We start from the raw sequence: 144,179 nt of genomic DNA on the forward strand, positions 1-144,179 counted from the left end.
TCATTTGGGGGGGGGGGGTTTGGTGCTATGCTGGCATTTCAGAGCCTCCGAAACTGTGATAGGTAGTCAGGAAGTGTAATGAGGAAATAAAGCTCTTTAAAAGGTTGAAGGAGCTTATTGGATTTTGGGGTCCTGTACTTGGCTAGACTGCCAAAAAGTCTCTCACATGTGGTACCTCCATACTCAGGAGAAGCAGCAGAATGTATTTTGGGGAGTAATTCCACATATACCCATGGCCTGTATGAGCAATAAATCATTTAAGCGACAATTTTTTGTAAAAAAAAATTTTTTTTTCTTTTGTCATTTTCCAAAAACTTGTGGTAAAAAAATAAAGTCTTCTATTGACTAAACATTCCACTTAGCAAATAGTTTGTGGCGTCTACTTTCCAAAAAAAGGGTGGTTTTGGGGGGTGGGGGCATTTTATGCCCAGCATTAGGAGTTTATGCCATATCATTCACTCTTCTAACCACCTGAAGGCCAAGCCTTTTCTGACACTTTTTGTTCACATGAAAAAAATCTGTATTTCTTGATAGGAAATTACTTTGAACCCCCAAACATTATATATATTTTCAAAGCAGACACACTAGTTAATACAAAGGTGAGTACTGCAATTTTCTATGTCACATAGTACTCACGCAGCGATTTTTCAAACGCAAATGTTTTGAAAAAAATACACTTTTTTTTACTTTTAATGCACAAAAACACAATATATTGGCCAATTATTTGGTGAAGTATAAAAGATGATGAATGCCGAGTAAATAGATACCAAACATGACATGCTTTAAAATTGTGCATGCCCCATGCAATGGCGACAAACTGCATACATTTTAATATCCATAGGCAACGCTTTAAAAACCTTAAAAAAACTTATAAGCTATCATTTTAGATTTACAGAGGAGTTCTATTGCTAGAATAACTGCCCTTGATCTGACGTTCACGGCGATACCTCACATGCATGGTTGCAACCGCTGTTTACAAATTGTCACAGGCTCAACTCTCGCACACGCAGGTGCGTGCGCAGGGAGGCAAGGGTTATTTTTTTTAAGTTATTTTGATTTGTTTTATTATTTTTACACTGTCCCTTTCATTATTTTATCACTTTTAATGCTATCACAGAGAATTCAAATATCCCCTATAACTTCAATGGGCATTGTCATATATTCTTTTTTGAGAAATCTGGGGTCTATCAGACTCTAGATATCTCCTCTGCCCTTACATTATCTAATCTAACTAAGATCGATGTGATCAGATGCTTTCCCATTTTACAAATGGCGCTGTTTATATCCTGCGAAACTGAAGTGATTAAATGCTCGTAGCTTCTGATTTCTTAGACTATAGAAATGATTGGCACCATTCCAGTCTCCAATCAGCTCTATGGTCAGCTGGCAGAAACACTGGCTGCATTCTCAGGTTCCCCCTGATGGCACGGGACTGCCCGAGAAGGCCATGGAAGGCAGTGGGGGAGGGTATATATGCTATGTTCATTTTTTATTTTTAATGAGGCCTGAAGGCTGAATGAAAATAAGAGAAGAAATCTCTGCCAGAAAAAAGTGTGTGGTATGCCCACCATTAGAATATACCACCCTACATTCACCCACTTCTAATGGTGGGCACACATTAAGTCGCACAGTGCCACATGCGCCAATTTCAAGATTGTACAAATGTTTAAATAGTGACGCGCTTGAATAAAAATTGTCCATGTATAAGTGGTACCCCATGTGGCAAAAGGATGACACCAAGTTCCAAACTATCTTGCCACTGCTCCCCGTGTAGTATGGGCATCCAGGGGGCTCCAGGTGACTATATTTTCCCTCATAAATCCAAAACGTATATGTATAGCCTGTTGCCCTCTCACAGGTCTTATACAGTACATCTCAACCCCATATCTGGCAAGCTTGCTGGGGAGAAATTGTTTGAATGCAAGGCAGCCAGAAAAATTAATGAGGGACTCATCAACGCAGATGTTTTGCTGGGGAGTATAGACATCTGCAAATTTTTTGGTTAAGGTGATTTAAGAGGGGCAGAATTTTGTGGAGCCAGTCAAATTCAGGGTCACCCCGAGGATGACAGAGTGTGTTGCCGTTGAAATGCATAAAACACATTATACTCTCATATCTATGCCTGGCCATGGAAGCAGAGTACACGGGCATATGATGAATCGGGTCTGTTGACCAATACAACCGCAATTAATTTTTTTTAATAATGCCCATGTTGAGGGTTAGGACCCCAAAAAAAAAATTTAAATTTGGAAATCGTAATGGGTTTCCATGCGAATGGTCTTGCCAGACCATTCAGGTTTGAATTTGGGTTGGCAGCGATAAATTGTTGTGCATATAAATTGCTTTGATCCACAATTGATACATACAGATCTTCCGTGAAAAAAAGCTACAAACAATTAAGGGGAGTAGTTAAATTAGCTATTTCCACCTGAATTCCGGGTTGGGCAGTGAATGGGGGAAGTACGGGTGCTGCAGAATTTGTGGGCTGCCAATTGGGATTTGCAAGCACATCCAGAAGGATACTAGGGGCTCTACGGGCCTGTGTGTGATTTCTTGGAGGTTGCAAGACAATACTTGTGCTAGCCACCGCACCAGCTTGTACTGCACTTATGGGACTCGCCACATCACCAAGTGATACTGCAGTGCTGGTATGTGAAAGACCAGGATGTACTAGGCCGCTGGTGCTCGCCAGTTCATCAAAAGGTAGAGCAGCACTAGTACTGGCACTCTGCTGCATATGAGAGTCATCAACATTTACCGGCAAGTTCAAACAGAGATCCTGTGAACACTGCACTTTTGTGTGCAATGTATCAAGTGAGAGTGATCAACTGACACTGCACTTGCTGCGGGAGAAGGGGAGGGGTAAGCGTAGCGGCTAAATGCAGGTGCTAGGCTGATCCCGCTAACGCTGTGTTTTTGGGGACACTATACTAATGTGAACGCTGGTATAGTGCTGATCTGATCATAGATATTGCTCCATTCAGTCATTACACTAGCAATGGAGGTGTATTGTGTATGGGTGTGTTCCTGGCAATCAAGGGGTTAAATTTGATTACTGGTGTACTGGCGGGCAATCTGACGCTATCTGGGAGGGCTGTGAAAACCACGGGAGTGCGAATCTCGTATATATATGTGATTTTGCACCTGTGCTGCCCTGTAAGGAGACTGCTCTGGATGGCTGTGCTCAGCTATCCAGAACAGTGTGCCCAAAGTGACAGGGAGGAGGACTGTTGGTAAACAAAGCAGCCCTCCTCCCTGTCGGTGATCGCCGTAGTTGTAAGCCGTGTACCGGGGTGGGCTCCCCAGGATACAGTGAAGTCACGAACGAGGAAAGCAACCCTGACACCAGCTTTTGCAACAACAGAATTTTACTTAGATGTGGCAAATAAACACAACCACAAATGCTGGAAACATACAATAAATTTACATACACCCAGCCCAAAGGCTGAGACCCTTGTGCTGCACAGCACGGCGCCTTCTGATGGATGAAGGTAGAAAGTGTAGTAATTTACCTACTGGCGGGCACAACTAAGCTGCCACACCTTACCTGTTATTACTCTAAAATAGCAGGAATTGGTGTATGGTATGGGCTAGCCTGCGGTGCAGGACAACAGCTTACAATCTTACACAAATCTACAGTATTACCCCTCCCATAACTGGTCCTGTAGCACGTGCCTGAGTATTCCTTCTGAGCAAAACGCCAGTCTGGCTTGAGTTTGTAGGATTTTATCAGCTCTCCAATGTGAAATGTCACTTTAAGTTGTGTAGTCCTTCTAATGATCAGTAACAACACTTGTGGCCTGACACAAACAGAGACCCTAACTAACTAACTATAGGCCTGTCTAAGTCTCAGGGCGCCAACACTGAAATGAGGTGCGTGCATGATCTTACCGACCCGGGTCTGCTTTTCATCCGCTGGTGACTCTAAACAGAACAAATGTCTCTCCAACAAGCAGCAATCTCATCAGCATTCCTGGCAGCAATCTTCCTTTCTCTGAACAGGATCAGCGTCTTGAACACCATCAGCTTCACTTAGCTGCATTTCTGATTACGGAGGGATGTTCTCACACCTGGATGGCATCGGATTCTCAGCTCACACACAGCCCCATTCTCCAAAGCATGGCTGCTGTCTCCTCTTCCTGTTCACTCCACTCCTGTGTGAAAACCCCACCTCTTCATGAATATAGAAGTATATATGCAGTCTGAGGCTGTGTTAGGAAAACAGTGACATCTTGTGGCTAAACCGCAGAATGTCAGTCAAAACATTTGATTTACTCCAAACAGTGTTCAAACAATGAGAGCTGTTTCCCCATCTTACATGCCACCCCACTAGAGGTTGTCGTCCTCGGCAACCCTCCCCATACAAACTCATTCTTGGCATAACGCTGTGGGGGCACACCAGCATTGGGCCTTGTTGACCTTTGTAGAGTGACAGGCTCAGAAGCACTGGGGATGTCAGGCACATTTAATGGGAGAGGAGCTGCTGACCACTCAACACTTTCCCTTGGTGGCAAGCTTGCTATGGTTGGAGCCTCTGTGGTACCGGGGCAGGGACAACCCACCATTCCTCCCCCTCCTCTAAGGGGATTTCCTCAGTACTCTGAGCAGGAGGAGTCATCCCCTCCACGCACACTGGTTCATCAAAATTACAACGCCTCAACATGTTACGGTGCAAGTTTCGTCAGGGCCCCCCAGTCCCTATTGGCTCTACCTCATAGACCGGGATGCCAGGGTCTACCCTCCTCTTCACCGTGTATGGGACTGCCTCCCACCGCCCATCCAACTTTCCAGACAGCCGCTTGGCTTTGACTATCACTCGATCACCCGGGGCATACCCTCCTTCTGCACTGGTCTTGGATTGGGGTATACCACTTGTCTAAGGCGCTCCCCACAACCTTATGGATCGCTCTCAGCCGGCGGCGGTGCTCTTGCACCCATGCGGTAGTATTTCTTGGTGGTGACTCCATCGGATCGGGCATGTGGAGATCTTCAATCTCCCGTCCAGCTTTCCCAAACATGAGCATATGTGGGGAGTATCCGGTGGTACTGTGTACCCTGTTATTATAGGCCCACATCAGTTCAGGTAGCTATTCGGGCCACGGAGCCTTTTGGCAGTCCTCCAGAGTCTGCAGCATCTGGAGCAAAGTGCGGTTGAACCGCTCGCACGCCTCGTTTCCCTGGGGGTGATACGGGGTGGTGCGGGAACATTCGATCCCATAAAGTTGGTACAACTCATTCATTAGAGTACCCTGAAAACATGCCCCCTGGTCCGAATGTATTCTCTGTGGATACCTGAACACCTGTGTAAAGTGTTTGCAGACCGCTTCAGCGGCCAACTCTGCCATCTGGTCTCTGGTGGGTACAGCCACAGCATACTTTGTGAAATGACCTGTCATGACTAGACAGTACGAGTATCCCGAGGTAGTGTACCCAATCTGTACATAATCGATCATACGGAGCTCTATTGGTGCTGATGTCCGGATGGCCTGGACAGGAGCCCACTGTTCAGAACTCTTACTCAGCCCGCAGGGCCGACAGTTAAGACATGCCTCGGTCACCATGTCTGCCAAATCTGGACAGTACACAAGCCATTGGAGCCACTTGAATGTTTTATCGCTCCCAAAATGGGCACCCCTCTCATGGGCTTCCCAGGCAGCCTCCGGTCCCAATGATATGGGGATGACAATCTGTCGCCGGTACTGCAACTCTGACTGCAAGTATATGGTCCGACACAGGAGGCCCTGGGTAACAGTTAGCTTATCCCACTGCCTCAACAACGTTTGGCCCTCGGGAGTCAGATGAGCCCGCTCTTCTGACCAAAGCCAGATCTTGATCCGGACCCATTCTTTCACTTTCCACAGGTCCGGGCAGCTATCCTGGACCCTCTCCCAATCAGCCAACGTCTTTCCCAGCACCATTGGCATCCCGGACGCCACCCCACTTAGTCGACCAAGGTCAGGAATTTCAGTGTCCTCTAGCTCCTCATCGGCACTCTGATCCGACAACCCTACAGGGACTCGGGAGAGTGCGTCGGCGTTGCCGTTCTCCCTACCTGACCGGAACGTGATGCGGTATTGTTACTTAGAAAGGCGAGCCAACCACCTCTGCTCAAGCGCACTGAGTTTGGCATTTTCCAGATGTGCTAATGGGTTGTTGTCCATCATCACAGTCACCTCTGCACCAGTCAGGTACTCCACAAAGTTTTCGGTCATGGCCCACACCAGGGCCAGTAGCTCCAATTTAAAGGAGCTATAGTTGTCAGGATTGCGCTCTGACTCCCTCAGAGCCGGGTGCCATAGGCAATGACTCTCTCACGCCCATCCTGGACTTGGGATAGCTTGGGACTTGGGATAGCACAGCCCCCAGACCATGAAGACTTCCGTAAGTGTACAGCAAGAATGGTGTCGAACTGCGCATAAGCCAGAATCGGGGCACTGATCAGCGCCCCCTTCACTGCTTCAAAGGCCCCTTGTTGCCGGGGTCCCCACTCGATGGGACGATTCTTCGGGCCCCCCAGCAGTGCCCCTTAATAACTCGTTTAACGGGCCCACCAAATGAGCAAACTTGGGTATAAACTTCCTGTAGTAGCCAGCCAGTCCCATGAACTCCCGCCCCTCTCGTAGTATACTCGGCTGGGGCCACTTCTGGATGGCCTCCACCTTGTCGGGGGTTGGCTTTACCCCCTCCTGGGTGACCAAATGTCCCAAATACTCTATCTGCTGTTGGCACTTATTGGGCTAAATTTTAAGCCCATGGTCTCGCAGCCGCCCTAAGACCTGTCGCAGTTTCTGGAGGTGATCCTCAAAAGAGGCCCCAAACACTAGTACATCGTCCAGGTATATCAATACCGACTCGAAGTTGAGATCTCCCAGACAGTGCTCCATCAACCGCTGGAATTTTCCCGGGGCATTGGACAGGCCGAATGGCATCCGGTTGAACTCATAGAGACCCATAGGTAGGATGAAGGCCGTCTTCGCTTTGTCCTTCTTGGCCATTGGTACCTGCCAATACCCACTGGCCAGGTCAAGAGTCGAGAAGAACTTCGCATGACCCAGGGCAGACAACGACTCCTCAAGCCACGGAAGGGGGTAGGCATCTCGGATAGTCTGGGCATTCAGCTTCCGATAATCCACGCAAAAACGGAGACTCCCATCTTTCTTCCGCACCAAGACTACTGGAGCAGCCCAAGGACTTTGACTCTCCTGGATCACCTGGTTTTCCAACATGCTGGCCACCATATCCTTCACCTCCTGGTACATTTTAGGTGGGATTTGCCAGTAATGTTCCCTGATCGGTGCAGCATTGCCGGTGGGGATTTCGTGTTTGATGGTGGAGGCAAACCCAAAGTCCTCATAATGTCTCGAGAAGGCCTCCTGAAATTCCCAAAGGGTGTCTTCCAGCAACTTCTGTTGTCCTGGAGTCAGGATCTTGCAGTTCACCCCCATCCGGCCATGATCACTCGACAGTTCCACTCCGCTGTCGGGGTCTCCCTTTGATGGACCTCTACAGCATAGGTCCAGGCTGATCTATCATCCTCCCGTAGCGTGAAGCTCCTCCGTCGAGGAATATCCCCTTCGGACACATAAACTTCGGCCAGCAAGGTATTCCCAGGGATGGTTAAATCATAGTCCTCAACATTGAGGCAACATACAGGCACACATCCATACTTCACAATAGCGAGGGCCCGGGCTACCAGTGGATGAGTCTGCGTTTCTTCTTGGTAAGCGGACTCGATCAGGACCTCCAGTCCATTCAGTTGTTGTCCAGCCCCAACCGGCAGCATCAATATTCGCTCTTGTCAAGGCGGGATCTTCACCGGGGTCCTCCGTGGCACCCTCATGTGTCCAATGGGTCGACCGGACATGTCGCCCTTTCGCAGACTACGGCTCCTCACCATCTGCTGTAGAACCTTCTGAGTTGGCCGATGTGTGGTGGCCCGTTGCCAATACCTCGGCCCTTCTTTGGCATAACGTTGGTGGTCTCTCAGCACGTTCATACCTAGTGTCACGTCCATCCTTCTCCGGGACAAATGATCCACCAGCATTACCCCCTTCTTGCCGACGTCTTGCCCACACAGCCGGCCCCGCATCCAGACTATTCCTCGGACGTCCATCTCTCTGTTATTGGCAACCGTCAGCTTGATGACGCTCCCGTCTTCCGGCTCCATCATATGTCCAAAGTGTCTTTCGAAGAACTCCAGAGGCATAAGGGTGCACTCTGACCCTGTATCAACTAGGCAGCGTACCTTCTGGCCTTCCAACTCGGCTTCCATAATGGGGCTGCTGGCATACAGGTTGTGTTCCTCATGATTAGGGCTTAGCTTCTGGTGTACCGCCGCAGGACGCCCAGCTACTGCGGCGGTCGGAAGTTTAACGTCGGCTCGGACTTCATCTGTTCTGGGCACTCTCTGGCCATATGGCCGTACTGTTGACAAGCCCAACAGAGGGATCCCCTTTTGATGTGCCCCGCAGCTGAGTTATCTGGGGTGGAGTGGAGTGGCGTGGGGTGCTGGGGTCATTTCCGGAGACCGGGGAGATTCTGCCTTCATCTGGGACACTTCCAGCCGCAGTTCTCTTCATTCTGTCCACAGGGCCTGGACCACATCCTTTAAGGATTCTGAGTCTTCAGATGCAGACTGACCTCTTGTAGCATGGGTACTACTCACTATTCTTGCTGCCACAGGTATGCACTCTTCCTCTCTCTCCACGGCGGCTAAGTAGATGCTGTAGAATGTCATGTTGGGCGCCATCCGGGTCATCTCTTGCAATTTGTCCTGTAAGAACATGTTGGAGAGCCCCACTATGAACTGGTCTCGTAGTAGCCGGTCCACCTCCCAGAAAGCTCCCATGGCCTCTGGATCTCGCAGCTATATTTAATTTAACGTCTCCTGTAGGGCATTGGAGTACTGCATCAGGGTCTCGCCCTCTTTCTGTGGTCGGTTGAAGAAGTGGCTCTGCAGCTGCACTACTTTAGCACGCCCCCCTTGGGCTCTCTCCAGCAGGGAGAATATTTTCTCTAGGGTGTCCCTCTCAGATTCGGGCCTTACCATCACTGTCCGTCTGATGTCACCCTCTAGAGCCCCCAATGCAACCTCTGCCCGCAGCTCGGACGTCAGGTTACACATTCTAACCGCACTTCGTATTCTTTCAGTCCAGTCCTGCAACGTCATATTTTTACTGTCATATTCTGGCAGGTGACTCAACAGCGCCCCCACGGGAATGTACCCTACTGGTATGGGCAGGGCGGGGGCAAGCTTTATCAGCGGTGTTGGGGCAACTTGGTCTTGCACCGGCGCACCCTGAGCTGGGTCCTGGACCGGTGCCATTGGCGCCGAGGGAAGATCTCCCGCCGCATTCTCGTCCATAACGGTCGCTGTATCCTGCTGACTACGCCAAGTTGTAAGCCGTGTACCGGGGTGGGCTCCCCAGGATACAGTGAAGTCACGAACGAGGAAAGCAACCCTGACACCAGCTTTTGCAACAACAGAATTTTACTTAGATGTGGCAAATAAACACAACCACAAATGCTGGAAACATACAATATATTTACATACACCCAGCCCAAAGGCTGAGACCCTTGTGCTGCACAGCACGGCGCCTTCTGATGGATGAAGATAGAAAGTGTAGTAATTTACCTACTGGCGGGCACAACTAAGCTGCCACACCTTACCTGTTATTACTCTAAAATAGCAGGAATCGGTGTATGGTATGGGCTAGCCTGAGGTGCAGCACAACAGCTTACAATCTTACACAAATCTACAGTATTACCCCTCCCATAACCTGTAGCACATGCCTGAGTATTCCTTCTGAGCAAAACGCCAGTCTGGCTTGAGTTTGTGGGATTTTATCAGCTCTCCAATGTGAAATGTCACTTTAAGTTGTGGAGTCTTTCCAATGATCAGTAACAACACTTGTGGCCTGACACAAACAGAGACCCTAACTAACTATAGGCCTGTCTCAGTCTCAAGGCGCCAACACTGAAATGAGATGCGTGCACGATCTTACCGACCCGGGTCTGCTTTTCATCTGCTGGTGACTCTGAACAGAACAAATGTCTCTCCAACAAGCAGCAATCTCATCAGCATTCCTGGCAGCAATCTTCCTTTCTCTGAACAGGATCAGCGTCTTGAACACCATCAGCTTCACTTAGCTGCATTTCTGATTACGGAGGGATGTTCTCACACCTGGATGGCATCGGATTCTCAGCTCACACACAGCCCCATTCTCCAAAGCATGGCTGCTGTCTCCTCTTCCTGTTCACTCCACTCCTGTGTGAAAACCCCACCTCTTCATGAATATAGAAGTATCTATGCAGTCTGAGGCTGTGTTAGGAAAACAGTGACATCTTGTGGCTAAACCGCAGAATGTCAGTCAAAACATTTGATTTACTCCAAACAGTGTTCAAACAATGAGAGCTGTTTCCCCATCTTACATAATCACCGGGCGCTGGCAGGTAATTACCGGCCGGGACACGGTGATTGACACCTGTAGCCGTGAATGACGGCATGGGTAGGGTGCGCGCACGACCCATACGTGCCCCCTACCCGTAAATGCAAAATTATATATATATATGTGATTTTGCGTACAAGGGCCGCCCTGTAGCAGTATATCTACTTTATGGTGGTCCTTAAGCACTGCTGCTATGTGTCCTGAAAGGTTCTTTACAGCTTTTCCAGTTGAACTACAGCAATTATATACTGCATGTGCAAATTTTTTGCTGGTTGAAATAATTTTTATAGCCTGTCCAACCCCACATGCACTACAGTCATAGTAGCCTGCATTAATTTTTTCACAGGTCAAATTTCTACAATTTTGATGGATTTATTTTTTTCACAGCCTATCCACATGCTCTTCACTGATAATCAGCTGCATGTGTTTGTTTACAGCGCATATCTTCTAATTGTAGCTGACTGCAATTTTCAATTTTGTAGTGCCATGTTTATAAAAAAGTGTAATATGCATGGGCAATGTGCATCACCAAGGAAGAATTTATTTTTCTTTGGGAAAGCATGTGACAGGGTGAGTCAAAGGCAGGAGATTATGGGAAATGGGGAAAGTATTACTAGCTGTTAAAGACTATATGAGATTTTGGTGGTTGGGTTTACCTCTATTTGTGCAGGGGTACGTTTTTATTAGACCTAAAATTGCTACTTAAAGTGATTGTAAAGCTTAATATTTTTATTAAAATAATAAACATGTTAAACTCCTCTGCTCTGTGCAATGGTGCTGTATAGAGTGACCCCGAACCTCCTCTTCTCTTATCCCCTCCAGGTGCTCTGGGCTTCTCTTCTTCTCAGTACACCACCATAGGAAGCCGCTTGCTATGGGGGCACAGCTGAGAGCTTGCTCCTCGCTCATTTTTTACCTCAATTCAGGGAATGTATTAAGGTAAAAAATGTCCAGCCTTTAGAACCACTTTAAATTTTTCTGCTGCTGGTTAATTTTACACAGCTGCGTCCTCTGTGGTCTCTTAATTTATATTCAAACTGATAAGAGGCATGGAGGAGCTCAGCTATGAGGACAGATTAGAGGAACTGAATTTATTCTCTCTTGAGAAGAAGAGATTAAGGGGACAAGATGATCAACATGTATAAATACATCAGTGGTTCATATTGTGAACTCAGGGTAGAGTTATTCTCCCTGAGGTCATCACAGAGGACAAGGGGGCACTCTTTATGTCTGGAGGAAAAGAAATTTAATTGCCACAGAAAGGTTTCTTCACAGTGAGAGCTGTGAAAATGTGGAGTAGACTCCCTGAAGAGTTGGTTCTGGCCAGCTCAGTGGATTGCTTTAAAAAAGGCCTGGATTCTTTCTTAGATACACAGAATATAACTGGACACTAACATTTATAGGTAAAGTTGGGTTTTTTTTGCCTTCCTCTGGATCAACTGTGGGTATAGGATTATTATAACTTTTTTTTTTAAATGGTTGGACTGGATGGACTTTTGTCTTTTTTCAGCCAGACTAACTATGTAACTATATATATATATATATATATATATATATATATATATATATAAATAAAATAAACTTCTACTTGTTTTGACTAGTAAATATGAGCCTGAATTTGCTACTTAAGATTGTACTGCTGTTTTCTGTGTCTCTGAAAGTGGCAGTAAAGTTAATGAGAGAAAAAAAAGGGTCCCCCTGCAGGTTTAGGCCAAAATGTGCTAGTATGCAGTGCATACTAGCACATTATGTCAGATTTACCTTTAGAACAGATCCCTCCAGCGGCACCCTGTCACTGCTGACAGGGACTCCATCTTCATCTGGCATGGCATTCTGAAGGAATGGCACGGGTATGCCATTCCTTCTGAGTGCATGCGCTGGTGACATCACCGCCAGCTGCTAGCTGGAATACCTCCTAAACAGTGCATGTTTAGGAGATATTCATTTTACTTCCAGGTAAGCCTACCTGTAGGTAAAAGTTGTAAAGAGGACTTTACTACCACTTTAACACTTGTAGTAAAAACCCCTACCTATACTCTTTGTATGGGCCTATAATACACCAAGGGTAAATAAGCAGTTAGGGGTGGAGTGACTGGGCTTTTTGGTGGACAACGGGACAGCAGAGGGACCCTGCTTGTCTAGAACCCTCACAGAAAACTCGTTGATCAGTGCTGTACACCTCACTTCAGGGGGCAGTGCTTGGACCTCTTCGTTTTGAGAGGGAAGGGAATCCATTGCACTCCTTAGTTGCTAAGACTATGTATATGACTGCTCCAAGTGTAGCACTACCCCCGTAGAAGTTGCTAAAGTTTTGGGTCCGCCTATAGTCCTGCACAGCCAGGCAACACACATTTTTCACAGACTCACATTCTGGAGACAGTAAACAGTCCTTGAGATTGTTTGTTTTTCTTTTAATTTTATTAGGGAGTACTGAACTTGAATGGGGTAAGGCGTGTATGGGATGCCCAAGAAACAGTGAACTGTTCCTTGGGCAAACTCCTTAGCAACAATGTACAAGTCTTTACAGCAGAAACTCTTTTTGGAGAGCTCTCCAGCCTCTCAGGGTGTACCATCCCAGACCCCAGCTAATCCTCTTCTTATCCAGCTGCCTGAGGGAATCCCTGGGTAAGGGGATCCAGTGCCTGCCACTTTAAATAAAACAGTCCTGGGTAAGGAGCTAATCAGGTATCCCACCAGAGTGCTTTTTTCCCCTTAACTGACCCAGGGAGTTTAGGACTACTCGCTCAGTCTGCGAGCTGATTTAGGTAGGTGGCTGCCTTCAGGCCTTCCTCTGGGCTGGCTCCATTCCTGGCTCTACAGGTGGTCCTCGCTCTGGGGGTAAGTGAGGCTCAGTGATCCTCCTTTCCAGCTTCCTGCCTGCAGGTAGTTCCCTTCCCACTGGACCCCCTCCCAGGCTACTGCTAGTCAGCCTTCCTCACAATTTCTATCTGAACTATCCTGCTGCTGAGCAGACTCAGTCATACTTAAGGGCTGCTCTGGTCCCATATCAAGCCTCCTGCTTGGGGATTGTCCAGAGGCCCCTGAGTATGCAGATTAGCCCCTCCTCATCCCCGCCCACTGCTTCTAGAATCTTTTCCAAGATTCTAGAGCAGGAGGAGGTATCAAGGAACTGATCTGCAGAGCAGTTAGCCTTCCTGTAGATGGCTTCATGTCATTATTACATTGGAGGGGAAGTTTAGTAAGAGAATTGATCACTTAGTGATCACCTATAGTGCCTTGAGAGAAGAAAGTAGACTTGAGGGCAAGGAGGGGGCTATTGGGTTCTTCTGGCCTAGGCTAGGCACTGTGGGTGGGGTCACTTGCCCTGCACATGGGGTACCTGTGTTGTTTAGCAATGCCCCGGACGAGGCAGGGACGGCTGTCAGGGGGATTCAACCTTACGGCGGTCCTCCAACTTAGAGATGGTCATATACTGTGTACATTGAATTAATAAACTGGACTCCAGTTAACTCTCTGTTCCCATGTCAATGCACACCTTGACTGTAACTGTTTGCATTTAGGAGGAACACACTGAGCCTATGACCACTCCATCCACCCAGCGTAACTCTACCACCTCACTCCCAGTAACAGAATGGGGTCTTGCCGTGAATCTAGTGAGGAATTCATAGGTGCACTTTGTCATTTTACTCTCCCGTATCTGTCAGCAAGGCCAAGGTCCTCTGTGACACTGATCTGCTCCCATTGCTATGGGAGTCAGATCACCAAAAGAAGGAGTCCCAAAGGCAACCCCTTCACTACCAAACAATATCTTGCCTTGCACATGTACCACTCTTCATGGCAGGCTGCTTGTACTAGTTACTAGACTTCTGTTACCCTTGCAACTACTCGCTTTAACTCTGTACCATATTAACTCTCGCAAATCTGTCTTCATATCCCAATGTGCTTTACTGACCCAAGCTGCAGATGTCTATGTTTAATGTGCCAGTTGCTTTCATACACCCATTTTAGTAACTTCAAACCAGGCGGGAAGAATGTTTCAAAGACTTTACTATAAGAGCTGTGGCTGCCCCAGCATGCCTGCACAGGTTGAGAGTCCATTACTGGTAGAGTCCATGATAGCAGTATCTATGACAATGGTGTCCTGATCAATTGGCGCCTTCTTCCAAGACTTGGCAAAGGTTCTCGACTCTCTCAGATTAAGTGAGGCTAGCCTCCAGGATCCAGACCCCTGTCCTTTTTATAAGAGCACAGGACCAGTGGGACGGACCCAATAAGCCAGCAAATTCAGATCGGGAACGGCGGCAAAAAGCATTATTTGCACCCGATTAGGGCAGCCATGCCAACTGGCTCACAGTAGGCAACCTGCCTACAGACTGATATGCTTGAGTGATTTCTGCAGCCATCTTGGGTGAGGGCACCTTTTAAATAATGGACCATGTCATTTTGGCACACTTCTGGTGAGTGTGTGGTAGGCAGAGGAACCTGCTCGTGAGGGACAGTGATTAGTTCAGGGTCAGGTTCCAGGTGAGGAAGAATAGCTCAGGGAAGGCTCCCTCTTCACTTTATATACTCTAGAAAGTGGAGCGGAGATGTGGAGTCAATGCAGACTGCAGAAGCCCATTCTGCCTTTGCTAAAGAGGGACACTACCCCTGGTAATGGAAGTAGGGTTGCCACCTCATCCCTTTAAAACCAAACACATATTATTTACACAGGTTTTGTGGCTGATTATGTTGGTAATTAAACTCACTTGGTCCCTTATCTGTATTAAATTAGCCTCAGAACCTGTATAATTAATATGTGTTTGGTTTTAAAGAGATGAGGTGGCAACCCTAAATGGAAGACTAGTAACATGACCTGTAAATACTGAGACTGTATACTGTATTCTCTGGATTGTTGGTTTCAGTGCTGAAGATCAGTTTATCTTTTGCTGCAAACAAACTGTGCAAGAGTTATATACTGAGTGCATATATTTTCTCCCAATACAAGGTACCTAACTCAGGCCTACAAGTATAAAACATTTTGTAAATACGTAAATAATACAGTGTGTACAATAATTGTATATACCAGCCACAACACAACCTCAAGTCTAAGACAGCTGATGTCACAACCCTGACTGTCTCTCTTATTTATTTCACCCCAGAAGGAAGATTTGAGGAAGGGCAGGGCACTGTAAATTAGTAGTCCAAAGGAAAAAAAATGGCTGTTATGCGTCCTTGAGGAGGAGGAAGAAAAAGGCAGACTGGCAGCCCTCACAATAAAATTGCTGCTATGCATTCTTAACCACTTGCCTACTGGGCACTTATAACCCCTTCCTGCCCAGGCCAATTTTCAGCTTTCAGTGCTCTCTCTTAGAATGACAATTACTCAGTCATGCCACACTGTACCCATATGAAATTATTTTCTTTTTTCACACAAATAGAGCTTTCTTTTGGTGGTATTTAATCAGCTCTGGTTTTTTTTTTATTGCGCTATAAACAGTGCTGTATTTAGGTTTTGTGCTGCCTTAGGCAACACAAAGATCGTCTGCCCCCATGGACACAAACCAACACCCCCTCTTCCCCCTCCCGTGGAGAGAGCCTGACATTGACCAACAACACCCCTGCCCCCCATCTGGGAGAGCCCTCCACAAACCCCCCCGGCAATAGAAAGACACTCATCTTCACATCCCCAGGAACGAGAGTCAGGCTCTACATACACCATCAAGAAGCCCGCAGCCTCTCTCGGATCCCACCTGGTTCCCATGGCACGCGTGTCCCTTCTTCTGGGGGGAGGTGCTGCCCCCCTGAAAAATGCCACTCTAGACAAGTGCCTTGTTTGCCTTGTGGTAAATACGCCCCTGGCTAAACATGAAAAAAAACCTGAAAATTAAAAAAAAGAAAAACGTTTATTTTTTAAAATTTTGCAAATAAGTCATTTTTCTTCATAAATTTTCACCAAAATGTATACTGCTACATTGCTTATGATAAAAATAACCTAAATCAATGTATATTATTTGGTCTGTGTCTAAGTTATAGAGTATACAAGCTATGGTACCAATCATTGAAAATTGATCAATCCTGATCACACTTGATGTACTGATGGTCTATCTCATTTTTTTCAGACACTAACAAGCCAGGACCGTACAAATGCCCCCCAAATGACCCCTTTTGGAAAGCAGACCTTCCAAGGTATTTAGTAAGAGGCATGGTAAGTTTTTTGACGTTGTAATTTTCCCCACAATTCTCTGTAAAATGAAGAATTTTGTTTTCACAAAATTGTCATATTAACAGGCTATTTCTCTCACATAGCATATACATCATAGAGGGGGCCAACATGCAAGGAGCACCATCACGTGTTCTAGAGCCATAAATTACACATTTAATCTCCTGACTACCTATTTTGACTTCACTTGACTTGCAGATTGAGGCTGTGTCTGTAAGGTAATCTGATCTCAGATATGTGTTATGTGGGGAGGAAGAGATCTGTTGAGTGCCTTGTGTGTAGTGCTTGCAGTGCCAAAACAAGGTCATCTAGCGCCCAAGGCAAAGATGACAAAGTGCGCCCCCCCTCCCAATGTGTAAGCATCATGTCTCAGCAGAAATTCCCCCCCAACAGCACTAAATTCTCCCCAAACAAAAGCACAAAAATTCCCCATCCTCACAGTCCAACTTCCCCTCCCAGCACATACCTTGCCTCCCACTCCCACCTTTACCCCCCCCCCCCCCCACCTCAATTCACCACAAATCTCCCTCGCCCAAAAAAATTTCCCTGTCCTAGCACACATCCTTTTCCTGTCCAAATCCCCCCTCCTAGCTTAAATTCTACCTCCAAATCCCCCCTCCCAGTACAAATCCCCCTCCTAGCTTAAATTCTACCTCCAAATCCCCCCTCCTTGTACAAATCCCCCCTCCTAGCTTGAATTCTACCTCCAAATCCCCCCTCCTAGTACAAACCCCCCTCCAAATCCCCCCTCCCAGCATACATCCTTTCCCCCCAACCCCCGCCCCTAGCGTAAATACTCCTTTCAAATCTCCCATCCTAGCACAAATCTTCTCCCACAAATCCCCATGCCTAGCGTAAATTCTGCCTCCAAATCCAGCCTCCTAGCACAAATGCTCATCCAAAATCCCCCCCTCCTAGTACAAATTTCCCCCCCTAAACTCCCCCTCTTAGCACAAATCCCCTATCTTAGTACAACCCCCTCCAAATCCCCCCTTCCAGCACACATCCTTTCCCCCCAACCCCCGCTCCTAGCGTAAATACTCCTTTCAAATATCCCATCCTAGCACAAATCTTCTCCCACAAATCCCCACGCCTAGCTTAAATTCTGCCTCCAAATCCAGCCTCCTAGCACAAATGCTCATCCAAAATCCCCCCCTCCTAGTACAAATTTCCCCCCTAAACTCCCCCTCTTAGCACAAATCCCCTATCTTAGTACAACCCCCTCCGAATTACCCTTCCGAGCAAAAACCACCCGCCCCATTAACCCCTCCTTGCACAAATCTTCCACAATCCTGCCTCCTAACACATAAACCCCCCCCCCATTCCTCCTTCTACCACAAATCCCCCCTCCATTTACCTTTCCCGAAATGGTAGGCTGTTAGAAATGTGGGATAATATTTTAGTAACGTGTAAAAATGTCAGGAGCATTCTATTATGCATAGACTTGGTTCAGGGGGACATTTGGGATAATGAAAACTGGTGTCTTTTCTAACTCCCCCTCTGCTGCATACCCGACATCTTTTTTGATGTCTTCAGCCTGCTTCTGTTGGTGGAATACTCTCAGGGAAATTGCGCTCATAAAATCTGCTCACAGAATTGGAGCGAATGTATTCTGGGGTGGATCCTTGCTGGTAGACAAGGGACGTGACGACTTCTATAAATCCGAGGAAGTCGGTGGGTCTTTCTGTGGATTTGGTGTAGGTGACATATGCTCCATGCACACTGGGCATTTTTATAACGCTGGTAACGTTAGTTGTGTAAATTCACGTTAAAGACGTGAGTTTCTCAGTGTTTTTACATTAGTGTTTAGCAGCGCTTTGTCGCATTTTTTCACGTTTGCATTTTTTAGGGCTTTTTAGCATTATGTTTTTTGTGCAAAAAAAGTCCAAAAATGCCGGTTTGCCGCATTTTTACAGTAAGAGCATTTTTACAGCTAAATAACTCCTCTAGAAACCCACTAATTCTGTTTTTTTTCCAGCCAAAAAACGCTGATTCCAGTCTATGAGTGCATGGACACATAGGATAACATGCTGGGGAGTTTACTGGCTGTCAGGAAAAAAACGTCAACAACAGCAGCTGTAAAAACGTCCAGTGTGCATGAGGACTCAAGAGGAGTTCTTCAGCTGTAAAAATGCTCTAACGCTGATAAAAGGGAGTAGAAGGCCTCATGCACACTGGATGTTATAAAAATGCCTGTAGCGTCAGCTGTAGAATGCTGCAATAAAAACGTGAGTTTTCTTGCATTTTTTAGCGTTTTTTTAAGTGTTTTTCAGCACAGTTATACTCTCACAAAATCTTCAGGCTCAAAAACACTCAGAAGTCCTCATGCACACTGGGCATTTTGTTAACGCTGGTAACGTTAGCTGTGTAAAGTTAGCTGTGTAAAGTTACGTTAAAAACTGGATTTTTTCAACTTTTTGCATGTGTTTAGTGGCGTTTTGCTGCGATTAGCGGATTTTCCCACGTTTTTTAGTATTTTTTTTGCTCAAAGAAAAGTCCAAAAACGCCGGTTTGTGGCATTTTATCGCCTTTTACCACATTTTGCAGCTTTAGAGTATTTTTACAGCTAAAAAACTCCTGTAGAAACCCACTAGTCCTGGGTTTTGTTTTCCAGCCAAAAAACATTGATTACAGTCTATGTGTGCATGGACACATAGGATAACATGGGGGGTTTACTGGCTGTCAGGAAAAAAATGTCAACAACAGCAGCTGTAAAAACGTCCAGTGTGCATGAGGACTCAAGAGGAGTTCTTCAGCTGTAAAAATGCTCTAACGCTGATAAAAGCGAGTAGAAGGCCTCATGCACACTGGACGTTATAAAAATGCCTGTAGCGTCAGCTGTAGATTGCTGCAATAAAAATGTGAGTTTTCTTGCATTTTTTAGCGTTTTTGTAAGTGTTTTTCAGCGTTTGCTCAAAGAAAAGTCCAGAAACCCACTAGTCCTTGTTTTTTTTTCCAGCCAAAAAACATTGATTACAGTCTTTGTGTGCATGGACACATAGGTTAACATGCTGGGGGGTTTGCTGGCTGTAGAAAAAAACGTCAACAGCCAAAAACAGCAGCTGTAAAAATGTCCAGTGTGCATGAGGACTAAAAGTGGCTGCAAAAACGCCCTGTGTGCATGAGACCAAAGGGTTAATTTGCAGGGGTTTCCTCTCACTTCCTGTTTAGATATGGGTCAGGAAGTGAAGTGAAATTTCCTCTATAGGACACAGATGGTGAGAAAAAAGAAATCTGACAGGTGCTGTAACCCGCCCTTGCTTTATCCAAATTTTTTTAAAAAAAGACCTGTTCTACTGTGAGCCCGGGTTCACACTTGTGTGGTGCGGCGTATCGCATGTGATTCAGGAACCACATGCAAATTCTGTGCGGTGTGATTTGAGCCATACATTTTGTGCAGGACCCTTTTTTTGGTCTGCACTGAATCAGATCGCATGGGTATTCACACCAATGCAATCCGATTCAGCACATCGCACTTTGTTTTGCGAACCGATTTCAGCGTGTTACCTTAATATACACACCCGCAGCGGTTCGCATAAATGGGGTGCAATTGTGACGCGGTGCGGAATTTGCATAGAAACCGCATCAGTGTGAACCAGGGGCGGACTGATAACTCATGGGGCCCCCGGGCAATAGGGGATCATGGGGCCCGTGTCATTGCCCAAACTCAAAAAAGCCTATGAAAAAGGTACCAGGGGCATCTCATGGGGCCCCCTACTGACCCCGGGCCCTCGGGCAGTGCCCATATTTCCAAATGGTCAGTCTGCCCCTGGAGTGAACCCAGGCTGTTTCTCATACAGAGTGCTTCAACAAATTAAACTTTATTCAGTCAAGGTTTACATGTAGTTTAACAGGTGCTGACACCACTTCTAGAATGTGTAAAAGTTCTTCTGCTGGATAATAAAAAAGAAGTCCTTATTTAGTCATGTGAGCGACCTATTATAAAGGAAGTCATCTATTTCCTCATAAAGCTGGCTTTGGCACTCCTGTCCCAGCGAGCCTCCCCTATACCTGCCTGGCACGAACAATACACTATGCACCTAGTGAAATATCTGTCTATAATGCTCCTAAACCCTGCCTGCTTTCCCGGCAGGCCGCAGGGTTACCAAGGTAACAAGGCTCCCAGTCGTTCCTCCTCCACTTCCCATCATGCACCGAGGCGACTCCGAGTCCCCCCAGTGCGCCGCCATGTTGTCGGAGTGATAGGCAGCGGCAGGGAGACGGCTCCGGGGGCTGAGAGAGACACTGACCCAATCCGACTCCATCCTCCCGCTCCGCCCGTGAGTATAGCCTCCATTTTGTCACCGGTCGCTGCCGGGCACCGTGTGCGTCCGGCGCCCGCCGCTTTTTGGTGCGTTTGCAGCTCCGGAAGGGGGGAGACGGGTGTTAGAAAAGGGGCCGGTCTCCGAGGCTGGGTCCTCCCCCTGCCCATGTTTTGAGGCCTCTATTGTTACGGGAGCTTGAAGGAAGGGAGGGGGGCCAGCGAATGAAGGCGACTACGTGAAGTGAAACTTGTCCGGGTGGCCCCCAATGGTGCCAGTGATCGATCGCTGTGGTACGGGCTGACTCTTTTCCCGCTTAGCTGGAGGCTGGCCGTGACATATCGGGGGCTTTGTGGGGTGGCAGGCTTGTGCTGTGGGATCAGCTCCTCTGGTGGGCCTACGACTGGCCCTGGGCAGGGATCAGATTGCTGAGGGGGAAGGGGGGCCCCGGCTCGGTGTGTGAGGGGGGGGGCGCCCCGGCTCTCTACTTGTGTTTCCTGCCCATCCAAACTAGTTATCTGTGGGCTGGGAATGTGGCCAGTGCCTGGGAGGATGTGGTCATTCTTTGTGAATGGTGTGCCTGCACGGAGACTGGGGGAGCAGTGATCTATATGTCACAGGGGGAGGGGCCACAGCTGCTCACACTGGAGGGGATGTTGTCACTTGTTTGTGACTTGAAGGAGCATGTTTAGGAAAATGGCTAGCTTGTTATTAAATAGGAGGCTCCATTCGCCACCATCCTTAAAGTGACACCTTTACTAAAATCGACAGCTTTTCGTAGATGACCATTTAGAAGTCTCCTCTGCCAGAAAACTCTTACTAAAGCTGGCTATATACGTATAGATTTCTTTAGGAATGAAACAAATCTTAGTGTTTTTTAAAATTTTTGTTTACTAAAATAACAAACGTGTTATACTTGCCTGACATTTGCAGTGGTAATCCTCTTCTGGGGTCCCCCTCCGGTGCTGTCTGCTTCGCTGTTTCTCCATCTGCCCCCATAGCAAGCAGCTTGCTATATGGGCAGATGTGCGGGCTGGATCCCACACCGAGCTGTGTGTGTCCATTGACACACATCGTGGCTCAGCTCCGCTCTCTCCTTACTGAATTTGACTGACAGCAGTGGGTGAAGAGGGAGAGCAGACTGCAGCTGGGCACAGCATGGGATCGACCCAGAAGTCAGGTAAGTGATTGGAGGGGGGCACAGCAAGTCCTAAATAGTTTTTTTTTTTTTTTTTTTTTTTTCCTTAACTCCCTGGCCCAGAGAGCACACAAATATTCAGCCTCTTGGCAGCTAGGCCACATATTTGCAAACCCAATGTAAACAAAAGATGTGCTTGGAGCATGTGACCTGCTTGCTTCCAGGACATTCACCGGCACCTCACAGACAGGTCCTGATGACTACTTGCAGGAGGGACCTTTCCGATCATGTGACCACCACTGACAGCATCATATGACCCTAAACCCCACCTGCTGATGTCACAAACCCCTTAATAAAGGGTCGGGAGGCGCTAGCGTCAAAGGGGTTAAAGAGGAGCTCCTGTGTCCCCCTTACCAAAAAAATAAAATCCGCAGCTACAAATACTGTAGCTTCTGACTTTTACTATAAGGACTGAATCCAAGGAACAAAGGTATACCGATCAGGGAAACAATCCAGATCAATCCACAACAGGTGCAGGCTCTGGCTCGCCACCGCAGACGATGCAATAGGAAGAAGGGTCAGCCGCACTCCGGAGGATAGAAGAATATAGTGTGTATTTATTGATCCATAGGACACACAAAACACCAGGACATGAATACAGGACCTGTATTCATGTCCTGGTGTTGTGTGTCCTCTGGATCAATAAATATACACTATATTCATCTATCCTCCGGTGTGCGGCTGATCCTTCTTCCTTTTACTATAAGGATACTTACTTATCCAGCGATGTCTTCAGCTGAGCTGATTTTTTTTTGTTGGTTTTGGGTGCATGCACTGGCATCTTGGATAAGGGAAACCGGGAGTGAAGCCTCCAGCCTCACAGCCAGTTTCCTGCTGCACTTTTTGAATGGTCTCTTCAGTCTTCTGGGGCCTATGATTTGTCCCAGAAGGAGGAGGGGCTTAATGTCGCCAAGGTGATCTGAGCAGAAGTGATAATGGATACCTGTCAAAACTAGGTACCTCCCCCCCCTCAAAAGGGGGAGGGATGCAAACTAGCAGAACTTTCCCTTTTGGTGAAATTCCACTTTAATGCAGGGTAAAAAAAAACCAAACAATTCGCTTTAGAACCATTTTAACAGGTTCCTCTCTAAGTGGATGAATCCCCCCTGAAATATACTCAAACAGTGCCTTCATCTTAAGGGACACAGGCGTTATCGCAATTATTTGACAGCCTCTTCAACAAAAGTCTGTTGAACAATCAACAAAAAGTTGAAGGAAGCAGGGCCCTACATGGCCTGAATACTGACCAATCCAGAAGGAATTGGGTAAATTCAAGCAGTGTATGCCCAGCTTTACTCACTAGCAACTTTTTAAAATCTCTTAAGTTGATTGCAGTGCATGCGTAGTACAGCATACAGTCCCCATATCTGTAATGGAGCCAGGTGCTGAGTTGCATCATCAGTGGCTGCCCAATGCATAAATTGAGAAGGCGGCAGACCCAGAGGAAGAGAGACATAGCACCAGTGGGGATAAAGTGGTTACAAGGAGCTAAGACCTCAAATTACTAGAGGAGAGCGCACTCAAAAGGTAAGTGTGAACATTAAGGCAAAGTCTGGCCGCCCACACTGGTCTGATTCCGCTTTAAAGTGACTCCGAAAAGAAACAAAGTACCTGTAAAAGAATACTTCTACTTGGACTAGGCCACCATTTCTAGAGGAGGTACCACAACCTGAAAATTCTTCTGAATCTGACGCTTCCAGTAGTGTAACATTTCTGAGTCCCCCACTGCATGTTGTGGTCCCTTCTGCCAGAGCCCTTTGTCACTATGCTCAGTGGGGGGGGGGGGCATGGACATTTGACACTCCTGGAAATGTGTTGAATGCAGAGATTTTTTTTTTGTCAGCAGTGAGGAGTGGAGATCTGTGGTTTGAGCCTTAAGACAGGCATGTGTTCCCTTTCATTGAAGGCACTTCTTTTTCAAATTTTCTTTGGTAGCACTTCGGAATCACTTTAATTGAAAATAAGTGGCAGTTACTTTCATTGGGGAGCCTGCAAGATTTGAAAATTACAGTTGAATAGCTGAAAAATGTAGATTCTTATCCTTTAATAGATGTGTGAATTGAGTCTATGGACAGGTGCAAGTGTTTTCTATAATGTAGTTTTTATTTAGCTCCTTACGGAATGTTTTGATGTCAGTCTTCTTTTTCTTAATAGCTGTCACTTATTTACTGGCTTATTTGATCATCCAGCCAGTTCATTTCTACCTACACGAACTAGATATTTCCTTCTCATATTGTATCTGTGTTCCTTTGTTATAGGGGGCAAGTGCTTTGTGTGATGCTTTTGTCACAGTGTGACAGTATTTGTCTGAATGACATCGCAAGTGTTCTTTTCTGTACCCAATTTATATCTGCCATTGTCTTTGCCTGTTAAGGATCTTCATGTTTCCTTTATCTTCCCTTTTGGATCCATGTCTGTTGACTCAGTTTTGCCCATCTTTATTCTGGCTCAGTGCTGTCCCCTCACATTCATTGTTTGATATATTACCTTACTTGTAGAGCTGTATGAATAGAAACATGTAGAATGCTCATAAAGACATTTACCATAAGCACTAAAATCAAAGTACCACACCCATCAACACAATATAGTTCTGTAATTTGCTCACAAAGGTTAGTTGCCAACTTTAACTTTTAGGTACGGGAGCTACCTCGAAGTTCTAATAAAAAGTCCAGCTGTGATAGAAGTGGAAGCCTTACCTGTACTGGAAACGTATTCATTGTTATTCATCATTGCAGAATGTCATATAGACAAGGCAGTCTTTTTCACCACATCTTCAGTCCAAGCCCATTCCTGCAGTTTAGGTATATGTAAACCCTATCGATAAAATCTTATAACCTTAAACTTATAATTTCAAAATAATTTTTAATTTCACTAAAATACCTGGTGGTCCTGCCATGGATGCCCTTGTTTAGGCAACTTCCTGTTATAGGTTGACAGTGTGCTTCCTGTCTATGCAATTCCTTGCTTCTAGTGGCTGTTTCAAAGTATATCATACAGGCATTGTCCATTGTTGTCACCGTAAGTAAACAGGCCCCAAGAAATGCAATACAGCCATCATTGGGGTACATGTATGCAGACAGAAAGTGGGCTGCAAAGAGTATGCTGGAGATCAACACAACAAAGATACAACAATGAATTGAAAGAAATTTAGTTAAAGTCAACCTTTGTTTGACAAAAATGTCCAGCGTGCTGGTAAACTTTCAACTGAGAGCTTTGAGTGGTGAGCTCTGGGACCTGCTCTAATGTACTTTGTAACTTGGCTGACAGACTGGTGCGGCATGTGTGGTTGAAGCCTTCCTTCCCTTTTCTGCTTAGAACAGGAACGATTTTGGGCCTTCTCAGTGAATGTCTTGCACATTATATTATTTGCATGGGATTAGTTTTTAAAGCCGAACCCTAGGATTGAAAGGAAAAATCCCCCCACACTGCAAGGGTTAAATGCTAGGGCAATGGTTGTCAACTGTCTTGTTATGGGGGGGGCTGAGGTGTGGCCCCTGACATAGCCTAAAGACTACAGTGTCAAAGACAGCATACACACTACAGGATATGGCCAAAAACTATGGGCATGATACAGCAGATGGTCAGAGACTAAGGGCATGATGTAGGTGGTGGAGACTGAGGACACATTACATGAGACTGCTATAGGTCGCTGCTATAAAAGGGCAACAGGGAAGCACAGATTAGTGTCTGCAGGGAAAGGGCCGCATATTGGACACCAAGGGGTTTATTTACTAAAGCTGGAGAGTCCAAAATCAGACTCCCTTCTGCATAGAAACCAATCGGCTTCCAGGTTTCATTGCCAAAGCTTCATTGAACAAGCTGAGGTTAGAAGCTGATTGGTTTCTATGCAGAAGGGAGTCTGATTTTGGACTCTCCAGCTTTAGTAAATAAACCCCCAAGGGTCTAGGGGTAGAGGAGCAGACAGTATTACTTGCCCTGATTCCCCACTCTTGTATTACTCCTGTACCCCCTACACGTAATGAATACCTTGCAGTGTGGACCCCACTACAAGGATATGCTTCTCCCAGCCCAGTGTTCTGCTTTACCACAGCTGATATTGTAAGGCAGGGTAGTAAGATTTGTGAACAGTATTTTATTAGAGCTGCTATACTGGTAAGCTTCTACAGTTAACCATGAAGTGTCATTGTACTCAACAGGAAATGTGCAAATTATTTCCTAGTAGCCATGTTGTCTGTCTGTAGTAGTCTACATTTGACAATGGAACGTTCACATGGCCACATTGCAAGTTATGCAAACATTCCATTGTCAACGCTAGTGGATCTCCCTGCCGTTATTTGTGAAATGTGTCAAGGATGATGGAATTAGGCCTCATTCATGCTGGCATATTTAGCTTTTCTAAACGCAGGAGAAGTCATCTGGGAAGTGTAAACTACTTTTATGCCTGTGAGATCCCTTGTTTCTGCACTTGGATGTTCTTTATTTAACCCCTTCACACCGATCTCACATGAATATGTGGCCTCGCTGCACCGGGTTTTATGCCGTTTGGCCGCATATTTGTGTATCCCTTTGTGCTGGTAGCGCGCCTAATGGCGCACTCCCAGCATAGAGGCTGGGGTCTCACCATGAACCCCAAGTTCCGTACTAAAGATCAGGACACCGAACTCCTGATTCCAGGTCACCTGATTGCTGTGATAGCCTCTGATTGGCGATCACAGTGATCAGTCACTGTTAAGCCCACCCCTGTGCTTTCACTCTCTAAATGGAGAGATACAATGTATATCTCTGTCCTTTCAGAGAGAGAAAAAAACCATTGTGTAAAATAAATAATTCTTTATTTTTCTTTTATTCTTTAATATTATTTGAAGAAAATATGCCTAGATCAAGGTTTGATCTAGGTCAGTGCCAGGGTTAGTGTTTGGGTCAAGCAAGGGTCAAAGGTCAGAGTCAGTATATTTTGGGCATTTTTTTTTTTTGTTTTTTTTTAGTGTCAGTGTGTTTTATGTAGGACAAAAAAACAAAACAAAATGCGCTCTATTGTTTCTGGGTTGTACTACAGGTACAAACCATAAATAACACACATGTGGCATTGCTGTGATCGTCAGGAGCAGGAGAATTTATTTTGGGTTGTTCTTTGGTAGGTTAAGGTAGTTACAAGAAATGTACAGCTAGATTTATATATATATATATATATATATTTTTTTTTTTTTTTACTATTTTTGGCCAGTTATCCTTTGATAATAAAAAAAACACAAGATATTCATTACCATTCACCTCCAAATGAAAGCACAATTTGTCCTGAAAAAAAAAAGTTATAATTTACCTGGATGTACAAAGTAGCTGTGATGATGTGTATGAATTTTCTAACACATGTCAAAGTTGGAAAAGAGTGCTTAGGCATTAGGATTTGTTTTATCCTTACATGTGAAGAGGTTAAAGAAGGTTTAGGTGCATTTTGCCATGTTTACATGCGTTTAGCCACGATTAGAGTGTCTGAATCTGGGAACACATTTTTTTTTTCTCTGAACTGACTGCACTTAAACACAGGTAAGAAAAAATCATCACATGCTTTTATATGCCTTTTAGAAATGTCCTCTGAATGCAGGTTTGACAGTGCCAGTGTGAATGAGGACTAAAACTTCTTATTGTATCACTAGTTTTATAAATATAATACATAATATATTTCCCTCTGTTCTATCTGTACTCAGGATGTAAATGTTGCTTGTGGTTTCCAGATGATGGTGGTGGGGTGTGAATTTCTCCATAAGAGTAGCACATATTACACAAAATGGTGGTGTGGTCTGGAAAGAAATAGAACTGTACTATTTACGTAGTTTCATACATGTGTCTGCTACACTGCTGTTGCTTATGTAGAAACAGGAAATATAGGCACCTGACCATAAAGCTTTTCTAAAAATCTAGAAATTTTCTTGTTAGTGATTTATAATTTTTTCAGGTTATGGCAATGTAAACATTCGATTGGCCTTTTGTTTTTCTGGGGGTTTTTTTGCAGTGTTTTCATGATTTACATGATTAATTTTTCATGCACAGAGCAGGATTCTAATGTGCAAATAGGTTAAAAGTCACATCCACCCCAATCTGATAAGTCAGGGTTCTGTGATTGCTGTCATGTTGAATCATTTGCTGGCTTCTTGTATCTCTTGGACTTTGGTTGAGAGAAGGTTCCAAACTGCTTTCCATTATGTTCAATTACTGAGGTCTTTTAGAAGGCAGATAATGATGTCACGTTCCCCTGATATTTGCCATAATTAAAATTAACAAGTGGGTTCCACTTTTTTGTTATGTTTTGTTTTATGACCTTCCAGAGGTTCCCTTTTATTAACATAAATGAATTTGGAGAAATGTGTTCAGTGATGTATTAACCCCTTTCTGCCCCTGCATCTCTGACCATGTGATCAGGAGTTAGTCCCGGCGGCTACCGATCATTGCTCTGAACTGAGAGCTGTCTTTGTCAGCTCGGTCCTTGTGCTGAGAGAGCACAGCATATAATAATTGACCATCCAGTGATACATTTATGCAGCGTGTGGGCGTTTATGTCCGCCCTTTTGCCAACGCACATGTTTTGGGCAGTCGTAAAGGGGTTAAGGAAGTGCTCATCAAGAACTGAAATGTTTTTCCAGAGCTGGTTTTTTAAAAGGTCAGCATAGTTGCAAGTTGTGAATAGTTGTGGGTGGAGTTTGAATCCTGAGTAACCCATTGGCTTTTTATATCCTTTGGCAACTTAATAGAATAATCCTTTGTGCTTTAAAAGTATAAGGGCCTCATGCACACTGAATGCTTGTCCATCTCTTCTAGACACCTTTCCTCCTGGCAGCAGTGTTTTGGCAGAAAAAAATGTCTGTCCCCCCCCCCCCCCCCCCCCAGTGTCAGAATGCCCGCCACAGACCCACCATAAGTCGCTGATCGCCGCCATTATTCGTATAAAAATAATAAAAAAATTCCAGTATCTATACCGCCATTTGTAAACGCTATAACTTTCACGTAAACCAATTAATTTACACGTATTGGGATTTTTTTTTTTTTTTTAGCAAAAAAATGCTGCAGATTACATTTTGGCCTAAATTTATGACAAAATTTGATTTTTTTAAAAAAAATTTAATGGACAAGTTTTATAGCAAAAAGTCCAAAATACTGTTTTTTTTTTTACAGTGCAAAAAATAAAAACCGCACAGGTGATCAAATACCACCAAAAGAAAACCCAATTCGTAGAGGAAAAAAAAGGACGTAAATTGCATGACCAAGCAATTGTCCATTAAAGTAACACAGCGCCGATATTGCAGACCACTTTAACTGCTACAGGGAGGCACAGTTGCGTAAAATCACGTGTGTATATATACGTGATTCACACTCCTGTGGATTCAACGCACCTCCCAGATAGCGTCAGTTTGGCCGTCAGTGCACCAGTAATCGCATGTAACCCCTTCATTGCCAGGAACTTGCTCATACACAATAAACCTCCATTGCTATTATAATGTCTGAACGGATCAATATCTTTGATCAGATCAGCACTATACCAGCGTTCATATTAGTATAGTGTCCTCAAAAACACTATAGCACCTGCGTTTAGCCCCTACGCTTATCCCCCCCTTCTCCCCCTGCAAGTGCAGTGTCAGTAGGTCACTGTCACTTGATACATTGCACACAAAACCGCAGTGTTCGCAGAATCTGGCTTGATCTCTGCTAGCACTTGCCAGTAAATTTTGATGACTCTCATATGCAGCAAAGTGCCAGTACTAGTGCTGCTCTACCTTTTGGTGAACTGGCGAGCACCAGCGGCTTAGTACATCCTGGTCTTTCACATACCAGCATTGCAGTATCACTTGGTGACGTGGCGAGTCCCATAAGTGCAGTACAAGCTGGTGCGGTGGCTAGCACAAGTATTGTCTTGCAACCCCATTCACTGCCCAACCCGGAATTCAGGTGGAAATAGCAAATTTAACTACTCCCCTTAATTGTTTGGAGCTGTTTTTCACGGAAGATCTGTATGTATCAATTGTGGATCAAAGCAATTTATATGCACAACAATTTATCGCTGCCAACCCAAATTCAAACATTAATGGTCTGGCAAGACCATTCGCATGGAAACCCTTTACGATTTCCAAATTTAAATTTTTTTGGAGGCCTAACCCTCAACATGGGCATTACTAAAAAAAATGAATTGCGGTTGTATTGGTCAACAGACCCGATTCATCATATGCCCGTGTCCTCTGCTGTCATGGCCAGGCATAGATATGAGAGTATAATGTGTTTTATGTATTTCAACAACAACACACTGTCATGCTTGGGGTGACCCTGAATTTGACCAGCTCCACAAAATTCGGCCCCTCTTAAATCACCTTAACCAAAAATTTGCAGATGCCTATACTCCCCAGCAAAACATCTGCGTTGTTGAGTCCCTCGTTAATTTTTCTGGCCACCTTGCATTCAAACAATTTCTCCCCAGCAAGCGTGCCAGATATGGGGTCAAGATGTAGAAGACCTGTGAGAGGGTAACAGGCTGTACATAGAAGTTTCGGATTTACGCGGAATGGGATGCCCAGACTACACGGGGGCAGTGGCAAGATAGTTTGGGACATGGTGTCATCCTTTTTCCATATGGGGTACCACTTATACGTGGACAATATTTATTCAAGTGTGCCACTATTTAGACATTTGTACAATCTTGGAATTGGCGCATGTGGCACCGTGCGACCTAATGTGTGCCCACCATTAGAAGTGGGTGGATGAAGGCCGGTATATTCTAATGGTGGCCATACCACACACTTTTTCTGGCAGATATTTCTTCTCTTTTTTTTTTTTTCATTCAGCTCTCAAGCTGCATACAAAAAAAAAAGAACATAGCATATATACCCAACAAGGACTAGCGACTGGTATGTCATTGGACTTTGGTTATACCAGGATGATGTTTACAGCTGCAGGCATCATCCTGGTATCGTTTTTTTCTGCCTACAATCGGCTTTCATGTTAAAGCAATCATAGTGGCTAATTAGCTTTTACAAGCAGCGGGAAATGATGCCCCTCTCCCCTGCTGCCTTCCACGGCCTTCTCGGGCAGTACCGTGCCATCGTGGAAACCTGAGCACGCAGCCGGTGTTTCTGCCAGCTTACCATAGAGCTGATTGGAGACTGGAAAGGTGCCAATCATCTCTGTAGTCTAAGAAATCAGAAGCTACGAGCATTTCATCGCTTCAGTTTCGCAGGATATAATCAACGCCATTTGTAAATTGGGAAAGCATCTGATCACACCAGTCTTGGTGAGATTAGATAATGTAAGGGCAGAGGAGCTATCTAGAGTCTGATCGACCTCAGATTTCTCAAAAAAGAATATATGACAATGCCCATTGAGTTTATAGGGGATATTTGCATTCCTTGTGATAGCACTAAAAGTGATAAAAAAAAAAAATCGAAATAACTTAAAAAAAAAAAAAAAAAGCACCGTTGCCTGTGCACACACGCACCTGCATGCGTGAGTGTTGACCCTTTGCTGGTATGTAAACAGCGGTTGCACCATGCATGTGAGCAAACGTCGGATCAAAGACAATAATTGTAGCACTAGACCTTCTCTGTAAATCTAAAATGGTAGCTTGTAAAGGCTTTTAAAGCGTTGCCTATGGATATTAAAAATGTATGTAGTTTGTTGCCATTGCACAGGGTATGCGCAGTTTTAAAGCATGTCCTATTTGGTATCTATTTACTCGGCATACCATCATCTTTTATATTGTACCAAATAATTGGCCAATATATTGTGTTTTTGTGCATTAAAAGTAAAGAAGTGTATTTTTAAAAACAAAATTTGTGTTTTAAAAAATCGCTGCATGAGTACTATGTGGCATAAAAAAATTGCAGCACCCACCATTTTATTTACTAGGGTGTCTGCTTTAAAAAAATATATAATGTTTGGGGATTTAAAGTAATTTCTTAGCAAAAAGGCTTGGTCTTCATCTGGTTAGAAGAGTGAATGATTTGTGGCATAAACTTCTAATGCTGGGCATAAAATGCCCCCAACCCCCCAAAACGACCCATTTTTGGAAAGTAAACACAAGTTTTTGGAAAATGAAGAAAGAAAACAAAAATTTTTTTCTTTTTTTATATTTCAAAACCTTGTGAGAAAAAAATATGATCTGCAAAATATGCACCGTGCCTCTTTTTAAATTCCATGGGGTGTCTACTTTCCAAAAAGGGGTCATTTGGTGGGGTTTGGTGTTATCCTGGCATTTCAGGGCCTCCGAAACTGTGATAGGTAGTGAGGAAGTGAAATGAGGAAGTTACGCACCTTCAGGCTTTCAAAGTGGTCATTGGATTTCAGGCTCCTGTATGTGGCTAAAAAAAGTCTCACATGTGCTATCCCTATACTCGGTAGAAGTAGCAGAATGTATTTTGGGGTGTTATTCCACATATACACATGGCTTGTGTGAGAAATATATAATTTAAATGACAACTTTGTGTAAAAAAAAAAAAAAGTGTCATTTTCCAAAAACTTGTGGAAAAAAAAATAAATCTTCCATGGACTCAATATGCCTCTCAGCAGATTGCTTAGGGTGTCTACTGTATGAAAAGGGGTCATTTGGGGATGTTTGTACTCAAGAAATATGATGGGCAGTCAGAAAGTAAAAGCTGTGTAAACTCCATTATCTATACCATAGATTGTAGAGGCTATAACTTTCACACAAAGCAATCAATATATACTTATTGGGATTTTTTTTAACCAAAAACATGTAGCAGAATACATTTTGGCCTAAATTTATGATGAAATTTGAGTTTTTTTTGGATATTTTTTGACAGAAATGAGAAAATATAGTTTTGTTTTGTGTTTTTTTTTTTTAATAATTTTTTTTCAAATTTTTTTTTTTGTTTATAGCGCCAAAAATAAAAAGCACGCAGATGATCAAATACCACCAAAAGAAATCTCTATTTGTGGGAAAAAAGGACATTAGTTTTGTTTGGGTACAGCATTGCATGACCGTGCAATTCTCAGTTGAAATAGTGCAGCGCTATTAAGGGGGGTAAACCCTCATGATGGCATGTGGTTAAACTCCTATATATGCATGGACACACAAGCTAACATGCAGGTGCGTTTAGAAAAAAGAAAAAAACCAGCAGCATTAAAAACATCCAGTGTATGAAGCCTAACTTCATCTTTGGTCAAAATCCTGGTGGCAGCACCCATGCATGTGCTTTGCACTTCTAATGATAGGTCATACTCTGTGCTTTGGAGGACTCTGAACTCCCCTTAGGATTCATAGAAAGTATACGGGGCATGCACAGATGTTGGTGGCATTTTGACATGTGTGGATAAGCTATACAGCCAACACTGTATGTCACACAGCGTACAAATTCACATAACACACGTTAGAACACATCAGTGTTTCCCTTTTTTTTTTTTTTTTCACTTTATTTAAATTTAAAGCGGAGTTCCACCCAAAAGGGAAAATTCTGCTTTAAGGATTGGCACCTTTGGGGGGGAGGGGGGGGGGAGCAGGTACCGGAATTTGACAGGTAGATATGTCAAATGTCAGAAATGCAGTGTAAACAGAGAACATAGAAAACAGCTGATTTCTCAGTTTTCTGGTGTTAAACCTGCATTGATCAAAGCAGAGCAATACACCTGGTGTGAACAAATCCTAAGGTGACCCAGAATATGTGCAGCTGCACCAACAGTTCCAGGCTCCTGGGATGGAGTTCAGGAACATGACTTTAACCGGACGTTCAGTCAGATCCTAACTATACTTAAACCTGCTCCCACCTCCATTCTAAGCCTATTCTAACTGCCCTTTAAAGGAAATATGTCTATACTTACCTATACTGAGGGCTCTACGGTCTGGTCACATGATCAACTCCCAGTTCGGGCCTTTGTGTAGAGGAGGGACAGCTGACAACGGATGCCTCATAGTAAAGCCAGCGATCTTTTCTCTACATTGAAGCCAGCTGCTCGAGAGACCATTTGGCTGGACTGAAAACGGCTCTACACCCAAAAGTTCAGTTTGTTTACATCCTCTAACCCCCCCCCCCCCCACTCCTCCACAGCCACACTTTTGGGGGAGCGCAGCAAGACAGGAGGGGGAAGTGTCACGGGAGGGGGGGGCAGTGGGACAGGAGGGGGGGGCAGAGAGGTCACACTCCTTGGGAAGCATCTGTCCTCCCGGCTCTCACCTGTCCAGCAGCGGCCCCTCCAGGCGCTGTCAGTGGAGAGGATCTGGTGCCAGGAGGGTAGCTCAGTCTGTGTCCCATTTCCACCAAGGTCTGTGGTGGCGGGGGGGGGGGGGGGGCTCCTCCTCAATGGAGCTTTTTATTTTGTGACCAGCTATCCAGCCAAAATTAAAATGTATTTGCCCCATGCACACATTTGAGTGAATGAAGGAATCCTCCTTGCTGCACTATTTAATTCTGACAGCAGGACTCTGCCACTGGAAGAATATACTAATCAGTGTTACAACCAATTGGCTGCATGCAGTGTTCAAAAAAAAATATGCCAACAGACCCGTTCGAGAGGAGTTGGATCATTAGATTGACTCTGGTCAAATTTGAATGGCTGTAGATGGATTGAAATTTGGCGGTTGTCCCTGCTGAAACGATCAAATTTCAATCCATCTATGACCAACTTTAGTAGGCAGTAAATCTTGGTTTTGAAGACGACCCCCCCCAAAAAAACAAAGTTAGCAATGACTGAGTCAATGTTTCTCTTCTGTTCTGCATAGCATATTTTATTCAAAAGGTGAACTTGGCATTGAGGCTGTACATTAACAATATACTGTAACAAATATATTCAGTCGAATGGCATAATTTTCTGAATGCTTGGCTGGAATGTCATTGACCTGATATCCAGCCTAGCCTTGGGGAAAATGAAAGCTTCCATTGAATACATCTCACATAGGTATTTTGCTTTGTGAAAAATGATATTAAAAGCCTACATCCAGAGTATAAACGTAAATATTTCCAGTAGCTATACTCATCCAAACTTTGACACTGGCTTAGCCCCATTCTACCCCCTACTTCTGAGCCCAGAGTATCTTGTCAGCATTGAGAACACCGCTCACCCACCCCCAAAAAGGTGAAAAGGAAAAAGGACGTGATATATATCTACTGTGTGTGTGTGTGTATAATATATATACATACACACACGCACAAATTAAAGGAACACTTTTTAATCCGCGTATAGCATCAAGTCAATTAATCTCCTGCGATATTGATCTGGTCAGTTAAGTAGCAGAGGGAGATTGTTAATCTGTTTCAGCTGCTTTGGTGTTAATGAAATTAACAGGTGCACTAGATGGGCAACAATGAGACGACCCTCAAAACAGGAATGGTTTTACAGGTGGAGGCCACTGACATTTATTTCCCTACTTATCTTTTCTGCCTGTTTTTCACTAAGACCCCACATCTCTCTTCTACAATGTAAAGCATTAGATCTAAAAAAGCATTGATCTAGTACTTTGAAGAAAAAAAATGGCCTTGTTTGCAAGAACTGGAAGTGACATCACTCCAGTCCTCCAAGGGAATAGATATGAGTAGAGGCCATCTTTCCTTTACTTATCTCTATGCCCAGCGATAGGATCGTTTGGTGGTTTCTCAGGTAAGGCTAAGAACTACCGTGCAGGGGCAGATGGTGGCAGCCGCTAGGGGACGGGGTTATTTCTGGAACCTGTATTGGTGCTTATTTTCATATTGGCAAACAGGCCCTAATAAATAATAATAAAATATTTTACACTCTCACAAACGCATAGAGAAATAGTTTTGTATAAAGAGATTGTATTTAATTTGTGTGCTGCAGTGGGTGATGGTGGTTTTATGAGGAATCTGGAGTTGGACCAGCATTTCCGACAAAGCAGTGCCTCCTACATTTCTTATTACTATTGTGCCACATATACACAGTCACTTTAAAAAGATCTTCAAATATAACCTTGGTTTCAATAGACAAGTGATGCATTGACAAATAATAAATTAACTGTATTTGTGGTGAGAAATATTTTTAGGGCCGCTCTTGTGTTATCTCTGGAGTTTTGTAATATGTCACTAGAGGTGGGTATGTACTACATGAGGTTGGGACTGTTTCTGTCAGGCTGGTCTTTATTCATTATAAACCAGCCTGATGCAGACCCTCCCCATTTTGCTCTGTACTGACGATGTTTACGCTAGGTATGCAGATATCACATTTTTATCTTTGCATACCCCCTCTTTGTTCAACAGAGGCTGATTGTTAGGCTTCTGTTAAATGGTCATGGTGGAAAACCACCATTCGATCAGCTGCTGCAGGCAATGGCTGCAATTCTGATCAATATATTCTGACAGGAAGGGGAGTCCCTGCTGTAAGAATACAGTATAACAGCAGGGGAGATCCCAGCATCCACATTGTTTGGATGCTGTGATCTGCTATTTTTTTTTTTTTTCTTTTCTCTTTGAGCATGCTAATTGAAAAAAAATAAAACTCCAAGTGTATGCCCAGATTTACACCTATACAAGGAGTCAGCAGAATTTTGTTTTTAGAAGCCTCCTCCGGTGACCCCAACTATAGAAAACCTCAAAAGTTAGGTGCCAGCTGTCATATGTATGTAGCACTGGTTATCTGGCAGCTCTGCTTTAGTCTCCATTCACACCAAGTAAAAAGAGACTGGTTCACTGCAAAAAAAAAAAGAAAAGTTAATTATATGTCAATTTATTCATTTTTAAAGTGCGTAACATAGGACTGTGTGTTTTAGAGAATAGAATTTTGGCAGCCTGACAGCCTTCTAATGTAAACAACCAGCAGGTTTTTTTAAGGTGTTCGAAATGGACCCTAGAGCCTTTGTTGTGATCCCTGAGAAGAAATAACTTCTGATTAAGAGCCCATTTACATCAGCAGGCATTCGTTATGTTGCATGTAATGTGTGCATGCTAGTGCTTGTTGTGCACTTGTGATTACCTGTTTTAAAACAAAGCATCACAATACCATGTTTTCTGAAGTGTATTAAGCAGTCAACTTCTGCCAAGCAAGACAGTGCACACACTAATCGAAAATCAGTTTCAATCCGTGTATGACCAACTTTAAACTTCTATGGGACGCTGCTCTTTTCATATCCAGCCTTGGGAACCCCCCCCCCTTGGAAGTGTGTGGGCTATAATGTGCAGGCATAGCCAGGATGTAAACAATTACTGGAGACCGACGCCATCGATTAAGCTGGGTACACGTGGTCCGAGTATCATCTGCTTCAGGAGGAACCAGCCAACATTTGGACTGTGTACAGCTGTCCTTCTGACAGACACCAGTCCAAGAACTGGATTTTGTCGAAGGGACATGCTGGAAATCCAGAATCCGGGGGTCCACTGTCAGGGTTGTTTTCCGTTGTGTGTAGCAGGCATAAGAGCTAAGCATGTATATGTGTAGGGAGAGGATGGTTTAGACTGGATCTGGGTAAAGGGGTGAAAATAAATACACTTTGTTTAAATGTGCACTTTTCATTTAAAAATAACCAGAGGAGTCGGGTGGTTTTATAGCTTTTACTGCTGGTAAAATATTTCCAAGTCCATAGGCAGCACACAGGTATACTTTAAGTGGGATAATACTAGAACCTATGTCAACTTTTTATTGTCTGTTTGCCTGTTCCAGATTTTCCCTCCTTTCCTGTCTGGTAATAGGTTGCACCCAGAATGGAGTTGGGGGAATTTTTCGAATGAAGCAAGTAAAACTTGACAGCAGTTCTAGCATTTCGCCAATCTATTCAAACTTATGAAAAGTTTTGGGTATTTATTACACTTTAATTCGATAGCAAACTCAAATATATTTGTTTTTCTCATTTGGGAAGGAATGCTCATTTCTTTGCTTTTTTCCCCCATATTGACTGTTGTTAGCAGACCTGGGTTTGCCAAGGATGTTGGTGTTATCCCACCAATTTGTTGTCACACCTGTCTTTAGCTGCAGGACATGCTGTAAGCTGTTGTGTCACCATAGTAGCTAAACATGAAAAAGCTTTGCCATAGACATCATACCGGTAAAGGTAGGGTGTTAGAGTTAAAAATCACTGTGTCTCACGGCCATTTCCTAATGTCTCAGCGAGACCCTGCCTGTAATAGTGAGGGGGTGATGGGATATCCCTACGGGGAGAAACTGAGAAAAAATCTTCACAGTGTGGAAAAGGCAATAAAAAGCTGCAAGATGTTGTAACCTTTCTCCGCTGTATCCAAAACTAGGGGAGGAAAAAAGCTTTAAGGCTTGCTCACACCATAATACATGTGGTAACACACTGTAGATTTGTTTCCATTCAAGTTAATTGCATCCCAACACATCTAGATTGCGCTACAACATGCCACAGTAAAGGAATGCATATGCTCTGCGTGTTGCCCTTTTCTGGGAAACAAGAAGTTGTGGCAGACTTTTTTTACTTGGTAGGCCAAAACGGGGAAAAAAAAGGCTGCCTAACATAACGCTTCTCAATGCATTTTGCTATGTGTGAATGGGCTCTTTAAGTGTAAAGTAAAAAAAACCCAAACATGTCTACCTGCAAAAGAAGAGAGAACGCTCATTGCAAGAATGGCTGGAACTGTTGCCACTACGTTAATGAAAAGATGTTGGAAATTCTACTTTGACCACTCCATAGTTGTCAAAACTGTTTTGATTGGCATCTCCCAAGCTTTTTTTTTTTTTGTCTTCATTCTACATATCCCATATCACCCTATATATCTAGCGCAGACTTCCCCTTGATGTCGGAAACATAAGAGTCTCTTGGACAGCACTGCAGACTATTCAGGAAGTGCCTTGTATGTTTATCAGTGAATACTCTACATTTGGTCAAAGTACAGATCGTGATGTCGCCTGCCCTAACTTTCAGTGCCAAAACTACCAAAGGGTTCAGGGGGTAATGTTTACTCCCATGATGACCAATGTAGAGTGAGGTGGGGGGCTAATTTTTACTGCCATTACCCCCGCAATGTTTGGTGGAGTTAACATTCATTGCCAGTACCATCAATGGCGGGGACAGGTGAAATTTCATTGCCATGCCTACCAATGCATGATACCACTGACCAACAAAGTATGTTTGGGGGAATGGGTTAATAGTACTGACACTAATACTGAGGAATAATGTCTGCATCCACTGACACCAGTGTTGTAGGATAATATTGCACTCAATGACACCAATGCTTGTGGATTATTACTGTGTCCATTGACAACAATGTTGAGGGTTATTATTGATGTTGAGGGTGACACCACAAATGGGAGGTATTATTGCCTGATACCAGTGCTGGGGGCTATGTTTGCATTGATTGACACTTGCAGGGGTTATTAATACTGCCACAGACACCAGTGCTGGGGATTATCGTACTTCCAACTTCAGTGTCTGCTGCAGTATGCTGCAAAAAGTGCAGCAAGACTGAAATCGTTGGGCACAGGCATGTTATAGCCATTCATTTTGAATAGGCTGCCTAACCTGATGCAGTGCATGAAACCATGCTGCTATTGTGTGCCCCACTGGTAGCGTTGGGGGCTGCACTTGAGGGCCTCTATAATTTTTAAATTGACTACCACTTGATTATAGCTTATGTTTTGAAGCACTTATAATTTGTGCCCCACAATAGTTTCTGTTTCAGATTGCAGAATGCTTCTCCCCTGCATCAGGATTATATATTTTATGATTACATGGTCCAGCAGGACTGGTTGTGCATCAGCAGAGCAGCTGATCTCAACAGAATCACCCTTTATTGGGTATGTTAATATGTTTGAGGCTAACACAGCAAAAAAGGTAAGGAGGGTTTGAATACAAATTAATAAACATGGGGCTGGGGGGGGTTTGGGGGGCGAGGTTCCTTTTTAAGCGGTTGGCGACCACCTACTGGAGATATACTGAGGCAAAGCACCTCACTGCGCCAAATTACATACATGTACATAATCTAGCTCTTCCATGTAGGTGATGCGCCCCTGCTGCCCTGGCTGTGCTGCCATTCGCTCCAGCACATGCCGTTTAGCAGGTCATGGCCAATGATTTATGACTGGGATACACTGATCGGCTGAGCGAATGACAGAATAGAGCCCTGTGTTGGTAAACAATACAGGGCTCTTTACAGACAGTGTTGATGTGCCACTTTTTCTCCTTGCAAAGCAGGTAGTAAAAAGCAGCACATTGAAAACCACACACAGCAAACTTGGCTAGGCACACAGTTAACCCTTTTGATTGCCCCTAAATGTAAACCCTTTTCCAGCCAGTGTCATAAGTACAGTGACAGTGTATATTATTAGTTGTGATCACTGTATTAGTGTCACTGGTGATGTCCATGTCAGTCAGCTCCCACCCAACATCAGTTAGTGTTAGATTGTCTGCCGCATTTTTATTTTCAAACTTTTCGGTATTTTTTTCATTTATATAATAAATTTAAAAAAATACCACCAAAAGAAGGCTCTATTTGTGTGAAAAAAGATATAAATTTATTTTGGGTATAACGTTGCATGACCGCGTAATTGCCAGCAGTGCTGAATAGAAGAAAATGGCCTGGTCATGAAAGGGATAAAGTCATCTGGAGCTTAAGTGGTTAAAAAATGATGAAAGAACTCCCTTATCATAGTCAATATTTAATGTAGAGTCCTTATTTGTTTGGCTTTTAAATTGCTTTGTTTTTACCTCCTTTTAAATATGAACGTTAAAAAAAGCTCCTACTGTTTAAGTTTGAGCTTTTGTGTGAATATGTTCCTGATTGGGAGTGGTGTTATAGCTTGGTTATATTTCCTGTATATTTGTGTGCAATCTCTAGCCTCAGGTTTACGCTCTTCCTGCTTCTTTTCTAGCTTGGCTAGATGATATTGTCACTTGAACTTACATTAATCCTAAAAACCAGGACAAAGCCCCCTTGTTGGCATCAGATTTTTTTTAATAATTGCATGTTTTGCATTTAAAGTAGAGCTGCACAGAGGGGTTAGAAACTGTTTGGTCTTTATTGCTGCCATGAAACCAAAAACAAGAGTGCAGCTACCTTTGACAAACTTTCCCACCTTGATATGTTACCAGAGCAGGTTGCGTCCTGTTTGGTGACAACATTTTCACTACCCCTACGCCAGACATTTAATCTTCTTATTAGGACACAGGCAGCAATAACTTGTGTTTTAGGAGTTCATTGTGACTAAATCTTTTTTTTTTTTTTTTTTTTTAAATAAAAAAGTTATACTAACCTGCTCTGTGTGACCATATTGCACAGAAAACATCCTCTTGTGCACTTGTGGCAGTTTCTTTTTGGTGCTGTCAGCTTTTCCCTCCTCTGGGTGCCTCTTTAGCAAGCCAGGTATTAAGGAAGCATCTGTGCGTGCATGGTGCTGAGCTGGGCTGTGTGTGTCCATAGATGCACACAGTGATGGTAAGCCATACTTTTGCTCCCTCCGCAGAAGAGTGACTGACCGCAGCAGGAACCTATGGCTCTGCTGCTCTCTTTTTCCTGTGAAGGGTGCAGTGCTGAAGCTGGTGACAGGACCTAGGTTTGGGGTTGAGTGAGGGCTAGGACAGATAGTGGGGATGTGGTGTTTTTTTTTTTTTTTTTTTTTTTAACCTTAAAGTGTTACTAAGCCCATAACAGTAAAATCTGACTGTATATGCAGTAAAGCATGTTTGTTATACTCACTGTGGAATCTAAGAGGTTACTCATCCACATTGGGTAAAAAGGATGTTTGATCCTCTCTTCTCTGATCCTCACCTTCTTCCAGTGTCTCCTAATAGAACATAGGTCAGGGGCAAGCTGCATATGCTCATTTTGCTAGCGAGTTTGTTTTTTTTTTGTTGGGAGAGTGCACGTGTTCGGCACTGTCCAGACAGAGGTCAGGGTTCCTGCATCCTCCTACAGGAGAATGAAAACTCCTCCTACAAGCTTTAACTAATGCTTTGCTGGACACTGATAGAAGTCACAAGACTGCTGTAACTGCTGATGAAGAAAGGTATTTAGCAGTTTATAGTTACTAAAATAATTGCACTTCCATGTTGTGTGTTCTGTGGGAGACCAGATCTAGTGAATGCAGGGTCCTGGGTTTAGTAACACTTTAATGCAGAGAATGTATTAAGGTAAAAAAACATTTAGACTTTTCACCTTCACTACTTTAACCGCCTCCCACCCGCCATATAAGGAAATGACGGACGGAGCGGCGGTTCTCTTGTTCTGGGAGGACGTCATATGACGTCCTCACACTCTAATCGGGCGTGCGGTGATCGGTGGTGCTCTGTGTCCCTGGGACACAGTGGATCACCGATCAGCTGAAGAGCGGATGACGTCGGCTCTGTTATGTGATCAGCTGTGTCCAATCACAGCTGATCGCATATAAATAAGGAAATGCCAGTTATCGCCATTCCTCTCCTCATGAACTGTCACGCTGATAGCTTTGAGGAGAGGAGAGCTGGTAATTGGCATTCCTCAGAGGGGACATGTACACTGATCATCAGGGCACTGATGATCGGTGTAGCCCCATCAATGCCAGATATCAGTGCCTACCAGTGCACATCAATGCCTCATATTGGGGCCCATCTGAGTGCCATATGAGTGATGCCTTTCAGTGCCCATCAGTGATGCCTGTCAGTGCCCTTCAGTGCCACCTGTCTATGCCCATCAGTGCCTCTTCATCCATGCCCATCAGTGCAGCCTCATTAGCACATCAGTGAAGGAGAAAAATCACTTATTTACAAAATTTTAGAAAAGAAACTAACAAAACTTTTTTTTTCAAAATTTTCAGTTTTTGGTTTGTTTATCAAAAAATAAAAAACCCAGAGGTGATTAAATACCACCAAAAGAAAGCTCGATCTGTATCAAATTATAAAAATGTCATATAAGTACAATGTTGCATGACCGCGCAATTGTCATTCAAGGTGCGACAGTGCTGAAAGCTGAAAATTGTTTGTAGCTAATGCTGCCTACATTCATCTATTTATATATTTTTCCCACTTTTTGCACTCCTTTCCCTTACAGTTCAATATGAGAGCATATTTTGATCTGAGTATGTACATTTGTTAGGCCATGTGTGTTGTTTAAGCTGAACTCCAGGCAAGCTGCTAAAACACATTTGTAATAGATATGTGGGAGATGATTCACCTGCCAAAATATATGTAAGTCTGTCCATCCGTTCTTGAGTTTTACACAGCCTTACCAGACAGCACAGGCAGGTTGGTGACTTGACTTTTCTGTACTGTAGTTAAACAAAACAGGTCACCACCCTGTCTGTAATTGGACAGTGAAGGAGCAGTAGTAAACTGATAACTTATGCCTTTGCTCGCACCTTCTGTTGGTATTCTCTTGTTGGCAAATGTGCGTGCAGCACAGTACTGACCCTCCCAAGCTCTGTCAATGCCGCTGCTCAATAGGACCAATACAAGTTTAACAGAGAAGTGCGGGAAACTGAAATAATAAACATACATACTCACCTAGATCAGATCAGTACTGCAGCTGTACCCTGCTGGCTCTACACTGAAAACTGAGCAAGCGAAAACTGCTGATTGCGTAGTTCTCGGATCCACTCTGAGCACAAAGCAGTGACTGTTAGTCATCTTCTCTCTGCATTGCGCCTCCAGCTCTTAATGGAGCGCTGGACTGTGGAGGGGGCAGGAGCTGCTGGCTCAGGCTGTCAGCCATGTGCCGAGAGGCTGATTAAGCTGCCAGTCAGGCATCAGGGCGGATCCCTGTATTATTGTCGGGATCCCTGCACAGCCTGGATTGGCTCTGTGACATCAGCTGACATCCAACTGCTGTCGGCTAAGTCTGGGTCACAGGTGTGCAGAGCTAAGTGCACTCACGTGACCCACAGTAGAAGTATGGCCAAAAGAGCTTTGGCCATACTACTTTCAATTTATAGTCCTTCTACTAGTAGCCTTGAAGGAGGTTTATTTTTATTAAATGTAGACCTACATTATTTTCCATTTGGGGCTTACACGTGGTTTGTTCTTTGGTGGAGGGAGCAGTGAATTTTAGCAGCTGGAGTGTCCAGTTCAATGTCTTTCACAAAATGGAGTGCTCGGCACAGTCCTTGAGGCAGTGTCTGGGTTTGTGAGTATGGGACTTTTATTTTAACAATTTTTAGTGACTTTGAGGAAATATGCAAACATTTTGCTATAAATAAATATTGGTGATTCTTACCCAGTGACCAAATGAGTGGATTTGAATTGCGTAATGCATCATAGACTGATAAAAAGATGTCACTGTAAGTGTATGCTTGCACAGTTCTCCATCTTTTAGTCTTGTTTTGAGAAGTTGTATATGGGCGTCCAGAAAACGTTGCTGATTTAATGGCCTTGTTGCACTGAGTGTGACCTGCAAGGGTGATGTTAGATTTCTAGAGTGGCAAAGTTTAAATTCATGTGAGGTTTTATCTTCACGTTAACAGACGTCTCATAGACTGGCCCCCTCCCTCCAAACCAAAGCCACATTAGCCCATGTGCGTCAGCTAGAGATTTATTGCAGCTTTGGATTACTGAAAACAGACGTACGTGCAGTGGGCTCCTGTGTTAACTCTACTTTTAAGTTAATTGTTTGAGTCTTGGCCAGGCAGGGGTTAAGATAAGTACAGAGGAAATGTTAATAGATTGAGCTTTTCCGAATGGTACATCCAATGGAAGACTGGTCTAACTTATAAAAAGGCAGACATGTTGGAATCAACTGAAACAGTGGCCCAAATAGTGCAAGTAATAATAAAGGGGCCACGTTATGTCTGCTAAGAGCCACACCTATGGAAAATGGAAAAGTAGGTATTTAAAATTATAATAATTGTTGCAAACAATATTTCTTTCAAAAGGAAGGGGCAATAAAATATTTCCTGAAGTATTTACCTACAAAACTATGCAAGGAATCTGGAGAAAAGCTTGGACCTCATTCACTTAAAACCATTAAATTGCATATCTAGGCAAAATAAAAAAAACAAACCACACATTTAGTACATTTCTCCAATGCATGCATTTCGCTGTGTAAAAATGTTGCAAATGGGGAAAAATACCTGCCATTTCTTACCGAAATCAAGTGAATCCCCTAAATCCCATTTTTGCTACTGCTACACTAAAATCCAAGCAGTCTTATCAGACAGTTCTCCAATTGGAATACAGAGCGCCCTCCTCCTTATTATAGAGATGAAAGGGAAGGTTTTCTGTTGTCCGTAAAAGTAGAACTCTGCAGGGCTTATGGCTGTGTGTGGGGTTTTGGTGCTGCAGATTAGCTGAAATGTTTGTGACAGAATAAAAAGGTATTTTTAATGTACTTGCAGCATTTTGCAAGAACTTAGAAAAATGCACATTTAATGGTTTTAGGCCCCTTTCACATGGATGCTTTTATCAGGTCTACATGTCCGTTTATCAGGTGGACCTAATCAGAAGCTCCATTTTAATGTATGGGCAGCGTCATGCATCGGTGTACATTCAACTACCCCATAGTCAGGCCAGATCTGAAAAAGGTTTGCATCCTTTATCAGTCTTTTTTTTTTCTTTGTATCAAAATGGAATGGAGGTAACTGTTTAGATTCTGCCATCTATAGATCCAACTTGAGTCTCAAAAGCTTCAGTTTGTAAATGGTGTCATAAAAAAAGTGTCACAAAAGAACTTCCATCCTGTTCTGCTCCAGTTCAGCAGGTGATTTGTCCAAGGATCTCTTGCTGATCCAACCAGATGCTACCCCTGTGATTGGAGCTTTACTGAATGTCTCCATCCACACCCCAAACATACTTTTAAACAAACTAAAAATCAAAATACTACATAATTACAAAAATCAGTGTAATGTTTGCCTTGTATCTTGTCAGGCAAAATGGTAATGAACGGACTTGATACCCAGAATTGACCTTAACCTTGAGAGCAGGGATGGACATTAATGCATGCACAGTTCTTCTACACTGAGGGCAAATTGTCCACAAAGCGAATAAAATATGTACGAGACATCATGCACATGGACGGTTTGAGGCTGAAAAAAGATGCAGTCCTGTAAAATCCCAGCATTTTCTGTGCCCAGGAAGCAGCAGGTCATGTGTACAGCTGGTCCTAGAAGCAAAAAGCTGTATGTGCTTGTACTCCTGATATCTGCTGATGCTTTTGTGCATTGGCGCAAATACATGAGTGTATGATGTATTTCACAAATGCAGAATTTATGCATATGAGAAATACATCACACTCATATTTTTTTGCTAATGCATGGAAAAAAAATATATATATTTTTTGTGCATATAATGGTTTGGTTTGTATGAAACAAACAAGTTAATATTACTCTTTAACGAGCCTTTGTGTTCTAGGTTAGGTGGTTTTTATAGCAAACCAGTTGTATTCTGTTTTGGTGCTGCAATTACCCTGTCAGTTGAATGCCGTTTTTTATTTATTTTTTTTCTTATTCCCCCCCCCCCCCCCCATCTTTTTATAGGCGTTGGTGGAATGAGCGTTGCATGTGTCTTGAAGAGGAAAACAGTTCTCTGGCAGGACTCCTTCAGCCCCCACCTGAAACAGTACACAGAAGGTACCCTTAACCACAACATGCCCGTGGTCCTGACATCTGGACCTGTGGGCCAGCAGCAGCCGCAACAGCTTCCGACTCATTCTGCACTGGCTACAGGACCCCACGCAAGCCCTGTGGGCAGCTCAATGGGAGTGGCTGGGCGCTCACAAGATGACGCAATGGTGGATTACTTCTTTCAAAGGCAGCATGGAGAACAGTTAGGGGGAGGCGGAAGTGGTGGTGGAGGTTACAATAACAGCAAGCATCGTTGGCCTACTGGAGATAATATACATGCGGAACATCAGGTAAGCAAACACATTTGGTAAAAGATTTAATAAAAAGTTTATGCTTTTCCGGGGCTTCACAATTCCTGTGAACTAGGGTGTCAATGTGCATTAAAATTCAGGGCAAAATGACAGGTTCTGCTTAAAGCCTTCACCCCAGGTATAACCATGTTCACAACACTCTCCTACCGCTACTGCCATTACAGTTGCCACAAAAAAAAAAACCTGGAACCTGCATGTCTGTATCTCCTAATACTGTGCTAGTGACCAGTTGCTAGGCCCGAATGCTGTATCATGACAAATGAAGTGATGTAATTACTCTCTGTAAAATCTAACACCTTTTGGAAGCACTGTGGAGGTGAGTATAAGTATGAGTCACCATGGTGACAGGGTCTCTTGAAAACAGACATCTAGTAGTTTTGTTTTTTTTGTTTTTCTGCTGGCCCCTAAATGAGCAAAAACTCTTGTTTCTGCATTTTGGTAAGCTTGCCAAATTTACAATGGTACCCAATGGGGTGGATTACTAAAACAACATACCTTTTTAAATGTCTTCTGAAGTGGTCTGTGTGCTCCTCATCTTAGAAAGATCTTACATGTAAAGTAGCATTACCCAGTAGCTTTTGTGGCACATTATCCCCATGCTTTCCTGTTGGCCATTAAAGGTGTTTACCATAGTAATGGGCCACTAGAAAGATGCTGGAGCAGATAGGCCAGCTCTTGAGATTACCAACAGATGTCAATGTTTAGACCCTGCTGAAATGTGAGATACCTGGAGCTTTCCAGAATACAGCTAATATGTGCCTGTAAAAAGTGAGTCTTGTTACCTGTTTAGTACCATTAAGGTTCTGTTCTTAAAAATAAATATATACACAGAACTGCATGTGTGAATGGAATAGATGTGAATAGAGAAGTCCTGTATTTCATATTTTATTCATACAGTACAGGATAGAAGTATGATATTCCTATACCCTGGCTATAGGCTGGTAGCTTCAGTTGATTAGAAACTGGCGAAGCTTTTGAGAAAACCCCCACCGGGCATCTCCCTATAGCCCTAGGTGAGGGACCACTTCTTTAACCTGGCCTTAGATAGAGCGACAGGTTGCAAGAAAGAAAATCACATGGTTCCCCCATCAGTAGCCAGGGATGGGGGAATCCCTCCCATGGGGCCAATGTGTCTCCCACTGGGAAAACACAGTGATTACTACTAGCGTCTGTAATAGCCGCTAGCAATAATTATATGTAAAATCCGACAGGCTGGATGTGCCCAAATTGATCGATTTAACTTTAGTACATTCAGCCTGCCTATACATGGTTCGAATCTTGGCCAATCCCTGCTGAACTGGCTGAGATTCAAGTCACCTATGGCTGGCTTTACAGAGAATTTGCTTTTATTGTAATTAGTTTATTATTTGACTTTGGGTTCTTCAATCAGCTCAATATCTTCTAATACAACAATAGAATCCGTGCAAGTTTATGTTATTTCCGTAAAGCCTTGGACCCAGACCCCACAGCCTGTAATGTTGCGAGCACTGGATCCTGCTTGGACACTCATGTTGCAACATGTGTGATTAGCCTTAGGGCGCTATGCAGATTCCAGAGCTGTGATCTACCCCCATGGGACCCAGACTCTGAAGACCCCTGTATGCCCATTGTGTTGGGTGAAGCCTAGACCTTTTACAGTGGGGAAAATACTTATTTGATCCCCTGCAGATTTTGTAAGTTTGCCCACTTACAAAGAAATGAGTTGCAGTTCAGTAAAATAAGTATTTAATCCCCAAGCAAAACATGACTTAGTACTTGGTGGAGAAACCATTGTTGGTAAGCACAGAGGTAAGATGTTTCTTGTAGTTGGTTAGCAGGTTTACACACATCTCAGGAGGGATTTTTGTCCACTCTTCTTTACAGATCATCTCTAAATTCTTATGGTTTCTTGGCTGTATGGCAACTTGAAGTTCCAGCTCCCTTCATGAATTTTCTATAGGATTAAGGTCTGGAGACTGACTAAGCCACTCCATGACCGTGTTCTGGTTGAGGGAAGAAGATTCTCATCCAAGATCTTATGGCCCGTCCATTGGCCCCTCAATGTGGCAAAGTCGGCCTGTACCTTTTGGCAGAGAAAACGCCCAAAGCATGATATTTCCACCTCCGTGCTTGACTGTAGGGATGGTGTTCTTAGGGTCATAGTCAGCATTTTTCTTCCTCCAAACACCTAGAGTCGAGTTAATGCCAAAGAGCTAAATTTTGGTCTCGTCTTACCACAGCACTTTCTCCCAAATCCTTCTCTGAATCATTTAGATGTTCATTGGCAAACTTCAGACGGGTTTGTACATGTGCCTTCTTGAGTAGGGGGACCTTGCAGGTGGTGCAGGATTTCAATCCATGGCGGCGTATTGTGTCACCAATGGTTTATTTGGAGACTGTTGTCCCAACTGCCTTGAGATAATTCACAAGCTCCTCCCATGTAGTTCTGGGCTGATTCCTCACTTTTCTCATGATCATCCTTACCCCATGAGGCGAAATCTTGCATGGAGCTCCAGACTGAAGGGCGATTTATGGTTTTGTATTTCTTCCATTTGCGGATAATCGCTCCAGCAGTTGTCGCCTCACAAAGCTTCTTGCTGATGGTCTTGTAGCTCATTCCAGCCTTGTGCAGGTCTACAATCTTGTCCCTTTGACAGCTCTTTGGTTTTGCCCATAATGATGGTGAGCTTTGAATGGAAGAAAGAGATTCTGTGGACAGGTGTCTTTTATACACATGAGTTGTTGTTGTTAGAAGCACCTTATTAAAGCGGAGCTCCTCCCAAAAGGGAAAGTTCTGCTTTAAGGAAAGATAGCTGCAAGCTGTCACATCCGGATGCCCACACTAAAGATGCTGGCACGGGAAACACAGGACGGCCAGTGAAATGGGCTGCGGGGAAGACACTGCAGGATCGAGGGACAGGTGACTGGCTGTTTATAGTCTCACTGGAACTAAGCTTTAAATTGACAGGACTAATTTTGTAGCACATGAGCACATAGCCAGTTTGTGGGAACCAGAATTATTGTTGGTTAGTAGGGGATCAAATACTTGTTTTACTCACTAAACTACAACTCAATTTGTATCATGTGTATTTCTGTATTTTTGGTTTTGGTTGATATTCTGTCTCTATCATTTAAAATACACCTATGATAAAAAATATAGACCCTTCATTTCTTTGTAAGTGAGCAAACTTACAAAATCTGCTGGGGATCAAACAATTATTTTCCACCACTGTATATAGGGACCAGCAACATGGACAGTTAGGACAAGGTCACCCAGTTTCTTTGGCTGTTACTGTAGTCCCACAGCAATTATGAAACATCGAAGTCCCCCTTCACAGCCCCCCTTACTTGCATCTCTGTCCCCCCTTGCACCCCCAGTCCCCTTTTAAACCCTCCTTTTTTGTATACTGTTCCCCCTTCACACCCCTCACCTTCCTTCCTTGCAGCCAAGTCCCCTTTATACAGTTAGGTCTATATATATTTGGACAGCGGCACAATTTTCATACTTTTGGCTCTGTGTGCCACCAGAATAAATTAAAATGAAACAATCCAAATGAATTTGAAGTGCAGACTTTCAGCTTTAATTCAAGGGGTTAAACATACATAAAGTACAAATTTTAGGAACTGCAACCATTTTTATACACAGTCCCTCCTGTAGCAATTGTGCGCACAGATAAGGACGCGGACAACCATTTTGCTAAGATCCACCATCTTGTGTCATTCTCACTCCAAATCAATCCCCCCTCCCTTTTTTTTTTTTGAATGGCATGTGGTCTGTGTGTGCTGAGATCAGGAGTGCACAGGGCACAGCTGGATACACTTCATGGTTGTAAAGCCAATTGGCTGATTCCATGGTGTCTGTCAGACTCCAGCTCTGGCCTGATCGTAAAGCTATAAATCCGTCAGTCACTGGACATGAAAAGCACTCCGGAAGTAGCAGTAAAACATACATTCCACTGAAATCTCTTTTTCATACAAATCCATAACTCCCGACAGAACAAAGTACAATAAAACAAAGCATATATTCAGGTAGGACATTTTAATTCAAGTCACCTGATAGCTTACACCCCTAGATAACGTCTACCCGAGAGCAGAAAACAATCTCTTTAACCGTCACAGGCAGATATGTCATATCTGGTGTCTGGACGTTCAGCAGATGATTCTGCATATTATCCTACCAATGAATAGGATGCTACATGTACCTATGGAAGGTTATTAACATGGTATAAACTTGGGAGGGATCTGGGTCTCCGCCTAAACCCCCTCCCCAAATAAGGCGATTGGCCCTTGGCTTCAGTAGACACCCCCTGCTGGGTCACTAGAAAACAGGCTGTCAGGCCTGGAGATGAAGAAATTCTCCCTTAACATCAGGAACCAACTTTGGGAGAAAAGGCACCCTTTTGTTCGGACACTTGAACGCTGCTTAAACCAGGACCTCTGCAAGTATTCTACCTGCTTAAACTTCTTTCTTTTATCTCTCTGTTGTGTTATTGCTTTCTCTATTTATTTATATATTGTGGGGTTAGCTCAGGTGGGGGGGATCACCTTCCCTGGGAAAAAGGGTAGACCGCACAGCAGGCTTCCTTAAAATCTGACTGGTTGTCAGCTTTATTTACAGGTTTGCAAAACCTCAAAATAAACAAAATATCAAAAAAAAACCTTGCCATCCAGGCACTAACTAAACATGAGACATTTCCTCTGAGGTGAAGGGCTTCTCCCTGTCACCCAAAACAAAAGCAAACCTTTTCTTGTGGGTATAGTGCACACACACAGCTCTCTCAGAATACCTCTCTGAGTCCCAGGCCACGAGCGACTCTTTGCGCCAGCCCTTCCTTTTTTATACCACCTGTTGGTGGTCATCAGTGGAGCACAAAATCCGGTCCGGAACCACCTCTGCCATTGTGGCCCCGAAAACCCGGAATGGACTCCACCTTACACTTCACAGTATGACCTCATGCAAGGTGATACATATCATCCATCCAACACCTTGCCGTTCATACTGTCACTATATATATATATATATATATATATATATATATATATATATATGTATGTGTATATATATATATATATATATATATATATATATATATATGTGTGTGTGTGTGTGTGTGTGTTACATCTTTTCTGTAAATATTTTTATTGCACCATTGCATATGTGTTTTAAAACCTCTGGATACATCTGTCTGCGGTGGCAGTGTGTATACAGACGCTTATTCAAACATCATAGTGTTACTGCTGAGATTTGTGAGTTTCCTCCTGTAAAAAGGTGGTGGTGGCAGTGTGAAGGGTTAATTGCATAATTAACCTGACCCAGTAACAATTGCTCTCAGGCTGTTGGCACCTAGATTGGGGTCCAGTGAGCTGGAAAATCTTTGTGCAGGGTGTAGCTGAGAGTGGCATTGTTATGCAAGTGGCAGCGTGGTTTTAGATTTGCTAGTCCTTTGGTCACAACTTGGTGAAAAGGACTGGGGTCTGACGCCGCGCCCGTCACACCTCCATTTTCAGGGGCTCAAATGTAATTGGACAGATGAATATAATCATAAATAAAATGTTCATTTTTAATATTTTGTTGAGAATCCTTTACTGGCAGTGACTGCCTGAAGTCCGGAACCCATTGACATTACCAAAGACTGGGTTTCCTCCTTTCTGATGCTTTGCCAGGGTCTAACTGCAGCTGTCTTCAGTTGTTCTTTGTGGGTCTTTCTGCCTTTTAGTTTTCCCATTAGCAAGTGAAATGCATGCTCAATTGGGTTGAGATCAGGTGATTGACTCGGCCATTGCAGAATATTTTATTTATTTTTCTTCAAAAGCTCCTGGGTTGCTTTTGCAGTTTTGTTTTAGCTCATTGTCCATCTGTACTGTGAAGTGCTGTCCAATCAACTTTGCTGCATTTGGCTGAATCTGGGCTGACAGTATATCTCTAAACACTGTAGAATTCATCTGACTGCTTCTGTCACATCATCAATAAACACCAATGACCCAGTGCCACTGGAAGCCATGTGTGCCTTTGCCATCACACTGCCTCCACCATGTTTTACAGATGATGATGTTTGCTTTGGATCATGGGCTGTTCCAAGCCTTCTACACACTTTTTTCTTCCCATTATTCTGTAACAGATTAATCTTTCATCCGTCCAACGAATGCTTTTCCAGAACTGGTCTGGCTTTTTTAGACTTTTCTTTTCTTCAGGCTTATGAATGGTTTTGCACCTTGTGGTGAACCCTCTGTATTTGCTCTCATGAAGTCTTCTTTTGATTGTAGAGTTTGACAATGATCTTCCCACCTCCAGGAGAGTTTCCTTCACTTGTCTGGATTTTGTGAATGGGTTTTTCTTTACAATAGAGAGGATCCTGTGATCATCCACCACTGTTGTCTTCGTGGATGTCCATGCCTTTTTATGTTGCTGAGCTCACCAGTGCGTTCTTCTTTCCTCAATGTACCAAACTGTTGATTTGGTAACTCCTAATGTTGCTGTTCTCTCTCTGATGGATTTGTTTAGTTTTTGAATCCTTACAATGGCCTGTTTCACTTGCATGGACAACTCCTTCGAACACATGATGTATGTTCACAGCAATAGATTCCAAATGCAAATACCACACTTAGAACCAACTCCAGAAGATAAAGAAATAGTGAAGAATTAGTTCACACCTGGCCGTGAAAAAGCTTTTGATTCAATTGTCCAATTACTTTTGGTCCCTTGCAAAGGGAGGATGGCTTTGCCTCCAAGAACTTCCTGCAATCGTACTCTGCTTTTGATCCCTCTGGGAAAGCCGGAGTAACTATTTTGATTCAGAAAAACTGCTCCCTGAGGGTCTCCTCCTCCTCGGGTTGACCCACTTGGTCGTTATGTCTTGTTGGAATGTATGCACAAGGGCTCTCCATTTGTGCTTTTAAATTTGTGTGCACCCAACTCTGGTCAGCTGTTATTTCATTCTCAAACGCTAGATAAATTATGTTTCCTATCTACGCCATGCATGATTGGGAGGGGGGGATTTTAACCTGGTTATGTCCCCTCACGAAGATAGGAAGGTTTTTTTTGCACCCACTCCGTCAAAGAAAGTATGCTCCTCCTCGACAGCTTTCTGTAAGCTGATCAGGGAGCATAGCCTCTTTGACGCCTGGCGAGTCAAACATCCTCTCCATAGACAATTCACATTTTATTCTACTCCACATTGCATGTTCTCTCGCTTTGCTAATTTTTTTTTTTGTCACCGCCCCCCCCCATCCCCATTTGGTTTCCTTGGAGATCAGCCCGATGACTTGGTCAGATCATGCCTCATTGTCACTTTATCTCCTTCCTACCTCCTCCCCTAAGGTCTGCCACTGGCGCCTCAACGAGCGTTTTCCGCACTCGGAACAACTTCGAGAGGAGCTCTCTTGGGACCTGGATGCTTATTTTCAACTTACCGTTGGCTCGGTATCTTCATCCTCAACACTCTGGGCGGGCCCAAAAGGCCGTTTTCAGATACCTCTGTAACTCCATGGGCTCCCGTTTAAAGAAGGCCTCTGTTTGCGCCAGACAAGCCTTCTTACGCCAGTTATCCTTAGCCGAACGTCGATTGCTAGATAACCTGTCTATACCTCGGCTCCAGAAAGTTTCCCATATATACGGGATCAAATTGGGGCTCTTTACCTGCATAAAACTGCTCAGTCTCTCACCTGAGCTAGGCAAAAATGTTTGAGTTTTCTAATAAACCGCATTGCATGGTCGTAAATAGACTTAGATCGCAAACGTCCCCCTCACTACCAGGCCACCTCCTCCTGTCTGATGGCAATCCACATATGACCCACATGTTATGGCTACAATATTTAGGGAATACTATGAGAAGCTTTATAACTGCCTAGCCCCTGATACTTACCCTCTCCTTACAGTTGGCTGCTTTTGACTCATTACAATTGCCTTGTTTGTCACCTTCCGATGTCGCAGCTCTGAACGTGGACATGTCCATTGAAGAATTATTGTATGTTGTCAAACATCTTCCTACCCACAAGTCCCCAGGGCCAGACGCTCTTCCTTCGTATTACAAGTCCTTTATCGGCATTTTAGCCCCCCCCATCTTCTGGCTTTGTTTTGGGATCTCCTGAAGGGGTCGCACCCACGCAATGATTTTGCTCGCGCATACATTTCTGTGATCCCCAAGCCGGATAAGAACCATTCCCTTCCAGATAGTTCTCGTCCTATAGCTTTATTAAATTCTGACTACAAGACTTTTACGAAAGTTCTAGCTAATAGACTGGCCAAATGTATCTCCAAGCTTATTCAGAGACCAGGTGTGCTTTGTTATGGCTAGACACGCAGCAGATAACACCAGGAGGGGACCATTGACCTGATTGATCTTGTCAAGTCCCTGACCCCTACTCTCTTGTTAAGCTTGGACACTCAAAAAGTTTTTAATCAATTAAGTTGGCCATACATGTTTCTAGTCCTGGAGAGATTTGGGTTTAGTGGTCTGTTTGTAGCGGCTTTAAAAGCCCTTTACTCCACTCCCTCTTCCCAGGTCAAATTAGTGTCGTTCCTATCCCCTTCTTTTCAGATGTCCAATGATACACACCAGGGATGCCCACTTTCCCCTTTGTTGTTTTTCCTCTATTTAGAACCCCTGGCTATAGCTATCAGATCCAATCCAGATATCCATGGGATACACACCCACAATAGTGACTTGAAACTGTCTTTGCTGATGATATCTTGCTGACAAAGACTGAGCCCCACATTATTCTGCCTGTTTTACATTGTACTCTACAGCTTTTCGGTGCCCTGTCGGGTTATAAGGTTAACACTTCTAAAACCGAAGCATTACTAAAAATTACCATACTACCCAAACTTCTGTATCTGTTTGAGATGCTTCCTGTTCCTATTCCCATGTCCAAGTTGCATTCCCTTCAGAAATCTTTCCTTCACTTCATCTGGCATAATAAATCTCACCGAATTGCCCGTACTGTCCTCTCTCTTTGATCTAGGGGAGGTCTGGGGGCCCGAGATATTGTCATATTATTTGGCTACTCGCCTTCCTACTCTTGTCTCATGGTCCTCTCAGCGCCCCCCTAATAAATTGTCCGAGATTGAATGGCTACAATTGTGTCCAACGCACCCTTGTTCTTTACTCTGGTCTATGCCAAAATTGAAACCTAGGTGGAGGTGGGGTAGGCTTCCCTGCATGATTTTTCAAAGATCACCTAAAGGCAGACAGGGTGTGGGCTGTGACCGGACATGCTGTGGTAGGGAGTTCCAGAGGATGGGAGAGGCTCCTGAGAAGTCCTGGAGGCGAGTGTAGGAGGAGGGGGCTAGAGAGGAAGATATCTTGGGAGGAGCGGAGTGGGCTGTATCTGCGGATGAGGTTGATGATGTAGCTAGGGGCATTGTTGTGGATGGCTTTGTAAGCTGTGGTTAGTATTTAGAATTTTATACGTTGGGTTAGTGGAAGCCAGTGAAGGGATTGGCAGAGAGGGGCAGAAGTCGCTGATCGGTTGGTAAGGTGTATGAGTCTAGCAGCAGCATTCATAATAGACTGGAGTGGGGATAGCCTGTGTAACAGTAGACCAGTGAGGAGGGAGTTGCAGTAATCAAGGCGGGATAGACGTTCTCTATATGGAGGTGGTGAAGGGTTAGATTCACCCTGTCTTTATGTTCCCTCCTGACCAATGTCATATTTAATCCCAGTCTCCCTGATAGTTTGGCTCACGTGAGTCCCTGTGCCAAGGCCAATCTATTTCAATTGCGACACTTGGTCCACCCAGTGACCCATAAGCTAAAATCCTTTTCTGAGATTCAAAAAGCTGTTCATATGTCATCTCACCAGTATTATGTTTATCTACAGATATGTCACTTTTTCTCCTCAGCACCATCTCTAACCCTTGAGAGGCCTACTCCCTTTGAATACATCTGCATTCAGCGTCCCTACCAATGGGGCATAATTTCCTCTACTTATAAGCTGCTTAAAGACACCTGTCCTCTTTCCATTGATGCCCACCTTTTATATGCGCAAATGGCCCCGAACCCTCCAACGTGATATTGCCTTGGATCAGTGGAGTAGGATTTGGGAGGCTGCCTCCAGATCTTTTATTTGTGTAGTATATAAAGAAAACGCTTATAAAATACTGATGTTTTGGTATAAGACCAAAGGTTCTCCATGCTCGCAATCCGAGTGTTTCTCCTGTCTGCTGGCGATGTGGCAAGGAAACTGGCACTCTTCCATATTTTCTGGACTTGCCAACACATTGTACTCTTCTGGAGAGGTCCTCAATCTTTTGCAGCTACTTTTACAGGCTTCATTTCATTTGAGCCTATCCACTTTTTGCTGGGCCTGCCTTTTGCAGGCCTCCAAGTTTGCCAGGAAACTATCCTCCCATGTTTTAACAGTGGCCAGGAGAACCATTCCCATGCATTGGCTTTCTACTACGCCTCCTTCACGGTTGGAATTTGTGAAGGTTATAGCAGAAATTAGAAGAGTGGAGTACCTCACTGCCTTGCATGCTAACTCTGTCACCGTCTTTGAAGCAGTTTGGGAACCGTGGGATCTTTCCGTTTCCGATTTGCCTACTCAATTGTCTGAAAATGATGGCTAATTCAGGTTATGCACTGACATTGTAGGTACCTATATACCTCTCATCAATGAGCCTGTTTCTTTGTTCTTTCACTGCCTTGTGATTGTTATTTCACAATTCTATGCGACTCTTTTTGTTGTAAGCTCTTTAAAAGTTAATAAAAAGCAAATTTTAATGAAAAAGGGTGGATGGCTACTCTTAAGAGCTATATATTTCTCAAAGACAAAGCACACAAAAAAAACCCCAGAAAAGTAATCTACCTCCACCCTTGAAGGTTAAAGATAATATCAAAAAAAAAACCTTTTCTTAAAATAAAAGTCCAAAATCTCAAAACACACCCCACTTTTATAAACAAATATTCAATAAACCAATGTTCAATAAAGTCTCTTTTTTTTTCTTCTTTTCCACGAAAAAATCCTTTTTCTCAACACTCGTACATTCTGATGCCCATATACCTCAAAAAGAAAAAACTTTACATAGTGTCATACCTTTTTAGAAATCAACACACGTGCTCTTAACAGTGCACCATGCACTACTTGTGAAAACACTCAAGCAGAAAAAAAAAAAATAATAATATATATATATATTAACTCTCTATGTGAATATCAGCATATATTATTAATATAGGTATCCGTGTCACCACATCTATGACCAGTGAGACAAATACAAATCACATCCACTATGTGAATCTGTGACACTTATGACACTACAACTTAGTGACACCGCACTTGCAATAAGTGATCAAACACACATCCCCAACCAAAACCGTGATCTCCAACTCCTTGTGTAAGATGGATCCATCTTACACAAGGAGTTGGAGATCACGGTTTTGGTTGGGGATGTGTGTTTGATCACTTATTGCAAGTGCGGTGTCACTAAGTTGTAGTGTCATAAGTGTCACAGATTCACATAGTGGATGTGATTTGTATTTGTCTCACTGGTCATAGATGTGGTGACACGGATACCTATATTAATAATATATGCTGATATTCACATAGAGAGTTAATATATATATATATTATTTTTTTTTTTTTTTCTGCTTGAGTGTTTTCACAAGTAGTGCATGGTGCACTGTTAAGAGCACGTGTGTTGATTTCTAAAAAGGTATGACACTATGTAAAGTTTTTTCTTTTTGAGGTATATGGGCATCAGAATGTACGAGTGTTGAGAAAAAGGATTTTTTTGTGGAAAAGAAGAAAAAAAGAGACTTTATTGAACATTGGTTTATTGAATATTTGTTTATAAAAGTGGGGTGTGTTTTGAGATTTTGGACTTTTATTTTAAGAAAAGTTTTTTTTTTTTTTTTTTTTTTTTTTTTTTATATACTCTTAAGAGCTGTGATTTGTAAACCCTTCCTCCAATTTGGATGTACATACCCTCAAATTAAACCTAAGAGTGTGCACTTTCAGCCCATATCCATTATATAACTATAGCTTGAATATATTTTGGTAAATACTCTAAAATTGTGCCTGTGTCCAAATATATATGGACTTAACTGTATGAATGCCCCCTCCCTTATATTCCACCCCTGCCAGTCACAACCCTCCTTTTCGATCCTACCTTTCACAGCAGGTAGAAGGCACGGCATGCCTGGACAGAGAGTGGGACATGCTTTTCGTGTTAACAGGCAGGTGATGGCTTGCTATATAACATGTGGGTATGTGAAACCTCATCAAAGATGTGGCTAGCAGGCCCCCCCCCCTTTCACTGCACCTGAAATACAGTACATTAAATGCACAGGTGTGCACAGAGCCAGTATGTGGACACAAAGTACTTTATCTCTTAATGTGGTTGTAAATGATTACATATACCCAGTGAAGTGACTTGCCTCAGGTGATACAGAGATGAAACAAATCCTTCTACATAAGTTGTTCCTGTTTATTTGCAGCCTTCTTTTCTCTACATGTGTTCACAGTGCTTCCAGAAAGCAAGGGGTGGGGAGCTGAAGTTACTCCGCAGATCTCAGTGATGGCTGATTGGAGGAAGGGCACACACCACCTTTGCAAAAGAACAGAGCTGTGGCTGTCAGTCACAGGGTGTGTACTGGAGCTCCCTCCCCATCACCTTTTTACCTCTTTACTGTCAGGAAAACATGTCAGAAGTGACTCATGCAGATGGCAGAGGAACAAGGCAGTAGACAGAAATGGCACTTGGTGCTCTGGATTAGGACAAGTACACACTATAGAGGTATATGCTTTGTTCTTATTTCATGTCTGAGGTTTACAACCACTTTAATACTGAAATAGGTGACCTTTCAAATGGCTAGGCTTTGGGAAAAACATGCAGACAAATAATATGAAATTCAGGAGTCTCAGTCCAATCCAGGAACCAGCAGGAATTTTTTGTTAGGTGCCACCTCCATTGATGATGACAACCAGAGAAAACCTTTTTGTTTTTTTTTGTTTTATTTTGCCATCTGTGCCCCATTGTGGAGATTTCACTTTCTGTCCCATAGCCAGATTAGGAGTGAGAGGAAATCCCTGTAAATTAATTTAATTACTTGGGACCCCCCAGGATACCAGAACTAGAGTGCTCATCTGAAGATTTCCCCTCTGACTTTTCTGGAGAAAACCCAAAATTTGGGCTTTTCTTTTAGGCTCCATTCACATGACGCTGAGTGTTTTTCAGGTGTTTTTTCAAGCTGTTTTGCAAGTATTATAGGCATTTTTTTCAGCAACAAGTGTTATGCTACAGTCAACAGAACGCTCAAGTGTGAACAGAGGCCATTGGAAATAATAGGATTTTACTTGTTGAGCTTCGAGCTGAAAAATGTTCAAGTATGAACGGGGTCTTACTTTCAATGATAATGGTAAACAGGACAAATAGGGTGAATTTGCTTAACAGGGGCACAGACAGCGATGAAAACTTACAGGATGTCTAATCCATCTCCACTCTATCCAAAACCAAAAAAAAAAATAGCCTTTAGTTACAATTTAAGCTAGGTGTACAGGTATCGAAATTTGGCCATTTCATCAGGAAGTGGCCGAATTTCGATCTGTGTGTACTACTAGCCCTGTTTCTTCAACAGAAGACCGGCTTATGTTAAATGATACTGCTCGAAAACCAGTGGGTGATCCGTGTATACTGACGGGTTGGGGGAGAGGGGGGGTCCAACTGTCAGAATGCAGTATTGCAGCAAGGGGAGATCCCTTTGTGTGGATGAAGGAATCTGAGGTTTTTTCATTCAACCAGCTGGCTGAAAAACCCTATTTTCCTTCCGTTAAACAAAAGAAAGCAGAACGGATGTAAACGGATGGAAAACATGACTTGAATTGATGAAAAACTGATGTGAACTGATTCGTTTTTTCTTGGGGAGGGTAACATGACTGAACTGATGACAAAATGGAACACCCCTGTAAAAGGGGCCTAAGTCGCTTTTTAGTATTTTATATTTATAGGTATCAGAAGCAAGAATTTCCCACCGTAGTTCTTGGCACCACCTGCCAGGATCTTGAAAATGTCTAAGGTTCCATGCACACTGGTTTAAAAATGCTGCTTCTGCAGGAGTTGTTTTACCTGTAGAAACAGTTATCCTATGTATCCATGCACATTAGGCCGACTCGAGGCATATTTTAAGCTCAACGTTTAGAGGCAAGAAAAAAAAACCCTTCTGGTTTGCGTTCTTGATTGGAGCTTTCTGGCAGAAAACATACTAAACTCTCCTAAATTAAAAGCATTCTATACCAGCATTTGGTTATTATGCACACTGGGCTTAAAAAACAAAAAAAAACAAAAAAAACTATGCAGTTATATACAGTATATGTAAATCATCCTCTGAGAACACATTGCCATCATTTTAACTTTTATGGAAACCTAGAGAGAAATATTGGGGACAATGTTTTCTCTGTCTTTTCTGACCACCTAGTGAAAATGCTAGTCTCCTGGCTGTCATGCTGATCTAGCTAGCTCAGGCTTGTGGTCCTCTCACTGTTTCTTTGCTAATTTCTGCTGGTTTAAGGATTGCATGAATGAGAAGTCCTGTGCATAATTTTTGCTTATATGATTTTGAAGCTGAAAACTTCAGACCCCTTCCTCTGAGATAAAATATAAGCTGCAATTATTGGTATAAAATCACCTAAGTTCTCTACTTTTTCTGAAACATTGTGGCCTTCTGTATACATAGTACAGCCCCTTGAAGATAAATTTAACTTGGCCCACTGTATAATTTTTAAGTTTCATTATGCCTGCTCTAGCATCAGTACTCTGAAGTGAAGTAAGGTTAGAACTCCTAATCCAAGTACTTGTTTAGAGACCCATAGTAGTGATGCCAAATGATCAACATTGTCAACCGAAAACTAGAATTTTCAGCAGCCAGACTACTACATTTTCCACAGCCTCCACCTCCATTTTTCTGTCACCACAGATTTCCTTTAACCCTTTTTGCTGCCAGAGGCATTTGTGGGGTTTTTTGCACACATTTAAAAAAAATAATTTAGCCCTGAAGATTAGTTAAAACCACCAAATCTATATTTTTTTTGAAAGCTGAGATCCTGGAGAATAAAATGTTCTAAATCTTTTTCGGGCAACAGGTCAACCGTAAATGCAAAAGGTAATTTTATAGCACAAAATATATTACCAAGTTGTTTAAATAAAATATAAAAGATGACGATGCCAAACATATCAAACCCTAAATTTGCACATGCCAGTGAAACGACAACAAACTTCCGTACCCAAAATTTTCTTTAAAAACCCCTACAGGTCACCAATTTAGAGCTAACCGTGGATAGTGGTCCTATCATTAATATTGCTCTCACTCCAGAGTACACGGTGATATGCAACATGCAGGACAATCAGTTCCCCCCAGTTTTTTGGTGGGGGGGGGAGAGAATTTTAAGTGCTATGGTGCACTTTTAAATTTTTTTTTTTTTTTCCTCCAGTTAGCTTTATTTTTTCACTTAGGGGGGCAAAAGTCCCCTATGTGACAGCATTTTGCTATGCCAGGTTCTGTTTAATGACATATTTGGGGTCTAATTGACCCCTGATGTTTCACCTACCTCTGACTGAAGTGAATGGAGCGCAGACTGCACTCTATTTGCTCCTTTACTGGCAACAGCGGACACATTTCTGGGAGTTCATGAAACTGATCAGGCGGCTGTGCAGCCACTGGATCTCTTCCATGTGACAGCCAACTGTCTGCATGTTCGCTCTACATTGTGGCAGGAAAAGGATCAGATGGCTTCATTACTTGACAGAAGAACACAAGTGATTCAGCTTGCCTGTGCGTGATCCTAACTGAAATAACATTTTAAAAGCTGTATTAAACCCTTCAAGTATAAAAGAAAATGCACCAGACATCCACATTTACGATGTTTGCAGTTCTTTTAAAGCTTTTCGCTCATTTGCATTCTGCCTTACCTCTAAAAATGGCCTTTCCTGTGTTTATATCTTTTGGGTGGCTACTCTGCCTTGCATGGTTCTGTGGAACCCTGACGTGGCCACCCTTACTGGCATGCTTAAGATTCCTGGGGTGAGGTGCTGCATAGTAACGTGGTCTACCCTAAATATGGGTGTAACATGTTACTAAGGGATCTTATTTACTGTCACTTTAAGTATTCTGTTTTCCTACACTTAACAGGTTCATCCGCTGAGTACGCTGTATAAACTATGCGTCCTCAGCTACAGACAGTGTACAACCTTGTGTTCCGGTTGTGGGACAAGAACATCTTGTTCTGTACCTGGAAAAAAATTGGGTCGTGTTGAGCAGCCGTCAACCATTCATAGGTAACTTTGCATTCTCTGAATACAAAGCTTTTTTTGGCTGAGGTGGAGATTGTGATATCCTATTCTGCTTCTCATCCAATCAGAGGAAGCACCTGTTAATGTAGAAAATAGTTTGTTTGGGCCAGCTTGGCCCAAATGAACTATTTTAAAATGTTAGTAAAGCTGGAAATCGGCTTTAAAGTACCCCTGTAATATCCATTCCTTTTAGGAGTAGCGCTTGGGAGCTTGATCATGTTCAAAGACCCCAAGACTGTAGCTGCCTCCTCCAGGCTTTGGGTCTGCTCTTTGCCTATAGCAGTAGTGACTGCACCGGTGGAACCAATAAACCCCGGACTGTCCATTTAAAGTTTATAGCAGATACTTACAAATGTTAAACCAGGTTCAACAAAAGTGGATTTCTATGTCTTTTATAGGTGCGTTCGATGGATGAATTAAATCATGACTTTCAGGCTCTTGCACTTGAAGGAAGAGCAATGGGAGAAGTAAGTATGCATACACTTAAACTGTCAATGAGCAACTCCAAATATCCAGTTCAATCAATTGACCATCTGGAAATGACAGTACATTCATAAGGTATTTAGACCCTCTTCACTTTTTTCAATTTTGTTATGTTGCAGCCTGATTTTACAGTTATTTACATTTATTATTTTTTTTCTCAATCTACACTTGGTACTCCATAATAAAAACAGTATTTTAGAATTGTTTGCAAATATATGAAAAACGAACAACTGAAATATTACATTGGCATAATTATTCAGACCCTTTTCAACAGCACTTAAAATTTAGCTCAGGTGCCTCACGTTTCTCTTGATTGTTTCTACACCTTGATTGGAGTCTACCTATGGTAAATTAAATTGATTGGGCTTGATTTGGAAAGGCACACGCCGCACAGCTGACAATTCATACTGTATCGTACTGTAAGCCATGAGCTCATAGACAGGATTATTGCAACGCACAGATCTGGGGAAGGATGCAAAATACTTGCACTGAAGGTTCCCAAGAGCATAGTGGTCTCCATAATTCTCAAATGGATGACGTTTGGCACAACTAGGACACTTCTAAGAGCTGGTCCCTGGCCAAACTGAGCAGTAGGGGGAGAGGGGCCTTAGTAAGAGAGGGGACACTGACCGAGGTCCAGAGATCTTATGAAAAGATGGGACAAAGTTCGAAAAGGACAACATTACTGCAGTCGTCCATTGATCTGGGCTTTATGGCAGAGTGGCTAGATGGAAGCCTCTCCTTAGTGCAAAACACATTAAAGTTTGCGAAAAAGCATCTGAAGGACTCTAAGGAACAAGATTTTCCAGTTTAATGAAACCTAGACATTGAACTGTTTGGCCTCAATTCTAAAAGCTAAGTTTGTTGGAATCCAGGCACCGCTTAACACCTGCCCAGTACCATACCAACAGTGAAGCATGTTGGTGGCAGCATCATGCTGTGGGGGTGTTTTCAGTAGCAGGGACTGGGAGCCTGGTCAGGTTGAGGGAAAGCTGAATTGAGCAAAGTACAAAGATATCTTCAATGAAAACTAGAGATGAGCGAATTATTCAAAAATTCGATTCGGCTGATTCGCCGAATTTGAGGAAGAAATTCGATTCGATGCGAATTAATTCTCTACGAATTTAACTTATTAAAAGGGTTTCTAGGCTTCAGAGAGCCTTTAAATTAGTGCAGAACACTGTACCTTTAATTTAAATGCCCTTGGAGATGAGGAAGGACAAGGAGAAGGAGAAGGACGAGAAGAAGGAGAAGGATGAGAAGGAGAAGGAGAAGGATGAGAAGATGGAGAAGGAGAAGGATGAGAAGATGGAGAAGGAGAAGGATGAGAAGATGGAGAAGGAGAAGGATGAGAAGATGGAGAAGGAGAAGGATGAGAAGGAGAAGGATGAGAAGATGGAGAAGGATGAGAAGATGGAGAAGGATGAGAAGATGGAGAAGGATGAGAAGATGGAGAAGGATGAGAAGATGGAGAAGGATGAGAAGATGGAGAAGGATGAGAAGATGGAGAAGGATGAGAAGATGGAGAAGGATGAGAAGATGGAGAAGGATGAGAAGATGGAGAAGGATGAGAAGATGGAGAAGGATGAGAAGAAGGAGAAGGATGAGAAGAAGGAGAAGGATGAGAAGAAGGAGAAGGATGAGAAGAAGGAGAAGGATGAGAAGAAGGAGAAGGATGAGAAGAAGGAGAAGGATGAGAAGAAGGAGAAGGATGAGAAGAAGGAGAAGGATGAGAAGAAGGAGAAGGATGAGAAGAAGGAGAAGGATGAGAAGAAGGAGAAGGATGAGAAGAAGGAGAAGGATGAGAAGAAGGAGAAGGATGAGAAGAAGGAGAAGGATGAGAAGAAGGAGAAGGATGAGAAGGATGAGAAGATGGAGAAGGATGAGAAGAAGGAGAAGGATGAGAAGAAGGAGAAGGATGAGAAGAAGGAGAAGGATGAGAAGAAGGAGAAGGATGAGAAGAAGGAGAAGGATGAGAAGAAGGAGAAGGATGAGAAGAAGGAGAAGGATGAGAAGAAGGAGAAGGATGAGAAGAAGGAGAAGGATGAGAAGAAGGAGAAGGATGAGAAGAAGGAGAAGGATGAGGAGAAGGAGAAGGATGAGGAGAAGGAGAAGGATGAGGAGAAGGAGAAGGATGAGGAGAAGGAGAAGGATGAGGAGAAGGAGAAGGATGAGGAGAAGGAGAAGGATGAGGAGAAGGAGAAGGATGAGGAGAAGGATGAGGAGAAGGATGAGGAGAAGGATGAGGAGAAGGAGAAGGATGAGGAGAAGGAGAAGGATGAGGAGAAGGATGAGGAGAAGGATGAGGAGAAGGATGAGGAGAAGGATGAGGAGAAGGATGAGGAGAAGGATGAGGAGAAGGATGAGGAGAAGGATGAGGAGAAGAAGGATGAGGAGAAGGATGAGGAGAAGAAGGATGAGGAGAAGGATGAGGAGAAGAAGGATGAGGAGAAGAAGGATGAGAAGAAGAAGGATGAGAAGAAGAAGGATGAGGAGAAGAAGGAGAAGAAGGATGAGAAGAAGGAGAAGGATGAGGAGAAGAAGGAGAAGGATGAGGAGGAGAAGGATAAGAAGGAGAAGGAGAAGGATGAGGAGGAGAAGGATGAGGAGGAGAAGGATAAGAAGAAGGAGAAGGAGAAGGATGAGAAGGAGAAGGGTGAGAAGGAGTTTCAACCGCTGTATGGAGGGAATGTCACAGAACTGTCAGAAATAGCCTATTTCTGACAGTTCTGTGACATTCCCTCCATACAGCGGTTGAAACATTGTATCTATTTGTTTCCATAAATGGATCCATTTATGGAAACAAATAGATACAATGTTTCAACCGCTGTATGGAGGGAATGTCACAGAACTGTCAGAAATAGCGGAGCTCTGCAGATACACTTTTTGCCGGCTTGGAATTCTTCTTATTTTCATCCTACTTCTTCTTCTTCTTCTTCATCCTCATCCTCATCCTCTTCTTCTTCTTCTGAGGATGAAGAAGAAGAAGAAGAAGTAGGATGAAAATAAGAAGAATTCCAAGCCGGCAAAAAGTGTATCTGCAGAGCTCCTCTAAGTGTATCTGCAGAATAGAGGAGCTCTGCAGATACACTTTTTGCCGGCTTGGAATTCTTCTTATTTTCATCCTACTTCTTCTTCTTCTTCTTCCTCTTCATCCTCTTCTTCTTCTGAGGATGAGGATGAAGAAGAAGAAGTAGGATGAAAATAAGAAGAATTCCAAGCCGGCAAAAAGTGTATCTGCAGAGCTCCTCTATTCTGCAGATACACTTAGAGGAGCTCTGCAGATACACTTTTTGCCGGCTTGGAATTCTTCTTCTTTTCATCCTACTTCTTCTTCTTCTTCATCCTCATCCTCTTCTTCTTCTTCTGAGGATGAAGAAGAAGAAGAAGTAGGATGAAAATAAGAATAATTCCAAACCGGCAAAAAGTGTATCTGCAGAGTTCCTCTATTTCTGACAGTTCTCTGACTTTCACATTTACAGCGGTTGAAACATTGTATCTGTTTCCGAATAAAAACATCTGTATCCTAAATGGAAACAAATAGATACAATGTTTCAACCGCTGTACATGTGAAGGAACTGTCAGAGAACTGTCAGAAATAGCGGAGCTCTCTGCAGAGACACTTTTGCCGGCTGATCGGGAAAAATCCGATTCGCGCACCCGAAGTAGGCTAATATTCGGATTCGACGCAAATCGAATTTTTCCTGAAATTCGAATCGAATTCCACTTCGCCTGGTTCGATTCGCTCATCTCTAATGAAAACCTGTTCTACAGCACACAGAACCTTCAACTGAGCCAAAGGTTCACCTTACAACATGACAACAATCCTAAGCACACAGGCAAGACAACACAGGGGTAGCTTAGGGGACAGCTCTGTGAATGTCCTAGTGACCGAGCCAGAGCCCTGACTGGGCTGCACCCTATTGAACATCTGGAGAGACCTGAAAATGGCTGTCCACCAACAGTTTCCATCCAGCCTGACTGAGCTTGAGAGAATTTGCAGAAAATACCCCAATCCAGGTGCGCAAAGCTTCATACCCAAAAAGACGCAAGGCTGTAATTACTGCCAAAGGTGCTTCAACAAAGTACTGAGTAAAGGGTCTAAATACTTAATTACAGGTGATTTCAGTTTTTGCTTTTTAATAAATTCAGACATTTCTAAAATTCTGTTTTCACTTTTTCATTATGGGGTTCGAAGTATAGATTAATAAGAAAAAACATGAATTTAACCACTTCACCGCTCACACCTGTTCACCCCTTATAGACCAGAACATTTTTTACATTTCTGCTAAGGGCCTGTTTATTCGGCGATTAACTTTGTCATTAAGTTAAAAACATAATAGTCCTTCTTTTTTTTTTTTTTTTTTTTTTTCTTTTCTTTTTTTGAGAAGTGTTAGTTCTGCACTGTTAGTGCGCACAAATAGTGCACATTTTATTCTGTAATTTGTCTTGTTTAAAAATGACATTAAAAGTATGGGGGGGTGTTTCATTTTTTTTTCTCCTTTTTTTTAAATGTAAAATTTGTAAATATATGTAGAGGGTGTAAGAAATATTAATAAAAACAAAAAGTTTAAGTATTAATAAAATAAACAGAAAATCCACAGGAAAATAATAATTGAATGGAGGAAAATAAGGGTTCTTCCAATGGGTGTTCCGTTTGTCTGTTTGTTTCATCTGTCTGTTTATGGATGAAAAACGGACACCCATGTATTTCTATGGACTTGCGGATGAAAACGGGTGAACATCTTTTAATGTCCACATCCATTAACATCCATTTTTTTTGACCGGAAGAAATCCCTATTTTTCTTCCGTAAAAAAACAAAAACAAAACAGATGCTAGCAGACGATATCCACTTGCATCCAATCCGCTAACATCCATTTTTCTGCAAATTTGCATATTTGTTTTTAATGCATGCTGGGTTTGAGCAAAATGTCTTTGGAAATTTCCATGACTCCTGAAAAAATGGATGCAAACAGACCGCAAACTGCTCAAAAACAGATGTGAAAACTGAGGTAAAAAGTGCAGTCTTTTTCAGCTCTAATTTTTGAAAAAAAAAAAAAAAAAAACCACAACTGAACTGTTGAAAAAAACTGAAACCGCCTGTGTAAAAGAGCCCTAAGCCGTTAATTAGGGCTGATTAAAGTAAACTAAGGGTTAATTAGGTGTTAAACAGGAACATTTTTTTTTTGTTTTTACTTTCAGTTTGCTTTAACTGACTTCCTCTTTAGATGGAATTTTATCCCTTTGATCTGCAGATGAATAAACAGATACAAAATGAAACATTGTTTCTTTTGTATGTTTCTGTATTCAGTTGAGCAATGTTGTTGATGAACATTGCCAGACTACTTTTTTTTTTTTTCCTTTACAGCTCCAACTGTCAGAACTTTCTCTGTACTCCACATTGCCTATGATGAATCTGAACTGAATTGCTGAGTACTGGGACAGAGGAGGTCCTGGCAGCAGGGCAGAAGGCCTGGATGTGTTGCACACGCCCTGTGTACAATGATAAAATTTTTTGGGCATTTCTAACACGCCCAGAGTCTGCAACTGGTGAAACAACTGTAGTATCAGGCTGCAAAATAACAACTTTGAAAAAGTGAAGGGGGTCTGAATATCCAGGAGAGTCAACTCCATTTACCTTTTTTAATCTGAGATTGACTAGATTTCTGTAAATTCTGTTATGCTTTTAAGCATGTGTGCTTCCTTTTGGAGTCTTCATTGAGCAGGGTTAGCAACCTCTGGTGTGTAGTTTTTACCTTTTGAACAGCGGGTGTTCTCAAAACATAAGGGTGGCCTGATACACATCTGGGCTTACATAGAGCATAGCTTTGCCAGAATTAAATCTTGAATGATTCTATGTCTATGAAAAGTGTGTTTAGTCTATTGATGAAAGACTACAATTTTTGTTAAGGGGCATCTGTATTTGTAGTTTAGGGTACATTTAATCTGCTCAAACTTCTTAGGGCCTCCTGCCGTTCCCTGATTTTTTTTTTTTTTGTTGTTATTTATAATTTTGAACTAAAATACAGTTGCTTGATGTCCAGCACTGCACAGTAACTAGTGATTGCTCGTCTCCACTCCACTTCAGTTCAAAGCACATATGTGCCAAGTTTGACTACCTTTCCTTCTGAAATGAATGATTTATGTTAGGCAAGCCACAAAGCAAAGCATTTGGACAGCCTTCATTTTAGTTAGATGACAACTAGTTTTCAAATCTTTTTCTGAAAAATGATAAGTTGTTTATGGGTGGACTGACACTTTTGAAAAAAATGGCCTATAACCTTGCTTATCTAAGAACAAAGTTAATTTTAGATTAAAATTTATAAGGTTGTGCTACTAACACCCTGATGCACCCTTGCATAGACGGTAAACAAACCCAAGTAAGGGATGTCTATGATCCAGGCAGCTGATTAGCCATGTGACATAGACCTGAGGTCCTTGGTATCCTCCATGTGAGTAGGTGGAGTGGGCCTCTGGGTTCCTTCGCTTTCTGTTTGTGGAGACTTGAAGAGGCAGCAGTTTTCTACGTTTTGACACCACCCTTAAAGGATGCCAATCATTAGAGTGGTTTTTTCTATTGGTGATGTATTTTAGTCCATTCTAAGAAATTGGAAAAAGTGTGCAGAATAGGAAACTGTTAAATATTGGAAGTCTTATCTGCATAATTGTTATAGGTCAGTCATTCAGAATATTGTTGTAAGGTATTCTGCTAGACAGGCTCAGTGCCCAATAACGATCAATTAGAATCAACCAAGTAAGTGTACAGGAATATCACCTCATCTTTGCAACAAAAAAACAGAATTTCAAAATAAGATGTTAACTTGTTATGAAGACATTGTGTTTGTTAAAAGGGGGTGGAAGATATTTTAATATGTGTAATAGTAGCGATTCTTGCATTTTCGTGCTAGTAAATAAAAACTTTGTCCCCCAAGCAACTGTTGCCCGGCAAAAAATTCTGGGAGAGCGATGACTCCAACAAGGATGGACCAAAAGGCATTTTTCTGGGGGATCAATGGAGAGAAAGTGCATGGGGGGCATCTGGTAAGTTGATTATAATTCTGTTGCTGTATTATTGTCTTGCTGCTTAGTGCATGAAGTGTGCTGACACCAGTATTTTAAAAATTGTTGGCTGCTATTGTGTTCAGAGTTGTAGTAACTTGGTAGTTTTAAAAAACAACCTGTTGCATTTTCAGTGTTAGTGAAGAGCCCAATATCTGGGTTCAATTCAAGCAGGGTTCAGCAAACATTTATTACAGTTTGGGTGCCAAATCTGAATTCTGGGAGTTGAATGTTAAAACAAAAATAGGTTTAGTATGCTTTTTAAAGGTAGCCCCATGAAATTTTAAACCAGACCCTTCATACACTGTGACAGGAATGGGCCAATACATTTTGACAGCTACTTGCCGACTACTGACTGCTTCCGGAGACCCTTTCATTGGGTGTTAGACCTCGTGATTGACTTGGATCTACATCCCTGGATGATGTGGTTGATGTACATCATGGGACTTTTTTGGGGTTTAGTTTGTCAAAAAATGTGGCTTTTGATTTACGCGTTGCGTTTAGGTACTATATACTCCCTTACTCATTCAGATAGAGGGGGCTGCTTTCCCCTCTAGTTGAGTCTGATATGGATTTTAAGCACAAACCCAATTCAAAATATAAAGCTTTTGGGACCCCCCCCCCCCCCCTCCTGGCAAAGCACCTTGTTTTGGAAGACAGCCTCTTTCCACCCTCCCTTGTTTACTTTTCTAGGTATTCCCTGCCATGTAAGTGAATGGGCCGAGTGATGGTGATTGGTAAGGACATGATGGGTGCAGGCAGGCAACCTTTGACAGCAGGAAGCTGTCATGTACGTCTATGCCGAACATCCTTCCTTTGTAAGAGATTAAATTGATGTAACCATAGAGACTAGATGAGTCTCCTGATGCTACTATTTTGGGTGATCTAATATCCGCCTCCTGCATCCCTAAGCAGTTAATAAAAAGCTTTGCCTGATCATTATTGTTTTCCCTCAGATATGCACGTCAGGATTGTTTGTGTAGTTCCCTCATGTGTCCTCCATTGCCCAAACAGCACCACAGTTGGGTTGTTTTAAAGAGGACCAGATTAAATAATGTCTAATGATCTTATGTTTCTAATGCGTTCATCTTTCCTTTTCCTAGATCATTCAGTCTCCCAGCCTATCATGGTCCAGAGGAGGCCTGGTCAAGGATTCCATGTTGGCAGCGAAGTTAACTCTGTGCTCTCCCCTCGTTCTGAAAGTGGAGGCTTGGGAGTCAGCATGGTGGAGTACGTCCTCAGCTCCTCTCCTGGAGAAAACTGCCTGAGAAAAGGAGGATTTGTAAGTGCCTCTCCCTTAATACAAACAAGGGGGGGAGCCCTTCGATTGCCAAGATATAGAAAAATGCAGGTAAAAACAAAAATGGCTGCAGGGAAGCACAGTCAGTCTTTAACATTGTTAGTGCGCCCTTTAGGTTGTGAATTTGACTGTGTGAAAGCCATATTGTGTTAACCTAAAATCTTCTGAGCTCCCATTTTAAACACTATATTTTTTCTGAACTATTGCTAATATACCAGTACTGAAAATTTAGTAATTATATTTTATAGGAGGACCAGTTTCAGTCTTTCCAGTACCTTTTTTTTCTGGATGTCATATTTATGGTTTCTGATGCCATATTGGAAAGGAAATAATGTTCTCGAGGTTAATGATCACCCAAATGTCAGCTTCAGAGCTATTGAAGGCCTAGGAAATGTATAGCTTAAGATAAATTGAGAGACAGATTTGGGTTTCACTTGTGTGGTTGTTTTAATCAGTTTTAAAACACATTTGATCTTTAAGGGCCCTCGTGATCCCGAAGGAGAAGAAAATGACAAAGGGGATAAAAAAAGCAAAGGTGTCTATGAAGGGGATAAATTAGGAGACCTGAAGGAGGAAGGTGACAATATGGATAAGGCTAATGGGCTTCCGGTCCAGAACGGGATTGATGGTGATGTAAAGGATTTCAGGTATGACCCTAAAGTATTTTTTACATTTCAAAATATATGTATGCTTTGGTTTTTACTTTTATGAAAGGATAAAAGCTGTTTTTGTTCTACATCTTGAGCCTTTATTTTATCAGATGTAAAATGTTACAGTTCATGTATGTTCCCAGTAAAACGCCTATAGTTTTGGTGGTATAAAGCTTGCTTTCTGTATGCAGATGTTGAGTGTTACTTATTTTTTATTGTGCTGTAATCCATGCTGTATGTGTGATGTCACTGCTGACACTGCTTTTTATAACTTTCAAGTGTGTGTTAAAGGGGTTTTCCACCCATAGAATTTTGCAATCCTATTTTGAAACCCAGAGTAGTTAACACATGAAACCCTGTTCTAATGTTTGTTCAACAGTACATCCTCTGACAGTGTTAGAATGCTTTTTGTGTTGCAGCTTCAGTTAGCTTTTTGTGTTGTTGAGCATTTATAAATAAAGGGTAAAGGGGCAGCTGAGTGTTATGTATATTGAGTCTTGTATTACCTGAAAAAATCTTGGTGGATTTGGACACTTGTCTAGGTCCCTTCATGCATAGCTTGTTTGTACTTTCTATTATTAACTAGAATTAATAATTGGGTAACATTGGGTTCCAATGGGAAACCGTAGACAAAAAATAAAATGGAACAAAGGCAGAGTTTTGCCTATTGTGGCCAATTTGATTCCATGTTTAAAGAGGAACTACACTGCATCTGAGTACCACAAAGCAAATACGCTATTTAATTAATTTTAAATGGTCAAAGCAAATTTGCTTATCCATCCAGGTCTCTGTTTTATTTTGCTGAGATACCACTTTGAAAAATACCCCCTAGCATTTCTGGTCAGGAAATGAGTAATATGGGGTACACACCACTAAGATTTTTTTTTTTTGTTTGTTTTTTTTTTTTTTTTCAATAAACCAATCAATGTGCCCCCTCTGCCAGGACACACTGATCAGCCATTGGATGCGAACGCTGATCGGATCGCCATCAGGTGCTGGTTTTCCAGCATACCCATTTGATAGAAGCCAGAGAACCTGCTGCACACACTGGCTGAATGTTGGCCAGTTTCTTTTGAACTGTCTGATATTCTGGCAGTGTGTACCGGCCTTAAGGACAGATGATTTATGTAGCATTTACTTCCTGGAATCCATCTGCCCTTAGCTTAAGCATGCAGGCAGGAAGGTATGATTAGCTGAGAAAACTCCTCCTTTCCTCCTGGGATTTATGACATCATTTGCTTAGGCCAGGTAGTAACTAAAGGAAATGTAAACAAAAAAAATGTAATATACCTTCCTATATACTGCAGGTAAAATAAGTATTGAACACGTCACCATGTTTCTCAGTAAATATATTTCTAAAGGTGCTATTGACATGAAATTTTTACCACATGTCAGTAACAACCCATGCAATCTATACATACAAAGAAAACAGGTAAGTTCAGAAAGTTTGTGTAATAAAATGGAATAACACAGGGAAAAATATTGAACACACGAAGAAAGGGTGGTTCAAAAAGGCATGGAAGGCCAAGACACCAGCTGAAATCTATCAGTAATTAGAAAGCAGTCCTGGCCCTTGTCAGTGCAAATTAATATTAACAGTTCAATCTCAGCTGATGGCCTATAAAAAGGTGTCACACAAGAAACATCTCATGATTGGTAAAAGAAAAGAGCTCTCTCAAGACCTTTGCAACCTTACTGTTGCAAAACATACTGGTGGCATTGATTACAGAAGGATTTCTCAACTTCTGAATGTTCCAATGAGCACTGTTTGGACCATAATCCGGAAGTGGAAAGAACATTATTTCACCATAAACCGGCCACGGCCAGGTGCTCCTTGCAAGATTTCTTACAGAGTAGTGAAAACAATTCAGAAGAGTTGTCCAAGAGCCAAGGACCACTTGTGGAGAGCTTCAGAAAGCCCTGGAATTAGGTAGAATTGTTTCAAATAAAACAATGACTAATGCACTCAATTGTATGCACGCTCACGACGCAAGACTCCATTGCTGATGAAAAAGCATGTTGAAGCTCGTTTAAAGTTTTCTGCACAACATTTAGACAAGCCTGTGAAATACTGGGAGAATATAGTCTGGTCAGATGACACCAAAATTGAACTCTTTGGATGCCATAATACACACCATGTTTGGAGGTCAAATGGCACTGCACATCACCCCAAAAACACCATACCAACAGTGAAGTTTGGAGGTGGGAACATCATGGTGAGGGACCGTTTTTCAGCATACGGTACTGGCAAACTTCATGTCATCAAAGGAAGGATAAATGGAAAAATGTACAAAGACATTCTTGATAAAAAATTCTGCTGCCATCTACCAGGATGATGAAGATGAAACGAGGGTGGACATTTCAGTAACACAATGATCCTAAAGCCAAGGAAACTCTCAATTGGGTTCAAAGAAAATATAGCTGCTAGAATGTCCCAGCCAATCACGTGACTTGAGTCCACTAGAAAATCTAATGACAGAACTAAAGATAGAGGCCCACAGAACCTTCAAGATTTGAAGACATACAACTAGTTACTTTATACAGGAGGCATCTTGAAGCTGTCATTCCCAACCAAGGATTTTGTACGATGTATTGAAAAAATTTCAGTTAGTGTGTTCAATACTTTTTCCCTGTGTCATTCCATTTTATTACACATAACTTAATTTCTGAACTTATTTGTTTTGTTTCTTTGGATTTGTGGCTTGCTTGGGCTGTTACTGACGTGATAAAAATTTTAATGTCAGTAGCACCTTTAGAAATCTATTTACTGTGAAAAATGGTGACGTGTTCAATACTTATTTTACCCACTATATTTACTAATGCTTGCAGCATAAGTATTCAAATTAGTTGATTGAGAGCTTGAATTTCCACTTTAATTTACCAGGGTTTTGTTTTCCAGACTCCTATAAAATATTTACTTGTCAAACAATGATATTTGTGTGTGACTTTACATAAACCCATCCTTCCGCTCTCTAAGCTACACTGTGTTAACCCCTCACCCATAACACAGCATTTTACATACCTTCATTTCATTGCCAGAGTTTCCTTTGGCATTTACATCCCTTCCAACAAAATCTGTTCAGTGTTTGCTGTATCCCCAAAGGCTTGAATGTACTCTGTACATATGGCTTTAGTTGGGTCTATGTGGACAAACTGTAGTTGTGGCCAGCACGAAACAAATCTGGTCAGAATACATGTGAACATGTATTCTGACCAGATTTGTTTTGTGCTGGCCACAACTACAGTTTGTCCACATAGGCCCAACTAGAGCCATATGTATAGAGTACATTCAAGCTTTTGGGGACACGGCAAACACTGAACAGATTTTGTTGGAAGGGATGAAATGCCAGAGGAAGCTCTGGCAATGCAAATGAGGTATGTAAAATGCTGTGTTATGGGTAACACTGGAGCAGGCTGTGGTGTTAGAGTGGAGTTGGCTAATGGCAGCCTCCCTATTTCTATCATGATAGGTTCACTTTAACTGAAGTATTGTCCAAAAAAAAAAATATGTTTTTATATTTTAGTAACTGTGTGTGTTTTCCCTTCAGCCGTACTCCAGGTAACTGCCAGAACTCTGCAAATGAGGTGGATCTTCTTGGACCAAGTCAGAATGGTGCTGAGGGACTTGCTCAATTGACCAACAGCAATGGAGCAAAGCCAGTAGAGGACTTTGGTGGCATGGAGTCTCAAAGTGTCCAGCTGGATCCAATGGAGCATGTTGGCATGGAACCTCTACAGTTTGACTATCAGGGCAACCAAGTTCCAGTTGATTCAGGAGCTACCACAGTTGGCCTCTTTGATTATAATTCTCAACAGCAGGTACATGTAGTGTGATTTAAATTGTACAGCTGTTTTCCTTCATTTGTATATATATTTTTTAAATACTGTTTTTTTCATAAAGTTGTTTCAGAGACCGAATGCTCTTGCAGTACAGCAACTAACAGCAGCCCAGCAGCAACAGTACGCATTAGCAGCAGCACACCAGCCGCACATAGGTAAGGTAATACGTTGTCTCTCGGAGATGCTGGTTTTAGTTTTTCATAAAATGTTTGGTAAAGTTATGTTGACTGTAGCTCACTAGGAAGTTGAAAATGTCAAGCTAGTAAACAGCAGTTGGTGACATCAAAGGCTTTTCCATCTTTTTCCCTGCTGCATCTCTGTCTTGACTAGATCATTATTAAGACATGTAGTGGTTTCGCCAAGGCTTTTTGAATTGCTGGCATAACATAATTAGAATTTTGTTTGTACAGAAATTCAGCAAAATCATTTGTCAGAACATATGATCTTGCCAGTCAACTGATTTTGTTCGAAAGCCTTGAAAATTTATTTCAGACAGGCTACTTGAATAAATCCAGACATCCTAAACAGGTTTATTTTGCACCTAAAACTTTATTGGAGAATAATTTTCCATTCTGCCTTTGAAAAGCTTTTTAATGATTAGTGGGGTCAAATCGACTATCATTTCCAAACAATGACAAAAGTTCAAACAAATTTCTGCTAGTGTATGGCCAGCTTTAAAGTAGTTGAAACCTTTGCATATAACCTGTGAAGTGACTGACGTCAGATGATGTATAGAAATGAAACTGAGCCTCCTACTTGGGGTGTACCTGTTTATCTGTAACTGTCAGTTCTGTACAGCCTTCTACAACACACAGAATCTGTCAGCATTTCTCAGCAGCACAAAGCAGGGGGAGGGAATCTGTATTCACACACTGTACAGCTAAGGAGAACTCTGAGCCCCTCTCAAATTACACCGGGAACAAGCACAACTGTGGCTGTCAGTCATAGGTTGAATGGTGGATCTTTCCTTCCACGGCCATGTTTCTCTTGGTTTGCTTGGTGTCAGGAGTGCAGGTAACAGAAGAATGAGGCAGCAGAGAGAAATCACACTCAGAGCTTTGAATAGAGACAAATATGCAGTATAAAAGATTTCTTGTCTCAGGTTTCAACCACTTTAGGGCTTGGCTTGAGGGCTGACACCCATTTACAGGTCTATCACATATAGATTCTGCCTGTAGTCTTGTGTTTTGATATTTTCTTTAGTACAAGCCTCTTACAAGCCTGGTTGATGTGTTTTAACATGTTGATTCGGGCATCAATGCAGAACTGAGGAATTAATTACTTTTTTTTTTTTTTCTTGAATTACTCCATTTACAAGAATAAATTTGGGATATGCAGTATAGGCAGATTAAAAAAATAATTTGGCAGTGGCACACATATAAAGGGGTTTTAAAACTGTGTTGAGGATTCATGGCGAAATTAGATAAACATTGTAAACATATAGGTGTTTTATATCTTTGAAAGCAGGACAGGTTGTTGTGATAAACGATAGCTGTACAGCAATTGTTACACTATTTAAGAGAGTTTGAAGATGACCTGTGTTGCTAGCATTTGTTTTTTGTTGTTGCTTCAGTCATTTTCTTTGCAAAGGTAGTTCTGTCAACCAGGACAAGATACTGTGTTCAGAGTGTTCTCTGGTTATTCCCTCACTGCAGCCTTGAATAGGTATCTACTTGGGTGTTTTATTTTAAACATAATTGATGGCAGTTTGGTGCTTCATTGCTTTTATATTGCCTACTGGCTTAGATGAATGTATTTTCAGCAGTTGGCAGAAGTTTCCTCATGCACTGTTTTGCATTTCTGGACAAGTTCTCTTCAAGGATTCCACAGAAAAAAGAGAGGAAGAGATGAAGATACACTCCCACTAATATGATGTTACAGATCATTTTTGGTCCAGTCACTGTTTTTTGTTTTTTTGTTTTTTTTTTGTTTTTTTTTTTTTAAGATGCCTGTTCATTCTGAATTTCTCATGGGACTTAATCTAGATGATTTTTACATCCAGTTTTGTTGGACTGTCATTGCCACAAGCCTAGCATAAGGCAATAGCCATATTCAGAACCATGAGGCCTAAAGTAAACCTCTGCCAAGAGAGACATGCAGGCTACCATTGCTAATCCTTTTTCTTTTTAAAATAATAGTTGGGGGATTGGTTGCCTACATCATGGCATTCCTGAAGATATTGAAAACTGGTTTACTATCATTAGCTTTATGACCACTAACATTAGCTTTATCAACAGTAAATGCTTCTAACTATTTTTATATTAGTTCCTACTCTTCCGTTATTGTAGAAGATGCCACTGGCTGTTTGCATCGCTGTCAAAAAAAAACTATACGCAACGTAAGATTGTGTCCCTAGAAGTACCCATTTTGATTAGTTTCTTACTGGTACAGAATCAAAAGTATGAGGGTTCTTCATAAAGTTTCCGCACTTTTTCAAACTCTATATATGTGTGTGTGTGTGTATATATATATATATATATATATATATATATATATATATATATATATATATGTTTGAAGACCCAATGTTATCAACATGTCCCTGATAAAATGCACCTTCAGGTAGAGTGCATGTTGTGTACAGTATATCCCTGGTAGTGTTTTCCATGTGATAAGTATGTCCATGATAAAATGCAAAATGTATGCTTTATGTCCCTGACAGAGATAATCGTATGTGATCAACTTGTAGCTGGGAGAGCATACCGTTTTGGCCATCCTTTCCATTTTATTGTCCGAATGTCCTTCGCAGTATGCTTTGTGCATCTCTGGACATGTACCGGGTCCTTCTTCCCTATCTAAGCAGCTGCTGTATATGCTATACATGCCCCATGAATTTCCTTTTTACTGGTGCAAATCTGTGATACTTTACTGTCCACACCTGTATACACGACTCAAAAAAAATTAAAGGAACACTTTGAAAAGACATCAGATCTCAATGGGGAAAAACATCATGCTGGATATCTATACTGATATGGACTTGGTAATGTGTTAGGAACGTAAGGATGCTCCATTGTTTGATGGGAATGAAAATTATCAACCTACAGAGGACTGAATTCAAAGACACCCCAAAAATCAAAGTGAAAAAATGATGCAGCAGGCCAATCCATTTTGCTGAAATTTTATTGCAGCAACTCAAAATGGTACTCAGTAGTTTGTATGGCCCCCACATGCTTGTATACATGCCTGGCAATGTCGGGGCATGCTCCTAATGAGACGACAGATGGTGTCCTGGGGTATTTCTTCCCAGATTTGGACCAGGGTATCACTGAGCTCTTGGACAGTCTGAGGTCAAACCTGGTGGCGTCGGATGGATAGAAGCATGATATACCAAAGGTGTTCTATTGGATTTAGGTCAGGCGAGCGTGGGGGCCATTCAATGGTATCAGTTCCTTCATCCTCCAGGAACTGCCTGCATACTGTTGTCACATGAAGCCGGGCATTGTCGCGCTGCAGGAGGAACCCAGGACCCACTGGACCACCAAAGGGTCTGACAATGGGTGTAAGGATTTCATCCCGATATCTAATGGCAGTCAGGGTGCCATTGTCTAGCCTGTAGAGGTTTGTGCGTCCCTCCAGACCAACACTGACCCACCACCAAAACGGTCATGCTGAACAATGTTCCAGGCAGCATAATATTCTCCACATCTTCTCTAGACCCTTTCACGTTTGTCACATGTGCTCATCTGTGAAAAGCACAGTGTGCCAGTGGCGGACCTGTCAATTCTGGTGTTCAGTGTCAAATGCCAATCGAGCTCTATGGTGCTGGGCAAGTGAGCACAGGGCCCACTCGAGGACGTCGGGCCCTCAGGCCACCCTCATGAAGTCTGTTTCTGATTGTTTGGTCACAGACATTCATATCAGTGGCATGCTGGAGGTAATTTTGTAGGGCTCTGGCAGTGTATCATCCTTGCACAAAGGAGCAGATACTGGTAGAAGAACATTCTACGGCCCTGTCCAGCTCTCCTAGAGTATCTGCCTGTCTCATGGAATCTCCTCCATGCTCTTGAGAGTATGCTGGGAGACACCGCAAACCTTCTGGCAATGGCACGTATTGCTGTGCCATCCTGGAGGAGTTGGACTGTCTGTGCAACCTCTGTAGGGTCCAGGTATCGCCTCATGCTACCAGTAGTGACACTGACCCTAGTCAAATGCAAAACTAGTGAAAAACTGTCAGAAAAGATGAGTAAGAAAAAAAATGTCCGTGCCTCCATCTGTAAAACCATTCCTGTTTTGTGGGTCATCTCATTGTTGCCCATCTAGTGCACTTGTTGTTCATTTCATTAACACCAAAGTAAACTGATTAACAACCCCCTTTGCTACTTAACTGACCTGATCAATGTCCCAGGAGTTTAATTGACATGATGCTATACGCTGATTACAAAGTATTCCGTTAATATTTTTCAGCAGTGTGTAATGTGTTTATGCTACATAGACTGGGCAGGGTGTATAAGTGAGCACCTGCTATCAGGGCACGTGTGGCCAGACTGCAGGCACTCAGCTCAGCATCACAATTATTGAATTAGTATTAAGCAAGTATCTTTGGCTGAAAAACATTGTTTAACCATTATTTTCAGTTAGCATGTAAGCCTTCACTGAAAAGTGACATCCTCTGAAATATTAATACCTCTGAAAGAGGACAAGATGTCCAAATTGGTGTTTTGCCCTACAATAACTGCTCTGTGGAATCCTAATCTGCTCTCCATAGTCTACCGCAAAATTTAGTTTCTAAATTTTTGTTTCTGCCACCTTGGAGTCCTTTTGCTTTTGTGTGATTGTTCTTGTTGCTGTAAATATATTTCCTTCCTTATTTTATCAGAACTGCTTAGCTTTCCTTAAAGCAGAGTTCCACTCACTCTGTAAAAAAAAATAGGTCAGCAGCTACAAAAACTGTAGCTGCTAACTTTTAAAAAACAGCCACTCACCTTTCCCACGATCCCGCGTTGCCCCCGCCGCAACCCGTTTCACCGGTCGTCCTGTATTCCTGAAGGCTGGCATCTTCAGTGTGGGCACCCGGCTTGCAGCTTCACAGCCGGATGCCCACTGCACATGCGTGAGTAGCGCTGCACTTCCTGAATGGCCCCGTCATCTTCTGGGACCTGTCACGTCTCCCACAAGATTTTGGGGAGGGAGAGTAGAAGGACAACTTCCATTTCCGATCGCCTAGGCGACCTGCGGCTCTCTAGCTGTTGTGGAACTACATTTCCCATGAGGCATTGCAACATTACAAAACTGACAGTTACAGCTATGACTTGCAGAGGCATGATGGAACTTGTAGTCCTGCAACAGCTGGAGAGCCACAGGTTGCCTACTCCTGGCCTAGGCGATCACACTGGAAGTGGGAGCAGGTACCTGTCAAATTCGGGTACCTGCCTCCCCCCCGCACACCAAAGGTGCCAATCCTTAATGGGGAGCGGGGAACCAATCTTTAAAGCAGAACTTCCCCTTTTGGGTGGAACTCTGCTTTAAAGCAAGCTGTGTCCAAGGACACAGCAGATCACCCTGTAAATGTAGTTGCAGGTTATCGGCTGCACTTTCCTCACGCTGTCACAGAAAACAGATCAGCACTGATGATCAAGCTCAGTGTCAGCTCATCAGTGAAGCCTCATCAATGCACATCAGGCAAGGAGCAAAATTACCTGTTTGCAAAATTTTACAATACAAAGAAGCTTTTTTTGTTTATAGCACAAAAAATAAAATGCCCAGTAGTGATTAAATACCACCAAAAGAAAGCTCTATTTGTGTGAAAAAATGATAAAAATTTCATAGGGGTTCAGTGTTGCATGAGTGCGCAGTTGTCATTCAATGTGCAACATAGCTGAAAATTGGCCTGGGCACGAAGGGGGTATAAGTGCCCAGTAGGCAAGTGGATAAGGAATCGGCCAGGTATTCCATCCGTTTCGCATTTCTGATCCTGGAGTGCAGTTCAACTGGGGGGGGGGGGGGGGGGCTTCTGTTTTTTCCATTTGAGAGCAACCAGGCACCTTGGTTTGAGTGTTTTGAAATATACAATTTTATCTATGCAAGAAGATAGTGATTTGTGGTACTTCTAAAGTGTGCTTGTTAAAATGGTTGTAAAGGCAGTAGGTTCTTTATCTTCTTACTTACCAGAGTCCGATCTCTATCCAGCAATGTGCACAAGAGCAGAGGCTCGTCCGCTCTTTCTTGTTCTCTCTCTCTCGGGGCTGCTCTGTGCGAAACCATTGCACAGAGCAGGTATGACATGTTTGTTTTAAAAAATAACTCAAAATCTGCCTTTACAATCACTTTAAGTGGCCTGCATGTATACAATTATGGGTTCATTGAAACAAAGGCCACACACTACACTAGAGGTGTTTTTTTCTTTTTTTTTCATTTACCATTCCAAAGCATTTTGTCACATTTATTTTTTTCTGACCTGGGATAAATGAAAGCATATCTTACATTGTGTTCTCCTTCTTACTTGTTTTGGGTCACTAACAAATGATATAGAAACCAGAGAAGGCCAGCCAGCTAAGATTTTTAATTGGTCAGCTGTGGCAGCTTATTTATTTATTTATTTTTGTTTGTTTCTTGGTACTGGTTTATGTTGACCATGACCACAGTGACCCATTCCAGCTGTAATTGCAATTACTAGGCTGTGAAAACATTCTGCTGTGTCCTGTACCATTCTAGCACAAAACCTGGATGGTCTCTTCCTCAGAATAGTTGCTAGTTACCTTATTTCTGTGTATCTATGTAATGCTTTGCTTTTCCAAAGTGGAACTAGTTTTTTTTTCTCTTTAAGTGTTGGCACACAACATTAGGTGTTTTAATTCTTTATATAGTATGTAAATACACTCACTGGCCACTTTATAGGTACACCTGTTCAATTGCATGGTAACACATATTGCTAATCAGCCAATCACATGGCAGCAACTCAATGCATTTAGGCATCTAGACGTGGTGAAGGCAACTTTATGAATTTCAAACTGAGCATCAGAATGGGGAAGAAAGGGGATTTAAGTGACTTTGAACGTGGCATGTTTGTTGGTCCCAGTCGTTTTGGTCTGACTATTTCAAAAACTGCTGCTCTACTGGGATTTTTACTCACAACCATCTGTAGGGTATGAGAATGGTCCGAAAAAGAGAAAATATCCAGTGAGCAGCAGTTGTGTGGACAAAAAGGCCTTGTAAATGTCAGAGGAGAATGGTTAGACTGGTTCGAGATGATAGGCAAAAGTAATTCAAATAACCACTCTTTACAATCAAGGTATGCAGCATACCATCTCTGAACGCACAACACGTTGAAGCAGATGGGCTACAGCAGCAGAAGACCACACCGGGTGGTACTCCTGTCAGCTAAGAACAGGAAATGGAGGCTACAATTCACACAGGCTTACCAAAATTGGACAATAGAAGATTGCAAAAACATTGCCTGGTCTCGATTTCAGCTGGGACATTCAGATGGTAGGGTCAGAATTTGGCGTAAGCAACATGAAAGTATGGATCCACCCTGCCTTGTATCAATGATTCAGGTTGGTGGTTGTGGTGTAATGGTATGGGGGATATTTTCTTGGCACACTTTGGCCCCCTTAGTGCCAATTGAGCATTGTTTAAACACCATGGCCTAACCTGAGTATTGTTGCTGACCATGTTCATCTCTTTATGACTACAGTGTACCTATCTTCTTCCAGAAGGATAATGCACCATGTCACGAAACTAAAATCTCAAACTGGTTTCTTGAACATGGCAATGGGTTCACTGTACTCTAATGGCCTCCACAGTCACCAGATCTCAATCCAATAGAGCAACTTTGGGATGTGGCGGAACGGGAGATTCGCATCATGGATGTGCAGCCGACAAGTCTGCTGTGACTGCATGATGCTCTCATGTCAGTATGGACCAAAATCTCTGAGGAATGTTGCCAACACCTTGTTGATTTGATGCTGTGAAGAATTAAGACAGTTTTGAAGGCAAGAGGGGGTCCAACCTGGTACTAGCAAGGTGTTACTAATAAAGTGGCCAGTGAGTGTATAAGGGAAATTGAAATGGCAAAGTGTTTATTACTGTTGAATTGATGCATTTCATATGTTTCCCTAAAATGTAGTGTCATAGCATACATAGGATATCTCCTCTAATGACGATGCTTTTACTCCAAATTTTGGTCTGTCTCTAACTGACCCCTCCCAAAAATAGACACATATTTGACACTAAAAGCATGGTGTATTTTTACTAATTGGATACAAGACACTTTTCCTATATTGGCAATGTACTGAAGTCTGCTTTCACTGACAGGTATGTTTTCAGCAGGTCTAGCTCCAGCTGCGTTTGTACCAAACCCTTACATCATCAGTGCAGCGCCTCCTGGAACAGATCCTTATGCAGCCGGTCTTGCAGCAGCAGCTACGCTTGGTAAGGTTTCCTTTTGTTTCTATACTGCTTGATGTTGCTTGTAATTTCAACTTGTGCTTGGTGTATTGTTTTTGTTATACTAGTTCTGTTTAGGGTTAAGGATGGATTTTATATTGGATAATGACTGTTGACTTTCATCAGGCCCAGCTGTGGTTCCCCACCAATATTACGGTGTCACTCCATGGGGAGTATATCCTGCCAACCTCTTTCAGCAGCAAGCGGCGGCGGCTGCAGCAGCAAACAACTCTGCATCTCAACAGAACAATCCTCAGAATCAGCAGGGCCAGCAACAGGTGAGTATTCTTATCTTTTGGCATGTTGGTCCCTTAGTCATTTTTCAGGGACCACAGTCAGGTCATTATTTGCGAGCCTTCTTCTCTTCCAAGTCTGAGAGATCTAACATGATCTGTTAGAGGTCCCCATAGGGGCAAAGTCTTAGAAATATTGTTTGACAGCAAGGTGTGTGTGTGTTAACCATTACATAGATTTGATTGGTAAGTAATGGTACTCATGATAGATAATGCATTCAAGGGATTGTAAAGATTTTTTTGTTTCTAAAATAATGTCATACTTGCCTTCTCTGTGCAATGGCTTTGTACAGGGCAGCCCCGACCCTCATCTTCTGGGGTCCCCCACTGGTGCTTATGGCTCCTCTTGTCTTCCAAGTGCCCCCATAGCAAGCTGCTTGCTATGAGAGCACTCATGCTGGCTTGATTCCGAGCTTCACCGTGTGCATCTATTCACACACAGAGTGCAACTCAGCTCCGCCCTCACTCTCTGCTCACAGGATTTGATGGCTCCCGCTGCTGATGAGCATTCTATGAGAAGAGGAGAAAAGAGCAGCGCTGATGCAGATGGTCACACCCTGTACCGAGATCGGGCTGGGGTAAGTATTTAAGGGGTGCTGGGGGGGGGGGGGGGAGGGTACTGATTTGGAAAGGTTTTTTTTTTTAAACTCATGCACAGAATGCATTAAGGTTTAAAAAAAATAAATAAATAAACTTTACCTTTACAACCACTTTAAACCTCCACCAGCTTTCTAAACTTCAATTTCCAACTTTGCTTAGCTGCTTGTGGCTAATATGATGATCTTCATTAAATATATGATAGATGGAGTATATCAGGAAGAAGATTCCCTTGCTTGTCTTTGTATGGCTGTAGCAGAATGTTGGACTTAGAAGTTCTACATGGATGTCTCCCTGGTAGGGTCATCAAGAAGAAAACCATGCTGTTGATGCTGTCTTACTGGCATCTGATGAGTCTTGGATGGGTTTAAGAGGTTGTATTCACTTCTGGTCCATCTGTCATTTTGTTTGAGGCAATTTAGTTGTTTTCGCTTTAGTGATTTTGACTCTGAAAGCAGTAACCACCCATTTTGCATGTTTTTACCCCTTTTAAAAGTGTGTGTATTTCCTAGGTGCTTCGTGCTGGAGGTAATCAGCGACCGCTAACCCCCAACCAGAATCAACAGGGACAACAAAATGACCAGCTTGTTGCAGCAGCTGCTGTGAATTCTGCACTGGCCTTTGGGCAAGGCCTTGCTGCTGGAATGCCTGGTGAGTTGCACATTTTTTACCAAATTTTTTTTTTAAAGAAAAATTGGTTTCAGTTGTAATTTTAATTTAAAATTCTTGTAATTCTTGTAGCAAATTGATTTCAGTTAGTGTGTGTGTGTGTGTGTGTGTATATATATATATATATATATATATATATATATATATATATATATATATATATATAGTACAGTAAAATAGATAAGAGTGGACTTCCTGCCCAAACTTTACTTTGGGTAAAGTGAGAGAGAACTAGAACCTCAGTCAGATTTGATTGCTGTCTCTCTCCATTTAGGAGCGTCTTCCTTGCTTCTTGTGCTGTTGGCACAACAGAAGGTGAAGGAAATGTTCTTAAAAGGTTTGACAGTCATACAAATCAGGCTGATGTCTTAACCCCCCCCCCCCCCCCCAAAATGGGGAAAATTAATTTAGGTTGGTGTTCCATTTCAGTATATGCAAGGAGAAATTTAATTCTGGTTGCTTACTGCAGCCAGTCCTTGTGAGTGGATGCTGGTATGGCATATTGCTTGCAGAGGGTATTAATGCTAACTTCAGGCAAACCACTAAACATATAGATGAAGTACATATGGGAGCCATTTTACCAGTCAAAGGAATTGTATTTTTGTCCATCTAGTCCTTAGATTTACACATCTCTACCACAAAGCTAGGTGGATGACATTTCTTGCTGGTAAGGAATATAGTGGTGTCCTTTTTCCACCCCAGCCTGCTGACTGGACAGTGAAAGACAAGCCATAAACTGATGAGATTGTTTTCTTTCTTCATATCCGCATGTTCCTTGTCAACATATTTTGCATACAACACACATTAATGGTTCTTAACCTAATGCTACTCTATAGGTATTGCAAGTTACCAAGCCAAATTTAGGGTTGAATGCAGAGCAGTATTCATCTGGTCTTAAAGCTGAACTTTAGGTATGGCGCTTTTTACATGGAGAGCAATTTTGCATTTTCTCAATGAATGAATCATAATATAATTGCCCCGTCTCAGCATTTCGTCCTATCTGGGAATGCTTTGCATTCATTGAAAAAATGTGTTCCTGAATGGCACCTATGCTGAGCAAGGGACCCCTTGTGTTCAGTGTATGGGACCTGGAAGCTAGTGGCAACCACTTTAGTAGCAGTGTATACTGCAGTGATTTCCCAGTTCCACAGGGATCCCATGGATATAGTAGATACATAGTTACTAGGGATGCACCGATATATCAGCGGCCGAAATCTACCAGGCCAAAATAGTGTTATTGGCATTTTGACGATGGGGGAAAAAAGGTGCAGAAAACACTCAATTTTACCTGTGATTATACCTGTGATTTTGTTGTGATTTTTAGTGCAATTTTAAACATTTAGGGTGCGTATTTCATAGGTCATTTGACCAAAAAATGCATCAAAATGCAACACGTGTGCATCATTGATGGGTTTTCAATGCATTTCAGGCTTGGTTCACACAAATCCAGTTTACATCTTGTCCTTTTTTGCAGTGCGTTTTGCATGTGAGTTTGATGCACTTTAAATGCACTTTGGCTTTTTTTATTTTTTTGCCAACTTATTGCTGGGCAAATTACACAAAACGCATCAAAAACACAACACGTTTTTGCTGCATTTTCAATGCATTTCAGTCCTGGTTCACACCAAAGCAATTTGCGTTTTGTTCATTTTGCAGTGCGTTTTGCGTTTTTTTGCGCTTGCGTTTTAGACGCATTTTTGAGGTGTGGGGTTTTTTTTTTCTCTGGCCAGCTTGTTGCTGGGCAGATGTAAAATGAAATACGCATCAAAAACACAACACGTGCATTTTTGATGCGTTTTCAGTGCATTTCAGGCCTGGATCACACCAATGCAGTTTGTGTTTTGTCAAATTTGCAGTGCTTTTTATAGTGTTTTTTGTCTTTTTTGAAATTTTTTTTTTTGTTGGCCAGCACAAACGTGTAAAAACCGCACTACATGCGTTTTCTGCAGCATCTCCATTGAAGTTTTTTAGCTATAAATGCAACATTTTGCATTTAAAAACATCCTTGACCCTTTCCGAAAACGCAGTAGCTCAAAAAAGCATAGATGTGAACGTGTCCCATAGAAAACAATGTTAAATTGACTTTAGTGCGTGTCTGCAAAAAGCCCTAAAAAAACAGGCCTCAATGGGGAGCTGCAGTTCTGGTGCATTTTTTTTTTCTTTAACTTGCCAAATATGCACCAAAAAATGTGGCAAGCAGGGAGGTTAACACCGCAAGGGAAGCAAAATGGACCATTGTGAAGACATACATTGAATTTAAAGGGATGCATTTTCCTTGAGCTTTTCTTATGCCTTCCTTTTTTTTTATTTTATTTTTTTTTTTTAAACGCAAAAGCACTGCAGAAACTGCTCAGTGTGAAAACAGCCTTTTGGCTGAAAGGTACTGAAAATAAATTCGTATTCATTTAAATTCATGCTATAAATGAAAGTCACATGTAATACAATTATATATAAATAAAATATTAAAAAAAACTGTCCATTTCGGTTTTCGGTCCAATGCATCCTGAATTTTCGGTTTCAATCCAAGAATTTTCTTTTCGCTGCACCACTAATAGTTAAATTGGTCCAAGCTGGACCAGTGTAACTATGTAAAAAGAGCCATACCTAAAAGTGAGCTTTAACCAAGTTAAGAGTGGTCACTGGTCCTGGCTATGTGGTTGTCCTGCAATATGAAACATGCAACATGTGTAGTACATGAAAGTATATAAAGTATTGCCCCTAACTGCCCTTTTAACACTGAAGAATGTGGATTGTATTGCTTGCCTGTCTATATCTGTGACATACAGATTGCTTTATATATGTTCTCTTCTATCTTATCATATTTTCTTACAGATTACTTTTCTGTTTATTCATTTAGGATATCCAGTTTTAGCTCCTGCTGCTTACTATGACCAAACAGGGGCACTTGTTGTGAATACCGGAGCCAGAAATGGGCTGGGTGGCCCTGTTCGGTTGGTAGCTCCCGCACCGGTTATTATTAGTCCATCTGCAGCTCAAGCAGGTATGTAGCACTGTTGGAAACACGTATATAGCTACATGCGTCTCAATCTATTGTGCAGAAATACCGCATACAGCTGCCATTTACTGACTTGAAAGATATTCAGTTGTCTTATACATGAAAGCTGATATTTTGCTCTATATCTGTAAGCTGTTGCAGCAGCAGCTGCTTCTGCCAACGGACCAGGTGGTGCTACAAATGGACCCTTCCGTCAATTGAATTCTCAGCAACCTCAGGGACAACCGCAACCACAAGGCAATCAGAATCTGGCGTCCAGCTCATTCTACGGCAACAGTTCCCTGACCAATAACTCTCAAAGCAGCTCCTTATTTTCACAAAGTTCAGGTCAGCCGGCGAATAGTTCATTGGGTTTTGGAAGCAGTGGATCACTGGGAGCAACGCTTAGTTCAGCACTGGGTGGCTTTGGAACAGCAGGTGAGTATCAAGAAGCTATTGATTAGCATTTACGTTGTGCATACAGATAAAGCAGCGCTTTTTTTTTTTTTTCTTTCTTCTTGACAGTTTTTTTTTTCTCTCTTGCAGTTGCTAATTCTAGCACTGGTAGTGGATCACGTCGTGATTCTCTGACTGGCAGTACAGATCTATACAAAAGGACTTCCAGCAGTTTGAATCCCATTGGACATAGCTTCTACAATGGTCTAGGCTTCTCTTCCTCTCCTGGTCCTGTAGGCATGCCCCTTCCAAGCCAGGGGGCCAGCCATTCCCAGACACCCCCACCATCTTTATCCTCTCATGGATCATCTTCCAGCCTCAACCTTGGTAAGAAGCTCTCTGTATTTGGTGGATGTGCTTATTTTCTTGTCATTCAGCATGCTTTCATCACGAAACTTATTTTTGAGTGTGTATAGTCATCATTTTTGAGGTGAAAGTTTGTTTTGTTGTTTGTTTGTTTTTTTTGTTGAAATTATTCTTTGAAAGACACAGGATTCAGAGAAAAATGGGTTATACTGCCACCAACAGGAGGATTTGGATATTGGCAAACAAACAGTGATTGGCCTCCCACTCCCAACATTCTTTGCTGCAGTCTATGGTGACCTGGTCACCTTCCAGCATTTGAACTGCTTACAGCACTCAGTTTATAAGTACTCACGGTTTTTACCTTGTATTAAAGTGTTATTAGAGTCTAGAATTTCTTTCTTTAAGTAAAATTGCAAATACCACTGCATAGAGCGGCCCCAACCCTCCTCTTCTTGGGTTCTGGCGGTGATCTTGGCCCCCCTCCCCTTTTTTCATGTATCCCCATAGCAAACGGCTGCTATGGGGGCACTGCTCACTCCCAAGCTGTGTGTCTATGGAGCCACGCTCCATAGACTCTCACAGCGGGATTTAGCCCTGCCAATGGATCCTGCTGCTACTCGAGTCCTGTGTGAAGACGAAGAGAGGGCAGAAGAGATGCATCTGTGCAAAGCACTGGATTTGTTCTCCCCTCTTCCCCATCACACAGGGAAGGGGGAGAACAGAGGAATTGAAAATGTTTTTTTACCTTATTGCAAGGAATGCATCATGATACAAAATGTTTTTAGGTTTAGTATCACTTATAAAATGAAGTTGTTCCCATTTAGAAAGCAACATGCCGGATCCCAAACCCAAATGGAGCACTTGCATTCCTCAGGGTCCTCCTTGGTCTCATTGGTTGTGGCCTCCTCTTCAGTTGTAACATGAGAGGATTTTACTGTAATAGTGCAAGATTTTATGGGAAAAGTTTATTTGCTCATTCTGTCCACAGAGAACATGAGCATAAATCCGCACCTTATCCTGTGGAATCATTTGATCTGCCTCTGAACCTTCAGTTGCAAAAGCTTTATCTAATGAAGAGTCTCAAATCCTTGCAAAAGCTTTATCCATATGAAGTTGTCCATGAGGAGGTGGCCACCATAACACCAAGGCTTTGACGTATCATATGGCTCTTAATGACAGTGTGTGCAAAGTAGTAGTAAACCTGTTGTTTTTTTTTTTTTTTTTTTTTAAAGTTTCCTGTTGCAAGGTAATATAATGTGCTAGTGTGCATAGCAGTGGTGCGCTGTCACCACTGCAGATGGCAGTGCCCTCCTGGGTTTGCGGGCTGCGGCTGCTTGACTTTCTAAACCACTGGTGACATTGCGCGGGAGCTTCAGCCACATCACACAGCTTTTGAAGGGAACAGCATGGGTATGCTGTTCCTTCAGAGCGCATGCATCGGTATTGTCACTGCTGCTCCATAGAATATCTCCTAAACTGTGAATATTTAGAAGATGATAATTTTATCTACACTACCATTAGCTTTATTATAAGCTGACTTGTAGGTAAAAATATACAAAGTGAGTTTACTACCACTTGAAAGATAGTTTGTACCTTTCACTAGTGCTGCCTACCAGTCTACGGTACCTAAGGTCCCAAGACTTCTAAAACCTTTTCCAGTGCTATTTTCAGACAGTCAGTACAATAGTGGACCACTCCTGAAACTGTTTACACCTCCCAAATGTTTTGTCGTATAGTACCTGTTTGATGAGGTCTTTATTAAAGTGATTGTAAAGGTAGAAGGTTTGCTTTAAGGTAAAAAATCTTCTGTGATCAGCTCCCCCTAGCCCCCTCTAAATACTTACCTGAGCCCAGTCTTGATCCAGAGATGTGCCTGAAAGTAGCAACTCTGCTCACTCTCTCTCCTCAATGGACATGGAGGAAGCAGCAAGAGCCATTGAAGTCTTGCCATGGCAGAAGTAGAACAGATTCAGTCCTGACACTTTTAAAGTCTGTCGTGGATCAATAGTTGGTCCTCGGTACTATCAAGAGTCAGATCCCAACATTTGAGGTCTCATTTCAAGACCATTAGCCACTCATTCTTTGATTAAGACCTTTGTACAGGGTGTTTCCCATATGATCATTTTGTGTATGTGCAGTAGATTTGGCAGCAGTGGACGGAAATTATCGCTTAAGTTTTGGGTTCCAACTAGTCTAGAGCCTCCTTCCTCCTCAAGATTTCAGTCTTGCAGCACAAGTACATCAGAAGGAGTTTTAGATTTGTCTGAGTGTTTTTTGAGCTGTACATATGTCTTTCAGCCACTGCCTCTATTACAAGGGCTCGACTCTGCTTGCCATTTCTGATAGTCCCTATACAGGAGAACCAGCTTCTCATTTCTCCACTTCTAAGTGGCTCAGAAATATTATCCAAGATTTTGGTCTTAAAGTGGTTCTAAAGGCAGAAGTAAAATACAAAAATCCCCCTGCGCTCCACAGAACCTAGTGAGTAAGCTGCTATCACCTATTCTTTTATACCGCAAGATGTGTGAAATCAAATCATATAAGTGGTGAAGCGCTCAACTTATATTTATCTAGTGAATACTCAAATCATATTAATACAAAATAATTATAAATAATTATAAACTAGTGCAATATCTTCATACACATAACAACTATATCCCTGGTGATATAGTGAAAACTTATATCTTTTAAACTGTGCAGAAAGTGAAAAAATACAATAATTAAATAAATAAATAGTGATGCCACGCTGTGAAATTACTGGCAAAAGTGTTCAAAATAATGTCACTCCATGCTGCAAATAGTGCTCTTCGTGTAAATCTTGACGTGACTCCCCTCAATAGCAGAAATGCCCCCTCACCTTCCACATTCGACCCTTGCGGGTCACAGAGCCTTTTTGTATATATCTCTTTCTCTTTGATGTTCTCCACTGCCTCCACCGACCATAATCCACCTCCAGGCAGTAAGTACCTCTCCAATTACTCCCCTCATGCACCGAACTTTGTCAGGTAAACCTCTCCTCCACTGCCACCTCCGACCAAATTCCTCCTCCAGGCAGTAAATATCATCCAATACCCCTCACACAATGGACTCAGGCTCAGAGTGATTCATGTAAAACGATAAAACAAACCTCCATAGTGTAACATCGCTTTATTAGACTGATCCAATATAGTAAAATATTGCACTCACATGTCCCCACGATATTACAGGCAGTTTCCCATATGCTATGGGTATATACAGGAGTCCCAAGATGGCGTCCGAACCCGGAACCGGAAGTACGTCACCGCTACGTCGACGCGTTGCGCCACTGTCACGTGGCTTCTTCAGGATCTGAAGAAGCCACGTGACAGTGGCGCAACGCGTCGACGTAGCGGTGACGTACTTCCGGTTCCGGGTTCGGACGCCATCTTGGGACTCCTGTATATACCCATAGCATATGGGAAACTGCCTGTAATATCGTGGGGACATGTGAGTGCAATATTTTACTATATTGGATCAGTCTAATAAAGCGATGTTACACTATGGAGGTTTGTTTTATCGTTTTACATGAATCACTCTGAGCCTGAGTCCATTGTGTGAGGGGTATTGGATGATATTTACTGCCTGGAGGAGGAATTTGGTCGGAGGTGGCAGTGGAGGAGAGGTTTACCTGACAAAGTTCGGTGCATGAGGGGAGTAATTGGAGAGGTACTTACTGCCTGGAGGTGGATTATGGTCGGTGGAGGCAGTGGAGAACATCAAAGAGAAAGAGATATATACAAAAAGGCTCTGTGACCCGCAAGGGTCGAATGTGGAAGGTGAGGGGGCATTTCTGCTATTGAGGGGAGTCACGTCAAGATTTACACGAAGAGCACTATTTGCAGCATGGAGTGACATTATTTTGAACACTTTTGCCAGTAATTTCACAGCGTGGCATCACTATTTATTTATTTAATTATTGTATTTTTTCACTTTCTGCACAGTTTAAAAGATATAAGTTTTCACTATATCACCAGGGATATAGTTGTTATGTGTATGAAGATATTGCACTAGTTTATAATTATTTATAATTATTTTGTATTAATATGATTTGAGTATTCACTAGATAAATATAAGTTGAGCGCTTCACCACTTATATGATCTAAAGGCAGAAGGTTTTTTTTTTTTTACCTTTAAAGCATTCTGTGTACGAAGGTAAAAAATCTTCTGGGTGCAGCACCCCCTTATACTTATCTGAGCCCCATCTCGATCTGGCGATGTGCATGAAAGCGGCAGCTCTTCCAGGTCTCTCTCTCCCCTCATTGGCTCACACAGCATGGGAGCCATTGGCGGGGGTGCATAGTGGCTGCTCTGTGCAAAGCATTGCACACAGCAGGTAATTGTAACAGGTTTAAAAAAATAAAAAAAACACGTTTGGAATCGCTTTAGGGATGAGGTTCCACTGTTACCTTTCAAGGCACACTCTTTATTAGATCTTACAGTTCTTCCTAGGTTTTTCGGCATCCGTAGACTTTCTAAGGCTGGCCATATTCTATACAATCTTACTGTACAATCTCTGTACAATCTCCTTTAGATTTACCAAGCCTGTAATATAAGGACAAAACTAAACCATGCATTGCAGTTTTATATCAGATAGACACTTGCACTACAGATATTATGGTAGATCTAAAAGATTGTATGATCAAGTTGTGTAGGGTATGGTCACCTTTAGTTTTACCATGTAGATTTTTAGGGCTCTTCTAATGCCGATCTTGGGCAGAAGTCTTTCAGGCAGTTCTTTGCTTTTAGTTAGGCCTTTTAGCATTTTGCTTGTTTGACCCACCCCTCGTCACTTTTTTTTTGGATGTGCCAGTTGTCTCTGAATACATTTTCCCTCCATGAAAAGGAAGAATGGATTTTTTCTTAACTTTCTATAAAATCCTTTAACCTGGGTTCATGCTGAGGTGGTGTGGCACATTGCATGTGATTCGCACAGCAATCCACAGCGCACCGTGTTTTGCAAACCGATTTCGGGTTGTTGGTAACTTAAAATACACACCTGCAGCGGTTTGTATGAACGGGTGTATGAAATCGATGCGAATTCTGCACCGCATCAGTGTGAACCCGGGCTTACTTGCAAGCTCATTGAGGGACGTAGGCCCCTTGATCCCTGTGTGTTTGTGGTCTTACTGTTGCCACTACTTTGTTTTAAAAACTATACCTTGTGTCTAAATGTTTCAGTAGGCAGTAGTACAGCCCAATTGTCTCTGAATCCTGTGTCCCTCAATGAGCTTCCAAAGAAAGAGTTTTCTGGAAAATACAAAAATCTAATTTTTTTTTTTTTTTCTTTCAATTGCTTAATATATTTGCATCTAGTTGCATTAGCTATTTTCAGAAGTGCTATGTTGCTTTGCTGTGACTTAGTTTCATCTCGTAGGACATACAGCACAATATATCTTTTAAATCTGAGTTCTGGGCAGCATTAAAATGGCCAGTTAAACATCTGACTCTTTAATTATATTTTGCATATAAAAAATAGGGCACACGTAGTATGTTTTTGTGTCATTCTGTAATGCACAGTAGCTGGTTTTCAATGTCAAATATGGCACTGGGGTTTATTTACTAAGGGCAAATAGACTTTGCAAGTGCTGTTTCTTCAGAGCTCATTAACCTGTTAAAAATGCTGTTTTTTGGGTAGTTTTTTCACTTGCAAGTGATTGGGTGTTCTTTGTAAAATGAAGCGTTGCCTCATTCACTAAGCTCTGCAGCAAAGTGCACAGTCTGTTTGCCATTAGTAAATCAACCCCACTGTCTTTTTGTTGACTTTGTCTCAAGGTCCTAGATTACCGGTGGCTGTTGTAGTGGCATTTTTTAGAAGGATGTTTGTGATTGGGGGAGCTAGCCTTAAGGAATTGACCATCTGATGCAATGTTTCTAGCCTTCTCTGTTATTGCAGAGCAAAAAAATGACTTTAAAAATGCCTACTTTCACTACAATTAGCTACTGCGGGTGAGCTTCAACAAGAGGCTGTATATATGCGTTCCTATGTAAACTTTTCCTGTGCCGAGAACGTGCTCCCAGCACAGTAACCAGCGGGTACCAGAAAGCTCCTGATGCATACGTACGATCTGGAGTTTTCTGATCATGTGTCCACTGTGACTGCCGATCATATGATCGGAATGACCACCTCTGCCTCCCGGGATTTAGTACCTCTTAGACTGGCCATACATTACACAATTTTCTTGAGAATTTTGCTTTAGATTTACCAAAAACCATATAATGAGGTCAAACCTTAACATTTTCAATTGTATCCAATTGGGAAAACCCTTGTACTACATAGTTGAAGGTAAATCTAAAGGAAATTGAACAGAAAATTGTATAATGTATGGCCAGCCTTAAAGGGCCAGGAGGCTGCAGCATGACGGATTTAAACATTGTTGATTCTTTTGTTGTGTGGCCATAAAACTTTCAGCTGTATTCTGCTACGATTCTTGGAGTGAGATGTTGATATGGAGGAGCCAGCGGTTGGAACATATTGTGGAATTCCAGCATGCAAAGACAACTGTCAGTTTTGTTTTTGGGGAGGGGGGGGGGGGGTAGTTGGCATACTTGCTTCATAAGTGAGACAGTTGTATTAAAGGAAAGCTGTCCAAAAAGAAGCAATTGCAGTTCCAAAATAGCTATTTGAACTTTCCTGAAAATATGAGTAGTACTTGTGAGCCACCAATTATAAGTATAGGTTTGCTGACATCCAACACATCCTCTATTTATGTGTCAATAAAAATAAATATAAATAATGTCGTGCTCCTAATCCCGCAAATAAATGAAATAGTGTACCCATACAATTGAAAAATATAATCAAATAAAGAAAAAATTTTTTAAAGAAATTTTTTTCTTTTTTTCTTTTATTTGATTATATTTTTCAATTGTATGGGTACACTATTTAATTATTTCATTTATTTGCTGGATTAGGAAAGCGACATTATTTATATTTATATTTGAAGTTTCCTGTCTTCAATACATAGGGAGTCCCCAGTCTGCTTTATATTGTGAAATTTATCCATGCTGATTTTTTGATTATTAGATTACAAAAAAAAATGATGTATGGTCCATGTCAGGTGAGATATTCCCGTACCCCAGATTAGATTTCAAAGTTGGTGTTTTTAAGTGCAATAATATCCTTGGTTAATCCATGGCACAATTGCACAATGTCATCAAATGCATCTCCTGTGCCGCAACTGCATTTCCCCCCCCCCTTTTTTGTTAATGGTTTTCTGTGTATGTATGTGTTGTAGTAAAAATAGATCATGTTTTAATTTTAAATACTGAGCTATACAGGTATTATCGACCCTGATATTTAGACTGCCTTTACTTTGGCAAAGTGAGTAATGTGGTAACAAGAAAACGGGTTCCATTAGAAGCATGTGACCTACAGAGCACCCTACAGTCTGCCCCCTCATGTCTTATGCCTGTATACTGGCATTGATTTGTTCAGAATATGCATAGGTGCTTTAAACGGTCTCCTGAGGCTTTCTTTGAGGATGGTAAGCAAAGGTACAGCATGCAGTACTTTTTTTAGTGTGGTGAAAAAGTTAGTGCGATGAGGTTACAGTCGGTTTTCTTTAGATAATCTACTTAAAGTGTTACTAAACCCACAACAGTAAAATCGGTCCGTATATGCAGTAAAGAATGCTTGTTATACTCACTGTGGGAACCTAAGGGGTTAATCCTCTGCTTTTGTGTAAAAAGGCTTGTCAAACACTTTAAAGTGCTGAAACTTCTTGAATGGTGGTCGTTAGTTGCTCTGCATTTTAAAGCGGAACTTGGCTCTCTCAATCAACATTGACTATTTTTAATCCTCTTGCTACTAACATTAGTACATCAATAGGAAAGTGTGTCAGTTGTTTTACATTTTTTTTCTTTATTTCCTACATTTCCTGGTTTTCGTACCTAGACAAATGATGTCATACACACCAGAAGCCTTCAGAAGGGGAGGATGTGTTTTCTCAGCTAAGAACACCCTCCTGCCTGCATTTCTGAGCTAAGGGCAAATGGATCCTAGGAAGTAAATTCTACATGAATCATTTTGCCCTTACTCAAGATGGCCACAGCTGGAAATGCAAGGTGGTGTTTTTTTCAAAGTGATTTCTCAACAAAATAAAGCATGGAGACATGAATGAATGGGGGGATTTGCTTTGAACATTAAAATCAACTAAATAGTGTTTTTGGTGTTTAGATGCAGTGTAGTTCTGCTTTAAATACTGATAGCAAGGTATTATTCCTGTTCATTATAAGTTTTTTTTTTTTTTTTTTTTTTTGTTTTTTTTTTTTTATTTTATTTTATTTTATCAACAAAATAAAGAAGCTATAACAAAATTTCTTATTTACAGGAGGACTGACAAATGGCAGCGGCCGATACATTTCTGCTGCACCAGGGGCAGAGGCTAAGTACCGCAGTGCAAGTAGTGCATCAAGCTTATTCAGCCCAAGCAGCACGCTTTTTCCATCTTCCCGACTCCGCTATGGTATGTCTGATGTGATGCCCTCAGGTCGGAGTAGATTGCTTGAAGACTTTCGGAATAATCGTTATCCTAACCTTCAGTTGAGAGAAATTGCTGGCCATATTATCGAGTTTTCTCAGGACCAGCATGGGTCTAGGTATTGTACCTTCATTTACTCTGCATTTAACCTAAGCATTCTCTTCATTTTTTCTTCGGTTGTGGACTTAATGCATTAAAATCACATGTTGCAAGGCTGGGGCTCTAGAAATGTATTTTTGGGACCCTGTTCAGTCACAGAATTTGGTTTAGATTTTAGATGAGTGAGGCATGCCTACAAGTGAGGTATTACTTTTCAGTCAGCATATTGCAGTCTTCTGCGGTAATGATTCCTGGCCGTATTGTGTACTTCTTAGGCCTCATGTATACTGGACATTTTGCTATCTCTCCTTAGATGCCTCTCCTCCTGGCACAGCGCTTTGCCAGAAACACTTGACAATTGTAAACACTTGTAACGCATTTAAGCGCTTTTAGCTATGTTTAGGTGTGTCAATCTCTTGGGCATTAAGAGACATTTTCATTGGCCATAATAATAATTTATTCTGTCTGTTGAAATGAATTAGTGCTCAGTCATTAAACGCGCTCAGTCGATAAACGCGCCTAGTGTTAATGCAAGTTTAGATGCTTTTACACACGTCAATCGTTTTTTCTCTGCCAGAACACCACTGCTCCTGGACGAGCTGGCTGTGAGCTCTTTTCTGGCTCTAAGCTTCTCTAAATGCCTTTGTGTGCATGGACACATAGGCTAACATGCAGTGGTGTTAAAAGGCAGGAAAAAAAACCTCAAGATGCCCCTAACAGCTACGTTAAAAACATCTAATATGTATGAGGTCTTAAAATGGATTTTGGTGCTTAACAGGTACCTTGTGATGGGTGTCCAGCCTTTTGCCGTTCCTGGGCCACATTGGAAGAAGAGTAATGGTCTTTGGCCACACATAAAATGCACTAACAATAAAGATAGCTGATGAGCAGAAAAAGTCAGGCACATCACAAGTTATAGATCGCTGATATAGATAATGTACCTACAGTGTCTGAGTAATAAAACATCATTTTTTTTTTTTTTTTATAAAAGTAAGAGGGTAATAAAAACTAATGCAATATTTGACACTGTTTTTGATAAACTAACGCAACAATATCTAGTTTGATGGATGTAGTAGCAATTCAGAATGAATTCTCAAAGTTCTCATCCGATATTTTGGGTCAAATTTTGCCCTTCATGTGCTTCATTATTATTATTATACAGGATTTATATAGCGCCGACAGTTTGCTCACTGCTTTACATTCATCTTTGAAAATAGTTGTTCACAAATATAGGTGCTGCCGCAAACTGATGACATGAATAAGGCATGATTGTGAAGAGTGGGATATTTTTCTTTGGGAAGATTAAACTTATAAAAGTCCAGTAAAGAGACAACATCAAATTTTTCATGTGTTCACGAAGTGTAAACGCATTTTTTTTTTAAAATTCCCCTGTGACAGGTTACCATTCACAAGGTGCAGTGCTACTCACATGCACAGTGGGCACCCAGCTGCAAAGCCACAAGCTGTCACAGCTGGGTGTCCACACTTAAGAGGCTGGTACCAGGGAGAGAAGATGGCCGGTGAACCTGGCTGGTGTGAACACACCGCTGGAACATAGGACCGGTAAGTGGCTGCTTTTAAAAAGTCAGCAACTACAGTTTTTGTAGCTGCTGAGCTTTATCTTTTTCAGATTTACTGGAGCTCCGATTTTAAGTTTGAATTTGTGTTGGGTTGTATTCATAGCTTTCTTGGGCTGCAGGTTGGACACCCCTGCCCCAAAGTGTGCACATTTGTTGCCTGTACCCTTACCCCAGGTTCGCATATATGTGGCCATGCGGGCCACGTTTTGCACGGGCACGAGAGCCTTTTTCATTTGAACGGACTCCTGTGCCCGTAACACGCAGGGGAGAAGTCCCTGCACTACTTTGGAAAACGCAGCCTGCACGGGAACCTTGGTTCCCAGTACGGTTGCGTTTTCCAGTGCGGGCTGCATGCCATTAGAACTAATGGCACCCACCCACGGGTCCGCATTTCTCTGTGCGGGTGGTGCGGCTGCACGGAATTTTGTGTGGATCCGCAGCAGCACCACCCACACAGATGTGAACCTAGGGTGAGATATGTGCCTGTATCTGAAAGTCTCAAAAATCTTTGCTAGATGATATTGCCTCCTGAGGAGTCACAGGCAGCTGCCATAACTCCCTGCCTAGAGAGACCAGTTTGGCTCTTATTGATGCAGTGTGTATTATCTTTGCAATTAAATATTACTTTTACTGTTACTTCTACTAGCACAGTCACTAGTCTGGATCCATTAAATAGGCCCTAGGACTTCAAAAACTTTGATACACACATTTCTCCCTGATGTCCTGTACATCATGAGGCTGGTGGTGGCCTCCTTGAAGGCGATCTTGATTGCCCAGTTCCACTCCAGAACCCTACAACTCCCCATCCTGTCATTATGGGATAGACCAAACTGATTCACCTGAGACTTGAGTGTACTCTGTTAGCTGTGGAGTGCTTTCTGCTGAGACCCTGTCTCTGAAAACTCACATTTTGAGTATGGCCAGTCGGGCTGATGTGTCAGAAGCTACCTCACTATTTGAACCACGGAGCCCCATTTCAAATTTCCCACCAATGCCAATTTTATGGGTTAAAGCTGTGGGATCATCCGCCTTTATTATCTGCTAGGTGAAGTGTTGTGTGCATGTGTCCTATGCTCTTAACTGCCATTTTGCTTAGAGGAAGCACCGTCCAACTGCTATTCTTGCTCTTGAAACACCATACGGATCTCCAATCTCTGGTCTCAAAGCACTGCCTTCCTACAGTGATTTGACCACCTCCACCTGCCTGAAATGCTCATCTGCATCAGCTGCCCAGGTTTGGGAGTAATCAAGTCCATGTCTCATATTGGGCCTAGCAGCTTACAGCTTCACTATGTAACCTGTCTTCCCAAAGACAAACAGGACATTACCACTGCCACAGGTGACCTCATCCCATACTCCCTTAGTAGTTCTGGAGGCATTTAGCAGGTATCCTCAAAATGATGCAACATCTTTAATCCCTTAACTGGGACTCCTGTTAAAAGGCCATCCTCATTCTGTTTCTTGCAGCCTTGTTGAGCAGGCGGTGAGACCTCCCCCTATTGCACCCCTATTGTTAATTTTTTAGATGACACCCCATAAGGAGTGTCAGTTTTCTGGACCCTTGCACTGAGCAGTCCTTGGAACAGTCCAGTACCTGTAAGCATTGGCCATTTGTAGCTTCACAGGTGTCTAGGGTGGGTGTCTGTCAAGAGGCTGTTCATCTCAATTTCTTGCTAAGGAAGTCTGTTCTGTGGATCAGGTTATCCCTCACCTCCTGTCAGGGATAATTCCTATCTTTTTCCCTTAGGGGCTGTTTGGAGTCAACAAGCTCCACCTTGGTATCTGGTAGCCTGGACTTGAAGCAAGACCAGGAAAAAGTCACTGGTGTTACTCCCCATTCTCCAAGGTGTATGGGGTAGACTCTCCCCACCACAGAGAGGATGCTCACTTCCCCAGAGCTTCAGTTATTTATTTTTTTATTTTTTGGGCCTTGTTTTTTCAAGGTATTCCATCAACCTGGACTCTGTAAGACAATACTTTTTGAAAGTTCTTCAACTCCGGGAAGGTTTGGGAGTTTAGATCTTGTTTTACCCTCAACTGGGAAAATAAAAAGGGCATGTGCGGTAACCCCCAGAGACTCGCAGCAGATTAAACGACTTGCAATTTTGATGATCAACCTTGTGGGAAGTTGGATTACAAGCTATAACATAGATGAGATAACTGAAATGCCCCTGTGTCTCAGATCTTGGGTTTCAGCAGTCAGGCTGCCAAAACCAGTAAACAAGAAGCAGGGGTGTGGAAATTTTTGAAAAATCTACTTGTCCATGGACTAAATTGGTGTCCCTTCCCACGTCGCCATTTGTGGCCGCGACTGTTACTGGGTCCTGGTCCTGGCCACAGTAAAAATAACTTCTGACCTCCATGTGTTGGCGGATTTATCTGCAGAACTGGATCCTTTGCATTGCCACTGACATTTAGAATCTCCCAAACTTGAGAAAAAGGGGTTTGCGAACTGGTACGTAACCTAGAGGACAAAAGCTTTTTGATGCAAGATAGGAAGGTGTCATTGTCCTTAGCCTGGGAGTGATTACTCTTGCCGTCCATCAATTTCTGTGTTTTCCTAATCTTTGTAGTTCATGTCATTTGAACAGGGGATAATAAGGACAACACCTTTACGTTTCTATGTACCTAGTGTCTATTTTTCATTTACATGCCAGTGCAACCCTAGGTTGTTTACTATCCAGCTGTGTCGCTTAAAGAATTGCAGACAAATACTGGTAAAAAGACTGAAAAATGCATCAGACAATAGTTTTCTTTCTCTTCTGTCAGTGAACATTGCTGTAAACGAGTTCATTCGATAGATTTTGGCAAGTACATTGATTATGGAGAATGCCTTAGGGGGCTGTTACACTCTCTAAGCACTAGACAGTTATGCGAAGGGAAATATGTATACTTCTTGACAGTTGAAATTCGACAGGGGTCCTATTGGTCACTGTGACATAATGTGGGGGTGGAACGTCCTATAGGACAAAGGATTTAACTTTTCCCCTCTATCAAGAGGTTGGGAGGGGTGTTTAATTTGTTTTTTTGTTCTACTAACTTTTTTTGTATGTTTAAATCCATCTTTATTATCTATATTTGTATTTTTGTTTATCAGGTTTATCCAGCTGAAGCTGGAACGTGCAACTCCAGCAGAGAGACAGTTGGTATTTAATGAGATCCTACAAGCTGCTTATCAGTTGATGGTGGATGTATTTGGAAATTACGTCATACAGAAGTTTTTTGAGGTAGTTTTTTCTTTTTTCTTTTTTTTTTTTTATTGGCATTTATTTAATCAGATTTCACTTACCAACAAAATATGCAGTTTTAAATCTTAAATTCCCAAGATATTTCTGTCATTAAAGCAGATGAACCTTTCATGCCAATGGAAATTCCGCTTTACTGCCAGCCCCACACAACCGAAGCAGAATTACCTTTAAAAAAAAAAAAAAGAACTTATGATTTTAATTTCAAACTTTTAACTTAACATTAAAGAAGAAATAATTACCTGGGTCCCAGCTTCCAGCATTTCCAGGATGCGTGGGTGATGGCAACGCATCTCAACATTGTTTCCTTGACACTCAAAATGTTGCAAGCACATGCTTGTGGGATGTCAAAATGCTCAGTTATCCAGGGAGGCAGCATTGAAGCACTGTGATGTCAGATATGTTTGGAAGTGAAGGTTGAGGGAAAAGCCAGGAAGGTCCGGTCTAATGGTTGTTTTCAGGGTGCACAGACACCCTTAAAGTGGTTGTAAACCTTGGACATGAAATATGAACGAAGCATATCCCTCTATATTGTGCACTTGTCTCAATTAAGAGCACGAAGTATAATTTCTTTGTGCTGCTTCATTCCTCTGCTATTAGCATAAACCACTTCTGACAAGTTATCTTGACACCAAGAGAAAAAAGGTGACAGGGGTGGGACCTCCAGAAGACTGACAGCCTCAGCTCTGTTCCTGTGTGCTGTGTGAAGGGGAGGAGGGAGTGTCTCTTCCCTCCAATCAGCTCTCGGAGTTCTCCTCAATGAGCTCTGCTGAGTGTAGCTTCAGCACTCTGATTGGATGTAGAGAGGAAAAGACTGCAGATAGACCAGTACAACCTATGTAGGAGGATTTATTTCATCTATGTGTATCACCTGAGACTAGTCTCTTCACTGGGTATATGTAAGTGTTTGCAACCACTTTAAATCCAGTTGTGGGTCTAGATTTTGAGAACTGAACTTCCTATTAAGTGAATCCATTAGTTCAGACCAAGTACATTATTTAAATATTGCTGGCTGTCAGACTATGGACATACTAGAGGAAATGATGGCCAGAAACTGTGGACATGCTATAGGTTTGGTTGGAAACTGGAGACAAGTTGCAGAAAACAGTGAACAAGTGAGGATATGTTATATCAGGCTTGTAGAGATCACTGCTTTTATACAAATGAGTGCTTCAGCTACAGATTGCTGGGGTTCAAGGGCTGTTCAGCAAATACCAAGGGGCGGCATGTGGCTTCTGGGCTATACTTTGGGCACCAGGGGTCTCGGTGTTGATTAACAAAAGTAAACCTGGCATTTCATCTGCTTCCTTTGTAGTTTGGAAGTCTAGAACAGAAGTTGGCACTTGCAGAAAGAATTCGTGGCCATGTTCTTTCCCTGGCTTTGCAGATGTATGGATGTCGGGTAATTCAGAAAGCACTCGAGTTCATCCCACCCGACCAGCAGGTCATCGTAAGTCAACCTTACGTAGCTGTTTTTGCTTTTACTGGGAATGGTATTTCCTAAGTTGCAGTCTGTAGTATTGGTGGAAATTATTTTATTATGTTCTGTTCCTGCAATCTCATGTAAACACCAGTGCTCGTGATTGCATCTGGAAAATACATCCATGTGCTTGCAGTCAAGGCCACCTGAGCTTACATAAAAGTACAGGAGCACAGTGTATTTGTAAAAACTTAATATGGCCAAAAATACACTACAGCTGGGGCACTGGATACAGGCAAATTTTTTATGGTGTATGACCATATGGCTATATTTACATTCATGTGAATGAATCCTTATCTAGACTATTTGAGGGCCATACACAACCTTGTTAAAAAAAAAAGTAGACCGTGTGAACATCTTAGTCTTTTTTTTTTTTTTTTTTTTTAAATTGTTTATGCATGCTTACATTTTACATTAAACTGCAACTAAAGACTACTGTTTGATAGTCTAAATGTGTACCAGATTCAGTTATACTGTGATATACAAGCCCCACAAAGTAAACATAAAACTTCCTTTACTGACTGAGCCAAAGCCTTCTTTAACCCCGTCACGCCGATGTAACACAAATATGCGGCCTCACAGAACTGGGCTTTTTTCTGTGGGGCTGCATATTTGCGTACCTATTTTTGTGCTGGGAGCTTGGCGCACAGCACGCTCCCAGCAAAAAGACAGTCACTGAGAGACCCCGGGTCCCGTTCTAATGATCGAGACCCAGGACCCCTGATTCTGGGTCACATGATTGCTGTGATAGCATCTGATTGGTTATCACAGTGATTAATCTCTGTACAGACACCCCCCCCCCCCCCATTTTTTTTTTCTTTTTCTCTCTCTAAATGGAGGCGAGAGATACATTGAATCTCTCTCTCCTTGCATAGAGAAAAAAAAGTAAACTGTTAAAATAAAAGATAAATATTTTAAAAATAAAGAAAAAATACCTAGATCAAGTTTTGATCTAGTCAAATGCCAGGGTTAGTGTTTGAGTCAAGGTCAAAGGTCAAGATTTTTAGTTATTATTTTTTTTAGATTAGTGTCAGTGGGTTTTAGGTAAATAAAAAAAAAAAAAAAATGTGCACTATTGTTTCTGGGCTGTACTGTGGGTACAAACAACATATAACCTACACATATATGGTATCGCTGCGATCGTCAAGAGCTGGAAAATATATTTTGGGTTCTTTGGCGGTAGGTTATGGTAGTAACAAACACACAGCTAAATTTAAAAAAAAAAAATATATATATATATATATATATATATATATATTTATTTTTTTTTACTATTTTGGGCCAGTTTTCCTTTGATAATAAAAAAAATCAGGAGATATCCATTACCATTTACCAACAAATGAAAGACCAATTTGTCCTGAAAAAAACAAGGTATAATTCACCTGGATGTACAAAGTACTGCAGCTCAAAATAGGGTTTCAGCATGAGAGGCATTGCTGTTGATCCAGAAAGCAGTGGGGAGGATTTGGTGTTTCCAAGTGCATCAGCATAGTGAATCAGCAGTGGAAATGTTGATAGCTTTGCCCCCTGGAACATTTTTTTTTTTTTTTTCCTTTCCACTTTAACCACTTCCTGCCCAGGTCAATTCTGACATTCCTCTTCTACATATAAAAATCAGCATTTTTTTGCTGGAACCCCCAAACACTATATATATTTTTGCAGAGGCCGTAGAGAATAAATTGTTGGGTGTTGCAATTTTTTATGCTACATGGTATTTGCGCAGCAGTTTTTCACACTCAAGTCTTTTTGTAAAAATCCACTTTTAATGAACTTTATTGCACACAAACACTACATAATACTTAATTTTTTGTTGATTTATGCCAAGTAAATTGATGTCCAACATGTCACTTTCAAAACTGCGTTCGCCCCTGAATTGGCACCAAACTACGGTACCTAAAAAACTCCTTAGGCAACGCTTTAAAAGTCTTTACTGGTTACCAGTTTAGAATTAAACGGGAGATCTGGAGCTAAAATTATTGCTCTCACTCTGACATTTTCGCGAAGATACCTCACAAGTGTGGTGCGATCATAGTTTACATATACGTGCAGGACTTGCGTATTCTTTTCGCAGGGAGCTTTAAATTGAATCTTTTATTTGACACTTTTTTTTTTCTGTCACTTGAATTTATTTTTTTGCAATCAACTTTACTACTTTCACGATGGATGAACATCTCTTGTGAAAGCATGGGCCATAACAGGTCCTCTTTATTGGAAAATCTATTTGACCCCAGATCTCTCCTCTGGGCTCCAATGCAGCTAATCAGACACAGATCGGTCTCATTGGCTGCTTTCCTGCTTGCTAATGGCCAGATAAAACAGAGCCTAAATTAGTTTCCGGTGGCACAGAGAGGGAGGAATAACATCAGTTCCCCTCTCTGTGTGTAATGTCGCTGCTGCCAATTACAGCGGTCTCAGGCTCCATGGTCGGACAGGTGAGTCGGGGATGGGGGGCCCACTTGTGCTGGCCACAGAAGTGATCGTTTAAAGTGGCTGTTTAAATTTTAATACTTGGCTGATGCCTGTAGCAGCTACAGGCATCATCTCAGTATAACCACCCCAACCCAGGATATCCTTGGACATTCTATGGTTGGGAGTGGTTAATGCAAGCAGTCGCAGCCTACATGCGAACAGCAACTTTCCACTTAGTGCATCATTGTTGCCACTGCAAGAATCTGCATGGACTTCACTTGTAGGTTCAATAAGTATTAGTGGGTCTTTACAGGGGCACAATAAATAGTTGTAAATGCGTATGCACTTTATTTTAAGTAGAACAGTGGCCTCCAATTAAAACTATGTATCACCTTTTACTTCTGCTGCATGCAGATGCAATTAAAGTGAACCACTCACTAAATGGTAGAAGTCTGTTATTTATTAACAGGCAATATAATGATCCTACATATTTTTTGCTTTTGAAAGACTCTTATGCTCACTTTAGGATCTCTGCAGCCTGTTTTATACAAGTTAGAACTGCTTGCAAAGATTGAGAGCTGTATGCGCACTTTCAGATATTCTCAACTGTTTTTCAGTCTTATAGCTCTGGTGTTCCTTTCTTCCCTGAAAACCCACAATGCAACACAAGATGCAGAAGGCCTCTTTTATTTTTATTTTTTTTTTTGAGATTCTATGTGGGAAGGACCAGTATTCAAAGTTAGATAAACTGTGCTGACAATATGTGCCAGTGTACCATGGGTTTCTCTAGCAGACAGAAGGCTTTGTGGCTATCTGTGAGATGGACATTGCTGTGCATGGCTGCAGTTAGGTTGTAACTGAAGAAAAAGTTTATTTTTAAGTTACGTTTTCCCAGTGTAAACAGTTTTTACTAATGTGTGACGGCTTTTCTTTTCTCTTTTAGAATGATATGGTCCGAGAATTGGATGGACATGTTTTGAAATGTGTTAAGGACCAAAATGGAAATCATGTTGTACAGAAGTGTATAGAATGTGTCCAGCCACAGTCTCTGCAGTTTATCATTGATGCCTTCAAGAGTCAGGTCAGTTCCACTTGGAGAGACTGTACTGTAAACAAAGAATTTTTCAGTGGTTATTAAAAATGTATGTATTTCCCTAACGCAGATATATATTAAATGAATATTGTTTTTTGCAGGTGTTTGCGCTCTCTACACATCCGTATGGTTGTAGGGTGATTCAGAGGATTCTTGAGCACTGCCTTCCTGAGCAAACACTGCCTATACTTGAAGAGTTGCACCAGCACACGGAACAGTTAGTGCAGGTAAACCCATCATTTCTTTGCTTTTCAATATGTTTGTTATTTAGCTTTTTAATGTATCTTACAGAATCAAGTAAAGTTCTATTCAACGCATAAACCTGAAGCAGTCGTAACTCTATATGTTTGATGTTCAACTGTTTCCAAACTTGTTTAGTATGCCAAATGTTAATTCAAGAAAACCTGCAGAAAAACTTTGGTGTACAATCCTAAAGGCTCCTGTGAATAGTCTGGCATTATTTTCCTCTTCAAAATATATTCACAAAATATTGAGAGAGTAATTAACCTTTTAAGAATGTGTCTTGCCAAATAGATCTTAACTGGTCAGACTGTATTGATAAAAAAAATGTATTTACAAAAATGTCATCATTCTGTCACAATTATAATATATTATACCTTTTTATCTCTTAGACCAAGATGCTGTAAAGATGTGTTGCTTTATAGTAGAATCAGTCTTTGAAATGTAATATGCTCATATTTTACAAATCATTTAGTCACTGGGAGTGTCCCAGAGATGTATTCAGAGTTTTTGCTGTTAGTTCTAGTCATTTAGTCATTCAGCCTGAGTATAATATTAGGTTTCATAGCCTCAAAAGATGACTGGCTATGTAGTTGAGTGATCTACTATAAAGATTTTTTTGTCTTCCATTTAACTAAATAATTCTAATTCTTACAGATTTGCATTTAGTTTTTCTCCACAAGAATGGTACTTATTCCTGAAGCCCAAATGAACGATCAGTTTAAATCTTCTGAACATTCCAGGTGCATCAAAACTAGAGCTGTACAAAGTTATAGTTTTGTTTTCTCTAAGGCTTGGTTCACACCAGTGCGACTTGTCATGGGATTTGACAGTTTCAAATCGCATGACAAGACAGTTTGTCAGCAATGGAACCATTCAAATCGGTTCGACTCCAACGGAGTTGTACCAATTTTGAAAGTAGTTCCTGCACTATTGTTTGCGATTTGACGTGAGACTTGCATAGACATCTGTGCATAAGTCACACAGATGTCTGCCAAGTTGCACTTGAAGCTGCACTGACATGTGACTTTAAGTGAAGTTGCACCCAGTGTGAGCCAGGGCTAATAGTCATCCACAGCCAGAGTAGTAAAGCCTGTCCCCTACCTGCAGCTGCAAAGAGAACACCCGTGCTCTGTGTAGAAGCCGTGATCTGTCAGGCATGCCTCCTGCTGAGTTAGACTTCTCCAGCCAGCAGGGAACCGTGAGCAGTTATAGGTCTGACTCAATAGGGAGTGCACTGGACTGCTGCAATAAGACCACTGCCTATACACAGAGCGAGGGTCCCACTTTGCAGCTGCTAGCAGGGAACATGCTTTTCTGGTCAGGATGTGGCTGCTTTAGGAAGAGAAAAAAAAGTGTAAGAAATAATGCTTTTTGTTTTGATACACCTGCAATTTATTTAGCTGGTTTAGGGTTCAAGTGGGCTTTAACTACCTCCAGTCCTGGCCATTTTTGGCACCTTTTGTTCACACCTAAAATTATTTTTTTTTGCTAGAAAATTACTTAGTGCTCCCAGACATTATATATTTTTTTTTAAAGGAGAGGCCCTAGTGAATACATTGGTGGGCTTTGGACATTTTTATGTTACACGGTATTTGTGCAGCGGTCTTTCAAACACAATTTTGTGGGAACAAATACACTTTTTGAATTTTATTGCAAAAAAAAAACACAATACATAACCCATTTTTTTGTATACTATAAAAGATGATGTTACACCAAATAAATAGATGCCGAGCATGTCACGCTTTAAAATTGCGCATGCTGTGCAATTACGACAAATAACATAAATTTTACTATCCATAGGCGACGCTTTAAAAGCCTTTTACAGGTTACCACTTTAGTGGTAAGTCAAAGATAAGGTCAGCAAAGTTTAAGTCGGAGAATGCAAAAGCAGCTTGATGCAGGTTATTTCAGCTTGGCTTAGATCAAAAGGAGGTCAACTGCTAGTCGACTGGACCTGTCAGTGTATTTTGCAACTAGGAAGAATCGCAAAGGGATCTCAAATGAGGCCGAATGCACCTGGAAACACAGTGCATTTGCCCATTATCTTGAGATGTTACTGGCACTTAGCTACTCTAACTCGATAAAACTCATATTTCAGCAGAATTTAATATTTTGGCATTTTTTATCATCTCTATTGTTTTATCTGTACATGTGGGTGGATTTCCAGTTGAAATTGCTTGTAAATAATGTGGAGACCTGTAAGGATAAACTATTCTTACCAGTATAAAAAAGGGCAAGACTGGAGTTGAATTATGATATTCTAGATTGAACCTGTAGGTCGCGGCCAGGTGACTACTCGATTGCAATCTGGGCTTGCTGACTCACCATCCCAGAGCATTTAAAAAGAGTGTAATGCATAAAGACTACTTGTAAAGGTGGAGCTGTATTAGGGAGCATGAGCCGCATAAGCCGATATCTCCTCTGTAGTGCTGGCTCCTGTCCCATGCTGAGTGATACCAACTGCACTCCACCTCTTATCCCAAATAGCGATCTCCAGAGTGGTACCAGCAGCAGAAAAGAAGAGATGTTCAGGTCAGTGTGAAGCAATACACTGGGCATAATTGTATAAGGATGCTTTCACACTGATGTGCTGTGGTTTACCCACACTGCGGGTGCAGTGCAGCTGCAAGTTTGCTGCTCTTAGCCATATATTTCTAGTGTATGCTGCAGGTTTGGTGCACTTTCTGAAAGTGCACCAAAACTCCTGAATGCAGGAGTTTTGATGCGCTTTTAGAAAGTGCACCTCACCTGCAGGATAAAATAGAAGTCTATGGCAATGTGCAACTAACCCAGGAAAGTCGCAGATGTACTGCGTTACACCCAAGGGGTTAAAGCAGGCAGTGTTGTGCTGCTTTCTCACCTTCTGCTTTAACCCCCTGGACCTCGCAGAAGCATGTAATTGTGGGGGCGCTTGCAGAGTAGCCCCATTTACTTGAATGGTTCATTGTTGGCAGACCGTAGCACCCACCAAAAGCAACAGGGGGTTTGATTCCTGCCTCGGCAAATGTACACGAAGAGGGTATGAATTGGGGGTGGTAAAACCGTGACTCCACCACAAGGTTTTACTACCCCAAACTTTACTTGTGAACCAGCTATAAGGGTGCCGCTGCCAAATGTAACTAAGGGCTCGTTCACAAGTGCAGCAGGCACTGCCGCTTCTCAAAAAAGCGATTTGAATGTCTTTGACAGGTGGTGAGGAGGCGATATGTTGCCTCCTCATCACCTGATTTAAACCCATGATGGTCATGCAATGCACGTGATTGCGACACGGTGCTATGGCAGTTAGAGGTTTAAATCCGGTGTGAGGAGGCGTCACTGTACCCGTTGATCTTGGACTTCTCCCATGCTGTTCAGGTAGATTTCCACCTCTTTAAGGTTGCCTACCCCTGTTCTAGATTGGAATTATGGCTATTGGTTTAAGAGTATTTGAGGAGTTTGTAGGAACTTTACTGTATAATCTCGATTTGTATTCTGTTATGGTTTGGTTATATGACTCTGTTGGTACATACAGTTTTGTTCTTTTTCTGTTTTTTTTTTTATAGTGCTGTTAATATAAAACTGTCCCATTTCACTTGCAGGATCAGTATGGGAACTATGTCATACAGCATGTTTTAGAACATGGTAGACCCGAAGACAAGAGTAAGATTGTTGCAGAGATTCGGGGCAATGTCCTAGTTCTCAGTCAGCACAAATTTGCAAGGTATGTTTGCCTTTGAACTATGCCTGGTAAAACAATTACTAAAATTGGAATACCGCAAATCACAACAGTGTGAGACCAAAAATAGATGTTACTTTACCACGGTTGTCTTCATCATTAATACACATTTGTCTAGTTACAACAACCTGTATTTTAAATGCAATGATAGTCTTGAAGGGGTTGATAAATGAATAGTAACAAAAGGGTTGAAACTGTAGCTCAAGGTTCCCTGCTGGTTTTGTGTCCAAAAGCCTAGGCGTTTTGGTCATTCTGAAGGCATTGATCAGAATATACAGTATGTCTTTATATGTAATAACAATATGCTCCAAAGGTTTATATCAGTTTCCCCTTTTTTTTTTTTCTTCATTTGACAGTAATGTAGTTGAGAAGTGTGTGACGCATGCTTCTCGCACAGAACGAGCAATGTTAATCGATGAAGTTTGCACGATGAATGATGGGCCTCACAGTGCCTTATATACAATGATGAAGGATCAGTATGCTAACTATGTTGTGCAGAAAATGATTGATGTAGCAGAGCCAGCTCAGCGTAAGATTGTCATGCACAAGGTGAGTAAAATGCCACCTATTCAAGTATGTAGCTAATGGCCAGAATTGGAATACATCTAGGACATGAAAAATAACACTTGTTCTTCTTTTTTAGATTCGACCACACATTGCCACTCTTCGTAAATATACATACGGCAAACACATTCTTGCTAAACTGGAGAAGTACTACATGAAGAATGGTATGGATCTGGGTCCAATGTGTGGTCCCTCAAATGGCATCATCTAGAGATCTTCCTGGACCCACTGTATCTCCCTATTTCTGCCCACCACGTGGGAGATTCAGGGTGTAGCTCTTTCAAACCAACCTTTGTAAATGTCTTTAATTTTATTACACCCGACATATTATTTTTAATAATCAACTTAACCTTCCCCCAATGTATTTCTGTATAGAATCACTTGTACATATCTTGTACATGTCCTACCCCCTTGCTGAATGCACATCATTTGTGCAACAGAGGCCATGTGAATAAATTTGCTCACCAGAATCCAAAAGGATCCTGAAACTTTTTTTTTTTTTTTCTTTTTAAGACAAGATGCATGGATTCCCTTGCCTTTGTTTATTTTAAAACATGCTTTGATGAACCAGAGTTCTCCATTTCTATCTGTATGTTCATATGTATACAATATTTTCTTTTTTTTTTCTTTTTTTTCTCTTTTGAGCGAAATCAGTTTTATTGTGCAGAAATTGGGATTGAGGCAGACTGCCCTTTTTACAACTGTATTATTTGATTTTTGACTTACTTTAGCATGTCCACCTTAATTCTAACCCGTATACCCTTTTTTCGCTTTGTATAAATATGTAGTGTATACTTGATATAGATATTTGCATATATATAAAACTTTGTAGTATTTTTCTTTTAGCTTTTTTGATGTTTAAAATACAGATGTATCCTGCAGTTAGTGGACATAAACCCTTTTGACTGTAAAATTGTACATTTGTAAAACCTCAGTAATGTAAATGTGAGTTTGAAAATTGACATAACCCCCTTCCTTTTTGGTAAGAGATAAGAAAAGACAAAAAAGAAAAAAAAAACTTTAGGCCAAACTGTGCATTTCCAGGATTCTTCTACAGATATATTGGTCGTGATGTTGTAAATTGTAAATTGTAATTTCAGCCGGGCAAGACAAAACTGCATTTTCCCCTTTTTTTTAGTTGGTGTTTGATATCTCATTTTACTTCCATTTATAATTGGATTAATGTTAAATTTGCTCTAAATTAGTGCAGATATCTTTTTAAATCAGCCAACTGCAAGTATAATTTCAGATTTTGAAATCTGTGAACTGAAACTACCCTGATCCAGTTGGAAATCTCGTTAGTTCCTTCCTGTACAGACTATAACATTTTGTTTTGCATTTTGTCTCACTTGTAAGTTGCTGTAACATATTGTCCACTTAATTCTTTGTTTGAATATACAAATGTAATAGTTAAACGGTGTATATTTACAACAGACATGAGATCCCCCTACCCTTTTGTGTATATTACAAATGAAAATTTTCAAAGCACACTTGTTTAACTGTATGTGTATAATTAAGAATACCCTTTTCAATTGCCGGATGGAGCAGAAGGAGGGCAATGGGGAAGGGGCATTATTGGCCCTGTGGATGCTTCTGATTTAGCAATTATTTTTTGTACTTTGTGTAGAATGTCTATAAATGATGTGTGATCTTTATTTTGAAAATTACAGAACTTTGGAATCTCTCTTGTTTGTGGTCAGTCTTTGTGTCTTAAGCAAAAAGCTTTCATATCCATATTTTATTTAAAAGGTCAACACAATATATGTGTTTGTGTATATGCATGCTTTTATACAAACAGATGTAATGTAACAGAGCTTAAAACCTAGGTTGATTTAGCACAGCGTTTTTTGTACACTTCCAAATTTCCACATTAAAATATAATTAGGAATGTCATTATTTGAAAGTCTGTCCTAACCACAGATGAAATGTTGTCCTGTTTGACTTGGGTACTTGCACAGAAGAAAAACAATCTCTTGATTAAAAAAAAAAAAAAAAAAATCATATCTGCTTTACAGTATATAGATTTTAATCATGTGGTTTACTTGTGGACAATAAAAAAGGAATATTTGCCATGTTCAAATAACCGAAAAAGTGCAGCATTCGCTTGACATGAAATAAAATAAATTGATACGATGTGCAATTCAGTTAACAACGAGAAAAAAAAATCAGATATCAAGTCTTTTAATACATAAGTGCACCCAATCATGGATTCCCACCATAGTGCCTCAGTTACTGAAAGTCCATTAGTGCCATAAAAATCCATAATACAACATAATCTTGTGTATTGTTGTAAATCTAAAACAAAAACCAACAGTGACTGATCCTTCTGGTGTGGTGAGAACAAACCTCCTCATCCATACACCCTTTGTGATTCACCACCAGTGAGAAAATAAGCTGCTCACGACATCAAGACATAAGAGGTCAAATGTGCTTGTATCTCTTTAAAGTAAGGAAACCAACACTACCTTTGCAGCGATTCCACAGAGCCATCTAGCATTCAGAAATTGATATAAGCCAAGTGCAGCACAAAATAAAAAAACTGACATAATGCTCACCATTGTTTTGACAAAAATAAGGGGTTGAAAACACATTAAAATGATCTGAAAGAGCATTATAGAGCCAGCACTGCCAATCCTTCTGCCTCTCAGTCACACAATGCAGCTCAGCGCTTTCCTTGGTCTTTGCCATCTTATAGGGAATCTATAGAAAGGTTAATTTTGCCTAAGCAGTCCCCTGAAAAATGTACCTCTCTATATTCTTATTGAGGGGCTTAGCTAGCTGATAATCAAGCACCGTAGGGTTATACTGCTGTATATGGAGAGTTTGACACTAGGCATATAGAGAACTGAAGGCCAGCTCCCTTGAGGCCCATTACCCTCATACCCTGATAGGTTTCGCTCTGTGTCCTTACGGAAAATGGATGTCTGTCTCTTCTCTGAATGAAGACTCTCTTGTGAGTGATTAATGGAGGTGGTTATTGTTTTGAGGAATGTGGCTGAGTACTGTCCGTGGAGTATATAAGTACTCCTTTTATAGGCTTGTCTTTTTTCACTTATTTTACATTCTGGATATTTGTGAGGATTCCCCCCCTTTTTTATTTTTACTTGGGGCTTGTGGTGAACTACATAGCTGCTACCATTTAGATGGTGTATTTATTCATACAGATCTGTCTGTTATGACTGATGACCTTTTGAAGTTCCTGCCTCACCACTGTTTGGAGCTAACATGTGCAGTTTTCCAGAAGCTGCATTCTGGTACTCTGTAGATCACAGCAGGACACTGCTTGGGGTCGCTGCACTCCTGCAGTTCACGTGGTCACCCAGCCAAAATCCGTATACCATCTGGTGTACTTCTAACTCATTGTGAGTATTCTTAGGAGAGTGGGTAGCATATTAGCATTTCTTGAGGAACACTGGAATTTAGATACTGTTTGGGTATTCTTCTGCCCACAGGAGGATTGGACACTGGCAAATAGAAAAATTGTGAGACAGCACAGAATTGCCCCTTCTACACATAATGCCTCAGTTTTTCCCCCAGTATCTTAGAAGGATTTTATTTTTCTGAAGCTCTGCTGATAAAAGTAATGAATTTCACCGAACGACGGCTACAGTGCGGTTACACAGTTCTAGGAGGGCGTCATATGATGTTCTCCTAGAACACACACCCTCAGCAATCTCTGTGATAGCTGTGTCCAAAGGCCAATCACAGCAGCCTTTTACAACGTGATCAGCTGTGTTCAATGACACAGCAGATCACATGGTAAAAGCCCATCACAGCAGCCTTTTACCACGTGATCAGCTGTGTCCAATGACACAGCAGATCACTGGGTAAATACAGTTGCCGGTTATCAGCTGCAATTTCCTCATTCTGTCAGCGTGAGGAAAGTAATGCCGATAACTGGCAATTGTCAGAGGACGGATCGGCACTGATCATCAGTGCCACCCACCTGTGCCCCCATCAGTGTTTCCCAGCAGTGCCACCCATCAGTGCTGCCTCATCAACACACATCAGTGAAGGAGAAAAATTACCCGTTTGCAAAATTTTATAATAGAAACAAACCTTTTTTTTTTTTTTTTGTCACATTTTTTTGCTTTTTTTGTTTATAGCGCAAAAAATAAAACACCCAGCGGCAATTAAATACCACCAAAATAAAAAGCTCCATATGTGTGAAAAAAATTATTCATATGGGTACAGTTTTGCATGACCGCGCAATTGTCATTCAAAGTGCAACAGTGCTAAAAGCTGAAAATTGGCCTGGGCATGAATGGGGTATAAGTGCCCAGTAGGCAAGTGGTTAAATGGACATAACTAGTCTGGAATGTGACCTTTGGCGGTTTTATAGACTTTTAAGTGCTAGCAGAAGTTAGCTTCAGGTCCTTTCTAGGCATTATGGCACTGACCTAGTGCTTTCTCTGCCTCTGAACACTCACAACATTGAGTAGTCCATGGAGGCTGAGAATAGCCTCCGTCTTGTTTTACTGTGAAAAGGGTTAATGCTGAGGGACTGACCAATGTTGGCCAAAGGGCAGTGTTGCATATGACTTTCCTGATTATCAACATAGAGGAATCATCATCCCATTGCTTCTTCTGCTTTGCAGTAGTACCAAGTAGAACGTCAATCTCTGGTCCATTTTCAGGTCATCTCTAGCCATTCAGCTCCCATGGGCCAGCTGCTTGGGTTTGTGAGTACTTGAGGCCTTAGTTAGCTTTTGGCCTAGTTGTACCACTTCTATACAGACACAACAGGTCTATTGGTACATAGGACAGTCCTGCTGTCACAGGTGACCCTGGCAAACGGTTTTCTAATGGTTGCAGGGATGTTTATTCCGTACCCTCTCATTGCAGTGAAGTCTGTTTTGGAGTACAATGACCCTGTGATTATTTGGGCTACCTCATTGAATTCTCTCGTCAGGTGAGGCCAAGTCCCTTACCCTGTTGTTGGGACCTCTGTTACAGTTACACTGGGATTTGTAGACAATGTACCAAATGTGTGGATGCTGACTGGTAGGAGCTCTGAGCTTTCTCACACATCTTCCCTTGATCTGTCCAAAGCCTTAGAATAGGCTTGCTAACTGGTTGCACTGACTCAGACCCAAAGTTTCCACAACCACCTTCAGCCACAGCACCGCATTCTACTGCTATCACCTTTAGCATTACAAGAGGTAGTTTTGGCCCTTATTGATGCGGTAGTGTGCAGTACCCTACACTTGGAAGATTAGCCTGTTGTCTCCATCCTTGGCTCTTTCAGAGTTTCTACAGGTGCAAACACCTTTCAAGTACACGCACTATTCGTAGTAATTCTATATGGCAGGTGTGGGTGACTTTGGAGAGGTGGAGAGCCTCCTGAACAATTCGGAAGAGATCAAAGACCCCAAGGGTACAGCATGATTTTTTTTTTTTTTTCTTCCTCCCCCTTAAAGGATAAGTTCACCTTTTTGTAAGAAATAATACATGCACATTTTTTGCATGTATTATTTTTGTCTGCAGGAGTCTGTAAAGCATTGCACTAGTGTCATGCAGGGCTGCAGATCTGTCAGTATATCTGCTTGCCCTTACAGGATGTATGAGCAAGAAGATGAATTGACAGGACGAATGAAGGAATGAACTACCCCAGCGCTGTGGTAGTTCATTGAGGACTACAAGCTGACAGCCACTAAGGCTGCTGGGACTTGCAGTCTCTCATTCACTGAGCGGGTTTTTTTTTTTTTTTTTTGACAGCAAGGGGGGAGAAAATCACCTGCTAACTGTTAAAGCGGGGGTCGCTCTGATTGTTAAATGTTACACCCTGAATATGGGTGTAACATGTTACAAAAGGTGAAATTATCCTTTATAGTGGAACGTTACTTTCTCAGTCGAATTTGACTATTTGTAATTGTTATGCTGCTGGTTTCCAAGCCTAGGCAAATCAAGTCCTACAGCCCAGGAGTCTTCAGAAGGGAAGAAGGGGTTTTCTCCGCTATGCACCCCCTCCTGCCTGCCTGACCGAAGGGCAGATGGATTCCAGGAATTAAATACATGAGTCAAGATGGCCAGGAACACTAGGGGGTATTTTTCAAAGTGATTTCTCAGCAAAATAAAGCATGGAGAAATGGGTGGGTTTGCTTTGAATATTAAAAATAAGAGTTTTTTTAGGTTATTGGTGCACATACGCAATGGCCAATTTTTTTAAAAAGGAAAGTTTGAAGAAGTCAGTATTGGGTAACTCTGAGGTCAGCAGTAATGTGAAGTGCAGGGATCAATAGTAACGCAAAGGTCCGTAGTATGTAACTCAAGAGTTCAGAGAAGGTAATCGACAAGTAACTCTTGCAGAGTCAGTAGTAATAGTGCAGGGGTCAGGAAAATAACACTAAGCAAAGTTCTGGCGTAAGTAAGAGTTCCTAGACCATTATGTACTACACAGTTAACATGTCAGAAGTGAATGTTCAGAGAATAGTGGGCAGGGGTCAGTAGGATCTAATGCAGAGGTCAAAGAACAGTAGCATGCAAGGCCAGTGCAGTTAGTGATTTGCAACATTTTCTGAGTGTGTTTCCTGTCCGTACAAAGATTTCAGAGGTCCTATTACCTTGGCTGTTGCGGCAATGCTTTCCAAGCTTCAAGCAGAGCTTCAGCAAAGCCCCTTCAGCATGACCTGACACTGCGGATCAGAGGAAAGCTAGTGTTCACCTTCCCTGGAGTCTGGAGGAGTAGCCCACAGGCCACTCTCTTCCTGTTCCAAGTGAGCCAAACACTAAACCTGTGAAGGGCACTCTTATGATTAAAGCAGCTCTTCACTTATAAACCAAATTTGCACTTAATTTGTGATGGTTTATTTGAAGCATCTAAACTTGTGGTTCAGGTGCTGAGACACTGATGCCATAGCAAGAGGCATTTTGGCTTGGCCTTTGAGGGAAGTCGCCTTTCAAGCCCTAGACTTGATGTCATCAACCCAGATTCTTCAGGAGGCCAGAGTGTACACCTGCCTCAATGTAAGGTGATTCCCACTCTTCCCCCTTAATCTACGTCCGCAGTAAGTTCTTCCAGACACTCAAAGCCTGACAACCCACAAGGCTAAAAGTCCTAAACCGGCTAAACCCTCTGAAAAAAGCAAAAAACCTTCCTCGCGTAACTGGACCTCCACTTTTACAAGAGAGGAGAGGGGACTGTTTGGGAATCCTGGTCCATGGGGGACTTGCCCTGTCACTCAGATACAGAGAATTACCCTTTAGGGTCTTTTGCCTCTGGCACTTAACCTGCTTACCTTTCTTCTCTATGCTTCTGCACAGATTGATTCACCTTTTCCAATCCCTTGGTTTCCACTCATCTCTGAACTCCTTGCTCCAGTTCCTGGGTCAGCCTGAATTTTGGAGCCAGGTGCAATCTGGACCCCAACTTTCTCTTAGAGAACTTCTCTTCCTTTTGGGCATGTAGAACCCTCAGTGGTACCTAGTGTTCCCCCATCTCTAGAGGGACCTTCTCATCTATTAGGTCAACTAGGACCAGCTTTGACTGTTCCTGACTCAGTAGGAACCTGAACCCTTATTGTTGCACCTGCACACCTGATATTGCTTGGAGTTTGAGGCCTATATTTGGCCTAGTGTCCTTTCCTGGCTTCTACATTGTGAGACATTCAGATCAGAGTAGTCATCATGGATTCTAATGGACGTCTTCCCAATGGGTTTAGCACCTGCAAGATCCAGATGATTCTGGCCTTGTAAGGTTTCAACACTGGAAATTGTCACATGGAGTGGGTCCTTACTGGAAACGGTAAGCAAAGAACCTTTTGGAAAGGTCCACAACATGTCTAGCTTAAAAACCTTCAGACAGAATAATGCTCCCCTCTCATCCCTTGCAGGAGTGTCAGGTATTAAGGGACCCTCCCCTCAGAGTTGTCTCCCCTTCTATCCTCTCGATCCATTTCAGCCCACTTCTCTGCTTTTGAAAGGGCTAGTGTACATGCCTCTATGGACCAGGTAGTCCCTGGTGTGATTACTTGGACTCTTCATCAGCTGTTCTACCCCCTTCCCCAGGAGTTTCTGGCAGGAAAATCATTATCTCCAGGGCTGCTGCCTAGTCTCCCAAAACAAGTGGCTATTTCTACATTGCGGAATCTTGTTTTCGGTAGGTCTCCTGGGCCTGAGGGGATATGCTCACCTGTGAAATGATTGGGTTTACAATATATGAACACTCCAGTTTTGAGCTTCATGTAGTTTTATGGTAGAATATGCAGCTCAGGCTTTATGGTGCAAAATCATTTTACTCGGCAAGCATAAACAAATATGCTAAACACAAGTTATTGTTTAAAAGGACCTTATATGAGGCGTACCTCATGGACAAGACATAATTTTGAGTTGTAGGAGTCTGGAGTGGAACTGGACAAATGGAAATGTTAGTGTATGTTACCCCAGCAATGACATTCCTTATATGTGACAGACAGTTCTAAATGTATACTTTTTAGATCATACATTTTTGCAAAATACAAGCAGGTGATCCTGCCAGTTTCCCTGGGGTCCTTTTATCTTTCAGTAGTTTTTTTTATTATTTTATTCAAGTTATAAATAGTGCAAAAAACAAATTTCATGTCATAATAACAGATGTCGAATTCTCAGAAGAACACTTGATTTAACTAACAGCAAACATACCTTAGAAAACTAAAGAATTTGTGCGAAAACAACTGAGTAGGGCCAATGGAAAATTCCCAACAGTAGGTCCACCAGATATATAAAAGGCAGTGGCTGTAGCCCCGTGAATCACACAGAACTAACATTGTAGAAAACGTGACAGATGTTGTAGAACGAGTAAAGAGAAGGCTCAAAAAGCAAAGGGGAAAAAAAGGGGACAGTAAAAAGTAAGAAAAAGAAGTGAGAGATAAGAGGGTCAAATCAGGAAATATCAGGGCACTGAAATGTATTGAATCCATGGGTCCAATGTTTTATGAAATTTGTCAGTATTATTGTGTAGAATACAGGTGAGCCTGTTGTTAACCATGACCCAATTCAATTTGTTCTTAACATATTCAAGCGGGATAATTGGTCTTTTTCTGTATTTAGCTATAGAGATTCTTGCAGCTAATGTATATAAGTAAGTAACTTAAGGGATTTTATTGGCACTGTAATTGGAAATTTATGAAAGAGAGCTATCCCCGGGGTCCTGTGAACATTCACCCCATCGCTGTTATGATAAGGTTAAATATACAGATCAAAATCTAGTTGCTATCGGACATCGCCACCAAACATAGAACATTGAACCCATCTGACCGCAACGCTGAAAGAACAATGGTGAGGCAGATGGATGCATCCTCACAGTCCGAGTTGGGACCAGGTACCATCGCAATAATGTTTTATAATTTGCTTCAGTTAAGGCGGTATTGATGGAAACCTTAGCTAATGCTAAGGCTGTATCTTGCCAATCCGATAGATCATAACTAACATTCAGGTACTGTTCCCTTTGATCCATATAGGGAAGTTTACATCCTGAATCAGTAAGAAGGGCATACACTGTAGAAATACGGCCTCTAGAAAAATTTCTACTCTGGCAGGAAAGTTCAAAATTGGTAAGAATAGGTGATCCATCTAATAAAATAATTTTTGAGTGGATAAAAGAGGCGATTTGAATAAATCTAAAGATTTCAGTGGGAGGCATCTGTAAATTTTCTGTAAAATGTTGGAGAGGGTAAAATCGGGCACCCCAGAGGTAGTCTCTTATTCTCAGCAACCCCTTATTGATCCACTGTTGGAATGGGGCCGAAACCAGGACAGGTACAAATTCAGGGTTAGAAAAGACAGACTAAAGGTATGTGCGAGGAAGCTAAGGATTTACGATGGCATACTCTATCCCAAACTGTCAACGGAAAGATAGTGGGACACAGAATAGGAGGGCGAGATTGATTAGGGAGCCAAACTAAGGAACCAACCACTAAAGGATGGCAAGAGAGAGCTTCAATAGAAACCCAGAGGGGAATAGATCCCTTAGTGGTGGTATAGGCCAATTGCCCAATTTGGGCTGCTTGAAAATATGCTTGAAGATTAGGGAGGCCAATCCCAGCATTTGATTTTAACGCGTATAGTGCCTACGGGTTCATCTGCAGCCTTCTTTTATTCCAAACAAAACGATGGACCTGGGCCTGCAGGTGTTGAAACTCACATCTCGGGATATCTGTAAGGTTCTAAAAAAATATAGTAGGCGAGGCAAAAACATTTTAATAGAGTTGATCCTGCCAAACCAAGATATCGAGTAAGCAGCCCAACAACAAAGATCTTCCTTAAGGCATTTGAAAAGAGGGGGATAGTTTGCTTGGTAAAGGGTCTCAATTGAAGCTGTCAAGTTAATCCCTATATAGGGCAAAAAGCTGCGGACCCATTGTAAGTCATATATAGTCCTAAACTGTCGTTCCATGGAAGAGAATAACAAAACATTAAGAAACAGAAGTGGCGCAAGAGGGGAGGTAACATACATAAGAATGTCATCAGCAAATAAAGAGCATTTATGTTCCTGATGACTGCAGTGGACCCCGTGGATTCAGGGGTGAGAGCGTATCGCCATAGCTAAGGGTTCTGTTGCCATTACAAAAAGAAGTGGGGAGAGTGGACAACCCTGTCTGGTGCCGCATTGAATTGAGAACATAGGGGATATGTAACTTCTGATGGACACTTGAGCTGAGGGAGTGTTGTATAATGACTGTAGTAGTATAAGGAATGCAGGACCAAATCCAAAAGTTCGCAAAATATTAAACAAATATTCCCAGGTTAAAATATCAAAGGCTTTATGGAGGTCCAAAGAATCAACAACTCCCGAGAAAGAGGGGCATCCCAATTAGAGCAGACAGCAGAAAGCAAAGCTATGGACCTACGAATCTGATCCAACTTTTGACGATCAGATATGAAACCCGATTGGTCTTTGTGAATATATTGTGCTAAAAAGGAATTAAGACGCAGGGCAAAGAGTTTTGTCAGAATTTTCAGGTCACAATTATCGAAATAGGTTGATAATTAAGGATATCAGTAGAGTCCTTATTAGGCTTAGGGATAACGCTAATATATGCTTTGTTTTCATCTGTGGGAATCACACAATCCTCTCTCAAGGAATTGAAGTAAAGAGCCATTTGAGGGAGAAGTTGTTCAGAAAAGGTTTTATAGCAAACATTCGGTAAACTGTCAGTGCCCGGGGACTTGTGTGACGGTAGCATTTTAAGAACTATACCAAGCTCCTTGCTAGATATAGGTTCTATAAGCTCTCTGTAAACCTCAGCAAGGGTCCCAAAAAATCCTGACGCAAAGAAAGCTCAACAGGCCAGGATTGGCTGTATAAAGTAGCATAGAAATTGTTAAATTCCTGAAGGATCTTCTGAGGATCCTGTGAGATGTGACCTCCCGAGAACCTAAGTTTAGAAAGGGCCGAATAAGTATGTTTAGGGGAAAGTTTACGCACTAAGAGAAAACCTGGTTTGTCTCGCCATGTGAAGAATTTGTGATTCATCCATCGTAGCTGTTTTTCTGCCTTCGTGGTAAGACCGATTAAGTTCTAAACGAGCTTGCTCCACCTTAAGTAATAAATCCAGGGTTGGGACAATTTTGTGTTGGGCTAATAAAGCCTCATATTATTTAGTTTTGGCAGAAGTCAACTCTTCACCAGACCATTTAAGTCTAGAGGATAACTGAATAAAAAAAATCTCTGATAGAGGCTTTATGAGCTGCCCAGTTAATAGCAGGGGTCATATCTTCCGCATTATTCATGGAAAAGTAAGAGTTCAAATGCTCTATGACTTCGAGGCGGGTTGACTCGTTGCTAAGACGGGACTCATTCAATCGCTAATGCAGCTTGGCCAGGTTGAGTGTTAGCATCTCGGGATCATAGTCTGACCAGGGCGTTGACATTATGTTAGCCGACTTTAATTTGGGCAGCATTTCCGTAGGGAGAAAAATATGATCAATACGCGAATAACGATTGTGACCTCTAGTAAGATGAGAATAGTCTCTAGAGGTAGGATTGGCCTCTCTCCACGCATGTATCAAATTATTGCGATACAAAAGTGCAAATTCACAACTTTGTTTTGGAGGTGATGTAAGTCTGGTGGTATGCGATTTATCAAGCGTTTGATCTAAGGCTAGATTTGAGTCCCCCGCCAAAATTACATCACCCTCCAACTCTAGAGATAAAGATTGAAACGGATCTAAAAAAAGCTAGCTGGTTCACATTAGGGGCATAATCAGAAAAGTCCCCCAAAATGGCCTTTGCCCAATAGATATCGCCCTTCTTTGTCCCGTATCAATTTAGATTCAGTAAAGGATAACCATTGTGCTAGACAGAGCGCTACCCTTCATTTTTTTTCAGATGTGTTAGCAAAAAAGCATACAGGAAAATCCTTATGAATATACTTAGATGTAAAAGAGGAAGCAAAATTGGTTTCCTGTAGCGCGACTAGATCAGGTCCTAGGGACTTATAATGGGAAAAAACCTTGAGACTCTTAGAGGGGGAGTCCAATCCTTGCACATTATGGGAGAGTAAGCTAACAGCACTACTATTAGGTCTTAGGGTGGACATTGGAAAAAGTCAAAATAATGATTGTGAGACCCACACACCCACCCGTTTGGAAACCAAGTATCCTGGACCGAATAGAAAATCCCGAGGTGACCCTCAAATAGAAACAATGAAAAAAAAAAGTGGGAAGAAAAGAGAAGAGACAAAATACGCTTAGCCCAAGTCAAATGGCAAAACAATATGTGGCATAAAGCAGTAGAATAGCAAATATCACAGACACGAAGTCAAGGAACGGAAGAGTCTCCACCGAAGCAAAGCAATGGGGATAGTCTTTCGATTAGGGAGAGCGCATAGACTATTCCCGGCACCATGGGGTCTGTAAAAAACATATACGTTAACACCAAACGCTAGAGTACCCGGCATGTAAACAATCTAGCCCAGCGGTACTCAACCTGTGGGTCGCGAGCCCTTTGGGGGTCGAACAACCCTTTCACAGGTGTCTCCTAAGACCATCGGAAAACACATATTTCCGATGGTCTTAGGAACTGAAACACCGCTCCTTTATCAGTCTCCAGGCGGGTCCGCCCACATGCAGATACGTCCACATTTCCCTGGACCGCGATGTGTGCGTGGGATGACATGCCGCCCCTGTCATCTGGCTACATCCCCGGGATCACTCAACAGCTCCGCCTCCTCACCAGTGATTGGCCGCCGGAACTGTAGCTCAGGAGAGGCACACAGGCGGCCAATCACCGGCGAGGAGGAGTCGAGCAGCAGCGCGAAGATCAAAGATCGAGCAAGGGAGCGGCCGGAGAAGGAAGACAGCTGACAGGTAAGTGTCTGTAGCGTGCAAATGGTGCTGCTGCAGCCAGGTATGCTGGCTGTAGATGGGACAGGGAGGGAGCGAGCCCAGGCTGGAGCAGGAGTCAGCAAGGTAAGTATCATTGGTGTCAGTAGGAGGAATAGTGCCCCATAATTGGTGTCACTAATACCAATGATGGGGCACTATTCCTCCCACTGACACCAATGATGGGGCACTATTTCCTCCCCCACTGACACCAACGATGGGGAACTATTCCTCCCCCCACTGACACCAACGATGGGGCACTATTCCTCCCCCCCACTGACACCAACGATGGGGCACTATTCCTCCCCCCACTGACACCAACGATGGGGCACTATCCCCCCCCACTGACACCAATGATGGGGCATAATTCCCCCCCACACTAGTATCAATGATGGGGTACTATTATCCCCCCCCACTGACACCAATGATGGGGCACTATTCCTCCCACACTGACACCAATGATGGGGCACTATTCCTCCCACTGATACCAACAATGTGGCACTATTCCTCCCACTGATACCAAAGATGGGACACTATTCCTCCCACTGATACCAACGATGGGACACTATTCTTCCCACTGACATCAGTGATGTGGCACTACTCCTCTCATTGACACCAATGATGTGGCACTACTCCTCCCACTGCAAAATTACAGTTATGAAGTAGCCATGAAAATAATTTTATGGTTGGGGGTCACCACAACATGAGGAACTGTATTAAAGGGTCACGGCATTAGGAAGGTTGAGAACAACTGATCTAGACCATAAACAATTAGAGGTTAACATGACTAGAGAGCACAACATACGCAACAACAATTCAAATAACAAAGGCCCCAGAACAGGACCATGGAGAGGTCCACGCCCAATAGAAAATCAGCTAGTAACCCGCAGAGTCCTTAGGAAACCTGACGTGGAATAGCAGGTTTATTCTTCCTGGGAGATGGAGACCACAGAGGCGAAAGCTGGGGAGGAGGACCATCAACTTTGGGAGGACTCCACGAGGAAGGGAAATAAAGCCCAAATTCAGCAAAATTTTCTCTCCTTCAGAGAATGTAGAAAAATTGTAAGCAAAATGGATAGTTTCATCTGTAGCGGATGTCCCTTTGAATTAAAGGTGAAAGCAATGGTTTGAATGCTCTCTGCTTTTCTGGATAGTAGCTAGAGATATGTCTGCAAAAACTTGAATCTTGTACCCATCGATTTCCAAGTCCGAATGTTTCCTGGCGTATCGCATCACTGCCTCATTAATTCTGAAAAAATGGGGTTTTTTGGCCCATCTGGTTTTAAGGGGACCAGAGCTCTATGGATGCAGTCTATCTCCGTGTGGATTTCGTCAATATCCGGCACTGCAGATAGTATAAGGGAGTGGGCGACTGAACTAATATCTTTGACTGTTTCCGGTAGGTCTCTAATCCGGAAATTGTAGCAACGGGCACGGTTCTCAAGATCGTCTATTTTCATATAAGCTTCATCCAGGCGATCTTGTAGGTCGGAAACCTGTTAGAATTCTGCAACACTCTATGAACTGTATCATCAACTTTATTTTCAATGTTCTCCAGGCGGTTTCCAATCTCCCTAAAATCCTGTTTTAGGTCAGAGGCTAATTTAGTGGTAGCATTTTCCAATTCCCTCTGAAGTATATCAGCAAAACAAGCAATAAGAACGGAGTCCTCTGAGTAGTGCGAGGGCACAGATGGATAAGCAAGAGAGTCCACTGGGCCTTCAGGAGCTAAATCCTGGCTGCTAAGCTGGCTAGTAAATATGTCAGCCATTTCTCTGTCTAGTTGGGAGGAAGCCTGGGAATCGTGGCCTGGTGACAGGGCCATAGCCTGAGGGGGAGACTTAGCAGGGCTAGAGAGAGACCCAGAGGGAGCGGAGTGAACACTCATATGTGCCTGAGAGCCAGGGGAGCCATCACTGTGCATCCCAGAACTAGAGGAGGAGAGCTGGACCCGCTGTGGTGGAGGCTGTGCTGTCCCTGTAGCTGGGGAGCTCCAGGAGCATGTGCCATCCGCCATCTTGCTGCCCCCTCCCTTCTTCATCGTTGGAGCCGCCCACAGATCTCTCAGCGGTCGGGTGGGCAACGGAGGTCCCCCACCTCCTCTGCAAGCTGACCTGGTAGGTGGCAGGGAGGAACGGGGTCAGGAGCCACTCGTTATTCCCCCTAAGGCGCCAGGAATGTGCGGAACTGCATCCGATCCGGCTGTCCGCGCATGCGCTCTCCCCCTGGGTTCCTTTTAAAAGCTGACCATGCTACGCATGAAAGTAGATCTGTGCTGGGGTGGTCAGTATGTGTCCCTCAGATCACTGTTAGGATAAGCAAAACGCCGTGCACGTACACAGTATGCTCATTTCTCCTTTAGTCAGTTTTGCAGTAATGGCCACTGCCCAGCCCTGCTGTGATGCAAGTACCACCTGTGGGAGTGTAACTGCCTGCAATACAGAGCACAGACAAGGACTGTACATCCTTGCTCTGTGTTAGGTCACATTGTACCTGCCTGCTTCTTGTAAAGACACTTCCCCCACTATGGTTAAGGAGGAAACTAAGGAAAATGTACTTTCGTGTGACTGTGAAATAAATTAATAATAAAAGGTATATAGCAATTATTTTCGGCAAACATACAGGCAATTTCAGTCGGCAAATGGGCGTTGCTGTTTTGCTGAATTTTAATCTGTCCAGCAGTGCCACCCACCTGTGCCCACCAGTGCCATCCATCAGTGCCACCTATCAGTGCCGCCAGTCAGTGCCAACTCATCAGTGCCGCCTATCAGTGCTGCCTATCAGTGCCCATCGGTGCTGCCTATCCGTGCCACCTCATCAGTGCCACCTATCCATGCAATCTCATCAGTGCCACCTATCTATGCCACCTCATCAGTGCCACCTATCAGTGCTGCCTATCATATCATATTTAGGATTACATTTCATATTCTTTACTCCTATTTTAGGAATATTATTGTATTAGATTTGTATGTTTTTATATGTATTTTAGCTCTTGCGTTGTTATAACATTACCAGCACACATAATGAGACTCATTCTGATCATTATAATTTGATTTTTTATATATGGGTTTCCCTTAATAGATATATGCCTTTTTTATATATTTATCTAAAGTACCCGGCTTGGAGGGAGATCTATTTCATATAGATCATTATGCTACCCATCATAGAGAAGTCTATACAATAATATTTTCCTCATCTTATAAGTACCATTATTGTTGTATTATAATGGCGGTTACCGGATGACCATAACTTTGCACATTTTTATAATTTTTCCCACTTTAAGTACATGGGGTTTTATCTCAATGTAAGGACTATCACCAATCAGTCTTTTGTCATAAAACTATTGTAAGCTACACTATGAGATCATATCTAGCATATATCCTTTTCCCATTGCAAAAGGTTTTGGGTATTGCACTGATGAGTCTTTGTGTTGCTGGTATGTTAATCCTTGGGAAAATGGCGCCTGTCCATACATGAGGGCTCGGGGAAAATGGCACACGCTGACATGTGCACGCTCGTGGTGTAGTCTTTTGTCACATAATCACTGGAAGCTATACTACGAGAGCATATCTAGTACATATTTTTTCCCATTCCATGCAAAAGGTTTCGGGTATTGATTCTTCCTCCACTGAGGAGTCTCTGCTTTGTGTTGCTGGTATGTTTGTCCCTGGGAAAATGGCGCCCATCCACACACGCGGGCTCCGGGAGAATGGCACATGCTCTGGACTATAAATAAGTTTGCATAGACATCAATTAGCAGGCACATCCCTTTGAAAACGTGCGTGCGCACGAAACACGTCAGGGACGGAGCCTGCACATTGACGTCACGCTGCCGGGACCGCACAAAGGTCCAGTGGCCATCTTAGTGAGTTGTTTTATACTGTTTGTACTCTCCACGTGGATACTCTGTACCTTTAATAAAGTACTACACTATTAGCAGATTTTCTCTGGCTCTTTTGTGAGCTAACTCCTCAGGATTTCTCATCGCAGTTTGCATGATGCTTGGGGGTTTATTTACTAAAGCTGGAGAGTCCAAAATCAGACTCCCTTCTGCATAGAAACCAATCAGCTTCCAGGTTTCATTGCCAAAGCTTCATTGAACAAGCTGAGGTTAGAAGCTGATTGGTTTCTATGCAGAAGGGAGTCTGATTTTGACTCTCCAGCTTTAGTAAATAAACCCCTTGGTGTCATCATCCCTATCTGAGATCATCCTGGCCTTCATGGTCCTATGACTGATGGGTGTGCTGCCTGACTTACCTGGGGAAGAAACCAACTGTTCATGCGCATTTTATATGCGCTTCTGGTGAGTGAATATAAAGGAATACTTTTAACGGATTCACCAGCACTGGATGTCACCTGTTAACAGATTTATTTTCTGGATTTTTTATAACTATTGTTGATCGCAATTGTGTCATTTGATATACAGTTGTGCTCAAAAGTTTACATACCCTGGCAGAAATTGTGAAATTTTCGCATTGATATTGAAAATATGACTGATCATGCCAATAAATGCTCTTTAGTGACCTATAAACTGTACAACTCAATTTAAAAACATACTGAAATCTTTTTTTTTGGGGGGGGGGGGGGGGAGTAAACATAAAAAACTAAAATAATATGGTTGCATAAGTGTGCACACCCTTTTATAACTGGGGATGTAACGTGTGTTCAGAATTCAGCAATCACATTCAAAATCATGTTAAATAGGAGTCAGTACACCCCTACCATAATTTAAAGTGCCTCTAATTAACCCCAAATAAAGGTCAGCTGTTCTAGTAGGTCTTTCCTGACCTTTTCTTAGTTGCATCCTACAGAAAAAGCCATGGTCGGCAGAGAGTTACAAAGCATCAGAGGGATCTCATTGTTAAAAGGTATCAGTCAGGAGAAGAGTACAAAAAAATGTTTAAGGCATTAGATATACCATGGAACAAAGTGAAGACAGTCATCATCAAGTGGAGAAAATATGGCACAACAGTGGCATTACCAAGAACTGGACGTCCCTCCAAAATTGATGAAAAGACGGTAAGAAAACTGGTCTGGGAGGCTGCCCAGAGGCCTACAGAAACATTAGAGGAGCTTCAGGAATATCTGGCAAGTACTGGCTGTGTGTTACATGTGACAACAATCTCCTGTATTCTTCATATGTCTGGGCTATGAGGTAGAGTGGCAAGACGGAAGCCTTTTCTTACGGATAAAAACATCCAAGCATGGCTAAATTTTGCAAAAACACATCTGGTCTTTTGAAAAGCATGTGGGAAAATGTGGTATGGTCTGATGAAACCAAGGTTGAACATTTTGGTCATAATTCCAAAAGATATGTTTGGCTCAAAAACAACATTGCACATCACCAAAAGAACACCATACCCACAGTGAAGCATGGTGGTGGCAGTATCATGCTTTGGGGCTGTTTTTCTTCAGCTGGAACTGGGGCCTTAGTCAAGGTAGAGGGAATTATGAACAGTTCCAAATACCAGTCAATATTGGCACAAAACCTTCAGGCTTTTGCTAGAAAGCTGCACATGAAGAGGAACTTCATCTTTCAGCATGACAGCAACCCAAAGCATACATCCAAATCACCAGAAGATTAAAGTTTTGGAATGGCCCAGCCAGAGCCCAGATCTGAATCCGATCAAAAATCTGTGGGGTGATCTGAAGAGGGCTGTGCACAGGAGATGCCCTTGCAATCAGACAGATTTGGAATGTTTTTACAAGGAAGAGTGGGCAAATATTGTAAAGTCAAGATGTGCCATGCTGATAGACTCATACCCAAAAAGACTGAGTGCTGGAATAAAATCCTCAACAAAGTATTAGTTTAAGGGTGTGCACACTTATGCAACCATATTATTTTACTTTTTTATTTTTACTTCCCTCCACCTAAAAGATTTGAGTTTGTTGTTCAACTGAGTTGTACATTTTATAGGTTCATCACAGAAACCTGACATTTTAACAGAGGTGTGTAGACTTTTTGGCCCTGATTTACTATTGTGCCTGGGCACATATCCGTGGGCGAACGTCTAATTTTTACGAGCGACCGTCTACTTTTACCTCGCAACGAGATTTACTATTCAGCAGCGTCCATAAGTAGACGCCCAATCGAATTTACTAACGAGACACACACCAGGAATCAGACTCACAAAGCAGACTTGGTAAGAGGTATGTCTAACACCATGAAAAATCACTGCAGAGACATGTTCACTTTGAAATTTGCATTGCCAAATATCAGGACTTCACTTTAAACAATATCTGCCATTTCAAAAAAAATTAAGAATGTGTTAAAAATAGTTTCTTAAAGCAAATCAACACAGTAAAAAACTAGACGCCCGTGCAGTGTTTTTGGCCGATATAAATGCGCATGTGCAGAACACATTTTAGACGTCCTCTGTGGGCGCTTGCTTTTTAGGCACTGCTCAATAGTAAATCTCAGTGTGGATTCCTCTGACAGCCGACACTCGGTCGCGTCTACCGTGTTAAACAAACAGCACTAGGCATATCTTTATGTATTCTAATTTGATTTCCTTAGTTCTAGTGATTCTATTTTTGTTTCTTATCCTTTATAATTATTTTTGTAATGATTTTACTTATTTCGAAGGTCTAGATAATATTTATTTTGATAGCTGAATGTAAAAATAAAGGTCCGCAATAAAAAAAAAAACAGCGTGGGTCCCCCCTCTCATCCATACCAAGCCCTTCAGGTCTGGTATGGATATTAAGGGGAACTCCACGCCGAAATTTAAAAAAACAAACAGTGTGGGGACCCCCTCAATATCCATACCAGATACTTATCCGAGCATGCAGCCCGGCAGGTCAGGAAAGGGGAGGGACGAGCGAGCGTCCCCCCCAAAGCACCTTGTCCCCATATTGATGGGGACAAGGGCCTCTTCCCCACAACCCTGGCCGGTGGTTGTGGGGGTCTGCGGGCGGGGGGCTTATGAGAATCTGGAAGCCCCCTTTAAAAAGGGGGCCCCCAGATCCCGGCCCCCCCCCTACGTGAATGAGTCTGCGGTGCATGGTCCCGCAACTCATTCACAAAAAAACAAAGTGTGGTGTAAAAAAAACACAGTACAGGGTCTTTGACAAGTCGTTTATTAAAACAATGTCCCCCGAAGTAGATCCAACGTCAATCACGGCGGTGGCGGCGAACCGAAAAAAGAAAAAAAGTTCCGGTCCCGTCGGGGGTGAGGTTTCTCGGATGATGTCCACGGCTGGCCCCGCCCCTAACCTATTTAAGAGCTGTCACCCTGTCTCTCCACTGAGGCTAACTAGCTGTATGCAGGAGACAGTCTGACAGTTCTTATATAGGTAAGGGGCGGGGCCAGCTGGGAATAGCAAGCATGTGACATGGGGCGGGGTCACTCGGATGATGTCCCCGGCTGGCCCCGCCCCTAACCTATTTAACAACTGTCAGCGAGATTTTTTTTCAGAAGGCTGGAAGCCTCCGACGGGACCGGAACTTTTTTTTTCTTTTTTCGGTTCGCCGCCGTTGCCGTGATTGACGTTGGATCTACTTCGGGGGACATTGTTTTAATAAACGACTTGTCAAAGACCTTGTACTGTGTTTTTTTTACACCACACTTTGTTTTTTTGTGAATGAATAGCGGGACCATGTACCACAGACTCATTCACATGGGGGGGTCCGGGATCTGGGGGCCCCCTTGTTAAAGGGGGCTTCCAGATTCTGATAAGCCCCCCACCCACAGACCCCCACAACCACCGGCCAGGGTTGTGGGGAAGAGGCCCTTGTCCCCATCAAAAAATGGCCGACCAATTAACCCACTAACGGAAGAGGCCCTTGTCCCCATTAACATGGGAACAAGGTGCTTTGGGGGGGAGCCCCCCCTGCCCCAAAGCACCCCCCCATGTTGAGGGCAAGTGGCCTGGTATGGTTCAGGAGGGGGGGCGCTCGCCCCCCCCCTTACCTGACCTGCCGGGCTGCATGCTCGGATAAGGGTCTGGTATGGATTTTGGGGGGATCCCCAAGCTGTTTTTTATTTAATTTCGGCGTGGAGTTACCCCTTAATATCCATACCAGACCCGAAGGGCTTGGTGTGGATGGAAGGGGGGACCCCATGCCATTTTTTATTTATTATGGTGCTGGATTTTAAATGTAATTTTCCCTTTTTTTTTTCTTCACTATAGCTCAGAAATTCACCTGTCACTTCCCCCAGCTAAAAGAGAAAGTTTTCTTGGAATTTATATCCCTAAAGGAAACAATGTTTACTTTGAGTTTATTAAAAGATACAAAGTTTTCTGTAACTTGGGGAAAAGTGACTTCTAAGCTTATGAACTATAGTGAAGAAAAAAAAAAGGCTGGCATTTGAAAATCAGCGCCGACATATACGTTGTATTGCGAAAAAAATTATTAACAATTGTGTAAACCGAGGCATTATTTTCAATGGATTTTCATTCGTAAACTGAAAATTACGTTAACCGAGGCATTGGTAAACTGAGGTACCCCTGTATTAGTATTGCAATCCTTTGTATTGGGATACATAGAACCAACATACATCTGAATTGGCAACATAGCACAACATTTGTGTCGCATTTGAGATATCTGGCTAGTTACACTGACCTTGCCCAGGGACCTAGGATTCATTCACACCACAGAAATACAGGCAGGATTAGTGTTCAACAGCTCCGTGGATTAGTGGTTAGCACTACTGCCTCACAATGCTAGGGTTGTTTGTTTGAATCCCAACCACAGCAATGAATTTGCATGATCTACGTGTGACTACCCTAACATACATGTGCTGGTGGCAGCATCTTTGCTTTCTGTTTAAATGATCCCTAGAATGTGAATTAGAATGAGGCCTTGTCTGTTCAAACACCTTTAAAGTAGCACCTTATGTGAATGTCAAAGGATGGGATGAGATAAGGGTCTGGACTAATGATTGATTGGATAATGCTGGTTTGCACTCCACCTCCTTTTGGGAAAGTTTGTCAAACCATGAGAAGAGTGAGCGAAAGAAATGGATTAAAAAAATAAAATAAAATAATGGCATGGAGTCCCCCCCCCTAAATCCATAACAGACCCTTATCTGAGCATGCAGATACCGCATGCCTTCAAAGATTTATTTCCTTTGTTGAATTGCCTGCTTGGTTCACACTAGATGTGATTTAAAATTGTGCTTTTTGTTGGCAATTTCACCGTGTTTTCTGTAGATTTACCAATGAGTTATTGCATTTTCAATTGTGTTTTGCATTGCGATTTCTATTGTAGTCTATATGTGAAATCGCTACAAAATGCTGAAAAAGCTAGACGAGAACTACTTTTGAAATTGTGCTGCAGCAAATCGCTTACGTTAAGACACTCACATCCACATTCATTAGATCGGATATCGGGTACAATTTCAATTCCCAAATCGCACCTGAAATCGTGCACCCTGGATGCGACTTGGCATGCGATTTGCATGGCATGCGACTTGCAAATCGTATGCCAAGTCGCACCCTATTGTCTGCTATTAGAGCAGTCACATGGGTGCATTTCCGACACTGATTTCTAAAGTAGTACATGTACTACTTTTGTGACGATTTGCATAGATATCTGTGTCAGATGTCTTGCAAATCGTAAGGAAATCAGCATCTTCACTGTACGTCGCACAATTTCTAAATCGGCTTTGATGTGACCGCGGTGTAAGGCCTTTTTATGTTTGATTTCCTGAGTGTTTTTCCGATTTATGGAAAATGCTGCATACTAGCAAAAGTGAATTGACATTTTCAGTATTGCATGCGAGATGTGGTCATGTGACTGTCTTAACTCATGCGATAATCTGGAGTGAATTGTGCCCATAGGGCCAAGAAATATTGCCAATAGGGTTCCCTTTCACATCCCTGTTCAATGTTCTGTTGTATGCTGCACAGGTACACTTCACTGTGGCTTTCTTTCTGACTCTGATTTGTGGGGCCTGTATACCAAGGGTTAACGCAGGTGGGAAGAGAATTAATCAGCTGCAAACACTTTCTCTGACCAAATGAATGACAGTGGTGGGTGTGGCCTACCTTATATAAAGAGAAGCAGTAGCTGCTGATTTTTTGCCTTGTACAGACACATTATTTCTGCATGTCCTTGTCTGTGGTGGTTTGGGGAGGAAGAGCTATTGTGGTGAATTGCCCCAGGCCACACTCACGCTGTGTTTTGATGTGGGCTGTAAATGTTTTGCATGTTCTTCCTTCTAAGGTGTGTTTGTGTGTTATTGTACAATGATTGTGTTTATTACCTTTGCATTGTAATCCTAACACATGTCCATTGCTCTGCTCTTCCAAGTTTGCTTTATTTAGAATGAAATGCAGTTTTCAGACAAACATGGTGAGAAATGTATGTGTGGGGGATTTGGGGAGGTGGGAGGTGTTTTTATTTTGGCACGTATGTATTTTTATATTGATATTTCGATCTGCAGCTTTTCTGAATAAGTGATTCATATTAACCATTTGTTTCCTGCTGTAACCTGTGAAAGCACAGTTCATTATAAGTATAATCTTTTAAATTGTAAGCTCTAATGAGCAGGACCATTCTATTTTAGCAACATCAATCCTGCTTTTTTTTCACACTAAGATATTGAATGTAGCTTTTTGTTGCTGTCCAAATAAATGTGGAATGTGTATTTGATCAATAAACATTTGTACTATGTATTTTTTGGGGGGATTATTTCATGTTCTAGTTGAATGTTGCACAGTGGCTAAATGGTTAGCACTTCCACCTGGCAGTACTAGGGTCATTGGTTCAAATCCCAACCACGGCACCTCCTGCCTGGAGTTTGCATGTTCTCCCTGTGCCTGTGTTTCCTCTGGGTACTCTGGTTTCCTCCCACACTCTAAAGACATGCTGGTAGGTTGGATTCTGTCAAAATTGGCCCTAGTATATGTATGAATGTACGTTAGGGCTCTTAGTATGCCCCTTGAGGGTTAGGGACTGATGTGAATTTACCACATCTATATGTAAAGTGCTGCGTAAATTGACAGCGCTATATATAAGTATCTGAAATGTACTAGCACTAGTACCCCTAACACTTATTTTTGCTAGCTATATAATATGCCCAAATCTTCCTTGTTAGAGCGCACATGTGCAAGTATGTCCAAAATAACAAACCAAAAGCCCCCTATTCCACCACAAGACCATGTTATGTACCAATGAATAGGTTGTGTTCAATGTGCAGTTAGCTATTCTATTTCTACAATCCTCTTAACAGTAATAAATTGGGCCCCCAATTTATGTTGACTTTGAGCCTTTACTGGCAAATATATATTCGCCAATGTCATATACACAGTATAGCTGCAAGCATACATTCACCAATGCCAAATCTACAATAGAACTGCAAACATATATTTGCGAATGTCATATACACAATGGAGCCACATGTAAAATTGCTATGGTGCACAAATAAACGCCAAGACGGCTGTTGGAGGAGGCACTAGAGCAGCTGTCATACCAAAAATACGTCATGATGTTTGCGGAAGGATGTTTGCACACACCCGGAAGTGGAAGTGGGGAGTGTGAGTAGATGGGAGTGTAGTTAGCAGAGTTTAGTGGTAATTTGCAAGTCTATTTTTTAGTTTTGTGAATTGTTCTTTTGTGGAATTCCAGACCACATCTGGACATGGCGAGATCGCTGTTCTCCACTGAGGAGCTGATCCTCATTTGCTGGGGAAACATTACTAATAATTGTTATATTTTCAGTTGAAAACATGTCCAATTCCTAGATCCATTGAGGTACATAGCAGAGGTTCAAGGTTCTTCCTAACTATACAGGTGGCACAGACACAAGCATACACCCAGGGGCACTGTTAGATATCATGGGGCCCCATACAGCATAACTGACAGCCCCCCACCGCCAGAGAAAATATCCAAATTATATTTATGGTAAAAATACACTAAAACTATTATTAATGGACATAATCCCAACCATATTCCTGTGAAATCTAAATGATAAAACTGTACTGAGTTCATAAATAAAGCTGTGTGTGTAATTGAGGTGTAATTGAGGTTTTGGGGCTCATGGGTGCTGTGGCCTGTAGAGTGGGAATCAGTGGTTTGTTTTTGTGGCTGTCGCCGTTTGCAAGCAACCTATGTTACACTATGGAATTGCTGCAGGTCATAATTTGACAAGCATATTGGTGCAGGTGTACAGCCCTGAACACAGACAGTGAGCATTCAGGGCCACTTCCCCACGCCTTTACACCTGTCAGATTAAAACCTGTGTTCATACAGCTACTGTGTCCCCATAGTGTAACAGGTGGCTCTAGCCATATAAACAACCCACTCATTCATGCTGTACAGGCCAGAGGACCTATGTAAATGGGGCATTTTTTACTTTTTTTTTTTCCTCAGCTCGTTAATTTCAATGGGCTGCCTAATGTGTGGGAACATGCAAAAATACTGCAGGTATATTATTTTAAGTGTTGCACATAACCGCGCACATCTGCAAAGGGCATTGCATTTCTTTGCTGTGCTGGAAAATGTGTGTTCTTGCATGCATTTCTGCACCACCAATGGTGTGAACAAGTCCTAAGGGCCAGTTCACACTATAGAAACAGTCTAGATGTGTTCCTGATGCGTTTTTTCATTCCCTTTTGGCATGCATGTTTAGTGTGTTCCAGTACATTTTGGATGCATTTTGGACACGTTGCATTGCATTTTTGTATCCCTTCCAGTTAGTTTTTTCTACTTTCTTTTTATTCAGTTTAATTAGGGACATGTGCATTTTAGTACATTCAAGGACGTTTCAATGTGTTCCAGTACAGTTCTGTGCAGAAACAATGCAGCGTGGTCAACTTTGTTTACAGCACCTGTAATGCACTGAAAATGCAAGCGCTGATGTGAACTATGACATTGACAACCATATAACCTTCTTTCTGTGCGCTTGTGATGCCGAAAAATCAACTGAAACACATGTAGTGTGAACTGGCCCTAAAGATTATTAGAGGTAAGGGAACGGGACTGACCAGGGATTGTGAATTCAATCAGACTAGTGGTGATATACAATCAGCAATAGTATAATAATGTGAGTGTGAGGGACTGCCGAGCAGCACCACTAGCACTCCACTGGTCAGGCGTGCCCAGAGGGCGGAGTCTAAGCCCCAGGGTACTTGTTCACCAGAGTCCCTGATGGTGGGGATGGACTTGTAGTACCCCGGGACCAGGTCGCCACTACTGAGCACACCTGTCAGTGGTAGGGGTGTTCGCCAGGGGCTCCAACCAGGGAGAGCCAGATGTGAGGAGGTCGGGTGACCCCGATGGGATGGATGGATGGATGGCTGAGCAAGTGCGAAGTCAGGCAGGCCGAGTTGGTAACGTAGAGGACGGTAAGGTACAAGGGAGCGGGCAGAGAATCGTCGGGCCACACGCCAGGTCAGCAACAGTAGGTCAAATCTAATGAGGGGCATCCAGGAAGAGAGGTCAGGCAAAGCAAGGGTCTGGGCAGGAGAAATCAGCAGGTCAAGAACAATCCGGGTCAAATAACTTACTAGCACAGGTTCAGATACACAGGGAACAGGCAAGACCAGAAGGCACCGAAATGACAGCTCAGGGACATTTAAATATCCCACCCTGCGCTGCCATTGGTGCCCAGCGGGCGGCCGCGGCTTCTACTGCGCATGCGCGAACTCAAACGCCACGGCCGGCCCAGACCTAGTGCCCGTGTCCCTGCACAGGGCGGTGCAGTGCGCCTGCGCCGGGACCATCGCGGCGGGGATCGAGGGGATCCCTGACATTTCCCCCCCTACGGGCAACCTCCGGATGCCCACCCGATCTCTCCACCACGGGTGATCACAAAGAAACCTCCGGACAAGTCTGGGTGCATGGACATTATGGGCTGGTTCCCATGATTGTCCTCAGGGCCGTAGCCCTTCCACTTGATGAGAAATTGGGTCTGGCCCCCCCTTCGTCGGCACTTCAGGATAGTCTCCACCTCGAATTCTTCTTCCTCTTCGACTGTTATGGCCTCCGGGGGCCTGGATTCCCGTCCCGGGAAGCATCAGAAACTACCGGCTTCAGCAGGGACACGTGGAAAACAGGGTGGATCTTGAGTGTCTCAGGGAGGACAAGTTCATAGGCCACTTCATTGACCATCCGCTTAATGCAAAAAGGGCCTATAAATTTAGGTCCCAACTTCTTTGATGGGCAGAGCATCTTCAAGTTAGAAGTAGCCAGCCAAACCTTTTCTCCGGGCCGCAACACCAGATCCCCTCTTCGCTTCTTATTAAAAGCCCTCTTGTAATCTTCTTGGGCCTGACTGATGGCTTCCTGTAGTTTTTTATTGTTTGAGGCGAAAAAGGTTAGTGCATCCTGTGTTGCTGGAATTGGGCATTCCGGGACTAAATCCAGGAGGAAGATAGGGTGAAACCCATAGTTGGAGAAGAACGGGGACTGCCCTGTTGCCGAATGGCAAGCGTTGTTGTACGCGAATTCCGCCAAAGGGAGAAGTGGCACTCAGTCATCCTGAGAGAAAGATGTGTAGCATCGCAAGTATTGCTCTAGGGTCTGATTGGTCCTTTCGGTCTGACCATTGGTCTGAGGGTGAAATGCCGAGGACAGGGAAAGCTTGATATCCAGGGCCTTGCACAATGCCCTCCAAAATCTCGAGGTAAACTGCACCCCTCGGTCCGAGACGATGTCTTTGGGGACCCCATGCAGTCTAACAACCTCTCGAATAAAAGCTTGCGCCGTCTCGGCTGCTGATGGAGTCTTCCGTAAAGGAATGAAATGGGCCATCTTGGATAAACGGTCCACGACCACGAGAATTGCTGTGTGATCCAGTGAAGGTGGAAGCTCGACTATGAAGTCCATAGAGATCTTCTGCCAGGGCCGTTCAGGGATGGGCAATGGACGTAGCAGGCCCCACGCCTTATTTCTTGTAGGTTTGTTCCGCTGGCAGATGACACAGGAGCCCACGTAACTCTTACAATCCTTGGCCATGTCCGGCCACCAGAAGGAACGTCGGAGAAGTTCCAAGGTCTTGACCGGGCCAAAATGTCCTGCCATCGGGCGGTCATGGCAATGTCCCAAGACTAGGGTTCGGGCTTCCTCCGGCACCACAATCCGGTCCTCCCTCCATAGGAGTCCCCCCTTGTTCAGGAGGGGTGCCCCATCGGAGGTAGACATGGCTGTGGACGCTCTCAGTATCTCGGAGCGAAGGTTCGTCTGGAGAGCCAAGAAGTTTCCTGCAGGCAGAATAGTGTCAGGTACTGGGATCTCCTTGGCGTCCTCGTACATGCGTGACAACGCGTCCGGCTTCGTGTTTTTTGATCCCGGCCTGTATGTGATGTGGAACTGGAACCTCGAGAAAAACAATGCCCATCACAATGGAAGGGGTCTCCTGGTTAACCACCCCTGACTTTATCCAGTAACCATCAGCCAAAAAGATGTGAAACCCCTTCTCCTTTGGACGGAGGGGGATACCCTGCTGGTGAGCAAAATTGATATCCACAAAACAGCTGCATGCCCCCGAATCAACTATGGCCGTCACCTCCCTGGTCCTTTCTGAAAGCTGAAAGGAGAGGGGGACAACTAAGTATTGGGACGGATTCATATTGCCAATAGATAAGGAAGATGAGGTGAACTTACTCAGTTTCTGCGGGCAGGAACGTACCATGTGACCAGCTTCACCGCAATAGAGACATAGGTTCTGGGAGCGTCTGCGCTGGCGTTCCTCTGGCGGTAGTTTAGGCCGTGCCAGGCCTAGCTGCATGGGTTTGGGAGCATCTTCAGACGGCAGGTTCTGGAAGTTTGGCCTAGTATTTTGACTGGCTCCTTGGAATGACCCCCAGGTATTTCCGCGACCCTGACCCGACCTCTCCAATCTGCGCTCCCGTAGCCTACAGTCAATTTTAATGGTGAGTGCAATCAAGTCCTCTAATGTCTCAGGCACCTCCACCCGGGCGAGCTCGTCTTTCAGAGCCTCAGATAGGCCCATACGGAACTGGTGCAAAAGCGCAAACTCGTTCCAGTGAGTGTCTCCCATCCAACGCCTAAAGTCAGAGGCGTATTCCTCAGCCGCTTGCCGACCTTGTCGGAGTGCGTATAATGTGGCCTCGGCCGAGGCTGCTCGTTGTGGATCGTCGTATAGGATGGCCATAGCATTAAAAAAGTTGTCAACCGTCACCAGATGGGGGTCATTATTTCCCCTTAGTCGGTGGGCCCAGTCTTGGGGTTCCCCCTGCAACAGGGAGATAACAAACCCCACTTTTACCGATTCTGTCAAAAAAGTCCGTGGTTGTAGTTCAAAATAGAGCAGACAGGAGTCACGGAATGACCGGAAGCGTGTGCGATCCCCGTGGAAGCGCTCAGGTAGGGGTACTCGGGGTTCCGCCATAGGGAGTGAGGCGGAAGGCCCAGGAGCCGGCTTGTGGGCTGCTGCGACCGGGGGTGCAGGAGCCGGGGCCTGTGAAACAGGAACAGATATGGTGCAGGCCTGAAACCGATTCTCAATCTGCAAACATCTGTCCTGCAAAGTGTTTACTGCTTGCGTCAGGGTAGCCAGGTGCCTGCAAACCTCCTCCATCGGGGAGGGTCCTCCTCGTGGCTCAGTCATGGCCTTCTGGTACTGTGAGGGACCGCCGAGCGGCACCACTAGCACTCCACTGGTCAGGCGTGCCCAGAGCGTGGAGTCTAAGCCCCAGGGTACTTGTTCACCAGAGCCCCTGATGGTGGGGATGGACTTGTAGTACCCCGGGACCAGGTCGCCACTACTGAGCACACCTGTCAGTGGTAGGGGTGTTCACCAGGGGCTCCAACCAGGGAGAGCCAGATGTGAGGAGGTCGGGTGACCCCGATGGGATGGATGGATGGATGGATGGCTGAGCAAGTGCGAAGTCAGGCAGGCCGAGTTGGTAACGTAGAGGACAGGTAAGGTACACGGGAGTGGGCAGAGAATCGTCGAGTCACACGCCAGGTCAGCAACAGTAGGTCAAATCTAATGAGGGGCATCCAGGAAGAGAGGTCAGGCAAAGCAAGGGTCTGGGCAGGAGAAATCAGCAGGTCAAGAACAATCCGGGTCAAATAACTTACTAGCACAGGTTCAGATACACAGGGAACAGGTAAGACCAGAAGGCACCGAAATGACAGCTCAGGGACATTTAAATATCCCGCCCTGCGCTGCCATTGGTGCCCAGCAGGCGGCCGCGGCTTCTACTGCGCATGCGCGAACTCGAACACTGCGGCCGGCCTGGACCTAGTGCCCGTGTCCCTGCACAGGGCAGTGCAGTGCGCCTGCGCCGGGACCATCGCAGCGGGGATCGAGAGGATCCCTGACAGTGAGATCTGAGCTGTAGCTGATAGAAAATGAGACACATTCACTTGATCAGTAAATAGTTCAAAAGAGTGGGGCAGTGATCCATAGATTTGCATATGGGACAGGTGATGATGGGGTGGGGGAGGGGGTCAAGTTGTATAAGGAGACCGATTTAAAAGAAGAGAAAATAGTTACAATGAAATATACACAGCATGAAACTTGCACATTTCCTAATTGGCAGAAGAAAAGGACGCAGGTAACATTCATCCACTTTCTAGTCATTAGGCAAAATCATTATTGATTGATCAATATTCCTGGCACTGACACAACCCAGAAAATTGATTTCCATTTTTTTAACGTTCATAAATGTCAAGGAGCTTATAATCTAAGGGCAGAAACTCAGCCATGTAACTAGGTCCAATGAACCTAACAGCATGTCTTTTGAGTGTTGGCACATCCATACAGGGAAAGCATGCAAACTGGGATGCAGCCATGACTGGGATTAGAACCCATGACCCAAGGGTTGTATGTTCTGAGCTCTAACCACTAAACCACTGTGGGAGACACAGTTTGAGCTACAATGTAGAATAGGTACATTGTTTAAAAATGATAAAGAGAGCGCTGGTCAAATTATATAGACTACTAAAATGGTATTACACAAAATAAATATAACCACGAACA

At 42.6% G+C, this 144,179-nt stretch overlaps 1 protein-coding gene across 6 annotated transcripts; it reads left to right on the plus strand.

The window, feature by feature from the left end:
- The first annotated feature begins 20,766 nt into the window (after positions 1 to 20,766).
- Positions 20,767 to 114,661, plus strand: PUM1 (pumilio RNA binding family member 1). 6 transcript variants are annotated; one of them, XM_089686306.1, is made up of 22 exons: positions 20,767 to 20,891; positions 46,363 to 46,739; positions 63,419 to 63,487; positions 70,437 to 70,545; positions 71,667 to 71,914; positions 72,344 to 72,510; positions 76,062 to 76,332; positions 76,415 to 76,508; positions 84,607 to 84,723; positions 84,865 to 85,016; positions 86,141 to 86,279; positions 89,155 to 89,298; positions 89,446 to 89,730; positions 89,839 to 90,075; positions 98,400 to 98,667; positions 103,326 to 103,455; positions 104,789 to 104,923; positions 108,306 to 108,443; positions 108,557 to 108,682; positions 112,277 to 112,398; positions 112,770 to 112,962; positions 113,057 to 114,661. In XM_089686306.1, the coding sequence occupies exons 2-22, from the start codon at positions 46,374 to 46,376 to the stop codon at positions 113,186 to 113,188; spliced, it is 3,642 nt and encodes a 1,213-aa protein (XP_089542432.1). In that variant the 5' UTR covers positions 20,767 to 20,891; positions 46,363 to 46,373; the 3' UTR covers positions 113,189 to 114,661. The 6 variants fall into 6 exon arrangements, with proteins under 6 accessions (XP_089542432.1, XP_089542429.1, XP_089542431.1 ...); XM_089686303.1 differs by lacking the exon at positions 20,767 to 20,891 and adding an exon at positions 21,026 to 21,166 and having other exon boundaries at positions 84,619 to 84,723; XM_089686305.1 differs by lacking the exon at positions 20,767 to 20,891 and adding an exon at positions 21,026 to 21,166 and having other exon boundaries at positions 84,622 to 84,723.
- Positions 114,662 to 144,179: the final 29,518 nt, after the last annotated feature.

The sequence above is a fragment of the Staurois parvus genome, unplaced genomic scaffold (genome assembly GCF_062004578.1).
Source record: "Staurois parvus isolate SC_StPar_1 unplaced genomic scaffold, SC_StPar_1.0 ptg000394l, whole genome shotgun sequence".
NCBI classification, from domain to species: domain Eukaryota; kingdom Metazoa; phylum Chordata; class Amphibia; order Anura; family Ranidae; genus Staurois; species Staurois parvus.

What these genes read in the sequence shown, in the direction of transcription:
- PUM1 (XM_089686302.1), top strand. Translation starts at nt 21,142, where the DNA reads ATGGTGCCAGTGATCGATCGCTGTG. An exon ending in TCATACAGAAGTTTTTTGAG is followed by an intron (nt 103,456 to 104,788) that starts GTAGTTTTTTCT and finishes CTTCCTTTGTAG; the next exon opens with TTTGGAAGTCTAGAACAGAA. An exon ending in ACACGGAACAGTTAGTGCAG is followed by an intron (nt 108,683 to 112,276) that starts GTAAACCCATCA and finishes TTTCACTTGCAG; the next exon opens with GATCAGTATGGGAACTATGT.